The sequence below is a fragment of the Eleginops maclovinus genome, chromosome 11 (assembly GCF_036324505.1).
Source record: "Eleginops maclovinus isolate JMC-PN-2008 ecotype Puerto Natales chromosome 11, JC_Emac_rtc_rv5, whole genome shotgun sequence".
NCBI lineage: Eukaryota > Metazoa > Chordata > Actinopteri > Perciformes > Eleginopidae > Eleginops > Eleginops maclovinus.
The window spans coordinates 18,777,782-18,909,983 of record NC_086359.1 but is presented as its reverse complement, the minus strand read 5'-3'; the positions used below and the strand labels follow the sequence as shown (position 1 = coordinate 18,909,983).

Sequence of the window (132,202 nt, the reverse complement as noted above, 5' to 3'; positions counted from 1 at the left end):
TGCATTTTGGCTTGTTTTGATAACTAAGAATCGTCGTTTGTGTTTTAGGAACATTTTGTTTTTCGAGTTTGATCCATCAAGTTCTAATCCGTCAGTATCTTTCTGACTTTATCAAACTCTGCTACTGCACTGCACGATAGAAAAGACAATGCAATAAACCAGGGTACTGCTCCATTAGGCTGCATGAATGGAAATGTGAGGATAACATCTATCCCTGGAGTATTTTAACCTTAATGTACAGCACAAGGTTTAATATTGTTCCTTTACAAATCCTACATACACACGCTGATGCTGATACACAACATTATATTCATGATAATGGAAATGCTTTATAGACTTCAAAGATAATGTGACTTTAGGGTACATTGTTTCCTACACATAAGGTTCTTCATACCCTTTGAGATAGCGGATTTATTTGTGTGCACAAATGTGTGTGTTTGATGATTGCACAATGTGTGGACTGTCAGAAGCGACTGGACCAGAAATAGGACCTTTATGGCTCCTTCTATTATCCCCATGTATTTTTGAGACGCAGTTACATTTATTTAGGATAAATTAAAGCAGCAAAAGCTTTATCGTCAATTTATAATAAATGTATGCTTTTTCATACAGGTCAGAAAAGGTCCCAGAATTGCGATCAAAATTGCATCTGCCCATTGTTGCACATCCACAAAGCACGTGAAGCACACACACAAAAGTACAAGTTGTCATAGATACTGTTTTTCCAATATACATATATTTCATGATGTTCATCAATATAATAAGACATTGATAGATTTACACTACAATTATTTTATGTACTTTAGTTTTTCATTCAGTCTCCTCTTCTTTACATTGAGTCAGCCTTTTAATTTCTAATCCCATACCAAATGACAGCACAATAAATCTATCAATAAATAAAAACAAAGGGGAAAAAAAAAAAGATAAAACGTATCACATTGCCCATGATCCTCCAGTCATGTCCCTCCTGAAAGACCAGAGGAACAGGGGCAATATGGGCCTTCATTCAAGAAACCCCAGTCCCAAAGATAAATCAAAATCTTTCCTCAAAAATAAACCAATTCAAACTAAAAATATATCTCGTAGATACAAACATCTAATGTAAACTGTAGAATCATTCTAATCATTCTGGACAATTTAAGGTAAAAATACTTTTTTTCAATTGACCTCCCATTTTCTTTACCTTTACACATCAGTGTTTACATACAAACAATTCAGTGACATCTGGAGTTATTACTTAATTGATGTGAAAAGAAAACACAATATTTGGTTTAAAAATAAAACATCTTTTGAGTAGAATATTGTACCATTATAGCCATCCAGTGAACATTCAGAGACTCAAAAGGTTCCCTCCCATTGCTGCATTCAAGCTATTTGGGGGTGCGGGTAAACGTTGCTCTGTATGTGATACATGACGCTTTGATGATGGATTGAATCTCCTGTTAGTCTCTTTCGTAATCCGTGTTTCCTTCAAACTTTGAATTACACGGGTATAACTCAAACTTCAGAGATGGTCTGCACACTTTTTACGCGTCTCCCATTTCTGATTGCCCCCCCCCCCAAATAACCTGAATTCAGCGTTTAAGTTTCAATGAACAATTCTTGAGGTTGACATAAGACAATATTCTCCACAGACTCATGTTCCAATCCCACCAAAATGGATAAATCACAACAAAAAAAGTGCCACGGTTTTAAAATAGATACGCACTTCTCGAACAGACAGTAAAGCAAGGGAAAAAAGAGAGCACTCATTTTCACCACCGTGACAAAATTTGTTGAGCACTCACAACAGTTGGATTTATGGATAACACAGAAGTCCTACCCCAATCAGTAGTGTTATTTCACTTCAGCCCACTGTGTGGTTAACTACTGTATGATGGCTAAAAGGACCACATTTGTAACCCTAGGGTGATTTTCTATTGCCGAAAACCCAATTTTACACTTTGCTAATATAGTTTTGTCCTCATATATATTTTGGTAAATTGCTAATACCTTAAACCTGAGGATATAGGACCCCCTACCCCCCAAAACACCCCCATATTACAACACCAAACAATGCAGATTTTTTTTAAACGTTTTTCTAGGTTTATTTTTAATAGCTATAGTTAGTTTATATGTCTTTTCATTTTAGAACTTGGCAGCACTACGGAGACAAAAGAAAAACAGTTGTGCTATTATTAGTTATAGGATCATGTGTCTAGAAATTTGTTACAGATTAAAGAGGCTCTCCCGGGGCGGACTGTATTTGAGATTTGAAGCACACGGCCCTTGTGTTTTGGTTTAACTTGCATATTAGAATGGCACACTCACAAGCCAAACTGACACACCATATAAATAGTGTGTAATAGTCAAAAGGTCCTGTAATCTGTGGATAAATCGCGTAAGGGTATAAGCTAGTTTAAACAGACTTGTATATTTAGGATAACCTGTTTCTCTCCGCTTGTTTTTGATGGCAATTGGCAGCGTAAGCATGGAAATCTGGTCTTTGGTAATCTTCTGCAGTTTACTTTTGCTCTGTTGGGAGGGGAGGCGGGGGTTTGCTAAGGTTAGGGTCCTAATAGAACAGCCAGCAGATCTGCGACCTGTCTACTTTTGTATTTCAGTGGTCAAGGAAACAACGTGCACTCACTCTGAGATTTAAGCGGCCTAATCTGTCGGGATAAACTAGGGATATTCCCCACACAGAGCTATTCTAACACACACACACACACACACACGCACAAATGCACACACACGCACACACCCACACACTGTAGGATTCTGAATCAGTAAGTAAGTTGAGCAAAAGGGGGGCAGGTTGGTCTACTCAGCTGGTGAGGAAGGTAAAAAGTCATGTTGAAAAGAGACAAGGCTATTAAGGCTTTACACACACATTTTGAAATATCGTAGTGTTTTTTTAAAATACCTTTCCAAAGGCTGTCAGATGTACATCATTAAATATTATTACAAGGACATAAGTGGCAGTAGGTTGGCTGAGTTGCTTTCTTTCAGCATATAGTAATGCACACTTAAAAATCCTCTGTTTTAGGAGACAGACATTTTATAGTGAATTCCGATCATTTTAAGATCCTAGATTAGATCTTAAAATAGCTTCAAATCAGCACGTTTTGATGTGTAGATTAATATCATCTTGTATACATGTGTACAAGGCCTTAGTTTGACTCTTAAAAACCAGGCGCATCATGTTTCCCTGCTCAAGTAGCCTAACAGGTAGAACACACAGGAGTAGATGCCGAACATGTAAAAAAAAAGTTCTTTAAGACTAAACCAGCGAGGGCACCAGTGAAAGAAATAATTGCAATAAGAATAGAAGCCTCTCCCTTGTTGCTTGGCAGTGTATAACGCACAGAGCTGAATTACAAAAAACACACCAGACAGAGGTAAAGAGGAGCTCACTGCTGTTGGCAGCAGATAGCACTGATTGCACACTTCCTCTTTACCTGTCTGTATCACACAAAAATATACTATAATAAAAATAGAATCTATTATATTTAAAAAAAGAAAAAAAGGCCTTAACTATAGGGAGAAACACTGAGACAGAACCACTGCGCTAGCACAACACTCTTCTTAGGAGTGCTACTTTAATTATTTTTTAAATAATTGCTTCTCACGTTTCTTGTCGCTAAACCTTAGACAGTAACATCTCTGAGCCTACCCCAAAGTTGCTGACCTAAAACTCAACTGTGACTCTGACATTTTCCTCATTCACCTCTGTCCCTGTTTCTGGATTTGCAAATAAGGCTGAATTGTCTCTTTTTTTTTATGTGCTCTTCAAGTGGAGAGGTTTTGCTGCACGAGGATCTCCTTTGGCCAGGCTATTGACCAGCCAGACAGCGCCATCAAAAACAAGGTTGTTTGTGCATTTTAAACAGATTCCTTTTTTTACGCAGTCAGCCACTCCTCCTGCACAGACTGAACGCGCGAGGGTGTTTGACTGAACATTTTCTACAGTAACTAATAGCAGTGACTGGAGACTAAGGCTTATCAGTGTCCATGTAGGTAACGGGCCAATTAGAATGAACATTTGCTTTATGGATTTTTTTCAATTTATGGAACGGCCCAGTTTTATCTCCTGGCATTTCAAGCCCATATCCACATGACATCTCCACAGTATACTGTAAGTGTAATGTTAAGATGACATCACCCATATTACAAAAAATAATAATTTGGACAGATTGAAGGTCTGATCCAAAACTTACCCTTACAGCTATTAACTATAACTATTATTCTCCTATGTTTTGTATGACCAACGTTTTAGACACACGAGTTCCGTCACACAGCTTTTTTTTTTTTAAAGATACTTACACTTACATGTGCTACGGTAAGACCATTTGCACTAGACTGCAATGAAGGAATGTTTTCGAAATAAGACACTACGTAATATTTAAATAAAAAAGAAACATCTACAGACATTGGTCCAACTGTTCTATGGCAGTTTAGAAATGATCAGAAGAAATTGACGTGTTCAAGCATGCTGACAGACAGAAGAGGGTTAGGGCGTTGAAGATGGGAGGTGTTATGTGAGTGAAATGGAGAAAGAGAACACAGATTCTGGGAGCATCGGATGGAAAGGGCTGAGAAATGATGATGAATACTCGGGATTAGTTTAACAATTCATGCATTACTTGTAGGTTTGATCAATATCGGTGAGCACTTACTTTCTTAGAAAGCCAACAAAGAAACTAAGACTTGAATTCTTTGACATCAAGTTATAGAAATCTGGGGAAATCTCAAGGGCAGTTTTGTCTGTGTTATAGCCCACATTTGTGTAACTTGATGATCAATTGTGACAAGAATTAGCTCTCTGACTTGTGTTGGACTTTCTAAGTGGACACGAGTAACACGGATGAAGTCTAACATAAAATGATATTTCCATAGGGAAATGGAGACTAACTCCACTGTGCAAAAATACACCAAAAAGAGAGAGTAAGCAGGGGACAGACAGATGAGGATAACATGCAAGATACACACTTTGATTAATAGGCAGTAGTTAACGCTGAAGCATACGTAAAATTAATACAAAAAATAAAAAATACAAAATGCACACACACACGCACACACACCTACAAAACAGTATATATCAGAATAAAACTCTACAAAGAACTATATATATCAGTTATGTAACAATTATCGCCAACCGTTGTTTCCTTTTCTGTTGTTGCATCGTCGCAAGTGTTTGGTTCTCAGTATGGCAGGTTAGAAAAGCCAAGAGGACCCAGAAAGGAGACAGGGCCACACACTCACAGGACAAATATTGACGGGGTCCATAGGCGAGGTGGTGGAAGAGGGGGAAACATGGGGCCCTGAAGGTTTAGGGGTGTTATATCGAGGCTATTCGGGAGATATATATAATAAATCATGGTTAATTTTGTAATCAATTTGAGGGTTTCTTTTCTGTTGCAAGGAAAAATTTGACTGGGGTAGGAGCGATTCTTCTTAGGTGCTGAAGTACACTGTAAAAAAAGAAAGAAAGGAAAAGAAGTGTTTGATTAATACTCTTTAAAGTTATGCATAAGTCTCCAAACAAAGATTTGCTAACAACATATATTGTCCTGCCTTATGTTCGTCAATATACTGTATATGTGTACAAAGTGAGATTCCGTTTTACAGATGATTGAAGGGGATTTATTATGCTCATTTTAGGTTCATATATGTATATTGAGTTTCTAACAGAACATGTTTACATGCTTTATGTCAAAAAACATATTATTGTTGTCATTTTGTCTTTCTGAGTATACCTGTATTCACCCTTTGTTCGAAACACTCAGCACCTGTCGCTTTAAGAGCCTTCTCAAAAAACAACCTGTAAGCTCTGATTGGTATGCAAAAAACAGGCCACACCCATAGAAATAAAATGGGAGTAGAACAGATATTGAACCCTTATAACTAGTTCAGAGGAAAATGGAAATAGAATAAGTTGCCCACTTTAACTATCACAGTTTTTCAAAATGGCAACAGTAAACAAAAAAATGTCCACTGCTCTGACCCTCCTGCTATCTTGTCTGTTCTACTCTTTTCTATTTCTATAGGAGCACCTTAGCAAAGGTAGTTCTCAAGCCTTAGTGGAATTACTGATACTGGGGCGGTGTGTTCTAATGAGCCTGCATGTGACATAGGAAGGGGAGACGCATCTTAATGACGAGGCAGCCCTTAGAAACTGATTGGGTTGTCTTATTTTACAGTTTGTGGTTTTGGCAGCCACATGTTTTTGCCTAAGCGAGTGTTTCATAACATGTCCACTTCAAGTCCACTGAGATGACAAATCTGTGTGCCATTAAGTGTTGGATGGTTTCTTACCAATAATGACGATGAGGACAATCAGGCATATCACACCCAGGATAATCATCATCTGTAGTCAGGGGTTTTCACAAAAGTTCATTAGAAAACAGTCAAAACAGTCATTTTTTCATATAGTATTTGTAAACTAAGCATAGCAATAACACAATCCTTTGGTCTGTTCCGGTCAGTGTAATGAATCATACCTTTTTTTCTAATTTGTCTGTAAACAGGGAGGTTAAAGGCTGCTTTTATAAGCAGGCACTTGCTATTCGAGTAAGCATGCCTGCATGTTCTCACCTTGGCATTCTTCCACCAGTATTTATTCTTCAGTTTAGCAGCGCTGGTCTCAAACTGAGAGGCTCCAGCCTGCAGGGCGTCGGCCCTATCGTCCAATTCTGACAGCTTCTGATCACGCTCCAGAACCTTATCCACGTTTACACGCATGATATCCACCACCTAGGGAGAGCCACGAAAAACCATGTAGAGCAATCAGCTATCGAGGCCAAACAAATTAAGTTTGACATGAAATCATGTTGAAATCTGAATTGAATGTAAGCAATAATAATATTAGATTAACAGCAGGTGACTATTGAAATAGGTCTAAAAAGTCAATGTTGTCCCTTTGGGTTTGAGGAGAGGTGTTTACTCACCTCATCCACCTGTGCCTGGGTCTGCTGCAGACGACGGTTGCTGGTGAGGTTGGGGGGCTGATTCGCTCCATCCGCTGCAGGTGCTGGGGCAGACCTAATGACACAAAAAATGAAAAGAATCAGTGGTTATATAAAGCATACCTATTAATTAAAAGATGACAACAATTTGAAAACACAATAGCAACGAGACATGACAGAAGCTTTTTAATTTGTGTGTTCAGATGTGTAATACAGAATACTGTTTTTTTAACAGATGAACTTTTTCTCCATTTGCAAACAATAAAATGGAAAGAAAAGAAGAGGGAATGTTATCAGTTTATTATAGTTATTTCCTCCTTTATTCAGATTTTCTAATTTATCATTTTTTAATGTTTTTAATGCATGATGAGGTCTCTTACTGTGCCCTTCCCAATTACAGTTTCAGAGTAAAGTGCTCAAATACTGCAATAAAGATCAAATATTTCACAAACAATAACGCCCTACGATCAATAAAGATTTGTACCTTGCAGCCCACATTACAAGTTATGCTATATCATGAAAAGATGTCTGATAGCAATCTAAGTTATTATGTTGCCTTTGGGGCGGTATGTTCGGAAACAAGCTACTATATATGAATGACAGAAATGTGTTGGGTTCTGACGATTCATGTTAAATATGTTACATACATTTTGAGATATGAAAGATATCTACATGAGAATTGTACTTCCCCAACGAGGAGTTAGAAGTATATGTGAGGGATGGTCATACTAATGTATGTGTGAAAGGCAGCAATGTGATGAATGCCCATTATGTCACCACAATTGGGTTTGTGACTAATGGCAATAGGAAATGAAATGAACAATATCTACCATATATATTATTATATATCTTTATCCTGAGAATATAAAAAGTGTATATCAATTGATGTGTACCTTGCCCGCTCCTGCTGAATGATATTTCTTAACTGATTATCATGTATGTTAGCAACGGGCTACAAATGTTAATGTGTGGTGCTTCCAAGTGTGCTGTTTTGTTACTGACTGAGTTAGTCTATTTGCTCACAGATTATGGGATTTTGCTTTGGATTGAACAGTGCCTGGAGCTATATATACTGTATGTAGATATGGAAGATTGCACCCATTTATGTTGGGTTTTGAGAATCAAACTAGAAGGATTTTGAAGATTTACTGTGTTCTAATAATGAAGATATCCAAGTGGAAGCGCGAGGGCCCAGCTAATTACCTACTTTAACAAAGATAATTGAGTACCACGCACAAATAATGACCTCAGTGAGAGAAAGGCAGTGAAAACAAGTGTCATTTACATTGAAAAGTGAAAGCTGTGTGAAAAAATGTCTCGTCATTATATTAACACGTGGTTGTGCCTCGGCTGTTTGCAGCAGTAAAAACACATCACCAGAACTATTCAAAGTATACATGGTATTGTTGAAATATTTCTTGATTCTTAACCTGTTCCATCAAAACCACTGTCATTGTTGTTGTTGAGTGACAGCAAAAACTACAGACCATCAAAAATCATCATGTTTCAGCTGAGTGAAAACCTACCTAAATAAACTGAATTGGCATCATTTCCCTATTAGTCAGATGACAAGTTGTATCATACGTAACATGATTACACTTTTCACATGATGATACTTCCTACAGCAGCAGATTGATACATTAAAAAAACAAATGAAAAATGTTTAGGATTCTTCAATATTTCCTGAAGTAGTGGAGTAGCCCAGCAGGCTATATGTAGCAAGCCTTATTGCTATCTATCTAACCGGAGAAATCAATACATTAGACAATGAAGCTGTTTCTAAAATTAGAATGTGAGATTGACTAAGTCTGTAGTATCTTCTGGCAAAGTAACCTTGGTTGTAACTCAGTGTGAGAAAGAACTCTGTATAAAGGTCACCTTTACACGCTCACACATTACTAATCCTCTAACAACAACAAATCCCTTTCAATAGTTGCCCGGATGGTGCTGGTGGTCGATGCCAACTAGCTCTAATAGAAACATGACAATGTAAAACACTAAAAGCTATGAGCAGTGTAAGGAAGAATGTTTTATGAGTTTTAAATTAAGATATACTAAATGTGTTGGATGGTTGACATTCCCTACCTATAAATTATACCACATCGGTTTGATGTTATCGCAGTGTGATTCTTTTCACTTGCCTGCAAAGATTATTATCACCTCAACTAACACCTCAACCAACATATACAGATTTCAATGTAAGGCAGGTTTTCTTTTTCAAGCCCTAAGGGTTTTTCTTTATCCACCTGTGCATTGTCTTAGGTTATTTTATTATGTAACCTTTTTTCTTTCATTCATCATACGCACAAATAAAGACATAAAGGATGGATTTCTGTTTGTTTGCTCACTGTCATGGGAAAAGCACCCTGTCTGACTTTGAGCACTGGAGAGCGACATTTCAGCACTGGACAGCGCCTCAGCAGCCCAGACCAGAAACTGTCTGATCCAGCCTCACTACCCATTCTGTTTGATGCTCTGAACCTGACCCACACAGCACTGCCTTATTTTAATTTCTGACTGTATACACGGAAACACAAGGCATACATAACGTCCTGTAAGACATCACGACGAGGCCTGTAAATACTGTGAAAGCCTACAACATAGAGGGCGGGGAGCTTCCTTATATGGGGGGATAGATTTTAAATACTTGGATGAACAATTACAACCAAAATGTCGGTGACAAATGTAACATACAGCCCACAGAAGGAGCAGACATGCCACCCCAGCTCAATGACATGTCGTGTGTCGGCAGCAACGTTTTAACAAAAACTGACAGGCGAGGTTGTCACGGCTCTTCTTTCCTGCCATTTATATATTTGTATAATCAAAAGGGGACCAACAATTGACAGGGAGGTTGACATTTTACCGGTTCCATTTTCCCCTAAATTCTGCCTGAAATATGGTGAGATATATAGCTGTCCGCCCTCGCACGACAATCGACGACATACAGTAGGAGGCTAGGCTATCCCCACCCCCCGCTGTGGGTTGCAAATATCACGTAAACTAGGCCTAAGCCTACTTCAGAGCTAATAATATCATCGTCTATAAGCAGGTCTTTGGAGTGTTCGTCGAATAATGTCGACCCTTTAAATGTTCAACCTGGTGCCCTTGCTGTTTCTTGAATTAGCTTAATCGTCACCTGTGGTTCAGCGAGACTCTGAAATGAAAGGCCTGTAAATGTTAAGTAAGGACAACAAGGCTTTTTGAACACGGTGTATTCTTCATGTGGTTTTAATTAGCCTGTGGGTAATCGCACACAGACGGTGTCCTTTCAAATCAAACCAGTCCAAACTGGAAAACATGCGCGCGTACTGGCTCCGGTCGGTAAAAAGCACGAGACGACTAAATAAAAAAAGAGGCACGCGACAGACAAGGGGCTAGTTTATCGTGTACAAACCGAAAAATAACCTTAAAATGTGTTTAAAGACGATACACCCTCCGTCTGCTCCAAGGTTAGGCCGACGCGTTAGCCTCTACATTTTACGTTCGGGTCACATAAGAGAAATAACAGGTGTAAAATGAAATTCAACAGCGGTATTTACCAATGATATACTGACTAACGTGAGTCTTTTTTACATAACCCCAGTATTTGATGGAAAAGACACACAAGAGACCATTCAGACACCATTAATCCCAGATAGCCTGCCAATATCCGTCGTGAGGACGAAATGCATTAATAAATTAGTAATTGGAAAAAAAAGAGAGCCTTAAACGATGTTGTACTCACATTTTCCTGGTTGTGTTGGCTGGACAGCTGTGCTGAAATCCGGACTGGAAATGTAAGCGTTTACTAAGTGGCTGGCTGGCAGATGGATGTGGATTGCCTTCTGCGCTCCTCTCTTCCCTCTGGCTCTCTTTGGTTGGTTATTGTGCCGTTTCCCTGCCTATATAGCCTAGGAGGAGCACTGGCTTGTATCTGTACAGACAGAGATGCGTTTCCTCCTCGGTAAATAAACTATTTTCCTCTTCCTATTTCTACGGCAGATGCGGCACCTGCAGGCTAATTCCGGAGCCCGGTGCTGTCAGAGTCCGTGCAGTAATGAAGGAGTAATAAGCAGCCGCCTGGATTAGGTGGACAAAGATGGCTCAGTGACGTCAATCGTGGCGAGTTTCATGTTGAAATGGGTGACCACAGGAGACTTCAAACCCACCGTTTTATCGCCAAGGACAGCACTGTTTTGATCTATTTATGTTGCACAGGGGACTTTCAGCATATTTCCTTTGCATGCATTACATGTCATGGTCTTGTTTGGGTTTAAAGCTTCATTAAAGGCGTTTATTTTGACTACAAGTCTGTCCGACAACAAAATGGCGTTCCTCATAAGGGGGTGTGGCCAGTTTCTCAGTAGGTGTTTGGTTATCATTCATAGTAAATATGGACTGGGATGTAGTGGACAGTAAATCCACCTGCAAAGGTTTACCACCCTTTTGGTCGAGGAACAAGGTTTCACTGTTATTTCAGGTTGACAGTAATCTCCATTTTATTCAGTGTGCTACTGTTAATTGTAAAACATAATCCTAATTTAACTAATGTGAGGATAGTGTCTTAAATGTTGGTGTCATTGGTTCCATTTCTGCTCCTTTAGCAGTTCCCCAAGCAAATAAAAAATGACACTTAATTACTAATAAACGATAAAAGGCAAGAGAAAAAATGAGTACGTTTTCTTTAATTTATCAGTTTGAGATTAATGTCAAAAGATTTAGAAGAAGTCAAAATGTTGAAATGAAATTGAACTTTTGGTTCCTCGAATCATTTCCTCATTCTTGTGGAAAGTAGAATCACTTTCATTTTTTGCCTTATTGTCTATAACCAAAACAGTTATTCACTTGAGTTAGACTCATAGGTTATATACACAGTGTCCTTTGTTAAAAGCGTAATGTAACATTTTCTTAATAACAAAGTAACATTAACACCAGCTGGTCAAACAAAGATAAAGCATCCAAATAAGATCAAGCAAACAATTCTGAAGACCTTTTAAGACTAAATGTACTTTTCTTCAATTATGATCAGTTAAAACACACACAAATCAAACTCTCCATCTCTAAGTAAACCCTTACAGAGGTTTAAACTGTAACGTATTTGTATGTTATTCAGTCAATTAAAGATAACCCTAGATAGGGTTTTTCAAAGAAGCAGCACTAAACTGCAGTCATTCTACATGCAATGGTGGCTAGCGCAAGTTGTAAGTAGCATTACTTAAAATTCAAAAGTAATTAACACACAAGGGTTGTCATGAGGTGCTTGTCACTGGAAGTAGACAGAAATGTTCTGCACATTGGCTACATTTCACTTTTATATAGTGTGTGCACATTTTTGTCATTTTGAAATCAGATAGTTCGGGTTTTACTGCACGAAATATTTCTGATACAAGTTCCTCTCCTGCTTTTCTATGGCAATCAACACCACCACCAGCATGTGTAATTGTGTAACCATAAAAAGTGTTATCTAAACTCTGCCTGTACAAATTATGAAGATATTGTGTGGTTCGAAAACAGATGTAGTCTCAATCTTTTGGTTCATAGGGTGACTCACACTCTGAGGAGCCCACATGGTGGTGCTATAGGACAGCTTTGATTTAAAGGCTAAAGGATGGAAAGGCAGCTGCACCCAGTATTGTTGATGTTTTGGAGAACGTGTAGTTTGTCACCCACGTTCTGTATTTACAATGATGTCACACTAGTCAGTTTGTCTTCTCTTTAGTGGTTATCTGCAGATCCGACCCTGTTAGAGTATACTGTCACCTTTAGGAGAGAATGCATCAGGCAAATGTTTCTGGAGAAGAAAAACTGGAATCACAAAATCTTTTTTTGCTAAATCTTTTGTACTTTTATAACTGGTTCTGTTTGATGGTAATACTATGCTTGGTAAACATTTTATGTATTGTATTTCTGGCATCCTTTAACGTTTTAATATGGAACATTTCGACATTGCAAATTGAAAGGTCATAACAAAATAAGCGTTGTAGGTGATATTGATATATTTCCCTAATTACAAAGTGTTGCTAATCATCCTTCTTTTCTAAATGTTATAGTGGGAAATAGAGAAAAAAATGGTGGATTTGAAAATCATGTTTCACATTGTGCTACAGCATCCCTTGTTATTGCATACCTGTTGGCAGTCAGTCCATCACACCACAACAAAAATGCAGTTGCTGGACAATATTTTTTCTTCCATTACTCAACGTCAACAACTTTAACATATTGTATTCAAGATGCATATTTAAAACAGTGAATTTGTACAAAGTCATACTTGAATTTTAAATCTGTGTACTTACAATATTTTCCACTGATTTGATTAATTACACAATTCCGACAATCCAAACAGGAAACTGTGCGACACTGAGAATAAATAAATTGTCATGTATAACCTGTAACTATGTCTGCTACACTGGGATGAGGAGAGAATTTTAATGTGTGGGCGATCCAGCTACATCACTTTTATTGTAGAGCTCAGATAGGCAAGTCTCGATCTATAATTGATCAAAGCCTTGAACCGTGACTTCTTTTAGAAAAGTTGAGTCATTCTCTCACACACACACACACACACACACACACACACACACACACACACACACACACACACACACACACACACACACACACACACACACACACACACACACACACACACACACACACACACACACACACACACACACACACACACACACACACACACACACACACACACACACACACACACACACACACACACACACACACACACAAGAGATCAAGAGATTTGAAGTATGGAATATTCTACTCAGACATGATGAACAATGTGGACTGCAAACATAAAACAAAGTGTAGTCTATCTACTTTGAAGAATTCTCACACAGAACTGCCATATTTTTCCTAAAAGGCGCAAGAAACATGTTTCCACATAAAGTCAAAGAATCAATTTCAACAGAGCTGGGAAATTTATTGTTTTGTTTAAAAGTGCCTTAACAGTACCCCATGAGGTATACAATTTTGATGAGACAAGACAAGTGAGGTTTTCAATGAGGGACAGAAAAGCATGGTGTAGAAGACATTTTAGTCGTATGGAGTGAGACGCGCTGAAAAAACAGTTTCAGGATCTCAGTTTCATGGCACAATCTAATGAGAAAACAAAATAACAGACAGTGAATCCAGAAATATTGTTTAACATGATAAAATCCTTTCATTTAAAAAGAGGATTTCATTCACAGTTGAGGTCCTATTTTGCATTTTCACACGTTCCCCAACCATCGCAAAGATGTGCATCACCAAAACTATCCCACGACCTTCAAAAAAACCTGAAGCACACGTGTCTACACAATCAAGCAAACACATCCCTGGTGAGGTTCTAAACATCTCCACCTATTGCTTTTTTTTGGATGCATTTGTGCAAAAAGGAAAAATCTCAGTGACAATTAAGAAAAGTTAACCCAGAGACATCACTAACTCGTGTCGCGTAAGGAGTGATATTGCACTGCTTTTTAAAAAACGGTATTACTCTGGTGCCGGACCTCTATCAGTACACCCAGGATACAGGCACCCACTGCGGGGTGGTGGTGGCACGCTCCATGGCCTCCTCCACACCTCTCACGCTTTCGTCCACGTCGTTGTTGACGAGAACCACATCAAAGAAGTGTCTATATGTGGCCAAAATGGCGTCCGACTCTTTCTTGATCATCAGCAGGTTTTCCGTCTAGGAGGAAACAGACAGAGGGTTAGCAGATGCAGGATGGTGATAAAATGACTCGGGTGTGTTTTGATAAAGATTTAGCACCTGGGCAGATGTGTTGGTCGGAGCAATGAACACCACGAGAGGTGCAAAGTCAGCAGTCCGCAAGACTTTCAAGGTCTAAACGTTGAAGAAAAGACAAAGATAAATTTGTTAGCATGAGAAACCCTTTTACCCCCCTAGGGTAACATACATAATACCATTCTTTCCCTTTCATTAAAAGGTTCAGTCACATGTAGTCCTAAACAAAGTGTCTAATATTTTACAGTCACATAATTTTGAAGAGATGCATTTAAAAGGGTTACAAGTCTGAAAATAAGTAAATATTTGGTAGCTATTATCAGGACTGATGTTTAAAAAAAATCCACTCAATTAAAATAATATATAATATTTTTATGGCAGTTTAAGTTTTCTGCCCTTCGATTACATATTGAAAAAAATGGAAATGCTTTAGGTTTTTTTGCATCCTTGACACATCACAAATGATGGAAATAATTAAAGATACAAATTCCCCTGTAGCAATTCATATATTCCTTATGTATTCTTATGTCAACAAACTTGCATTAAAATTGTTAAATAAACAAATGGTTTGGTAGTTATGATCAAGACTGGGGGTAGATCAAAGATTTAACTCAGTGTAAAATATTTTAATTGATCATTATTGCTAGTTTCGTAATGGGGATACTTTCTGCTGCTAAAAAGTGAGGACCAAGTGTTTATTACATGGAAACATATTTAGCATGTTATTTACATATTGACTTTCACCTACACAGGGTGCATCTTTTTATCCATATGACCAACATGTGGGTGGAATTTAAATATTGCAACTCAGGTTGTGTAAACTATTATTGTCTTTGAAATACTTCATACAACTTAAAGAGGCATAGTAAGAGTCACCCTTTGACTTTATGTAACTCTGGGCAAATTAAACTGTGTCATGTGATGGTGATGTCTTCAGAGCAGTCGATAAAGGCTTACCTGGGGCTCTACATCCAGCAGAGATATTTTGCCTTGCTCGTGGATCTTCTGGATGGTCTCAATTTTGGTACCGAACATAAATCCCTGGTGGCTGCCGTACTCCAGGAGCTCATTTCCTGAGATGCACTTGGTCATGGCTTCGTTGGAGATGAAATAATATTCCTGTCCATCCTCCTCCTCTTTACGTGGGGGTCTGGTGGTGTCTGTGGAAAAAATTTAGGAACTTAGATAAAGGACTTTTCAGCAAATGTGGTTCATCTAAGGAAAGGAAAAAGAAACTGTGGTTATACGTACGTGGTGCAGGGTAGGAAAACTTCTCAGGGTATTTGGTCAATAGTGCATTTTTAATATGGCTCCTTCCTACGCCAGGCGCACCTAAAAACAGCAGAATGTTTTTATTTCCAATGACATTTCATGTAACATTTTAGGTTTATTAGAAGTATGTACATTTGGAAAATCTGTTAACATAAGTACTGATGATAAAATGTGTTATTATGAATAAGAATTTTATACCATTAATAAATACTGTAGCTTACCGATAAGCACCAGTGTTTTCCTATTGAAAGCAGGGAGCCGGACAACCTCCTCATAAGAAATCACATCCAGCTGGTCAAAAACTGCAACGGACAACATTTTGTTTTTTTCCAGACAAACCCATTCTGTAGTGCGAATTAAGAAAATAAATCCTGACTGTTGAGACACTCACTGGAGCTGTGTTTAGCCAGGTACTTGTCTTTGCACTTCTTCTTCTTTCCAAACGGGCTGCAGGACTGGTTGCCCTGTTTGGCCTTGCTTTTACTTGCCACTCTCCTGCAGCGTGGAGAGAGATTTAGTTCAAGGTTAATCAGTTTTATGCTCATAAAAATAATATATTATATATATATACATACACATATATATATAATATATATATATATATTATATATATATACATACATATACATACACACATATATATATATATATATATATATGTGTATATATATATATATATATATACATATATGTGTATATATATATATATATATACATATATGTGTATATATATATATATATATACATATATGTGTATATATATATATATATATATATATATATATATATACACATATATGTGTATATATATATATATATATGTATATATGGAGTAAAAGATAAATAGAACATATTAAACATTTACTTTGCTGACAGGAAATGATGCATCATATGTTATCACAATCATGAATAAACTCAAAAGGTCCCCTATTATACTCTTCTCAACAATATATTATAGGTCTCAGATACACACAACACATGTCTCTGAAGTGTTTGGCTGAAATACCAAACAGATCATGCTTTATAGCATGCCATAAACCGCTCTGTTTCAGCCCTTTTCCAAAAGAGCTGATACTGTGTCTGAAGCTTATACAAATCAACTGCCCCCAGGCCCCAAGAGATGATTGGTTTAAAATCACAATGGTGCTCTAGGAGGAGATTCAGGTGAAAATGTGGGTAGGTGTTACCTTGGTTGGTTTTTGGCTAATGGTTGCACAACCCAAAAAAGTATAGTGACATCACAATGTATCAGCTAACAGGTTTTTATATATAGATGGATCAAAAGAAACAAAAAGAGGGAGTTTGTTCTTTCCTGAAACTTTCTGAATCCCTTAACACAGAAGGGACAAATATGCATGTATTAAAGACATGAAAAAGAGGATTTTGCATAACAGGTGACCTTTAACAAATTGCCATTATTAATACTACTAATTCTAGTATTAGTTTGTGCTGCAGTTCTGCATATGGTTTGTCCAAGTAGTATTGCCGCGACACAGCAGAGGCAGACTGCACATTATAGGCCAAGATATTTTCTACCTAAGTATTAAGTGTTCATTAAGTTATGACTTTATTCTCATTGAATTACAACTTTTCACCTAAAATATAGAGACCTTATTGTCAAAATATTACGATTTCTCAGAGAAAACAGATATATAGGATATATTTCGAAAGTGCAGACATTTTTGACTATTTTCAGACATAACACATGTCATAGCTACAAAAATGCAAGGATTTATAAATTATTCATAAATAAGTGTGACATTTTAATTTAAAGTGGTTTCCACAGCTAAACAAAAAACCGAAAAGAGGGGTGAAAGCGCAAATCATGCCTACATACTGTGTATGAGAAAAGTTGATCCACAGGAGAAAAAATATTTGAGAGCAATAAAGAATGCCCAACTTACTGTCACCTTAATTCGTGTTTTCGCATTGCATAAATAAAGTTATTTACGTTAAAAGTTATTTGAAATTGGTGCATACAAATTACCAGAGGCCCCGGAAATTAAGTGTTTGATGCTGTTCCTAGTGCAGAACCCAAGTCAAATATCTGCCCTGTCATTGTTGAAATGAGACCCACGCCCTGGGAACATTAAATGATGTCAAATGTTGGCATGTCGAAATATGTGTGACTTCATACAGCAGGATTCAGATAGTTTGGCAGAGCCGTTTACCATTCCTGCAGCTCCTGGGAGGGGATGAGTCCAGCGAAGTCAGCAACACTGCTCTCCACTCTGCCCTGCCACCAGTTAGGGTCCTGCTTGTTGATGATCTGAATGATGTCACCAGTTTGAAACTTGAGTCCTGCCTCTTTGCACGGGATGATGTCATCCTTAGCGGGGTCATAGTCAAACTGGGCCCGCATGTACACCTGTAGACGGAGAGTGGTGTAACAGTTGGTTCCGCTGTGGTAAAGACAACCATTATTTAGCTCAGGGCTTCCAACAACTAAAGACGGTGATAAGGTATTATCTGTCTGTTGATTTTCATTTGAACAAGAAGATTGATCTCCTTGTTCCTACGTTGTTAGCAACATGGCTGCTGGCTAACATTACTCCTAAAGGCAACCTAAAGAATGCTGAAGAAGTAGAAACCCAGAACTTGGAGAAAAACACCCAGTAGTATTAATAAGTAGGCAAGTCATTTATTTACTCACTTAGTAGAAATACAAATGTTTAGTCACTTACTCTTTGCCTTTTCTTCCTTGTGAGCTCTTTGGCTCTTTTGCTGGGTAGAGTTTCCAAAGTCAACATTACTCTGGTTGTTCTTACCTGGGGATAGCAACTACAAGCTAAATGGTCGATCTGTCCCTAACTAATTGCTCAGTTGTGATTACTCAACTGCTTACAGAAGTCCCGTCCGATAGCCTATCACCTACAATGTGTTGGAACGCTAGCCAATAGAAAAGGGAAAGTTACGCAGTGATGTTACTATGCTACGGAAGTAAACCAATGGAGGTGGTGTACTCCCTCTGGAAAAAAAACTTTAGGATTCTAGCCTTTGGAGAGCATTTACATGCACAAAAACGTATATAACATATTACAGGAAAGGGAAAAACTCCCAAAAACATGGGCCTCTTTAAAGCGGGCCAATCAAAAAGCTGTGGGTGTCATTATTCTACAACCATTACATTATCCCATAAACAAAGGAAGCAAGTCTCTGATATTGTGTATTTATTGTTGCTGGATGAAAACTTTTAAAATTACCTTTCAGTAAACCTTTTGACTCTGAAACACAAAAAAGCTAGTTTGTCTGAACTCTTTTTCACATTTCATTTAATCCGTTTGGCTATATTTGTCACAAATGACACACTGCTGTGCCACATGCTTACTGAGCATTTTTTTTTTGTTGCATATTTGTCGCACAAGAAGCAGATATTTTGCAGTTCAGAAATACACCGAGAAAATACTTTGCTCAGTCAAATGTACGACGGTCATTATTTACACCACTCTGGCTTTAAAGTGAGCTCTCCCGAAGCTTGAAATTAAATATGTTGTTCTACTTCAATGTTTAAGCCATAAAGCATTGAGGAGTATATATATTCAACCTCAGCTATACAGTGATTATTCTCATGTGAAATTCTCCATTTAATGTTGCATCAAACGTTGTTACAGCTTACAGAATCCACCCATATTGATTTATTGAGAGCTTACCATTATGAACATGTTTGAATCAGCAAATGTTTGCCTTACAGTACCTGAATATCGTGAGTCATGAGTCTTCTCAAGAAGAAATATTGATATAGGGACATATAGGCACACATTCAGATTCTGAAAAGGTTAATAGGTAAATTCAGCCTCGCAGAGTTTAAACATTCATGATATGATCTTTGACAGCTTAATTTGCTAAACGAAAAAGTATATAACAGAGTAAACTGAAGTTACATTTATTTACCTGCAATTGAGCATTTGCATACAGCTTGTTTATGCCCCGGATCAAAATAATATCGCTACTATTTTTGCCTTAACTGTCAAAGATCACAGCAGGAACGTAATACTAGAAAAGTAATACTATTGTTAGTAGAGTTAGGAAACATTTGTGGTTTCCCCAAGTCACTCCAGTGGTATCTGTACACAGAAACACAAGTACAACTATTATCTACTAAAAGTGGAGTGTTCGAGGTCACCAAAAATGATGCTCTACGCCTATATATTAATGGACTAGAAGCTTTTAGGGTAGACTGCCATCACTGACCACAGGCAAATCCAAACTTAATGCAGTGCTTAACTATAAGAGTATTACTTTCTTCTTTGTGTTATTCAATTCAAACCATTTTTAATTATTCCAAAATGCCATGGACTGTTGTTAAATTAAGCAAGCAGCTATTTTTCGGGCAAAAAAAAGCACATGATCTGAGGTTGGAGAAAATGTGATATGGTCAGTAGATGGCAGGATGAATTACACTAACAAAGTGGTTCATGTAAAACTAGCAAACCTAATGTGAGTGACTTAAATTTGAACTCATTGTATAGTCACCTGGGATGTTCATTGACTAACAGTAGGGTCACCTGATTCACAGAGAACAAAATCCTTTTAAAAGAGTGAGTTGTAGATGGAAAAACTGAAATAAATGCAATCAAGTTCATCTATGTAGCAGCTAGAAGTTACCATTGGATGTTGGGCTACTTTTTCTTGGTTCCTTCATGCTAAATTAAACGATTTTGGAGCAAACCAAATTGAAAAGACAAAATAAATTCACCACAAGTGCATATTCTACAGGGCATGTCATTACCTCACAGGCTCGGGATCGACTCAGCACGTTGGGAACGATCTTCATAGTGACTACTCCGTTGGTTTCTTTCTGCACGTAAAGATTAATCAGTTTTACTGAATGCAATACTTTTATAAAGGTTTTCGTTGGCTTTAAGGCCAAGATCTCAGTTAATAAATACAAACTTACCAGGATCTTTTGGAGCTGATCTACAGTTTGGTTCAGCACACTTTTGCCGTTGATCTCTGCTATTTCATCCCCTTCGTGCAAGGAGCCTGAGAAGAGAGATAAAACAAGAAGAGATATAGTATCTCCAAACGTAAGTCCTCAAATAGGAAATTAGAAAGCATTACTTGCACTTGTCTTCTTCCCTTGTCTCAAAAGTCTTTGTTTTTTTTAACAGGTTTTATTTATCATTTACGATTCAAATATTTTAACTTCAATGTTTTGCATATGGCCTGAGATACAGTTTAAATTATCTGTTGCCCTACTCCACTATACAGACATATTATATATATATATATATATATGTTTTAATAATAATAATGATAAACTTTATTTGGATAAAATAGAATGCCATATTTTAAAGAAAATACGATGGAAAATTAAAACACTTGATGATTATAAGATACTTAAAGATAAGTACATTACATATATATTCAATGAAATAGACATTTGGTTGTACAACCTGCGTAAAGATGTAGAGAGATAGATGTAAATATGGAAAATAAAACCCACTGAATAATAATACAGTACCTACACCTATATAAATAAAGCAGCAGCATCAAAGTGTCTCCATTGTCTTTTACTCTGTTCTTATCTTTCCTTTATACATCAGTGGAGGACATTTTAGAAACTGAAAGTATTACTCCTCGGGTGCACTCTCCACTAATGCCTAGATAGATTTGCTGTGACTGGGACACACACACGCACACGCACTCAAAAGAAAATGAGAGTAATTACCTTGTCTGTGGATCATGCCTCCGTGCAATATTCTGGCCACGGTGCACCTTTGTTTGTCGTTCAGCTTCAGAGTGACCCCCTGGACACAGAGACCACAGTCAATGAGGAGGCATTAGCAAACAAAATAAAAATATATACGTGTTTATGTGTGTGTGGATAGTATACCATGGGCTCTGAAGCATTCTTTTCAAATTCCACTTCTTTCATCCTGGTCAGTTCTGTGCCGTTCACGAGTCCTGCACTACCGTTAGTGTAAACCTCAGCTCCCTTACTCTCATAGATGTGCACAGAAGCCTGTTGAAAAAAAAACACATTAATGGTCATTTTTTATCTCAAAACCAAATAAAGTCCTCATTGCTTTAAATTAAAACAAGACCACATGTCACACTTTCTGTCATGCAAGTAATTTAAGATTTATAGTCAGTCAGATCATTATAACATGCACTTCTAATAGCTGCTACTTTTTGATGCAAATGAAACGTGACTGTTAGCACGGTCACGTTTCATTTGCAGTTTCAACATATGTTCAAGGTTGAAAATTAACCCGATGTTATAACACCTCATTAACCACGTCCATTGATCTGGTCCAGCTGGTCCATGTGGTCATGGATACCATCTGAGTCATCAGGTGAACACATTTGAGAGAAGCAATAATGCAAGCAAGCTTATACGTTCTGAAGATTCTTAAAATGATTGTGTTTGAAGTCATATTAAAAGTTTGGTGGTAGAAATCTAACAACTGACCAAAAAGCAGGAAATCCCTATCTCCAGATACTGTATGGTTAATTACATTACTGTTGTTTCCAACTGTAGAGAGACTATTCCGTAATACAATTAGAGCCAGGAATAGCTTACATACGCAGGCTAAAAAACAAAAAAAGTTATATTTTATTAAAAAGCAACTACTTTGTATTGCAACATAATGAGAAACCTTAAAGATACTATGTCTTCATTTCACATTTTACATCCATGGTGGGCAACAAAGGGGGTCTTTTGTCCTGGTCGCCGCCACAGTTAAATCCACATATTTAGGAAGCAAGAGAAAAAGCTCCTCTGACAAGTAAACACAATGCCATCACTGAGGACTCATATGACATACTATGTACACCGTCCTGATCCCTGGGGAGTAAGCTGGCCTACTGTGGATATACCATGCATGTATAATATAGAACAATATAAGATGATGTATAAATTGGTCTCTAAACTGACATAAAAGATACAACCTCCTGAGTCAGCACTTATTTTCTGGCAGGAAATTAAGCATAAGCACTGCTTCAGCAAAAAGAAAAAGTTGTTATCTATCTATCTTCCAGCATCAGCACTACAATAAACCAATAAATATCATTATCACCTTCACCTTCCTCCTCCTCCTCCTCTTCCTCCTCCTCCTTGCTTACTGTATAACCGAAGCCCTGATAAACTGTGCACACTGTTTAGTGTCTTACAATTACTACTAGGTTGTAATTACGTCCATAATTAAACAGGTGTTCTTGGTAAAACTAATTTCTTTAACATAATATATAAACCAAATAATTGTTAAGTAGACAATGCTTGACTAAATGCAAAAGATTTGAAAGCAAAGCAGTTGTTTTTCTTTGCAACGTGATAGTTATTTACCAGTCTAGTGCTGATACATTTCAGGATTGTTCTGTACCAGGAGGGAGTGTTTGGCTGGAGTCCCAGAGGAATCTGATGAAATTACATCCTCCAAGGAAAGGAATCTGTACAGCAATCTAGCTGCAGATACAACCGCCATATACAAATATATCCTGCAAACACACACTGATTTCTACCACTCAGCTCCCATCTGGTATTTCGAAAAAAAAGCTGCTCTAAAAGACATTAGGAAATGCATTTTGTGGAACCACACATTAGGGATCTTATGACTGGCGTTATTAAACTTCTCACAAGCGCCACATTTTGTATTGTTTTATGACAGCTGTCGGTTTTTCAATTAAGACAAACCACTTCTTATAGAGCCAGGAATAACTGTAAAATACAGAAGCCCATTTCTGCCAGTAAAAGACAGAAAAAAGGAAAACTAAATAATCAGAAATGTGTCTAAATAATGAGTACTAAGTCACTATTTTGAGATAATAACTCAATATTTCAAGATAAGCGAGTCAGTATCTTCAGATACAAAGTCATTTTCAGAGAGTTCCTTATTATTTTAAGATACCAAGTCATGTTTGTTACAGTTTTAGGATTGTAGATCACTATTTTGAAAAACTTAGAAATTGTTTTGAGATATGTTGTCATAACAGCTCAAAGGATTTTTACTTGCATCACTTTTGAGGAAATGTGCTTCCAAAACTTAACTTATATTCACACATATTGGGTAGTTTCCCTCTAGATACAGAGTATATGACTTTATTATCTCACCCTCAGAACTAAGCAAGAAACAGGTACAAAGGTTAAATTGTAAAGCATTATCACAAAGCAATTACAACTATCGGAAACTAATGACAGATTCCTTACAAACAGTAGCCAACAGGACTGAATCCTAAAATGTGTATGTGATTAGATTTTGATGGGTGCTGAAAGGCCTTTTTAATTAAATTCATTTCACCAGGATGTTGACAATGAGCCCCAGCTGATCAATCAGTTATAAATGATTAGAAAGGTATTACTCTGCTTTGTCACAATGTGTTCCAATCACTATTAAAAGTCAACACAGATTACAATATCTACCATGTCCCTTTTCAGAAACTTGAATGGCAATCTTGGGTTTGAACAAGATAATCAAACGGCAGAGAGAGAGGCAAAACGCACTCAGGGAAAAAAGTCTATTTACAGTAACCAATTCCATTTAAGAAAAACTATCTCTGGATAAGATTATATGCTATGAAGATTTATATCTATTGTCGACCTGCTTTTCTCCATATGCACCAGGATCTAATATGATTGAATACAGTCTGTTTTTTCTATTGACAAGATTTGCCTTTTAAGCCAAGACATCATTTGTTATTAATTAGGGTGAGTCTCCTGCCAGAAGACTGCTGCTTTACTCTGTATCACTCTTTTGAAGGAACACAGTAGGATGTCAATATATCTTACTGATATGGGAGCAGATTATTTCGAAGAGTTTACACAGAAATAGCTGGGAAGGCTCACCTGCCTGAAGCCTGACGTGTGTGAATTTGTTTGGTTCTCAAAATTACATTAAAAAAAGTGTGGCTAAACAATCGTGTAGTTATCCTCGAGTTGAAATGCATTAATGGTTATGTAAGGCTAGTCCACAGTATTTTAAGTGTAAGGCAGAACAAAACTACCTAGCATTACCAAACTCAAGGTAATAAAAGGTAAAAACTCTGATAGCCAGCAGGCGGTGACTTCACTGGTTGCAAAAAGAAGTTAAATTGCTATAGTAGTCAATGAGAAAACTACACTATTTCTTACTTGAAACATTGACTTAATGACTTTATGGTCTCAATCGTTTGTATAAGTCTTCCGTGATACAGCTTGAGGTTCAGTGCGTGAATTATGATCAAATTAAGAGTAAAATAGGTGATAAAGTAAGGTATCCTTCAGGGCGCGGAAGCTTTCTGAATATACATTGGTTTTAAATGTATCCTATATGATGATCCTGGCTACTATAGTCATCCGTAAACCTGTATTACTATCTGTGTCTACCTGGAAAGAGGGTGATGATGGAAATAAGTAATTTCAAGCTTTATTGTTATCCGTGAAATTTCCAATAAATGCATTGTCTTTTGAAACTACACACTGTCTAGCACTATATGAGCAACATTAGAAACTGCAATGTGCACTGAGAGATAATGGACCAGATGAGTCCGCTTAAAGACACTGATTTCACAAATGAGCAATGAGTAGAAAAACACGTTGACAAGATTGCAACTCAAGGCTATTGAGATGCAAACTGCTGATGTCAGGAAAGGAGTTTCCTCCCTTTAACCTTTCCCTCAGTAGCTCAGTGCTGACTTTTCAGTTTCAGAGAAGAGGTTTAGGCCAAAGACTTCCCTGGGTATTACTGGCTGCCAAGCTTAGGCCTGGAGGTCGTCAAGGATTTAAGATTCTAAATCATTGAAACTGTTTGTGGTCACACACATCAGGTGTTGCCTAGCTGGAAGGCAAAGTCAATAGTTTCGCAACATAATCTGGCCTCAACTTGAAAACAAGTTCCTGCCTAAAACTCCATCATGGTACAATGTGATGCAGTAAACAAGCTGCCGGCCTCAGCTGACTGTTGACTCTACAGCAACAGCAGCCAAGCACTTGTAGCTGTAAGCAAAGTGACATAGAAGCACTGATAAAACATTTACTTAACTTTACAACTTAACTTAAACCATCTTTAATATTGCATCACATTGTTCCAGATAATAAGCTTAATGGTGTTACTTTATGCTGCCTTTAGTGTCACAGTTAAACCTGACTGATATGGGATTAATACACAGCATTTGTATGGCTATAGAGACCTGACTGACTCATGGTCACAGCTAGACATATTACACGTGATATAGCCTCGTTTCCTTCATCCTTCATAAGAATCCCATGCAGTTTTTTAGGGGAATGCAGAAGTGAAATTGCCAATGTAATGTCTACTTGGGTCCAACCATGGCTGACTGAGCAATATTCAGCAATGCAGAGGTTAATGACCTGCTGAATGGAAGGAAACATCTACATAGCTCTTTGTTTCAGAGATCAACACTTTAATGTGTTGTTATATAGTGTGATTAATACACGACTAGGTCTATTTTTAGTTGAATAAACAACGACCATGTGCCACATCTACTTCCCGGAAGCAAACACCAAAATCTGGGGGAGCAAAAAAACAAACAAAAAAAGAGTAAGAGACGACACCTACCTTGTCAGCCTTTGGTTTATTTTGCAGCAGATGTTCCAGGTACAGGTCGGACAGAGCTGTCCGGACGCTGCTCATCGACTCCAGTTCAGCAGGTTCGTTTTTATTGGAATTTAACGTCATCTTTCCGTTAGATAGAAAAAACACCCTGTGAACCCGACGTGCCCCCGCTCAAAGGTCCGCAAAGGGGCCGGCCGAGAAAAGCTGAGATAGAGGAATATGCTGATAAAGAGCACTGTCGGTGTGATAAGTCACTCTCTGAGGTAAAAGTCCAAGGTTTGATTCAGCAGCACGTGAAGTCCTGAGATGTGCTGCTGCGGGGACACCGCTGACAAAGCAAGTAAACATGCATCAGAGGGGCAGGCTTATGATGCCTTCAAGTGCGCTCTTTTAGCTCCGAGATCCCACAATCGAGATGTTTTTGTTTTTTTTTTGTCATGCATTGATTAAGTACCTGGTACTCAAAAATAAAGCTGTGTCTGTTGTTTCTAGTAAAAGCCACACAAAGGGGCAGCTACTACACTGATATGTTTATATTATAGCTTAATATATGTTCCGTTGTATGCTAAGTTTACTGTCATAGCATATCCACCTATCTTATGTAAGGGCATTCCTTGTATGTATTTATAGGCTGTGTGTGTGTATGTATACATTTGTATAGATAGGCTGCCGCTGCCCCCTCTTAGTCAATTATTACACTGTTTTTTTCAGTTAGATCTTAATTGACATCTATTGTTAAAAATTGAGAGGAGTGCTTTTGCTTAGTTCTTTGTGTAAAACATAACTGTTGATTAAATCATCTAATCAAATCAAAGTTATAATTATTAACTATAAATAAAAAATGTGGAAGTGTACTGAGGTATATCTTGTAGCGATGTTTGTGAAGATGATCAAGAAGTCTCCGGAGACACCAGCTTGTATATAATAAGGTTTATTACAACAGCATAGTATCATACACCAACACGGGCAATACGAGGTTCACAGAGCCAATTGTGGAAGTCCCCCAGAACTCTCTTTGTGCATGCAATTTATAGGAGAAAATGTGTGTGCGTGTCCAATGTGTGTGTGTGACCAAAGGAGGTGAACTAGAATTTGTACCCAACTTAGGAGAGATGTATGTTCTCGTCCTACATGTCTTTTGTCCCCAAATAAGGTGAGATGTATGTTCTTCCAACATGTCTTTCTCTTACTCATCCATGGAGGCCCTCCGACATATTCCAGAGGTTTCTTAGGCAAGACCCTATTACACAACCTCACTCCCTGCACTCTCTATGACCTCAGAGAGTAACTAACTGCATACATGAACCTATTTAATCACAGTACGTTGAGCAAGAATCTATTTGGAGGATAGGCCTAACTTTTTATTTTTGTATAATAAATAAATTAGACTGAACAGATTTTGTCACTGCTGGAGTCCCTACCATGCAAAATGCAGTCATGTACTGATATATAGTTGGGATCAAAATTAATGTCATACTTTCTATCAATACAGTTATTAAGATGGTTGACTGACGTTCATGAAACATCTGAAGCACAAGTATACATGCTTATGTTGCTCTGTTGTTTTTTTTGTGCTATTTACCATATTTTATTTAAAAATCTGCAACAGTTTATACATTTTTTTCAAAGAAAGAAAAATGGAGACATACAGTTATTTTTAGATAATTCATTTCTTCACAATGTTGATGGGACCCTCTAATACATTCTGATCTACCCTAATTTTTCTGTCTTCAAGAAAGTATTTGACACAAAATATTCACATTTCCGAGAGTACTTGAATGCGGCATTACCGCAGAGTCCTCAGCAGGGCTGCATCATAGGAAGCACATTACGGCAGGCTATTGACTGTGATCCCAGTTTACTGGATGAGATCTCCATTATAAAACAACGCATCAGGCTGTGTGCTAATAACGATCATCAATGGGAGAGTGTTCAGATCACGTGATTTATTAATACTTTGGCATTCGCAGACTCCAAGAAATCCTGATAATTACAGTAAAGTATATTGCCATGTTTGATAACTAATTTTTTACAGATGCAATATTTTTAAAAAATCAGGCACTTTATTTGGACATCTAGGCCTGAAGTGGTAACCGAATATGAATTACATGTGGCTTTTTTTTATTAGTTACATAACTTTATTGAATTACAAGTAAAACTGTTATCTTACCGGAATACTGTTATAATTCCTGTAAATTCATAGACAGACCTTATTGCTCTAGAAAAGTACACCTAAATATCCTTTTTTCTGTCACTTTAAATTCAAATAATTTGCAATTCATGTTATTTACAGTATCTCACAAAAGTGAGTACACCCCTCACATTTTTGTAAATATTTTGTTATATCTTTTCATGGGACAACACTGAAGATATGACACTTTGGGCACAATTTGACCATTTTCACTTAGGGGTGTACTCACTTTTGTTGCCAGCGGTTTAAACATTAATGGCTGTGTGTTGAGTTATTGTGAGGGCACAGCAAATTTACACTGTTATACAAGATGTACACTGACTACTTTACATTGGATCAAAGTGTCATATCTTCACTGTTGTCCCATGAAAAGATATAATAACATATTTACAAAAAAGTGAGGGGTGTACTCACTTTTGTGAGATACTGTAAATCATCTTACCCTTACACAAATAAATAACCTTTTTTTTCTTTTGTGTACATTCTTGTTGCAGCTGCTCTTAATTAAAGGCCACATGGAGGATTATCATCTTCATTTTTGTTGTTGATAAAAAGGACTTAAAACTCAATTATCAATTAACCCTCAAAACAAAAAACAACAATAGTTACATCCCAACAAAACTGACTGAAAAAAACACAACTCACTGAACTAAAGTTATATTGAATTAAAGTAACTACTTCTTTTGATGTAATCTGATTGTAGGTACTTATTTTTGTAAACTGATAACTTCATTCCTGTTACATGGTATCTGTTACTGCCAAACTCAGATGTGTACATATTTATGGTGACATATTTAAAATAAAATATATAACAACTTTTTATCGAAAAATACATTCCGTCTTCTTCCTGTTTAACTTAGACTTAAAGTGTTTACAACCTGCATTTTGTCCATCTTAAAACAATGGTGAAATTGATCAATGACATGCCTTTGTTTTATAGAAGATTTGGATGCTTTATCACGGTTTATGATGTCTGTTTGTTTTTTGATACCCCAGTGTGCAGTAGGGCCACGGTTTTTCTGCACAAATAGCTGGGCTCCCCACATTGTGAAGCACAGCCAAACAGACTGGCAATGTATGGAGAAAGGAAGAGTTACTCAGCCAGTTGATGAGAGTGATAAGCAGTTAATCACGAGAAAGGACTCAAGAGGGAGCCAGCATACAGGATTGTTTCAGCAATAACATGTCCTAGCCTGCTAACGTTTGGCTTCTTATGGAGAGGGTCAGCAAGTGCTTGGTTTTACCCCTGCCTCTCATTTAAATAGCCTTCTTGTCCTCATAGAGAATAACTTTCATGCTACCACCTGAGCAGCCCACACTTCTTCGGTCACAGTCTCACCTGATTTATCCTCTAACTATTCTGTTTTATCAGTGTCATTGTTAAGCGACTATCCGAGCAGCAAACATTTAGCCGCTCAGGGGCAAAATGCAGGGAGTTCTGTCAGACACGCCAAATCCATAGTAAATAAGCACAGTCGTCCAAGTTGTAGGTTAATCCAGTTTATTGTTCCGGTTGAAAGATGGTACAAGGTGATACGTATCTCTATTGCTAAGATGAATTTTAATGCAGTTTAAAGTGCTATCTTCTGTGGCTCGTGCGCTCAACAGTACGCTTCCTGAACTCTCCCCCTCTCTGTGACAAACACACTTAACAATCAGCAGGTGCTCCGGTGATCTTAATTACCCCTCAACAATGACACACCTTCGCCAGGCGCAAGCACACACCCACAATTACCCTGGAGAAGGACACACCTCCACCAGGCACGCGTACACACACACGCACACACACAATTAGGCCTACTGACGGTAACCCACTGAAAGAACACATAACGTATTCCTTGCCTCTACAGTCATGTTGAATCCTGTATGTTTTCTGTCAAGTCAAATCTAGTTACTCGGGTTTGGTCCACTAAATTCCCTCAGATGTTCCCACATTAAATAGACACCAAACAACTACAAAGAGATAAATACCAACTTCTAAGATAGAAAACCAAAACTACAAATAGATAATGACAACTATGAAGGGATAGAACAACAACTTTGAATAGATAATGACAACTATGAAAGGATAGAACAACAACAACAGATAGACTCAAAACTACTACAGGTAACAACTACAAAGAAACACGAAACAACTACAAAAAGACCCAAACTATAGAGAACCCAACAAAAACTACGACGGGATAAAACAACAACTACAAAGACATAAAAGAAACTACTAAAAGCGGCACAACTAAAGTAAAAAACAAAACTACAGACTAAAGACCAAAACAATATCATTGACACAAAATGAAAGCAACCCAATGACTATAAAAGTTTAATCACAAAAATAAAGAGATGCTTATGATCTGTAAAGTCTTTGTATCTTGCATCTATGTATGAGAGGCAATGAAGCTATACTCGGGGGCCCATTGTCTTATAATCGCACCTGTTAAGGCTGTTGTTGGAAGGATGACGTTGTAGGCGTCTTTCACCCTGGCTTAACTATTCCCTGATGGAAATCTGCAGTCATATGATCTCTCACCTGCCAGCACACCTGTCTCCTCTACAAATCCAATCTCATCTAATGACACACTGTTATTTTGAGCTACATGACTGTCAGCCTTATTGTTTCTGATAGAAGCTTTCAGTTGTGACAAAAAAATGAGTTTTTCCTCCTTGTCTGTTGAGTTTACAAAAAAGCTCAGGCATACATTCCCATTGTTCACTCAGGTGCTTTTACTTTTTCAACCTCCTAACTGAATTATGTGGGTAAGCATCCTACAGAGATGTGCTTCCAATATTAACCACCAAATAACAGAAACACCTCTTAGTATAATGTACTAAACTACTACACCCTCCAAAATTACCATAATGTTACGTCAAAACCTCTCTTTGTTTCCTTTTTTGGGAAAGAAAACATTCAAATATACAAACACTGCAAACACAATGGTTCAGATAGAAGAATATTAATTTCAATGAGTAAATACAAATGATAAAAAAATGAATGTAAAAATCCTGTGAAGTTGAGGGTAACTTTTGTTGCTTAATTGCATTTTTAAGATATAGGGCTTTTTGAATTGTATATAATTTGTATAGTATTACCTTGTTTCAATATAGTATTGTAATATTTATAGAATAGATCCTAGTTAATCTAAACGAGATTAAAGTATATGGTTGCCATTTCTAAATCACAAAAAGTAGGCTACAAACATTTATATTTAAGTTAACCATTTGATTTATTAATTTGAAAATAGACATAACTAGTTGTTTCCTTCACTCTAAGATTAAAGGTGTATTCTTTAAATGTAGCCTACTGTATGTAATCTCTTAAGCATAATGGCAAACAAACTGAAGGGAGCATTTCTTCCATATAACTAATGCGTTTAAGGCTTTTGTGGAATTAACACTGAAAAAGTAAGCATATTTTTGATTAAAGAGTCATTGCTTGTAGGATTGTGTTGCTCACTGTGGCATATTACCAATAAGTGCAAACAATATTGTAGTTATCATTTGCCAAAATACATCTCAAATAAAATGCTTTGGACATCCGGGTGCTCGGTCCAATGGTATCACGCATGTGCCAACCTTCTCGACCAAGCTCAGCGGTGGGGGGAATAGAAACACCATGGTGTCTTGTTTACAATCGTCAATATACCGCAGTTAGACTTTACACCATTTTACACACATTACAGCAGAAACCATGCCGTGTTTAATAATTAATCTCGTCGTTACGCCAAATGTTGTGAGATTTAAGTGTTGACGGTGGCTTTTCGTCAAAGAATCCGGGTATAGTTATAGGTTTATTCTGCTTTCTTCCTCACAGACGTATTTTGACGATGTCGGGCATGTTAAGTAGGATATTGCGACCCGCGTTGCTGCTGTCTGCAGTCAGAAACAAGAAGCCACAGTGGAGGCACGAGACGCTGGTCCGCGCGAGTTCTGCAAGTGAAGCCTCCATTCGGTCACTCAAAGACTGTCTCGGTGAGTTAGTTGCAGTGCAACAGGATTCACACCCATAGGGCAAAACCAGAGTTGGGAAGTAGGCCTACCTGAGTGTAGGATTACTCTGTTAAAGTCCTGCATTCAAAATGTTACTAAACTAAAGGTAGTATTGGCATCAACATATGCTTAAAGTAACGAAAGTAAAAGTACTCATTATGCAGATAGGCTCATTTTAGACGAAGCTGAAGTTAGCATCCGATTCGGCAGTTAAGGGGAAAGTTAAGGGATATTTAATTTACAGTGCTGAGCGACCTATCCTCCGTTTTTTGAACCTCTGAAATCGCTGCATAGTCGTTGTATTTGGACTAGATTATCCCAGAGAGTCTAAACATTCTTTATAACACAGTTTTGGATTTGTGAAACCTTAATTCTATTTGTGAAAATGTAAAAAAAGGGAGATTTTACTGTCTTTTTTTCACATCTAGACCACATTAGACCTGGTCCTTATCTAAAACCACTATACCTAAACTCATGAAATCTGGACTGGATTATCTCAGCCAGGCTAAATTATCTTTAAAATACAGTTTGGGATTTGTGAAACCTTTATTCTATTTGTGAAAACACAAAACAGGGAGATTTTGCTGCTTTTTTCACATTAGACCAGGTCCTGATCTAAAACCACTATATGTAGACTCATCAAATCTGGACTAGATTATCCCAGAGAGTGTAAACACTCTTTATGATGCAGTTTTTGGATTTGTGAAAGCTTTATTCTATTTCTGAAAATGCAAAAAAGGGAGATTTCACTGCTTTTTTTGCATCTAGACCACATTAGACCTGGTCCTGATTTAAAACCACTCTACCTAGACTCGTCAAATCTGGACCCCGCAAACTCCACCTACGGGGTCTGTCTGCAGGCACTCTGTGGACAGTTTGGCGGCAGCCTTTCATTTTATTTTGGAAGAACAATTTGAAGAGTGACTAATAGGCTATATCAGGACCTGGTCCAATGTGGTCTAGATGTGAAAAAGCAGCGAAATCTCCGTTTTTAGCTTTTTCACAAATAGAATAAAGCTTTCACAAATCTGAAAGTGTAATTAATATAAAGAATACTAGCCTCTCTGGGATAATCCAGGACCAGGTCTAATGTGGTCTAGATGTGAAAAAAGCAGCGAAATTTCCGTTTTTAGCTTTTTCACAAATAGAATAAAGCTTTCACAAATATGAAAGTGTAATATAAAGAATACTTAGCCTCTCTGGGATAATCCAGTCCAGATTTGACGAGTGTAAGTGCAGTGGTTTTAAATCAGGACCAGGTCTAATGTGTTCTAGATGCGTAAAAAGCAGTGAAATCTCACTTTTTAACATTTTCACAAATAGAATAAAGGTTTCACAAATCTATAAACTGCATCATAAAGAGTTTTTACACTCTCTGGGATAATTTAGTCCAGATTTGATGAGTCTAGGTATAGTGGTTTTAGATCAGGACTAAGGTTGTCTAGATGTGAGAAAAAAAGACAGTGAAATCTCCCTTTTTTTTGCATTTTCACAAATAGAATGAAGGTTTCACAAATCCAAAACTGTTATAAAGAATGTTTAGAGTCTCTGGGATAATCTAGTCCAAATAAATCGGCTATGAAGCTATTTAAGAGGTTCAATGAACGGAGGATTGGTCGCTCAGCGCTGTAAATTAATTATCCCTTAATTTTCCCCTTAACTGCCAAATCGGAAGCTCTGAATCGGATGCTAACTTCAACTTCGTTCATTTCAGAACAATATATTATATATTTCGATTATAATTATTGATGCAAGGTGTAACTAAAGTCTTATAAAGTGTTGTTTATATTTCACATCATTAATTTAAATCTGCAAAAGTAACTAAAGTTATTCAATAAATGTTCTTAGTTACTTTACAACACTGGACAAAACTGTACATTAACCTCATGCTTATGAAACCACCAGAGGTCAACTATGGAGGGACACCGATACGGTTTAACTATGTGTGGCTGCGGGATCACTGCCGCTCTGAGGCTTCATACAACTCCAGCACTAACCAGAGAAACCTGGACACTGCAAGTATAGACCTCTCCATCCGCCCTGAAAACACAACTGTGCAAGATGGCCATCTAGTCCTCACCTGTGAGTACAGTTCTAGCAAGCCAAACATCTCAAAGTAAAAGTCTGTTCAGGATAAAAAGTGATTATAATATTTTCAAGTCATGAGGCATGTTTACGCCTCATCAAAAAGAAACGCATTAAAGACCTTTTGCAATATATCAATATTATATTGATTTTGTGATATGAGACTAGATATGGTCTTAGATTTCGATATAGTTAGATGGCAGTATGTTGGTCTATAAATGGTTTTAAAGGCTGCATTCAAGTAAAGTCATTTTTAATATTTTGTGCACCCTACAATATCTTTGTAATATCGTTACTGAGGTATTTGGACAAAAATATTGTGATATTTTAATTACTCAATATTGCCTAGCTCTAAGGCATTATAATGGCACTGATATTACACAAGGGTAGATACCAAACAAGCACAAGAACCCCAGGGGCCCCAGTCAGATATTGCTAGTCCACTGTATGTAATTGGATGCATTATAATAATGACTTTATTAATACAGCACTTTCAAAACAACGTCACAAAGTGCTTTACATGGATTAAGAACAGGCTGTTCAGGCAGCAACAAAGCATGCAGTCTAAATTCCCCAGACCCACCCAATAAAATATACAGCATTTCAACAATGTCAGCAGTTATACAAAGAAAAGAACCTTTGTTACAGGAACAGATAAAATACCATCAAGGTAGTATTGCAGTATTGCATAATCTTGGGGTCTTAAAACGCTGCTACAAAATATATTCAAGTTCACTTTGAGCTTATATAGTGCATGTTCTTGGATAAATTGTGATTAATCAAGATGCCCCAAACTAACCTGGCCTTACCTCAGACCTCACAAAACAACATCCCCAAAGAACTAAACTATGAAACATAGCATTTACAACATGTAACCTTAGGTCAGATTAAAAGATTTACTTTAAGTCGACTAATAAAGTGCATCTAGAAAGTATCAGTGTTCAGTCAAACTCGATGCTAAATTTAGAATACAGTTTTACCTTGCAACTGCAGCCCTAAATGAAGAGGAACTGAAGCGGTAATCTAACAGACTCCCTCGACAAATACATTTTACCTCGCAGAATACAGAAATTACAGGTCACACGCTGCCCTGATTTGGTGGTTTGTTTGTGTTATGCATGGATTTTGTGTTTAAACAGCAATCCATAATCCCCAGTGTCACACAATAACTCAAAACAGGCAACCGACCATACAAGCAACGCCTGTGTCCTGCAAGGGAAAATCTATGTTTTTGTCAATGGAGTTTGGCTAAAGATGGATGGAACGGCTTCACCTCCATGTTGGTTAGGGCTGTCTGTCAGCAAAGAACAGGCAGTGGAAATGTTCCCACACATAAACAAATATTGATTCCTAAAGGTGGCTAAAATAAATTTGGCTGCAGCCCCAGTCCACAGCAGTACATTGCTTTAATTCCATGTTGGTAATCCTTTCCATTCTCCAATATTGTGGGTTCCGTCAACAGTAGCTAATACATTTTTATATTAATCGCTTAAAACAGTCCTGAGGATATTTCTGTAAAGAGTACAAAATAAAGCATATCATCATCACACATGAGGTAAAGTTCTCTTCACATGAAAAAGTTTGACTTATTCCTCTGTGATGGCCTTCTTTTTATAGAGTAAAGATTCCTTCTGTTGTCAGTAAATCCTTAGGGTGTGGTAAGGTAATGAAAGAGACAGATAAAAAGATATGAACGGTTCAATAAATCTTTATGTTCTCTGATTTCTTTTTGCTTATTAACCTCTATCAGCGGCCAGTGATTTGCAACATGTTTTACTGGCTGGCACAGGGAACATTTGGCTTTGATAGACTCATTATATATCACCGGCATTAAAATGGTCTTAAAATGAAAATATGAACAATCTTTCTGGGTCAATATATCGTCCAACATAAGTAGTTATCCTGAAAAACAGAAAGAACAAAATATGGAAATGGAGATACCGCCACTGTAAGCTTTTTAATAGCACACCAGTGCAGTGAAAACCTGGCAGCTTATAGATGCCCATGCTCTCAGCTGTGGGCGTATGTCTGGCTTATGCCACTTGGGGTTGTCCTTAAGATGGACTGATGCCTCCCTGTGGGCTGCTGGGCTGTTACAGGTTTTTTTATTTATGCACAAGAGTGGCACTGAATCTTACATAAACTGACAAATGGGGAGCTGTCAGCCCCGAGGCAGTTGATGATGCACACACTCCTTTGGGCACACTGGCATATACACAGTGTGGCACTGCATATTCAAGGTCAGCTGAGTCTGGGTGTACACATCCTATCCATCAACATCTGCCCTCACAGACTTGGTTTGGTAAATGCTCAATCTCAACGGTGCAAAGGCCCTCATGGATACTCAGGTTGCATGCAGATCATATCTTCTTGCTGTGTGTGTACATAAACCCTGGATGGTAAGCTTTTTATGAGCTTTTCTGTAATCCTTTACGACCTGATGTACAGAGTACAGAGGTTATTGTGAGACTACTTGACAAAAGGAGAGGACAGAGCCAAGAGATTAGATTCAAGATGATTAAATTATTTGAGTTACTTTATCATTTCATCTTACTGTGTACATTTTACACAACAAAAAGTTCAAGTTGATGGAATAATGTAATGGCTTAAAATGACTCAATCAACCTTTGAATTGATTCCCTATAAACCAGTTTCCCACTGGACAAATAGCCTTATAACATTTCACTCAAAAAATTAAATCTGCATCCAATTCTTGGAAAAATGACTTTTCAGTAGTTAAAGATATTAATTTTCTTGAGTGATGGAATCATGACTCCGCTGTGGACACACTCATTTAAGCTGCTTTTCTCGTGTAACGCTATATGAGGTCGATATATAATAAATAAAATGGAAAGAAATGGACAATAATGAAAATGTATTATTTTCTCTCTTTTAAACCCACAATTCCTATTGTGCCATGACATTTAAACTTAACAGAAACCAAACGAAACTCATCAAACGTCCAACACCTATGGTTACACCTATATTAAAAAGCACAACGATAAGAATTTCACCTGACTCCACATTTGTTTGCTATCCCTTTGTCCAGCGCCTTTCTGTGACTTCACATGTGACACACCAGTAAATAAAAAAATAAGGTTGTCTATCCCCACTTCGGGGCCGGCGAGCCTGGGTTTACTATTCTGGTTGTTAACCAGGTCTGCCTAACCTTTCAGACCATATTAAGTATAAGCAAGCTTACCGCCAGGCTCGGATCCAGCTGGATCGGCAAGACCTCACCTCAGATAACCCTGAATGAACCAGGCTCAATTAACTGCTGTTTCAAAGCAGACGACTCACTAAATCCGTTTAAGCGATCCCGTAGGATTTTAGTATCTGTAATGAGGACAGCGCTGAATCCTTTTAAGTTATCCCAGTCCAAAAAGGTGGGATGATTTTATTTCAGAAAAAGGGTCCCCACTTGTACAGGGGTTTACCTTCTCTCGTTACAACATGACAATCATTCAAAAATGTTCTCTATTGTGTTCTAGATTCCTATATCCTAAATCCCTAATATAACATCATTAAGTCATATAGTTAGTGTTTTTTTGTCCCTCTTCAGTTGCACTTTTAAATGGTGTTAATACATCATATAGTTAGTTTTCTTAAAAAGCCCTCTAGTTAGTTATCGGTGTTTTTAGAGTATTCCGGAAGAGCCCTCCTGTAAACATACAGTACTTCGAGAGTACTCACCCAGGAAAACCCCCGTCCCCGAGCTTTCTTCTCTTGGCTACTGCTTTTATACTCTTACACAGAAGCAGAACCAAAGACACTCCCATATAACCTTACATGAGGGGGAGTGTCATGGCTTCCGGTGTGTGAGACTGGACATGTCCGGACTTGCCTCAGATGGTCAAGTTCAAGCTGAGCTGAAAGCTCCAGTGCTTTTACATTGAGTCCAGGCTCTTATTTACGACCTGTTGCTAGTGAAGACAGCTGTGTCTCCCCTGCTAAACAGTGGCCTCTATAGTTATACATTATATCAGGCTCTATAGTCCCTCTGTCAGCTCTACAACCCGTTAGCCTTTTATATATGGGCATAGAACAACATGAAATAAAATACATTTTCATTGTGGGTTATTCATGATTAGATGTTATTATATTAACTTTCGTTTTGAGTACTATCTCAATATGGGAACCCCAACACCACTTTAACCTTTCCTTAGTAATTTATTTTGATGTGTCAAAATCAGCTCCTGCATAGCATTAAAAGCTGGTGTAGGAATGCTTAATGAAGCCAGCAAGAGTAACTACATTTGAAAAATTACCCAATGTAAGAACCCAGCGTAATTCCCTACTCTTTTCCAATGAACATGGCAAACAGCATTAGCTTCAAATGTCTAGCAAGAAATGCGGAAAGTTGGCAACACTGACAACCCGCTCCTTCTGGCCTCCCTATGAAGCCAGTCCCACAAAAAATTTGAACAATGACTGTACACTGAAAATACTGAAAGGTTGATTTAATGAAATGAATTGTGTTAACAGATTTCACATTACTGTATTAGGTTAATAAAAGCAATAATAATAAGTTGAAACTTATTAAACTTAATGTTATTGCTTTCAACTAAGCTATGAGTTTGGTGAAATGTGTTGATATAATACATTTAATTTGAGTCAATCTTTAAGTCTTTTCAGTGTAAACAATCAACATGGCTATTGTTAGTATTAACAATTTTCAAGGTAGCCGCTTCTGGAAAACTCCAGTGAATTGGCAGGTTAACTGACGGAGCATGAAGTAGACGGGCAGGTTGTCCTGTGACGGCCAGTTAGTGGATGTACGTGATGTGAAGACTTTTTCAAGAAATATAACAAATGTTTCTAAAACACACAATTCATCCTTGCCTAATGTTATTTTAATGTACCTAATGTTTTTTTTCCCATTTCTGTATCCCAGGGCCAGGAGGTCATGTCTCAAAATACAGCCTTAGCTGGCTAGCTGAGAACAGCTACGAAGAAAATAAGCAAAGCACCATCCAACCACGCATCCTCTGGAATTCAGACACCTACAAAAATGCAAACATACCCTCTGCAAAATGGGAGAGCTTTATGAGTTGTGACGATGAAGTAAAGAAGTTTCTTCAGGGCTATCTTCTGTATGGGATCGCTTTTGTCGATGATGTCCCTGCTACAGTCGAAGCCACAGAGAAGGTCACCCAGAGAGTCAGTCTAATCAGGTATTAAGTGGGGGTTTTATAGGGCCTTTTTGTATGAAACTTGTCTTCTCCAAATAACATCATCAAGCATCTATTCTGCACTTACAATTGTTTTTTGTGTAACTGATACAAAAGGGAGACTACATATGGAAGAATGTGGTGTTTTACATCAGATTTTTCCAGAGGAGATACTGCCTACAGCAAGCTGGGCCTGGACCGTCACACTGACACCTCCTACTTTCAGGAACCTTGTGGGTACGTGCCGCAGAGATTAGCTGATATATCATAAAACAAATCCCCAAAAGTCTAATTTCATACCACTGATCCCTTATACAGAATCCAGGTTTTCCACTGCCTCAAGCATGAGGGAACTGGGGGAAGGACACTGCTCGTGGATGGGTTCTACGCCGCTGAAAAAGTTCGCCAGCAGTCTCCAGAAAACTTTGAGCTGCTTTCCAAAGTGCCTATTAGACATGAGTACATTGAAAAGTCTGAAAATCACCGAAACCACATGACAGGGATCGGCCCTGTACTCAACGTCTATCCTTGGAACGATGAAATGTACCTGTTTCGGTATGTCTGTGCTATAGTATAACCACATTTTGCTACACAAACTTTAACCCATTAAAACCGGGGGCGCTGTTGTGTCATTCTACCATTGAAGCCGGGAAAGCGGATACGTCATTTTCTGGTACTAGAGCTCTGTGGTATTTTTTTGCATTAATTATCGGCCTCTTAGCCCAATGAAATAAATGTGTTAAAGAAACCTCTGTAGTTATTTTCTACTCTGTTCTTTAAAGGAACATTCGCTGTGTTTTAAAATATTAACTTGTATACTTTCTCCAACAGATACAACAACTATGACCGATCCGTGATAAACACAGTGCCTCACGACCTTGTTCGGCAATGGTATATCGCACATCGAGAGCTGACAAATGAACTGAGGAGACCAGAGAATGAGCTGTGGGTGAAACTGACTCCAGGGAAAGTAAGACATTTGTTGATGACTTTTGCATCTTAATATTTGTCACGTTTGCTGCATCGTCATGTAAATGCTTTAGTAAATTTATACGGGATAAAAAGGATGTATTACTCTCTTTTCTTTATTAGGTGATTTTTATTGACAACTGGCGTGTCATGCATGGGAGGGACTCTTTCACCGGCCTGAGGCAGCTCTGCGGATGCTACCTGACCAGAGACGACATCCTCAGTTCTGCACGCGTCTTCGGTCTGCAGGCGTGATCTTGGACATCAAGACCTCTTCACCTCTGTGCCTTATCAGTTAGCCTATGCTAGTGAGAGTAAAGATGATCCAGCAACCTTTAGGATAATCTACCAACTAGCTATCATTTTACTTTTTTAACAGTTGGTACCCGTGAATGTGTGTTTTATTGTTTAATATAAAACTTAACTGATTTCTGATAGCCAAAGTCAATTCATTATCTATTAAAAATACAGGTTATGGTAGTTTTTACATTTTCAGTGAGAGCCTTCTGCATCAAGTCACACTGCTGCTGCGTGCTGTAGGAGTACTCACCCTTGTTTATAGTTTTGAAATAAATGTTTGATTGTTGTTGTATCACCCTAAAGTTTTTCAATGACTCCTGAATAAGACTTGAAACTAAAGTTCTCAAACGGCTTGATATTGTTGAATCAGTACGTTATAGGCTCACATGAAATTGTGTAGTGAAAAAAGTAATTAGGACAGTAATATTACCATACAGTACATTTCAGTCATAGCCCAAAACTGCTGAATGCCTGCAATAACCCTAGCTTAATATACTGTACGTATTTGCAAGAAGCAGTTAAACACAAACATTTAACAGAAAATGAAATCAACATCAAGATACAGTATTAGCTACCGTGGCCCGCCCATTGATAAGCCCATCAGTTGTTATAGGCTTTCCAAACATAACACTTGAAAAGAATACAAGCATACAAGCACGCCGTAATAACTGTCAATTTACCATCAACGCAAAGCTCCTAAATATAAAAAATGTTGAGAGACCTATGATGCTTTCATCTTAATTCAATTTTTCTACCTCTTTAAAACATCTCAGAAGTCTGGAGCCAGACTACGATGTTCATTGTTACAGGTGCCATAAGTAATGATGGACGACTTGTCATATTTCTTGGTGATGATGTGTTGGCTTAGTATAAAACTGTCTCTGAATTCAGCTGAATAAGATGGAGCAAGTTAAAGAAGACAAGCAGCTCAGTTAAAGGGAACATATTGAAGGTCTCTGTGCTGCCTTTGTACTTGCCAAATGATCATAGATTTTGTAATACTAGCTTCAAATTAGGGGTAGCCATGTTGATATGAATTCAAGTTATTTGGCTGAAAGAGCAGTAGAAGCCTGAACTATAATGTTGTCATTGCGAGGAAGCATCAATTCCCTCACTGTTGGAAAAATGAACTTTTTCACATACTGTTTTCCTCATAGATACAATAATTGTACATAGCATTAGAATCAAGTTTGTTTGTGAATATCTATACAGTATATATATATATATATATATATATATATATATATATATATATACATAAGTAGACTGCAATCATGTAAGCAATTACCTAGCAGTTTGAGTCCTTTGTGTAAGCCATCTTGTGTAACAGGAAGCAGGCCTCAACTGCAGTACTTACATGTGGTGTGGGCTCTCAGATTTGATTGGATAGAGGATGTGTGATGAAATGACTGATCAGTTAAAAGAAATACTGAATGATGCACAAATGAGTTGTTTATTCTTAATGCACTGTGTTTATGTGGACATTATAAAGAAGGAACTCAGGCCTTGTTAGAATGAGCAGGTTTAGAAAAAAATATATATTTTTGGTTCACTTGTCAACTCGTTGAAGCCAGTCCGCCAGTTTGAACTGACAAGGCGTGTCTGTATGTATATCTGGGTGGAGCAGTGTGAATAATGTTTTTATCTTTGTATTTTGAAGGCTGCAAGTGAAAGCTCACCCTGCTAGCCACGTGTTGTGAGTACAAAATGCTTACAATTTATCTGCAGATGTAAACAGAGTTGTTAATCAAAGTGACTAATTGATTTCTCAAATTTACTTTCAGCCTGGATAAAAGTAGCACCATTGCCCCTTTACAATTTTAAATGAACTTAAAGTTATTACATCCTCGAGAATAATCGTAAAACTTGACGCAGAGCTTCTTGATATAGATATACAGTATATCTGTATATTGATTTTCTTTACTATCAGATAAACATAAATCACATGAAAAAAAGGATCTCTGTTAACCTTTATCTTGAAGGACGTTGGAGCATATGATATTTTGATATCAGGTTGCAAAGAGCTCAAGAGGTTTCTCCCTGTGTGAGCAGCTGAAAAGATTTTTAAACCCCTGTGAGAATGCAGCCAAAGGGCAGCCCTGTAGCTACATGGTTTAAATAACATTTCAAAGTCATCTGACCCCTCACCATTGAGGGATTACTGAACAGGCCTACATTTAACACAAAGAAACCTAAAAAGACTACAAAGAGACACAAAGAAGCTGCAAATACACACAAATGAACTACAAAATGCGGCAAAACAAAAGAAAAAGTCACAGATGGACAGCAAAGAGACACACAATTACCACAAGGTGACATACAACAACAAAAAGGAGGATTACCACCTATACATTTTGTTTATTGTCTGCACCCTGTTGCTTATTATCGGTTAATCCACCCATTTCCCTGAGAATACTGAATAAAGGGTCCATGAGACACACGAGACAAATCATGGACATCTACGGACTCTCAATCTGACCGAGTGCTAACATTATGAGGTTCAGTGTGTGTTTGCTGCTACCTAAATAACACTTTTTTAAATTATTATCATCAATTGTCACACTTAATGAGCTCACAACACACAATATTTTATTAAACCAGAATTTCTGAAGGTAAATACATAACATTGTCATACATCATCAGAGCTGCATTTGTCTTGTATTTCATTTATGCTGAACCAAATTAGTTTGTCATATCCATTAACTGTAAAGACCATCTAAAAAATCCTATTATAAAGCTTCTATCAGTTGAAAAATGTAATGTTGTACTATCATCCTAGCATTGTGTCTACATTCAAGACGATTTTGAGTAAAAAAAAAGATGTAAAAAAACTGTAAAAGATTAAAGTGATCAGTTGCATTTTTATTTTCTTGAGTAAGAAAACATGTAATAAAATGCAACTTCATACACGACCATCAGCATCGGCATATTGATTAAATGTGAGAATGACGTGTGCTTAGGACTGGACATCCTGTTGTTCTGTGTAGTGACGTATCTGCAGGAGCTTTTTCTCCAGCGCTTTTTTTTAGGCCTGGGGATCATCTCCCTCTGCATGGAGGTTGCCGGCTGTGGTTGCCATGGTAACTCTATCTGAGGCTTCTGGGGCCCGATGAGAGCTCCTCCTCGTGGGCAGAGAGAGAGTTGATGTTACACAGTTGAATTAGGAATGACATGATGAAATGCAACAACATCAAGAGGTCAGAATCTCACTTCATCTCGTTGCCCTCTGATGCTTTGATCGCTTTGTATTTGTGTTTCTTCACAGTGTGAGCGATGAACCACACCACCAGGACGATAAGGACACAGCCGAGCAACGCGCCAATCACTGCGCCTGCAATCACTCCATCTCCCACATCTGTACAATGACGGGGAATAAGGCCTTCTTTTAATACTGGTGTTGATGTGCATATTGTACGGAAGCCCTGAGAGGCACATTATTAAAACAATCTGGTAATCTACCTTAATCCAATCTGAAATGTTCCTCTCCTTTCAATTACTTAAAAACAGGTGAATGTAAAATGTTTTGCCAAGATTATGTTCCCATTTTTTGTTGTTGTGGGAAATTGGGGGGGTGTGGGCTATTGTTACTCAATAAAAATGTTTTCCTTTTGTTTTGTGAGGATTATTTGGTTTTGCAACTCTCAAATTGGTCATGAAATGCACTCATCCTCCATGTTAGGATTAAAAGCATTCATGTTTTTTAAACCAGGTAAATTTGAATTGTTCCATGTGAGAATGCAAAAGAAGAGAGTAAGAAAAAATGCTAACTTTGTTCAATTTTTCTTTCAATTTACAAACATTAGTCATGGATACAAAAAACAACAGAAAGTTTTATAAATAATCCAGACAAAACCTCTTTACTTATTAAACACAGGAGAGAAAACAATTTAGATCTGTCTTTGATAATAGATCACCAGATTGGTTATTTCATACTTACCTCTCAGGGCTTCCGTATTTTCTCAATATAAATAAATACATAAATAAACATACCATGATTCAACTCTATGGTGCAAGTTGAAATTCCTGCCACATTTGAAGCGTTGCACTGGTACTCCCCAAACTCAAACTGGGATATGTTTCTGATTTCCATAATTCCAGTTATGGTCGCTGAAGAGACAAGTGCACACATGTTTATAAAAAAGCATCAAGTATATTACCGGCAAACACACATGCAGTACTAACTTCTTCCCAATACGGGCCTCCTTGTCTTGGCCTGGTCCAGTCTGGTCCAGGTGTAGGTCGGGGTGGGGCTGCCGCGCTCACTGTGGCAGATAAGAGTGACCAGGTGACCCGACTCCACATCCCCGTGGACGGAACAATAAGGAGTAGAGGGAGCCTCTGCCAGAGCACACAAAAAACACATTAAATGACTGTATTCAGAACTAATACTAAATCATTAAATTAGTTTTCAAAAGGTATCATATCACAAGTGTGAAAAGTATCCAGTAACAATATATGTTAAATACAATTGAGAAAAGTGCAAGTAGAGATCCACTATATGATAAGTAGGTTGAAATATGATATCGTTAAGTAAAGTATCACTGAACAAACTAAAACGTTGTCTTTAATGAAATGTATTATGTCAACACAAATAGTATTGCTTTAAACTAACCTAATTCAGTTTTGTAGAATGCAACAACTCAAGGGAAAACTATCTCAATCTGTTAGCCTTGATGCTTGATCGCTTGAATGTTCTCAACTGTGTGAGCGATGAACACACACAGGAAGATAGACACAGCGAGCACGCGCAATACTCCCTGCAATCCTCATGCTCCACACTGTACAATGAGGATCAAGGCCTTTGAATCTGGGTGGTCAATTGTACGAAGCCTGAGAGCACATATTAAAACACATCTGGTACTATTAATCACTCTGAAATGTCTCTCCTTCAATTCTAAAACAGAGTGAATCGTAAAATTTGCCAAGGATTATGATCCATTTTTGTTGTTGGAAATCGGGGGTGTGCGACTGTTACCATAAAAATGTTGTCCTTTAGTTTTGTGAGGATTATTTGGTTTGCAATCTCAAATTGGTATGAAATGCACTCATCTCCATGTTAGAATTAAATAGCATTCTTTTTAAAACCATAATTGAATTTTCATGTGAGAATGCAAGAGAGATCAAAAAAAATAACTTGTCAATTTTGGTTTGAATTTACACATTAGTCATGGATACTATAATAAATCATAAGTTATAATACCAGACAAACCTCTTTATTATGTAAACAGGAGAAAAAATTAGATCGTCCTTTGATATAGATCACCAGATTGGTTATTCATAACCTACCTCTCAGGGCTTGCTCGTATTTTCTCATGATAATAAATACCAAATAACATACCATGATTCAACTCTATGGTGCAAGTTGCAATTCTGCCACATTTGAAGCGTTGCCTGCGTACTCCCAACTCAAACCTAGGGATATGTTTGCGATTCATAATCCAGTAGGTCGCTGGAACAAGCACATGTTTAAAAGCTCAAATATTACCGGCAAACAACATGCAGTACTGACTTCTTCCCAATACGGGCCTCCTTTGCCTGTCCAGTCGGTCCAGTGTAGTGGGTGGGTGCCGCGCTCCTGTGGCAGATAAGAGACCAGGTGACCACTCCACATCCCCGTGGCGAACTGGAATCTGTTGACAAAATACATTAAAGTTAATGTTTCAGTTTTTACAGTGTATACTTTAGAAAGAAAAAAAGAGTTCATTCTTTTCACTTCTGCTTTTGCATTATGCAAATGGGGGGTTTCATATGAAAATGAGGAAGGGAGGGGTAATGAAGTGGGGGAGAGGGGGCTTCCTCCCCCAGGAAAATCTGAGCATCAAACACTTAATTTCTTGCATTCTGTTGACTTTAGATGCACCAATTTAGGGTGGAAATGTCTTGAAAGCACACACTTCTGTGTGCCAGGTGATAATTATAAATGTGAAAAGGTATGCCATATTTTAATCTATGGCTGGGATGTGTATCACCCACAACATGGTATAATTATGGCCTTAATATCCTTTGTATTGATTCCAATCTAAAAATGTATCTTAAGCAATTTGATTGTTCAAAAATGATCAATATGACTGTTAATTCTGCCTGCCAATTTGTATGTCTGTTCATTTTTACAGTATCACAGCCATTCTTTTAGACAGTAAACATATGTTAAGCACTTCCTGGTTGACAGTGTGTATAAATATGTGGCTTGATTTTGTTAAAATTACAAATCCTTTTCTTTGTGTTATTCAAACCTTGCATTGGTCTTCAGGCAGGAAGTGTGTTGGGTGGGGCCAACAACTGTCTCCTCCTGAGACTGAGTCCTAGCTGTATATTTCCCAACGCCTAAATACTAATCATAAGGGTTTTCTCTATATGCTGCTGAAACATCTCTAACAGGAGATAACTTTATTATTTAAATGTATTCTGTTTTCACAACAACAGTAAAGCTTCCCCCCTTTTTTGTTATTCATGATTCACTCCCTCTCCTCAAAATAATACCATAATTCTATGTAACAGTAAGAGATGATGAAAATCTTTCATCCTGTGATAATCAGCACGAGAACAGCCATACATATTCATACAGCATTAATCACATTCAGTATGCAGAAACTGTCCTGTAAACATTTTCATAAAGGTTATGGAATACAAGACGTGTGTTTAGCATGCAGCAGATGCTGATATATATTCTGTATGCAGTACAAGGATGCAGTCACAGTCCTCCTCTAATTTCACACTGACAATGAGGAGACTGCTGCAGTAACCATGGAAACTAGTGAGGATACTGAGGCCTGCAAGGTTGTCCCTGGTAACTCGCTGAATGAGAGGATTCAAACTGAATGTGAATCCTTAATCTCGCTTTTCAGGGTCGCTGTTTTAATAGATGTGTTATTGTTACGACACTGAATATAGATACAGTGATCTCTGCACTGAAATATTTATTGTAACACTGTTTGCTCAAATCCATAGTTGTGTTACATTTAACCTTTTTAGCTTTATAACTGATATGACCTATACCAAAGGAAGTTCCTCGTTTGTGTAAACCTTCTTGGTAATAAAACCAATTCTGATTCTGATTCTGAAATGGTGCATTACAATGTGACTTTATGTTACTTCATGTGGTCATTGTTTGCTTTAAGTAATAAAAGTTCCTTTAAAAGTAAAGAATACTAATCCATGCCAGAACAGCACACACAATGTTCTACAAAATCTACCTTCAAGAAAACAATGACCTCCTAGAATAACCTAAAATTACATTATTATGCATTGACACCGTGATTATAAACGGAAAAATAATACACAATGATTATTTAAAAGAAAAATGCTCAGTGAATGACCATCAATTACAAAAGTCATTTTGATAGTCAGCATTGTTTTCGGATTAAAGGGGCCCTATTATCCTCATTTTCAGATTTCATATTTGTATTTTGTGCCTCTACTGTGACAAGTTTACATGCTTTAAAGTTCAAAATGTCTTTATTTTTCTCATACTGCCTGTGCTGCAGCATTTCTTTTCACCCTCTGTCTGAAACCAGTCTGCTCTGACTGGTTAGCTGGCCCGTCTCTGTTGTGATCAGTCAATGTGAAAGTATGTTAAAAAATATTTTTAATTAAAAAGCAGAAGACTAGATCACTGACACATTACTAATCTACTTCCACTTGAAGAATGTTGAGAAAGACAAAAAGACATAAGGATTAAGACATTTACATTTTCAACTTAAAACCTTTTGGCCAGGTTATTTTTCAAGAGGCCAGTAATGTGCTTTGGCTCTCCTTTTTCAGGCACACCCTTATCAGCAGCAGTATGATGGCCGAAACCAGCACAAGGTTTTCTTGTATTTATCTAACAGTAATAATTGTTTCAGATAGCACCAGCAGATCCTCCTGTCTGACCGAACACATGTCCAGGTGTGAGCACTGGTGTAAAAGCCCCTTCAGAGGAACAACAAAGAAAGAACGACTTGCTTTGCTCACTAACGCTCAGCCGATACTGCTGACAGGTGTGGCGCGGTAATCCCTACTGTACACTCTCACAGTGTTACTTTACCTGATAAGAACTCTTATTCTGTATTCTCTATTATTAGTAATACTCATCCAAATGATATTCTTTTTACTCAGCTATATTTTTCAGAACGCTTCAGTTACTTTGCAGTACCAGATTGTTAATACAAAACATTGATGTGTTATTATAGAAAAAGAAAAATGTACTTTTATTAATCCCCATGGGGAAATTCCAGAATTCTGCATTTGACCCATCCTAGTGTTAGGAGCAGTGGGCTGCCATATGTACGGCGCCCGGGGAGCAGTGTAGGGAATGGTGCCTTGCTTAGGGACACCATGGTAGCACTTGGTCTTTCAGGGACTTCAACTGGTGGGCTTCCCAGGCCAAGCCCCTAACCACTTTGCCACCACCGCCCCATAGGTAAAACTGCATCAATACACATAATAATAATAATTCTACACTGTATATATGATATTTAAATCGGCCATTCTGCATTATAAGTACTTTTTGTCTGACTAAAGTATATTTGGATGTGAATATTTAAGTTAAATAAATAGTATACTACAAAATAATGAATACTGATTACTTCCTCCACCTCTGCTTCTACTTCAGGTAAGAACCAGTGGGTGAATAAAACACTTTTCAAGTAACTTATTTTTTGTCAAGTAAGTGTATAATAATGACAGCAAACTTCACATTTACAAATGTGGTTAAAAAACTTTTTCGCCCTGTTTAGTTCTCAAAACTTACCAAAAACATGCACAATGATATCGACCTCAGACTTTCCTTCCACATCGGGAAGGTTGTGAACCTGACAAGTGTACACGCCGGCGTCTGATGATTGCATGTCCCTTATTATGATGGAGGCATTTTTGGTGGTGCCGGGAGAGGAGGGAGGCTGAAACCGGCTCTTGTAAGGTTCTGGTATGATTACGGATCCAGATTGATAGTAATACACCTGAAAGCACATGGCAACACGTTAGACAGAATAAAGACACAATTGTTTCTGTGAATCCTCATATTAAAACTGGCTGGATAATACTCAAATTCACACTGCAGTGCTTTACCCAGAGAGAGAATGGTGCCTTCTGCATTGTGAAGTCAGTTTATTGAATTAGCTTTGCTGAAAAAATACTTTTCACAAGGATAGTGTCAAATAGTAGTATAGAAAAGTATGTATGTTTATGACGTAGTCCGCTTTACATAATAAAGTTGTCCATGGTCCTAAATTAATCACTTTTAGTGTTATTATGTTCAGTGGATGGCACCATTTTGCTAATAAAGAAGCTTGAACATGAGTAGCAGCTAATTAAACATGAGTGGTTCTGTTGAATCAGTTTTAAAAAAGAATGCTTTTTTTAAAAACAAACATTTTTGAATGTGCCTTTATCTGATCTGGCAGTCAGTCTTTGTTGTCTCAGTGAGGTGTGTCTCATGACCGTTGGTCAAGAATACGCGGCATACTGGAGTAAAACAAGGGCGCTAACCTGTGTGCAAGATTTGTTTTCTTTTAAGCTCTTTAATGAGGTTAATAGTAAATTATAGCAAATACAATTTTAATATTTTCAAATGTTTAGGTTTTCATTAGATACCACCCAGTATGCATTCAGCTCAAAGGCGTGTTGCATTTGAATAACCAGATAAAACGACATCGTGGCATTTGTACCAGAAATACAGAATGACGGATGGCCTTAAAAATCACTTAAAGCTTTGAGTAGTTAATAAACAAAATGTAAGCCACTGGAGTGATACCAACTGTAAAGGGGTGTTATCATGCTCATTAAATGTATTACCAAATATTCTGATACTCACTTTTAACCAATCAAGGAAGTTGCTATACCTTATGTTAAAGTATTCTTCCATCCCACTGAATAAAATGTTACATTTTGAGCCAACCTCAGTGTGTATCTACCTGCTGCGTTATGGAGGATGATGGAACAAAGTCCCACTGGATGTTGAGGTTCTTTGTATCCGCAGAAGTCACAAACGTACATGGCAGTACGACATTTTGTCCCGTTGTAACGTTGACATATTTGTGTGGAGTGCTGACTGTGATCAGTTCAACGCATCCTGCAAAACAAGTCCAATCAAAATAAATACACAGAAATTCAAAACAGAAACATGAAAAAAATCCTCAAAATACTGAAATAAAGGCAGAATTTTGTTTACCTATTATGCTTAAAAGCACCAACAAGCGCACTGTGGAGCACATCTCGACTGAATGTTGGATCCTGTCACAGGCCTTCTCCAGAAATTAACTTTCCACACTCTCCACCACTGACTCCTGCACCCAACAGGAAGAGAGGATCAAAAACTGTTACACTGTGAGAGGCAAGGTTACAGTATGCTTTGTAATGGACTGGCTGATACCGGGCATGTTGATATCAATGTTTGCAAACCAATGTTTGCCAGGCTAGGTGTGTCTTGAAAAAAAATGAAAACTTGATTTAGCCGGTTATAATTTGGGGTGTGGGCAGATGAAAAAAAACAAAAAACTAATTTGTTCGTACATATAAGAATAATTGAGATAATACAACGTGCATTTTGAATTACAGCAAATGAAGTTATAGCCTATTGTGTGACTTTATAAGGCAGTTTCAGATATTAAGACAAAGTATCATACCACGGGGTAGATATACTTTACAGGTAAATTTCATGCATTCAAAACCTACTTAACTAAAGTATGAGCATCAAGATGTTTTTAACAAACAATAAAAGTAATAGATGATTATAATTCCTGATGTATTAATGTGTTCATCATTTCAATGTTGCTGCTGGTAAAGGTAGAGCTGATATGAATTATTGTATATGCTGCTGTCTAGTTTAATCTATAATAAAGATGATTCTTTTGGTTCATTTATAGTGTAATAATATTCAGATTCTGCAAAGTCACAAGTGGTCTCACAAATCCATTATGGTAAAAAATAAAATATGTCCCTGAAATGCAATTGAGTAGAAATGTAAAGTAGCATTATATGGAAATACAAATATCTCAAAATTGTGATTAAGTACGTTACTTTAGTACAAATACTTAGTTCCTTTGCACCGCTGGTTGTGACACTGTTGGTTAATTCATGTTTCAGCACTTTGGCAGTGGTTTCTCCACAGCTCATCGCTCCATCCTCCTTGTCTTGTAATTCATTCTGGGTCAGGGCTTTTGGCGAAGGAATTCATGTAATTTAATCTCCACCTGGCCTTTATCGCTCGCCTCAAGGAAGTGTAAGCCAAAGCACTGCAACACGCTGCTTATCATTGGGGAGTTCACTCCCTGGTGCTGCCTACCTAATAAAGGCAGCTTCACCTTTGTCGTTTTCATTCTCTCAGCACGGAACACAATACTGACGGAGAGAGGGAGATAGTGAATCACACATGATTAATTGTCTATAATTACCAGAAGCTGACATAAGCCATTAACAATGTGAAAAATGTTGATCAGGGGTGACTAGGGGGGGTGAGGGAGGAGGTGGGGACTGAGTGGAGGCGTGTGGAGCTCATTATCCAGGAGACGATAACGTGAGAGGACAGGAAGTGGGACGATCTGGGTGTCCGGAGACTTTGTGTGGAGAAAACAACATGTGTTGGCTGCTGTGTGTGTTTGGGCAGAATTCTACGCTGCAACAACAAGGGGCAGGCTTTAAATAAGTGAAACCAACAGCATGACTCATGAGCGTCTCATCAGGATCCGAGACTCAGAAACATTATGGAGAATCAAGGAGCCAGCGTGAGTAAATAGTGATTAGAAGTGAAAGCTGCATTTTGATCCGTAAACTCTGAATACTGTAAACCTGTGAAAATACTGGTTATCTTTTCTGATATAAGCTGTTTGATAAATTGTCCACTGTTATGCATAATCGTTCCCCTTTCAATTCAGTCACAGTCACACTTCTGTATTTGGGACAATATATTATTATATATCTATTTGTTATCATAAACCAAAACGTTATGAGGGGTGACACTGCAGGCCAATACTTTTTTCTTTTAATGCACTGGTCACTTTTGAGGGCTGGGCTATTTTCTTCTTTCAGGCTAGTGAAAAGAAAATACCCAAAATACACATAAAGGTGTTGTACTAAATTTGTGTATTTTCATCTGTAGAATTCTCCTAAATGTACTAAAAGCTACCATTAGATGCTTTAGAAAATGCCTTGTTAAATATAAAAACTGAATTTCACAAGAATAATTTATGCACACACAAAAAAGCTTTTGATAAAGAAAGCACTCAACGGTGAGAAGCTTCATTATGAGATCTAATAATTAAAAATGACACTATTACTATACTATACTATACTATACTATACTACTATAATATACTATATGTCACATATAGCTTATCCTCTTAATAAAATAATTAAAACTGTGATGGTTTCTTCTTTCTTTAAATGCTACTGTTCTTTTTTTCAATTTGTGGTGAACGATTTATTTATACATAACTTTACATATCGTTACAGAAAATGAAAATAGTATCATTTCAAAATAAAAGCTTTGCAAGAACTGTATCATTGACATATAGAAGTATTGGACAAAATCAAAATTGTGACATTGACTCACTGCTGAGAAATAGTCAGGGGATCCCTAAAGTCATTAAGACTCACCCACAGGGCGCCATGGGTATTTGTGGATCCATGGAGCCCTGGATATTTAATGTAAATCACACATCAGTTGTTGTGAGATTTAGATTAAAGAAATATCAACTTCATGGTGGCACTAGAGGAAACGTCAGGGGATCACCAAATTCATTAAGGGGTATCATCTGGGGACAATGATCGTCTGTGCAAACTGCAAAGAAATCCATCCAATAGCTATTTATATTCATCGTGTTGCTCCTACAGACAGCAGACAATCACTCTGATGACTCTTCAGGATTGAATGTGATCCGAGGGCCGATGACGAATCCTCTTCCCGGCAGCGTGCACCAATTTAGAGAGTATGTCTCACACAGTGAAATGAAGGCTGCTGAGCATGGTGTCCCACACAAACCTCCAACAGGATTCAGTGCAATACCTCCACACACACATTTTCATCCACCCACTACAGCCAGTGTTTCCCCGTCAGCAGACTGCCAGCAGCAGTGAATCAGAGCTCTGGCTCAGGAACAGCATGGAGGTGTTGGGCCTTGTCTGCCTTTGGATAGACCTGTCTGGAGATGGATTTGATGTTAGAAAAACAAAAACAGCATATTATCAAATGTTTATCAGTTGATTATGGTCGCGGTGTACTTATTTAAAGTGTATTGTTTTGTTTGAGATTCTGTCACTGCCCTTGTTATGAAGGAAAGCAGGCATGCAGTTCAGGAGTTGGCCAGCAGATGACAGGCCAGGCTGTTAGATCCAGTGTGTGTGTGTGTGTGTGTGTGTGTGTGTGTGTGTGTGTGTGTGTGTGTGTGTGTGTGTGTGTGTGTGTGTGTGTGTGTGTGTGTGTGCGCGCTGTGTGTGTTTGTGCCTCACTCCTCCTCTCCTGCTCTCCCGCCTTGGGAAAATAAAAAAATATAAAGAAATAACCAGATATTTAGCATGTCCTCAACATGTGCCAGGCAATCATACTAACTTATATACAATATTGATGGTACAAAACCAAATCATATGTAAGTACAATGCATCCACAGCAGGTTGCGTACAACATCATCTGACTCGCTCACAAGCAAAGGTGTTGTTTGCATAGTTTGTTTTACACTCAGAGCCAAAAGCAGTGACACAATCGTCTCACGTTGGCATCAATTGCAAACATGAAAAACTGCTTAGAGAAAGACAAACGCAACCGTACAAACAAACCTATATTTAAACAAAGAAAGTGGGACACAGGAAGTCAGTGGCATGCTTTTGTCACCTCTGAGTTTCTGAGTCTGTTATCAGAGGAGGTGACCTGTCATATAGGAGCAGAGCATGACACAGAGGGCAGAGGAAGGGAGGAAGTGTACATATGCAAACAGTTTAATTGACAGCCCGTCAGTGTGCTATAACTTTCATAAAGTGCCGTTCTGTGACCCTTATTGGCATAAAGAAGCATTACACCTCCCTAAGATACACTATCTTATGGCATTTTTGATCATTAGAATATGTCCTTTAGTGGCTGACTCGAGTCCAGGGAAAATGCCAAAATAAATGTAGTAGCAGGGTGTTGGGATTTGGCAGAAAAGTACCATTTTACGCGTTTGACTTTTGATCTTATCACAATTTAACTGACATATTTCACTTGGCAACAGGCGGTTGGTATTTTCCACGCAGCATAGCCTACCTAGCTAGAATTTTAAAGTGGTTCTCTCTGTGCTTGCTGTATGCCTAATGCAACATACCGGAGAAAGATTTCATTATTTTTACACTTGATTGATATTCATGTGGTCATCCAAATGTTGGAGGGAATTGACGAGCAAAAACAAAGACATGCAGTATCAATTCAGTGTGAAAATTGACACATGGCATGTGGATCTCACTCAATTAAATAAAACACACTATATGCAGGGTTTGCATCTTTTTACACATATATCTCACCTTTACTGCTCCACCACCATCTTTTTTTGGTATATGATTGAATTTCCTAAATGATATGCCTGGGGAGGGGGTGGGGGTTAAATTTAGTGTTTTTCGGTCGTGGTCACATTGCTTAAAAGAAGATGTGTTTTAAAATTTTATTAGACACACTTCTTCATCTCTTCAGCCCCTTTTCGACCCCTAAACAACACATCCATGGCAACACAGATGAACATCGTGTAAGAGGAAAACAGAAGGATGTGCCGAGCTGCAGGAGGAGCATGCTTCACATTTTATCATTCCAAACATGATGCTAGAAGAACATCTTGTTGTCTTTTGACTGTTAACCAACGATGATTTTAGTTGATGTTCTATCCTGTTAAATCCTGGATCAGAAGCACCTCTATGCTGTAGAGTCTACAGTAATGAGTTATTGTTGAAATACTGGATGTTTGTGTTGCATAGCCATGGAAATCATGACCGTAACCCCATCAGCCGATTAAAATTAAACATCTTTTTATTTTGAATAATTTCTAAAATCTTCAAATATTCTTTCACTATTTTTCCATCGTTTGAAATCAGTCCAAGCTATTTGTTTAAAAGCAAATACGTGGCAGAAAACACAAGCATTATAAGCCTGAAAGCCCAAAGCAACCACTGCTTTCAGGTTTTCTCCCCCCACAGAAGTACAGCCATCAATTCCTGACCCAAGTTAATGCATACTTTTAATATTTTATGTTTTTATATGGAGTGCTGACAATAGAACTCAGAAATGGAGTGAGCAGCTACTTCGCCGACTCTGTATCCATCTGCTCAGCTATGCCATGCACTCCGATGCAGAAAGAGGAAACACTATACTGAACGTACACATTTTGATGCACACTTCATCATCAATCAATCAGTTTGTATGTATTATTGTTTTGAAGTCATTTTCCAGAGGTGACTTTCAATTCCATCTTGATTAAATGTATTGGTTGATCTCTGTACATCCTTTTATGTTGGACATATTATTTATATACCTTAGCTCCTCTCAAGGTGAACTTACTTAGCGGCGTAATCAACTGTCAGAGGGCCGGTTGGACGCGGCCGAGAGTAAATTAAAAGAAATCAATTTGGTGAGACAAACCCGTGCATTAAATCTGCCTCGTGTCTGAAGAGGACACGCCAGGAGAGGATCATTACCAGACGTAAGCATGATGAAGAACACCACACACAACAACAACAACAACAACAACAACAACAACAACAACGAGCAATACACAATAAGTTTAACTATAGTGATCAATCAAATAGAGATTTTTTTTTTTGACCGTCCAAATAAACCATGTAGCTCAATGTAGCTCGTAGGCACAGATCTAGCAATGATAACAAAGTAAAACAATATTTATGGATCTGCCTGTGATTTGGATCGGCCGCAAAATGTAATTGGTTCCCACTTAGCCCACTCTACACCCTGAGACCAAATTTCATAAAAATTGGGCCAGTAGTTTTTCTTGCTGGCAGACAAACACATCGACCAATAGCATTACCCCCTTTACATTCACCATAATTGTTTATTACCAGGACACATATTAGTGGCATTGATTCTTTCTAACTATTAGGGTCCCCTGGTTATCGTTTAGGCATTTATTCATTCCTTGGAATCAATATTTGACCTCTGACCTCAAATCAGTCTTCTTAGTATGTGTAGGTTCTTAACAGGGCTAAAGAAGGATAGAAGTGCCCGATCAATTGTTTGAAAATACAGATATTTAGATCAACCTCCTTCTGTTAGATTTCCCGTGCAGAACAACTCAAAATACATACATTCTGCACATTGCTGCACATCTGCTTTTCATTTTCACATATTCAATTCTCTTTTTAGGGCTTTCTGTAGATAAAGAATTCACTTCTAACCCTGTGAATGGACTAAATAATTTAAACATGGTGTGTAAAGTACATACTATGTACTGTATGGACTGGAAATGTAAAGGTCTCCCTCCTCTATTAACTGTGCTACTGCATGCATTTTCTGGCCCCCATGCATTATTAATTGTCAAACAGCTCAATCTGAAAAAAGAACTGATCTGGAGCAGAAAAAATGGAACTGGGGAAAAACAAGGGGCTATTACCTTAATGGTTACTGGGAGGCTGTTTTGCATGTTTGAGGTAAGGCCTACAGCTGCTATCAACTTGGTAGCCTAACCAAAAATGTGTCCTTTTTAATCTTAGTTTTTTCTTACCAAGGGACAACAAACATATATTTTAGCATTTTAGTGTTTAAAACAAAAACTGGATCTTTGGCGTGTGACTGACCTTAACATTGACAGCTTGTTTTATACCCTTTTTTGAATACCTTTTATATACTGTAGATGTTCAATCAGTGTGCATGGTAAATGTTGTCCGTTGAAGCAATAAATTCCTCAGTGCGTGCTTCATTGACCGAGGAAGTTCTTCTGCTTGCAGTGCAATGCCGGCAGTGCCTAAATGAACCAGGATGCATTACATACGAGCTTCTGACGCAGCAGCAAGCTTAGCTCTCTCGGTCAATATAGCAAGCACTGAAGGAAATCTTGGATATTCACTGGTTACATCACATCACCCCTAAATTGCCTCTGTCCCCAGAGGCGTGTCCTTGTAAGACTACGGCCCATGAGTCCCAAGATTGCGACTAACTACCTGCAAAATGTAATCCCCATTAGCCTCATAAGTAGTTTGCGTTAGATTGCTAACATGCTACATTAAGATGGTGAACCTGCTTAACACGTTCATGCTAGCATTGTCATTGTGTGCTGACGTTAGCATTTAGCTGAAAGGTGGCCTCAAAAAGCTGCTGCATGGCTGTAGATGCTAAGCCTTGTTTAATCTCCTACTGTTCTAAAAAATATGTGTTTAATCAATTAGAATTTAAAATATGTGTATGTTTTTGTGTCAGAATCAAAACAACATGCCAGGTAACGTAACAGACATTTAAATTCATTGCGAATGCCTCAGACTGCATAGTGAGGTAATGTTTCCACCAGAAGTATTGTAATTACACTAGTAAATAATGCATCAGGAATCCCACACATCAATCCTTTCATCAACCTGCATACACATGATGTGTAGCATATGCAGTCACGTCCACATTTCATGCTATAAATCTTAAACTTCGCACACCCAGCTGCGTACATGTGTCATTTGTATGCATGTGCACTATTCACACATAGGCCTAAGAGCTTGCTCCTAGAGACATTGAAGTATTCTAGTCTGGGGATGTCAATGCTTGATAATCATTAATGAAGCTTGGAACTGATGACGATTAAAAGTCATCAATACACAATTAACAACCAACCCTGGTATTTGTTCAATTTGATTCAGCGTTTTTTTAAAGTTATTTTTTGGGGGGTTTTGCCTTTAGTCGGATCGGACAGTGGAGAGTGACAGGAAAGCGGGAGAGAGAGAGTTGGGGTGGGATCCGGAAAGACCACTGGTTGGGAATCGAACATGGGTCGCCGGCGTGCGGTGCAGGTGCCCCAGCCAGTTGCGCCACGGCCGGGGCCGATTCAGTGTTTTTTAACCATATATTTAAATCATATTTGAGAAATACAATCATATTCACATATAATTTAAAAGTTTGACATGTCAAGTACAACCGATTCTCCATTGTCTTAACTCCATTTCCCGTTAAAGGGATATTTCTGAGGTTTTATGAGGTACTTCCATAATCAGTGTATTATCTATTACATGTTGCCCTGTCCAAATGTACAGTAGGTAATACACTGACTATGGACAAGTACCTCATACAACCCCACTCAAAAAGTCGGAACTATCCCTTTAAGGGTCACCTGGGGCTTAGAATCCATCCCAACATGCACTGGGCGTGAGGGGTGGATATGTCAGCTTATCACATAGCAAACACACATGTAGACACATATTCACACTCGCATTCACAACTGCAGGGAATACAGAGTCTGCAGTGGAAATAACCTGCATGTTTTTGGACTGTGAGAGGAAACCACAACACCCGGAGGACATCCACACAGATGGAGTGTGGACATGGTAACTCCATAGAGAGCCCCCCCACAATCCATATTATATAGAAAAGCAGATGAAAGATTTCATTGCTTATTTGCTGGTAAAGCTAAGGCGAGAGGTGTATTACCGAAACATTTGTATTATATTATTTAAAAATACTCTTTATATGCAGGCATCCAGCAACCAAAAAAAAAAAAAAAAGATCTGACAAAAGAAAAGAAAAATAAATCGGATATCCTTGGATGTCGCAGAATTTTAAAGTGTTGAATAGTTTCGTTTTTTGCCCAATTGAAATGATTGGACTGTGCACACTTTTATCACATTGGGCGTCAAAGGAGTCGTGCTAGCTTGACAGCTATGAGTACTTGAAAAAGTCATTTACAGTTTTTTACTTGCTTTTTGATATGTTTCTGTTCATCATAAACACATTTGAGGAGTGGCTTTAAAGGAAGGCCTGAGGGCAGGCTGTGCAAACTTGGCAACTTTCCTTTTAAATTTCTGGAGCAAATCCTTCCTAAAAGTACCGTAATTTAAAAAGTTGGGTCTTTTGGATTAGGTTTTTTCTTAGAATATACAAATATTCTTGCTGGTTTCTACAATGCTAAATACACAAGATTTTTAAGTCTTTAAATCATCACATGGTATCAATGACTTTGTAACAGACCCCCGTCAGTGAAAAAGTAGTGAAAGCAAGTCCCTGTTCGGTGAATTTCTATGGCGATGGCAACTAAATTATTTATTTATTTTAGACCAAAAATTATGCAAAGGTTGTACTCTGATGACCAAACAACCTTAACAATGAATCTATACAATCAATGAGATGGTTTGGGAAAAAAAAAGTGGTTTCATTAAAGGCATATGGACCCATAATATTTCAAATGTCTTGCTGGATCATTATAGTTCTCTTTGCTCCAGGTGCAGTCAGCGGCTGTTCACCTCACCTTCACCAGCCTAAACATTTGTTGTAGTTCAAGCTCAGTATGGAGAATAAAAATAAAATCCAGATGTGTTGCCATATATAGCGCCACGACCTCCATCAGAGGACAAAATGTCCCAGCAAAGAGTTCCAACTGCATCTGTCCTTGGAACAAAACAAATTAATTATCTAGTGCTTTGTAGACACAGAACTGCAAACTGCCCCAGAGAAGCCGCAACACTACTTTATCCAGATTTTTGCTTACGTTTTATTTTTGCAATGTCATATTTGCCAACAATGTGAAAGAAAAACAACTATTTAAAAAGTTGCTGAACAAGGGGGCAAATATTTACTTGTGAGCAGGAGTCACTTTGCATCTTTATTCAGGAAATAGGGTAAGATAGAAGGTATATTCTAATAAACGCGCTCATTTTGTAATCAAATTTTCGTAGCTTTTGTATTTCTGACCTGTCTTTATGTACATATAAAAAGCAAGACACCAACTGGACCTGGAACAGCGAAGAGGAAAACCTGATTTATCTTCCTTTTCGCAACATTGCATGATATTAACCTTTATGGGCTCATATATGAAAATAAGCTCTTTTTCTTACTGTATAAGCCTTTATTTGTAAAAAGTCTGTTGTTTGAATGATAACCCTTTTTATACCACATACTTGAACACCTTGTATTTGTAAAAAACACATTTTGTTCAAACACCTAAAAAAGCTGATTGACACTATAACATTAAATTGCACTGACAAAAAAAATACAACTTCATACTACACAAATGTTGATTCCATGAGTACTGATACTCCAAATGAAATCAAACACCTTATTAAACAACTGAATCAAATAAGCGCCCAATGTGAACAAAACAATTACAGTACAAAAACCAAATGCATTTTTCTTCCAGTGCCAGTATATCAGATGAATTACATTTCCTTCTTATGATAAAACAACAACAACAGTAAGAATAACAATCCATAACAAATGCAACAAATACAATAAATCAGAATTGAACACAGAAATGAACCAAATCATTTACTAATTCATATTAAAAAATAAATGGGCTGTTGGTCTTGTGGGTTTCTTTCTTTCTGTTGCCATATCTATAAAGTGTTGTTAAATCTTTCCCCCTCACTGGTTAAACATGAGTCTCCCTGGTGTGCTCTAGGGAGGGATACTGATGTGTAACTGGGAATCAACTTCATCACACATTAATGGACAACAGACCATAACCAGAGGCAACTTATTAAAGAGAAAATACAGGGAACACCCACTCAGTGTGCAATCACATGGCTTACGTTCAGATGCTACTGCTGAGCATCCTTTACATCCGTTGAAGTTGAAGGGCGACTGATGTTAATGCTTATGCTGAACCTGATAAAACTACAGCATGCACTCGGTGCATCTATTCCAAATTGTGTGGTTTACAGTAAATACATCATCTAGAAGTACATGTCTGTGATTCGCACGGGTCACACCATGTACGTTTTTATTTTCTCCCCTGGCTTTACGAACTGTTTTGTTTCACAAGATTTAAAGAGCGGACTGTAAAACAAGTGCAATTTGAGCATGTAAACACTGGATGTTTCTTTTCCCTGGCTGTGGGGATGAATTTGGATGGTGCGGAGTAAAAAGATATGAAAATAAACCTTTCAAAACTCAGGTCATGCAAAACAAAACCTACAAGGTACGTACAAAATAATGAATGCACCAGCAAAAATTCTTCTAACAGTGAGGAGTCTGTCAGCCTTGTTCTGGTGTTTGGTGGATGAAATTTTCTTGTGCGTTCGTGGTCTGTTCTTTTAAAAAGGGGCTCAGTTTTGCGCTAACATGCATTGCTTTTATCTGGGAGGGGTGTAATCCTAGATGAACTGTCCTAACACAAGACTGGAGTCAACAAAAAATGTCATGATTCATAACTTTTACTGTAAAGGTCCTGGCTTGTAATTATAGCATTACAATACTGGGCTTGAGTTACTCAAACAAACCAAGGTGCATCAGTGGAACTACGTTTTACCTTTGCATGTATTCAGAGGACAATTCCCTCACATTGCTAAACGTATTTACTTCCAGGACCTACACCGCACAGACATAAACTTCTATTGTTAGCAAGTGAGCAGCTGCACTTGGGCATTTGGCTAAGTGCCTTGCTCAAGGGCACACGTGACTGTCTTATTGAGGAGCAGGAAAGAACATCCCACTCGCCTTCTTAAGGCCATCCTGCTCCTCTAGCCTCTATAAGCCAGCTAGCCGATCATGCCCTTAATATTTTTATCGTAGACTCCCGGACAATTGGGTGATTTTGTTGATGTCTGAGGTAAACACTGCAGGTATACTGTGCTGAAATCTAACCCAACTTTTAAATTCGGGTGTATTTAATGGGAAAGCCCACCTAGAGAATTTCATTCAAGATGGCACCATCCCGTTTGCTGACAGTGAATCAAGGCATTCTGCAATTTCCAGGAAATGGTTAGCAGTGTTAGCCTCATTCTTGATGGAGCAGGTGAACCAATACAAGCTCAGAGCCACCAGAAACTCCGTCACTGTGAGAGGACTTTGCATTGATTTCTCCATTATTCTGTTCACACCATGTATTTCTTGTGTTTCATTTTTTAGGTTTCGTTTGCAGAAGTATGCCAATGCTAGAGAAGCGGTCCATGCCATTAGCAGTGAGGCTAGCTGGTATTACGAACTGCCATGTTTTTGTTCATGCATTAAGAACTATTAAGTGAAAGATATCATATTTACAGTACAATTCACATGTAATTACACATATACACTAGAGGCAAGAAAATTCACATTGAAATCAGTTCAACACTTTTTTTTTCTCCTCCTCTGCTCCTCGAACATATGTGTCAAAAGGAATGTATCTTCTCTCTTGTATAAGCAAATATCCTAAAGTAAAAGCATAGAAAAGAAGATCCTCACAGCTTTTGGGATGGATGTGCTGATTTCATGTCCAGAAAGCAGGTTATACATGTTCTGAGTGAGATGAGTGCTGAGTAGATTTTGCGAGCATGCAAGGGCTGCTAAGGTTTCTCCTCTGTAAGTGTCCAGAGTTTATTAAAGATATGCATCAAATATCTCTAAAAAGAAGATAACACCTGAATAGGCATGTTTGTATTAATTTCTGGGAATTATCTGACCTGAAGGAGAATCTGACAGTTAGTTTGTGTTACAAAATGTAAGGTCAGGTTGAGACCAAAGAGTAGGAAAAGGCTTCTCTCTGGTCAGACATGTTCTATCGATTTACTTAGAATAACACTTATATTGTTGACTTAGGTCCCATATTTTTTTTTTCCAACAATATTTGCTTGTCTTACACTGGAACAAAAAGTATCCTCACACTCTCACTAAAGATCCATCATATTGCCTTTGAACAGTTTGACAAGCTGTTAGTGTGATCCCCGGATGAAATGATGCAAAAAAAATACAAAAATTGTAAAGGGCATTATTTGAACTAGTATTCATAATCACTAACTATTACCACCTTTCTTATTGTTATTTCTTAAGGTTAAGGTAACCTAAAAAATGAGTGTACCCTTGTATCAACCATGGGAGTAATGTATTCTGCGGGAAACACAATAAGGAGCTGCTCTTTATCTTATTGCAAAAACCAATTGGCAATCCTATATAGTAATTGCATCATTTCAAATGAGAAGTTAGAATTACAGTATGCATATTTTAGGCATGTGTTGTAAGTTAAAGGGAAAATTTGCCAATTCGCCACACCAATTTCAAGTCTACTTTACAGGTTTGGATGGAACTGTGTATATGGGGGGAAAAAAGTAGTATGAAGCCTTTTGTGGCTCCAGAGAGACCTATATGTAGTCGAATAAATTGGCTAAAGTCATGTCGCTTAGTCCAAAGACTAGAAATTTGAGGATTAAATAAATTGGAGGGGGAGTGGAGTAAGAAAGACGTGAGCTGAGCAGGCCGCTCCTCACTTCTCCTTAAGGCTAGCGCCTCGAGGCTACATTAGCCGCTACTAGCATGTGGAAACAACTGATGCTACTGATTCAAGTTCATTGCATTATAATATTGCCTCACTTCCATTTGGCAACTTTTAAAGAATTTGTGCACATATGCTGCAATTCCGGCCTTTACTCTTACCACAGTGTAATACTCAATATGTACTCTCCATAAAACACAATAGAAACTGCTAATTTAGTCCATTGCAGCACAGCTTTCTCATAAATAACAATAAATTAACTTTCTTCACATTTAAGACTCAACACTATGTTTTGGTCTTGTAATCCTTTGGAGCTCACAGTTGACTGGAGAGACAAACAACAGATTGTTCAGCTGCAGACAGAGACAAAACACTCAGCTCAGTATTTTACCCTTGTCCTCATCTTCCTCAATATTTTTGTGGATTACTGGATACTTAAAGGGGATCTTTTTTGTCTTTCTTTTTCCGTTCAGTACAATGACAACAATAGTTAGAATTTAAACAAATATAAAAACCAGACTGGAATCACAGCTCGGGCCACGTCACTGTACAAACGTCACTCTGACTCACGGAGACAAAATGCTTTCTGATCAGTATTCCTTTCTGCAGACATCGTATGCACACTACGCACTGCACTCCAGAGGGGAGTGGATATTTCTCATGATAAATGACTCTGCAGCCCTTCCATCTTCCTCTTGTCCCTGTGTGTTTGTGTTCTGTATGAACATTTTTATTTCTCAGGTACACTAACACTGCGTACTCTAATCAGCCAGTCACTTTGCTTTCTTTTATTGTGCTATGCAACTCAATGTTAGATTTGGCTGATCTGCACTTCCAACAGTCTTATGGAAGAGATATTTAAATGTGTTTTTCCCCTACAATATCCACTGTTTGCTGCCTCATCAACTAATGCTCTGACTCCATCTTAATTCAGGTTTCTGACTACTTAAGGCATGTTGGATTAAGGACTTTTAATCCAGATTCATGAAACGGTAATGTGAGAAGCATTTGGTAAGTTATTCAAAAAGAAAAATGATGATACCACTTTTTTGAGGGATTTGATAAAGCAATGTCAGAAATAAAGAATTCAGAAAATGTCCTATATTTTAGAATTTTAAGACTTTTGAAAGATTGATTTGGGAAATTTTAATGCCAATAAAGAATGTATTTAAAGAGGATTGAGCCTAACTAATTAAAATCAAATAAAGGATTCACAGGAACAATCAAATTTCTTTTACTTTTTGTTGGTGGCTGATTTCCAAAACCTTAAAATGTGTGATTGAAAAAAGAACAAAAGAATAAAATACTGTTCCAGTAGAACTTTTTGTTCTGTTTTGCAAATGACCCTGAGCACTGGAAATGCGGTGTGTGTGTGTGTATGTGTTTGAGAAAGAAAAGGAAACCATATGATTATAGGCCTTTTGGTTGTTATTTCAGTTCATGGCTATTTATCACATTTTCTCCCCGAGAATCACCGCATCATTCCCGATGAGGCTGATGTTTCTGATCCTCGGGGGTTCGGAACATATTTGTGATGGCACTGATTGAGTTTGACTGTGAAATGCTGAATCCTTCTCCTCACACATATTCTGCTCGGGCTGCCCATTACTATCGCAAATAAATAATCTTGCCTTCACAAACTGCGACTCCAACACGAATGCAAAACAAACAAAGAACAAAGAAATACTGAATGACAACTGGTCAAACTGCGGGCTGATATGTTGACTCTTTTTTTTGTTTTTTTTAAATATACACGTCTTAACATCTCTGCCGTGGAACCATTTTTCAACCATCGCAATAGCAATCCTGCCATTTCCTTTTAGTCAAACACAAAGCAGGATATGAAGTCAGTGAACTCTGCATCTAAAGAGCATGAGAACCAATCAACAGGAGGAAATAAACAGCACACCTTCATGAGAATACCTAATGAGAAAATGTATAGAATATTTCTTCTTCACACAATCAAAATGAGTAATGCATACCTTTGACTCTTTTATCTTATAATGCCCTAGCTCTAGAACATGTTCCGACACTCTCTGAAATCACAGTATTTTTCAAGACAAAATCATATCTACAATAACCAGCACTTGTTTTGAACCATAATGAAAAAGACCCGCCCCCTCCCGATACCCAAAAGACGTGATTCTAAAAATAACATGAGAATAGAAAGGAACACAAGTTTGCGTTGACTCTGGGTGGGAATGCGGCGGTCGGTCATCCCCTCTATGGAGCCCGTTAGGCCGGATGTCTGATAAAGAGAACGATACCACTTCAAAAAACCCAAGGAACAACACATAATCCAAACAAGGTTGCTGTACATAGTAGAACCGGAGATTTTCCGTGCATGTTATCCATGGTCGATGGGTGGGGTCGTGTAGGGGGTAGGTTGTGTGAAGGCGGCGGGGGCTGGGGAGGGTGTCAAGGATCATACTCAGCTGATGCCTGAACAGACGAGCCACCACTGATCTCATGAGCTGCAGTCGAGGATTTCTGATTACAATAAGTATCAATAAAAAGTCAATGGGACTCTGAGACATCTTTCCCCTCTCAAGAGCTTTCACTTTCTCTTTTTTCTTGTGGTTGTTGTTGTTGTTGTTGTTTTTTTTTAGCAAAAATATCATGCAGTCTTTAGTTCCAAAAACCCCGGGTGGGATCTCGTGTTTGTGTGTTTGTTTGTGTGTTTGTTTCTTTCTTTCGGGAGCAAAAAGAAACTCAAAGCCTTGAAATTCTTCTCTCACAATTACTCTTAAACATTCAAGTCATCCTATTAATACTTTGTACAGCAGAAAGGTCCTTCAGATTTCACACATGTATATATAAATATAATATATATAAATATGCATATACATATGTTCAACTTGTATATGTGTATACATATTTTGGAACTGTATCAAAGCCAATTTAATGTGCTCTCAAAATATGGCCCATGATTCCTAGTGGGATGCACATCAATTCACATAGTACAACCAGTAGATTAGGTTGAAAAATCCAAAGGTGATAGGGAAAATGACCCGGGACCACTTGTCAATGGTGCTAACATCTGACAGGTTTGGGATTTTCAACTTGAGCTTGGAGGAGCGTCGTCGTAGCCGGCAGTTGGCGCGGTTACGCATGGCGCTCCGGTCCAGCGAGTGGTGGCTGAAGCCGTCTCGGGGCGCCATGGGCTTCCTGAATTGGACCCCGGAGCTGTCGAAGGACATGACTGAATTCCGAGAGTCACTGACGCTGCTCCCCACGTCAGAAGGCATCACTTCGTTGTTCATCTCCAGCGTGGTGAGGAGGATGTTTCCATAAGCATCCACCTGAGAGCAGACAGGAAAGAGAGTCAGCGAGGGTTGAAGTGTCGAGCAGTAGCCCCCAAACCCCCCTCAATAATGATATTTATTTTAGCTGCTAAATTGCAGGAATGGTATGGATTTTGCATGCCACAGAAATAGTTAGCAAATAGTTTATCCATTAGTAACTTTTACAAAAGAAGTGACATTCTGACTTTACTGTGAGGGCTAGCCTACAGCTGATATGATTTCTAAATACATGTACCCCAACTTTTCTTTGTTCCTCGAGATACAGATTTCTTCGCTGTGTAAATGACCTGAAGGTGTTGGTTTGATACGGCACGGAAATGGAGTCCTTGCAATGTGAAAGAAAAAATGAAGAGAACATTAAAAAAGGCTATCAAATTCCGGCAAAGAAGCACATATTTCTCAAAATTACACAATGCATATAGACATAAAGTTTACAGTATACAACTTTGAATTAGAATTTACACAGAAAACAGGGAGGGGTGGGCTTCATTCAGTCTGACATTTTTAGCCCATTTTAGTTTAAAATGTTATAATATAAGGTAGCGGAATGAATGAAGCCCACAGCATAACAGAGACAACAACCTAAATAGGAAATGGGAATGTTTACACCACTGTCGAGCTAGATGAACAGCTATCTCTGGATTAAAAGCAGTCAGTGCTTGAGGTAGAAGCAATGGATTATGGTTGGTGAATACATATTGGGCTGTGGTGGCATCAGTATGCTTCTGAAAGATTACTTCAGGGAATGCTGCATATGTGTCTGAGGATTAAATGCCTAGGAAACTTATGTGCAGAACACAGCTGTTTTGCACTTGAACCCTGACTGACACTGAGAGAAAGGCAGGAGATGAAGATGCAAACCTGTTCCCTCAGGCTCTTCTCTTCGTATCTTGTGCGCTCGTTGTTGGCTTTGTTCAGCCTCTCGTTGATTTTCTTCTGTTGCGCAGGGCCCCGGCCAAAGAACACGTAATTTACAAAGGCATATTCGAGCAGGGCCAGGAACACAAACACAAAACAGCCCATGAGGTAGACGTCGATGGCTTTCACGTACGGAATCTTTGGGAGAGTCTCCCTAAGGTGGGTGTTAATTGTTGTCATGGTAAGCACCGTTGTCACACCTGAGCACAGCAGCACACACAAAGACAGAGAAGTGAGCGTCACACATGGAGGCTGGACTTCCCGCCAGCATTTAGACATACTTTGTAATTACACTGACATTATGTGACCAACGCTCCTGCAACTCGTACAGTGAGAGGGTCTCAGATGATTGGTGTAAAAATACACTGTTACAGAGGATGACTGTTAGAATCAGACGTTTAAATATCAATATTTTGTTGATAATGCAATTACAACGTGCACATAATTCAATGCCCCTAAATAATAGTGCAATTAATTTGATGTAAAAGAGACAACATGAACTATAAACAAAGTCAGTTTCACATTTGACTGAAATATATTCACATTTGACATTTGATTGTCAAAATATCTTTAAATATTTCTATAATGTCAGTTATTCTGAATTATTTAGGTCAAACCAAACATGAACTGATGTTCTGTGGCTGGTAAGGAGCAATTCTTTGTAACTACTTTATAAACTGTGTCATCTAAAACATCATATTTTGTAAGACGAATCCACAGTAAATACAGTGCGTTAAAAAGGTAAATATGCTATAAGACGTATAAATTAGCAGGGAATGGATACTCAGTCAATGAGGCATTAAACGCCCTAAATATTTGTAATATTCAATTATAATTGTTTTTATAATACAGACCCTAATTTCAGTTCTAATTTTGCAATGTTGACTATTGTGTGGCAGAGAAACTCTCCCTGGAGAAAACGTTGGGATTTTAGCATTTGCAGACCATTTACATGCACTAAAACTAAAACTTAAAAACACAATGTAATGTAAATGTGTTCGATGTCAATAACATCACAAAAGTAGTGATAGTGTCATTAAGTCTCGTTAGATCATGTGACCTTCTGTGTTCTGCTTTAATTAGGACACTTTTGTTTTAGTATGAGTAAGCATGTCTCTCCGGCTTACTGATATTATGTTGTAAGTGATCTCAATATTACTCATCACTCCATATTTAGACATCAGGACGTCATTATTTCTGCAGTCAGCGTTTAAACAGCACTAGTTGATTCGAACAAAGTTCCACGTGCCAGTAAGTGCAGACAATGTGCATAAGAGTGTTCAACGTGACAGCCCCATGCTCTTAGTTCCTGTTATATCACTTGGTTTGAACAGTTGGGACTTTAATAATGCAGCCGTGGCTGTGTCTTACCCAGGGCCACCCGAGCTGCAGAGGCATCATAATTGATCCAGAAGGAGACCCAGGAGAGGATGGTGATCAAGATGGAGGGCATGTACGTCTGCAGGATGAAGTATCCAATGTTCCTCTTAATCCTGAAACTCAGAGAGAGCCTCGGGTATGAACCTGTAAGGAGATAGGATGGAGGGAGAGTTTGGGAAAAGGGCAGGGACAGAGTGAAATCATTGAAAAAAAAGGAGAGAATAGAGAAGTGGGGGGAGGGGTCTCTGGCACAACTTAGGAGTTCCAAAGTCTGCACTTTGACAACGCGCAGGGTAGTCATTTCTCCATTTGTTCAGATGGAGCACTTAATTTCCCCAAAGCGATGGATTCCTTTCCAGGGACAAGTTCGATTCCAATTAAACATGGCAGAAAGTCGCAAACGAGGCAGATTTTTCTCCAACCCCCTATCTCAGCAGGCAGCTCCAGCGTCCCTCTGAGAATTGTCACAGAGCGCTGCTCGGCTTTCTTTTCGCACTTTCTCTGTCCTCCAAACATTACCAAAAGGGCATTTTAGAGGCGCATAATTACAAAGCATGCCTTTACACTAAGAAAAGGAAGGAACATATACATTAGGTGATAACTCGTTCCAGTGAACAGGAAGAATATCAGCAGCTAGCGCCAAGACGTTAATTGCTCTTTTGACTGCACTTTAATTTAAACAAGCTCAACAACACAACGCTGAGGCAAACAGCAATATAAACATCAAGGCAGGCTCCATCTGCTTCAGCTATAACTACATATTTACGAGGTTGGAAACAACACAAATTGCTCTAAATATAGTTAAATTCCCTTCTTTGTATTCCATTTACACTTTTATTTCCAATATGTCACCAAAGGAAAAAAAAGTTCTCAGATAAGCGTGATGGTTTTAATCTAAAAGGCGATTAGCTGTGGGGAACGCACAATGATGAATGACCTCATCATCTCCAGGTTCCTGTAAATCTTTTAATGAATCAATACCTTAGCATACATACTTCATCAAACCTGAGACAAGTGGCTTAGATCACCCAAGTACATCCTAGATTAATGGCGGCGACAAATGTTAACGGGTTTCATTAAAGTCAAACGTAAGGGTAACGCTGGGACTTGTGTGTTTTGGTGTGACACATTCACAGAGATTTCCTATCGCTTTTTTGTTGTTTTAAACCTGTGTGCCTTTATCATACATAGAGAATCTACATAGAAGTGCAAGCATGTTGCATGCTATTAAAACCAGGGTTGGGAGTAAAATTGTCCTATTCAATTAATCAATACCTGAAAAGAAACGTAATTGGTATCCAATCAAAGCTTCACAAAATTAAAGTAACATGATTTTATTCTGTTACTTTTGGTTTAGTTTACAAAATATCCAAATAAAGAGGAGAGAAGAGAAGAGTTTGTTCGCATTTTCAACAACCTCAATAAAACTCCGTCATCATCCAAGGACTGGAATAATGAACAGCCTTTTTATTTTTACACGGAGTACGTCATCAATAATAGAATGTTTTTTTGTATTTCCTTACAATTTCATTTAATTTGTTTCAATGACACTTGTAATGAAATATTTTATTCTATATAAGTGTCAGTCATATGCTATAAATAATGTTTCATTCCATTATAGATTACTATTTAGTGTAAAGGATATTTCTTTCAAAGAAAAAAGTTTAAGAAGTTTGTGCTCAAACGAAAGCATTACATTGTTTTGAAGGAATGTCTGAATTTTGCAGTGCACGGTGCAATATTGCAGTTAGAATGTCAGTATGAATCTTCTTACTGTGTATTATTTCTGGGAAATGCGTGCGTCACACAAAAGAATATAGGCGGCAGAGTATTTAAAATCCCTGCACATTTATTGTACTTAACTGAAGCTCTAATTCCATTTGAAACACTGAAGATGAAATATGCCAGAGCAAATTACTGTAGTTATGTTGCAAGTAAGTGCACACTTTATAAAAAGACGAGAGGACCACCTACAATCTGCAGCATCGGAAAAGGAAATTGTTTCCTGCACGACCAAAATATAATCATACTTCCTGTTGGGACAATGACGTATTACGGATGCACTCATGCAGGACTCGCAGCAGTTCGAGAGGGGTTTATAGACACTGTAGCAATCATTTGGGTGAAGGCGGTTGACACTTTCAGCACAATTAGAAGCATGTTTGTCTCCTTACCTGTAGTAAACCTGACCTCCCTGGACACCAAGCGGAGTTCCACAATGGAGAACTGAGGTAACTCCAACTTGTCCACGCCCGTCACAGCGGTGTCCCCTCCTTGCCAGAAGAATACGATGTCATCTGTGGTGTATCCGTCTGAGTCAAGGAAAGGGCGAAATCAGGACGGGGGAGAAGGGAGGGGGGAGGAGAGATAAACAAGTTTCTATTTAAAGTCTGTTCAAAAATAATGAGTGAAGGTCGCTCTTATTGATATGTATGTTCCTTACAGTGACTCATTTGTGGTATCTTAACCCCCACGTAAACCCAAACCAGAAAAGTGCAATAAAATTAATGTTTTGCTTCCCTTTTTCTGTTTTGGACAAGAACGATGTATAACACATGAGAAATACATAAAAATGGGCCAACAGCAAAAGTTGTGAGCTACAGATGATTCTTTTTTTTGTGTTGTTCTCATTGGTATTCCCTGTAAACTTTAATGTACCCTTTGGGCATGAGTTGCACAGCAGCCAGTAATGACATTAAGATTTGTCAATGTCTAAAGCTGTCATTGGGGTTACTTTTGCCTTAGGTGCCTCAATATTGCCAATATTCTTATCATCATCACCCTTTAATCACCTGATCACCAAGTTAATAATTGAAGATTTCCAATCAGATAAACCGTGAATAATTTCTACGTGTATAATGCATTACAAACATAATCATATTCCGTTACAATGAGGTTGCACTTTATTATGACTTATACAGGTAAATAATCATACTACGCACAATTGACACAAATGGGATCTTATGATATTATAACTCCAAAAGTAGTTATACATTATAATCTTGTTATAATGCATCACGCATTACTATCCTGAGGTATACATCACTAGCTGGTTATTAGCCATATAAAGTATTATGAAACTTGAAACTAATACTCATTATAAAATGCTCAATAATGTGTTACGAAACAATTACAAGTTGTTAAAATTATAACTTGATTAAATTGCATTATATTTATGTTAACAGATAATAATTAGATATTGGCGTCTTGATAAATTCTACAAAAGACTTTCCAATCTGCTTTTTTTTTTGCTACAAATACAAACCATTTTCAAAAAAGAAATCACAGCTTTATAAAATCAATCCTAAAGATTCATTATGGGATGGTATTTGGATGATGCGAGGGGATGGGGTTTGAAGATGTAAGGACCACTGAAGACGGCACTAAAAAAACCTCTGAGTGGAAAACAATCCCACCCAGGACTTAAATCTGCTATCGCATGCTCCACTGTCCAGACTCCTATGGAGCTTTAAATCACTGCATGCATTACTACCTGCATGAATATTTATTAACATGTGTCACTTGGTACGACGCTCCCACACATTCTCAACTGGCAGCGCAATTGAAAGTGACCACAGCAGAAGATTTATGTCAATAGGCCAGTATGCATTCACTGCGGAGCAATTTCTCAGTGCAGGAAGTGTTACTACCTTTCATATCCTCCTACCCCTTATCCAGACCTAGATGGCATTAAACTCACTAAGGGACCAGGATTCATTATCATTAAATCTCCCTCTGAGGTTATAGGCTAAGGAAATGTGACATTGTCCATGAAATTGAAACAACTGCCTGCCTAATCAATCACAGTGATGGTTAATGTGCATGACTCCCACCAGGGCAGAGCATTGCACGAGCACAAACAGCAGATATTCCTGAAACTTTTTCATTCACGGCATATCCATATTTCATCGCCTACTGATGGCCCTGAGGATAAACAATCTGCAACAACAAGAACCACAAATATCTGCTGTATTGAGCAAGAGGGCTGACTGATGGAGTGGTCGATGAAAATGATCACCCAAATACAATTTTTAATTACAACACAAGCACATTTTTTCTCCTGGATATTGATTTATCTAAATGAATGCATTTGAAAAAAAGAAAAAAGAAAAGTCAATTAAAGGATATTTTGTGATATAAGGCAAGATAGCCTTTTCCCTCATTTTGTATGTACATACCTGATTACTTCTCAGATACACATGCAGACAGCAATATCCGAGCAGTTCCACATTGTTTTATATTCTTCTAATTTTTCAAAGGGTACCTGCTTTATTTGTTTGTAAAAATAAAGGGGTTACCTGTGGAGAATACTACTACTCGACCTGTGAAAATAGTTCCTTTTGTATTTTGAAAAAAAAATTGATACCAGGCTAAATATGAAGCTCCAACCAGGAGATGGTTAGCTTAGCTTAGCACGAAGAGTGACAACAAGGGGAAACAGCTAGCATGGCTCTGCAAAGGGAACAATTTAAACTTATTAGAACCTCAGGTTAGGGAATAGCTAGTTACACAAAATGGAGCTGGGTAAGTAAATGACCACATATTTAATATAATCAGTTACTGTTACTGAGTTACCCTTGAAAAGCTTAAATATGAAATGCTCTGTTCCAAGAAGAAAGGTTAAACCGTTTGTTAGAAATGTAATCTAGTTAAAAAAGTTACATTACTTTGATTGAGTTACTGAAATTGCTACTATACTATACATTCATAATGAGGCAACAAGCAATCCAAATCCATTTAAAAAATAACCTTCCTAGCACTGTTAATACACACATTTGTTTGTTTAATCCAGACTATTTGTTATTGTGTTGTTATTGTTTCACTTTCTACAAGAAAGCAGATACCTATATTTCCAGAATCTCCTTTAAGAACAATGGTGTTGAATGTATAGTTAATGTATATGGTATGTTATTGAACCAAATGGCTCGATATCTACATACTAACCATGTCCATAATGAATCACTCCTGATTAATCAGGTGCTAAAGGACACTTAGCCAATAATTAATTTTCACTTCCCTGTCACATTCATATATGAGTTGCATGTGCAAATTATTCTGGGAAATGATTTTTGTGGATGTGGTGGGGTGTTTATTCAACATTAGCATGACACATATGTCAAGGTACGGGATAATTTGAGAGTAAGGTCCCTAATATAAATGCTATAACTTAGCCTTCACCAGTGTCAATGCACATCAGCAGGCACTCTGATTTCAGACAAATAGTACATATTGGCAAAGATGCCACCGATTTCCCTAATGAACCTTTGACAATATATCCCACAAATCTATTTACAACAAGAAAGCACTAAGTAGCATATTCGCTTTTGGAGGTACAAATGTGACAACATTAAAAGGGCTCTATTCTGCTTATTTTCTGATTTCACAATTGTATTTTTCCTGGAGGGAACTTTGGGATTTCAACCTTTTCACACCATTTACATGCACACAAACCTATACAGACACATTTCAGGCAATGTGTTTGAAGGTTGCTGTAAGTTTAGTATAAAGGAAGTTAAGTAAAAAAATACTCACAGCTTTCAATCTCAAGGGTGCAGTTCTGTTCATCAAGAGGGTACCTCCGCAGATCCATCATGCACGCAGCGGTGGTGGTTATTCTATGAAAAACAGACAAACACAGAAAATATTTCAGTTATATTGTAAAGAGGTGGATACACACGAGTAATGTTATCCTAAGAGTGAAAGAGGTGGCTCCCAAATGGTGTAACGAGGTTCCCGCTGATATCAGGACAGAGAGTCATATCTTCCACCGCAAACTGAAGGCCCACATGTCCTGTTTATACCTTGGCAAAAAATCACAATGTTGTCCTTAGTTTGAATCTTTGATTCAGCTAAATTCTATGTAATGTAAAGTACTTAAACATGTTGAACAATATGATGAACTACCAGTATGTCCGTCACTAAATGAAGTTGCAGAGTAGCTGGACACTCTGCCTGTGCACTTGTGGAAAACTGTTTCTCTTCTAAATAAAAATGAATAGTCCTTTTGAGGGGAATTTCTACAGTATTTTTCCTCCTCATGCAGAGACTCTTAAATATGATTTATCCTTCATGTTTCTGTGAGAAGTCTGGAGAAGTATTTCCTTTTATATGGATCACTAACTGCTCAGCATCTGCGGTTTTGTCAATGCACGTTATTTATTGCTCTTTCCAAGATATGCATTTCTGCCAGGTAGCTTTGGGAAATATGTATGCATTGCAGTTTATTAATATCAATAAATCCAGTAGCCCAGGAAAAACAGCTTTGGCTACAAATTACACATGTAGGGGTCTCTGGCATATAGCTGAAATATTAACCGGTGCAGCACATTTTAGTAATTACATCTCTGCTGTTTGTACCAGCTGCTATGTGTTCATCATACTAGCTTGCTGCCCTCCTGTGTAAATGAAATACTAAAATTAATTTTCAGCTCATCATCTCGGTGTCAGAAGCCAACGGCACGCTCCCCTGAGAACGTGCTGGTGGCTTCTGACACAGGAGCCTGATGAGAGCAATGTGAGTGTTCCTTTATCTTCACATTTGGTTACATTACCAATCATGTTAAAGCCATATCTTCCAATGCCGCTTCAGTGTGTGTCTCAGCGTTGATGCAGTTAGCAAGCCCACACAAGCATCTACAGTAAAATTAGTAATACAGTAGATAATAAGCCGTTTGAATTGGAAATATATTGCTTGAGTTTGTAAATTGGTCATGGTGGGTGAACAGAGTGCTGTCGGCGGGTAATTGGAAAACAAAATATGTCCTGCTAAAGCTGATTGGGCCAGATTAACACACAAGCATGTGGGGCCTCCAGCTCCATGATAGCAGAAGGGTGAAGAAAATAATGCATAAACAAAATGTGTCAGGTATTTATTTATTATTCACAATGACACTGAGCTGCATTCTGCTGCACAAGCATTAAGCTGCTCACACTGCATTGTGCTCTGCTCTACTGTACTGCACCCCCCGCCCCTGCTGTCTCTGCGCTGAGTGTAAAGCAGGGCTTCTACTCACACACTGCGAGGAGGCAACATCCTGCTCTATTACGATAATAGGAGAGGTCACTTGGAAATCAGGATTTTCCAGAAAGAATATCGGAAAATGTCTTTACCATAATTAGATGCAGGGAGATTAGGAGCGATTATCAGCAGTTTGATACAAATATAGTGAAGAGCTAATGTACAGACAGAGATAAATACATCTATATGTCTTCATGTATGACCCTATCTAGAGATGCAACGATAAGTCGCTCGAGCAAAATAATCACTTTTTATACAGTATACTCATATAATCAGTTCAAGATCTTTTGTGCAACGATGTCACAAAATGATGTTCTCTGCCTCTCAAATAAGGAGAATTTTGTATCATATCAATGCAAACATCGTTGGGTTTTAGTCGGATCAAATAAAACATAAAAAAATGAATCCTCTGTTTTTTAAACCAATACAGGTGTAAAAAAACGGAATTGAAATAAACATGTCTTTATTATTTTCTCACATTTCATAAACAAAACAAATAAATGATTGATTGAGAAAATAATCTGCAATATAACTGATCATGAAAATAAGGATTAGTTGCTCCACTTATCCCCTCTTGTCCAAAGACCACTGAACTATAAAAACGTAGTTCTTACACGTTATAACTACAGCCTTTTTTACAAATCTACCAAAAGACCTCGGCTCCAAAAAGTGAATCAGTCATACCACAAAAACATCACTACAATAAAATCTTGTTCGAGTTAAAACATTTAAAAAACTAAAATATGGAGAGCCAAAAAATCTGCAGGCTGAAACCTAAAGTGGCACACACTCCGGTATCCTGTGTGATCAGACTTGATCAGAGACGAGTCCTGCCAGACACAGACAGAACCCCTGGTAGCACAGCGAAGCAATGAAACCGGCAGCGGCAGCAGCTCGGAGAAAAGGATAGAAATGAATTTTTCACCCCCTGGCAGAGAGAGGGGGAAATAAAAAAAAAACTTAGGATGAATAAAACTGACTTCATATGTGACAGTTAACAAGTCAGGAGAGAATCTTCATTGAGTAGGCACAAGTTGGGACGGCTCACAGCGAGGGCCTGGGATTTGAAAATGTCAGCAGATGTAGGTCAGCAACTTCTAGTCCCAGCAGAAAGCAGCAGCCTTAGACCTGAGCCCCACACTCACTGCTTACTGTGGAGATTTCTACATGATACGCAATATAAGTTGGTTTGTATTGTCTTGTAATCATCCCTCAGGATCGACAGATTATGAGACAATGGGTCTCTTAGCAGACAGAAAGCTCCTACTCATGCTGTGTTGTTTGAGTCTATCTTTTAGTTGATATATTTCTAGTCGTTTGTGTCTCTTTGGGTCTCTGGTTTGTCAGTTGCTTTATGGTGGTTTTGGTTGGCTTTTTATGGTAATTTTGTGCCTCTTTGTTGTCAACTTTGCCTTTTTTTGGTAGTTTTGTAGTCATTTTGTGTCTTTCTTTTGGTTGTTTTGTGTATCTTCATGGTCAGTATGTGTCCCTTTGATTGACATTTTGTGTTTGAAAAGTAGGGGAACCCCTAACCCTCAGCACCTCATTATCCAGAATCATTGCCGCAATTGGGACTTAAATTTCATTTAAAAATGCATATGATAAACCAAAACTAAAAGCGTACCAGTAGGTGTAACGTCTGGAGACAATAAGGTGCATTCCTCCCACTTCTAAGGCCAGTCCTGGTTTTTCAGACCATGAATTGTGCCAGCACACATGACGGCTAAAAGCAATCTGGAGGTGGATCCCAGAGGCTCAGCACTACAGACAGAGAGGCCTCAGAAATATGAGCATGATTTTTGACACCTACACAGTCTACTCATGTATCCCTATCTGTGAGGCGTTTTGCTTACCAACCGAAGAGCGTAGTACTACACCGTGGTTAACTAAACAGAGGAACACAAGGAGAAATCATAATCAGGACAAAGCTTTAATGGTCTTTGGAATCTGTGCTCAATTGTCAGTCTGCTTATGATGAAGTTAGAAAAAGCTGAGTGATCATGCACACAGGCAGGACACTTTCTACTGACACAGACTTCTTTTATTGATGTTTCAAATGGCTTTGTTTGCAACACCCATATGCTCCCCTGCACCACTCAGCAGTCTTCAGACCCAGTCCCTTCCTCTTCACATGATTCAAAATCTATATTACAGTAAATCTCAAGTATACAAAAATAACAAATTGAGCAATGCTTGCAAAAGCAACATTTCCTCAAGGGACACTTTTGGGGGCAGTTTTTCCTTTTTTGATTAGAATTTTGGACCTACACTGCAGTGTGATGACTCCATTGTTTGATTATAGCAGTTGAAGTCCCTCCTGGGGAAAAGAATTATGGGAAGGCAAATGCACATCCATGGACAGTTCATATTTCCAAATCTACTTGATCCCGGTACACAGATTTACAGTACAGGTGCAGTACAAATGTAGAATCAGAAACATTTTCTTAAAGATCGAAAGAATAAGACATTTTTCTGCATCAAAAAGTCTCTAAGGTTTTTAGCATTTTACTTTTGTAGTGGAGCTAGTTTTAATTACTTTATGTATGCATTTACGTAGTTTGGTCCAGCGGTTTCCAGCCTTGGAGTCAGACCCCTCTAAAGGGTCAAAAGATACATCTGAGGGAGATGAAGGGTTAACAGGAAGAAAATGTTTCTGCCCTAAACATTTGTGACAATATTTTGGAGGTTTCTTTGTCCTTGTTAAATCATATAAAAATAAAGTAGTTTCTCATAGACTTCTATCCAATTGGACTTTTCTTAGCAACCGCCTCTGGCTGGCAATTTAAATGTTTGTATTCCCAAAATCACTTTCAATGCGTTACATTTGGGGACATTCAACAATAAGGACAACTATTAACTGAGCTTATCATTTGATAGGTAGTCTTTCATGTGTGTGTGTGTTGTGAAGTACTAAATGTTTGCTCTCTGTTATTATTGATGTGACTGTAGCATCTTTCCAATAATACTGATCATCATACATGTACTTTTTTTAAGTATAGGAAAATAAAACAAACCTGATACAAAAAAATGATGAAACCTGCTTGGTTTAACCACAGAATAAAAACTGCAGGTAAAGATAATGCACCATTTATTGCTCAATAGAGATCAGTGGGTAAAATGTGTGGATCTACTTCTGAATCAGAGCTTGTGGATCGATCCACATAAATTACCACAGCTGACAATAAAACCACTGAAAGCAAAAAGAATCAAGTAAATAAAGGTTTATAAAAACCAAGCCAAACACAAGTATCAGCACATTTCACAGTGAGCGGCTAGGTGAGAGCGCAGCACTAGGTGCAGCAGTGTGTGTAATGTGATTGTCCACAGTTTGCATCCTATTGTGCTCAACAGTGGCACAGGGGATGGATACAAACAGGATGTCTTCACAAGAAATTGCATTTAAGACAACAAAAAACCTAAAGCGGACAAACTTGAGAGGCGCTGCATTCAAATGAATTGAACTGAGAACGCAACATCTGTTGTGAAAGTTACATCTTTTGTTCTCTGAAAAGGGAAATGTCTACACAACCCTTGGGCAAAGTCGAACATTTTCACAAAGTAATTTAATTGCGTGCTTACAGGAGGCTTGTAAAGGTCCCAAACTCACCATGGCATGTAGATTACTCACTGCTTCTGATTATTGTACAGTGCTAAATAAAAATGGTCTGGAGGACAGATTCAAGGGCTGACGCCATCTGGATTTTACCATTACTGCAGTGGGTGATGGTAACCGTAAACCCCTGCTCAGTATGCTTGAAGATGAGATGTTGGAGGAGGCTAGTGTCCCTAGCAACAGCCTTAGTTTTCTGATTTTAATGCAGGCACCAAGCCAGCAGAGGTGCAAATGCAGGTGTAATGCTATTTCCTGCTTCACACTGTTGTGGCTCCAAAGGAACCCGGATGTGCATGAAGTACGTACGGTGATTGAAGCAGATGGGAAGGTTTATTCAGATAAATTGGCATGGTTTCATTTTGGCACCATTAAATTGAACCAGTTTTCACCAGGCTCACGTATGGGAAGTTTTTCATCTGGCACTCATTTAAAATACATTTTATTAATTGATTAATGCCACATTAGCACAAATTCTTGTTATTTACAACCGTTTGTGGATGTAAGAAGACCTTCTGTTTTTATTAAGCAGCAGCAGCAGAAGGGGGAAGACAGAAGGGGATTTGATTGGTCTTTATTGAAGCAGACCCCGACGGTACCTGCTGACGTACATCTCTGACAATTGATATGTATTCATCCCACTCCAGACCCTTGTCAGGGGGCCACCATGCTGCTCCAAGATTGCACTTGTACATTGCCATGTGCAATTGGCATGAAGGGCAATAAACAAATCCTCAAAGATTCATCCAGCAGGCAGACATGTGCAACACGGTCTTCAGCAGCAGTGAGATTGCATTTCTGCAAAGTTGTTAAGAGTCATAAAAGAAAAAAATGAAAAACGTTGTTCCGTCAAATCTCCTTTTGTGTCAGCACCAATACAGTAATTCAGAGTTCCTGAATACTGATTATTACATTAATAATTCATTACTTCATATGATCTACACCCTGTCACTGTCATTTTCTTTTCTTCATGGAACAAAACACGTTCCCTGCTCCTTTGCCTCCATCAAACTGCTTTTTTTTTTTAACGACTTGGGTTAAGAAAAGCAGCGATCCGTTCTGAGCTTGAACAAACCTCGGGACGCTTTCGTACTTTTAGCCACCCCCGAGGGATTTCGAATGGGTCCCTGTGTGCACATTTACTGTTGAATGAATTGTCTAGTTTGTCGCAGTAATCTGGGACATTTTGGTGGTGAGTATTTTGAACCTTTTTTTAGCCTTTCTGGGACAATGAATCTTGGGTTTTAATGCACCCCTCTCCTTCTGAAATATTGTTCTTGTTTGTCCTGAGTCACACTTTGTAGACTATTTACTTTCTAAAAGAAAGCTTTAAAGGCTGTTTTTTCTTGCCAAAAATACATCAGTCATAACTAATTCCGCCAAAGTAGCAGCAGGGTGATCTTATTTTTCGGAGGGTATGAACATTTTCACTTACTGCCACATGACAAAGACAGCAGTTATCTAATTAAAGTTATCACTAGGCTCTGTGAGTGTTCGGCAGTCTACTGTGGGCAAATATCACTCCTCCTTCCCACAAGTGCTACGTTTGCTCTGGTCTCATATTTAAGTGTTTGCTCTTGCTCTAGATTTCCAAATACTAGTGAAGCTGTTTGGGGTCACAGAGGGGTAAAGCCTATCCCAGCATGAGTGGATTTTTTTTGTTGCTACATCTCAATATTTTCTCCTGAGACATCAACTCCTTGCATTATTAAATCTTTCGAAAAGTTTAAAAGGACATGAATAATCCATCCATCTCTTCCCTATACCATACCATCCTCTTTTTTCTGGGGACCTGCCAGCATGCTATGTGTAAAAGCCAGAGTAAGTCCCTTGACTATGTTTTTAAGCTATCGCTATTAACGGGCAGAGCCACACACACAGTTAACCTGAACCTGATTTGTCTTCGGACTTCCATATTAACAGAGTGGAGGAGGGTCATAAAATTGGAGGGCAATAATAGCTAACAAAAGAAGTAAGTCTTATCTGCAAAACACTTTAATGTGCATTCATAAAACCGTTGAGAAAAGCACTAATGAATGAAAGCTGGTGACATGGTGACATTGTTGCTGCTTGACGTGCTACAACTCAAAGTTTAGTTGACCTAATTTTTTCTCAGTGCTCTGATTACTTGGTAAAGCGTAAAACAATATTTTTTTTGTTATGCCGTAAGTTTTGTTTCAGTTCAAACCTGGAGCCATTCATTTAGGATTCACACTTATCACATGGTGATGAATCAGACTTTTGAGCTGCACAACTGTCCGTTTGGGTTGATTAAAAAGTACTTATTTGGCTACAAAGATTTTGCGCGCCATATCATTTTTTTGATGTTATTAAATGTTCTCTTCAAAATGCAAAATGCCTCTACTGTAGTACCAGTATAAGTTTAGGATAACAGAGTACACAAACCATATGTAGGAATGGATTAGCCTCTAGTGTTCTTACCTCAGCCCGTATAGGACAGTGCCATCTGGGTGCAATCGGATCATACGGTTCTTTACTGTCACACCATGCAGAAAGGACTTCTTGTCATTAAGGAAGTAGGTGTCAGGGAGCCAAAGCTGGTCTGCTACACGGTTGTCCAGAGTCAGGTTTAGCTTCAGTTCATTGTAGGCCAAACGCTTATCTCGCCAGCTCTGCTGGAAATACATTGTGATGGTATAGTCCTGGGGAGAAGGAAAACAAAATCACAATAACCATTCAGATGAACACACGGCCATGAGCTAATAAAAAAACTCAGTAAGAAATGCTTTTCTTTTATCTTCTTGTTTTTTTGCAGTGCACGGTTTGAGTGAACCCTTGACAGTGTGCGTAGTTTAACAAACTGGTAGCCACGCATTAACGAATAATTTATTAATTATTTCAGTCCTAAAATCACAACTACTAGATGACACACTAAGTTATGTAGGGAACAAGAACAATGTGCAGAGTTTAAGCTGACATGAAAATGTCTCTATTCAGTGGTTAACCACAATGTATTTAATGAATGACAAAGAGAGCAAAAGCACTTGTGATAAGGCCACAACAGCAATAAAAGCAGAAAGCATGGGGACTATAAAACTGTTTTCCATGCTCTCAGGACGTGGGAATTGTTATGTCTTTTTACGCAATCAGAAAAATACCACTCTGGATTTGTTAAATTGGACCCAGGCACCAAACCAATACATACAGCTGTGCTAGGACTCCTGTTTCACACTGTTATAACTGAGAAAGAGCTTAAGTGGAGATATAATGTCTGCCTGCTAATGCATCATTGCCCTCAAAGCAATAGTCTACAGTCACACCCATGAAAGATACACATTGGCTTCATTTTCAACCTACACAGTCCAATGGTTTGAAATATTGTGTGCCATTTATCTCCAATCATTTTTAAAATTGCATGTTCGCCTAGCTTCATCTGTTTGAGCATGATGCATGATAGGACCGTCAGTATCTCTTACATCCTGCTTTGTAATTAATGGAGCCAAGTATTTTGTATTGAAAAGTATCAATCATGATGAAGTGAATGAACCCACAGGTCTTAGTATGCATTCAACCATACAACTGCTAAACTAATCAATCAACCCTCTCACTCATAAACATGATTAAAATTAGCATTTTTTAATGCATACTTGATGAAAGGTGCTATAATCTAAAACTTTATTATACACCGCTTTAAAAACAGCAATTACGGCAAACATTAGCATTGTATTACTTTTCCCAGTGAGAGCAATTTTTAAAAACCTTTCCCTCATTCAAATTAATACAGAACTAAATATGACATATGACTTATCAAGTGTTCCACTTTGAACTCATGATTCAGAGTCATACAAGAACAAAGACATCTCAAACAGACCAGAAACAAACAAAAGACTGCTATTGATTTTCAACTTTTGAAACTCATTTTAATTGCAAAAGCAGGACCAATAACTTAAAAAAGAGAACAACCCTTAGTGTATTCAAAATATATTCTTTTCTTTTTTTTAAGTGGGGCTTGCTAACCATATAGGTGAAGTCACACTGGGGAAAATAAAGAGGGTGCTAAGAGACGAAACAACTCCAGTCTACGAGCAAATGATCAGTTGTTACTGTACAATACAAACTGTAGAGTCCACAGAGACAAATGTAAAATGTGTGATATTGGACTATATAAATCACCTTCGATTGATTGCTACTTGCAATATTTATTTTCATTTAGTGGAAATATCTTTGAAATCCTCGCCTATCCCTACTACTCTGTAGGAGTGTCCTCAGCCTGGTTTCATCTTTCAGACCAATAACCTGATTGTTTTCTGGGTGGGAAAGCCAGTAGGGGATCATAAGACCAAAGCGTTTGTAACTTACCATGTTTACTTCTGAGATGGAGTCGATGCTCGCTATGTTGATGCTCATTCCTACGATGACTGGAGGACCTGAAGAAAACAAAGCAAAAACTTGAGTCACTAAAGTGCAACCACTAGAATTAGAATGCACTTTGGTATGTGCCAAGCAGCATAAAGAGAGTGGAGAGATATCACCTTCACTTTTAGATTACTTCAGTTGCACACACAGTAGCATGCAATTTTGTATACAAAAGGAAACAATTTCACCCACACGTGATTTAAATATTTCTAGTTAAAAGACCAACATCAGATAGCATATTTGCATTATGTATCATTAGCCCATGTTGAATAACATTGATGAAACATTTAAATCTGTTCTTGCTGTCCAGAGAGTGTATGTGTAACAGAGAGTAAAGACAAGCTACTCTCCTGTGAAACAACACAAGGAAAATGCATTCATCCATCCTAATTCCTAGGATAGGAAGGAATGGGAGAAGCAGACTGTGCCTCATTGACATGATTACAGTACATGCTGTAGACATGTAAACAGCTATGCATATGCACTGCTTTCCATGTGCAGATAACACTAAGCTCACTTTCATATTCACACAACTTATCCATTATCCATTCACAGAGGCCAAGTACGCTCAGACACTGCAACCATGACTTCAGACCTACTGTGTTATGTATGAGCCCACAGATAAGCCTATGTAGCATTGTATTCATCTAAGGGTCATTTTTCATAAACATGTCATTTAGACTTTATATGTCATATATACTTTATATGACCTTGATAGTGTTTACATAACCGGCTTATCATACAATATATGGATATGACCTCGATCATTTTTACGTTTATCGTGCAATATATTGGTATTACATAGATAACTAATCAACTTATCCTACTATATGGACATGAATATAATAGTGTCACCATTTATTGGCTTACAATACCATATATGGACAAGACCTCCAATTTTTTAACCTTCTCCTATGAAAATATAAATTATCTTGTAATTTATTTGATTGACTTTCCTAATCGACAAGACCTTGAAAGTGTTAAGATTAATTGGCTTATCGTCAGTATAAAGACTTGACCTCAATATTTTTTTATGGTTTACAGGTTATTGTACCAACAATGAAAAATACCTCAATAATATTTTACTTTATTTGATTTAACCTATTATATGATAACTTGATCTTGATAGTGTTTACATTAATAAGCTAATTGTAAGACATACAGACCAGACCTTGATCATTTTTTTTTACATTTAACCACTTATCGTACTATATCAAATCAAATCAAAGATTATTTGTATAGCCAGATATATATCACAAAACACGTTTGTCTCAGTGGGCTTTACAGATTACAAACAAACAACAACATTGTAAACAATAACCAAATGAAAAGACAAGATAGAGTGAGATACAACAAAAGACCACACAAATACATAAAACATTACAATTAAGTACCATAAAATAAATACCACAAAAATGCCAGCTCTAACTAAAAGCTTTGTTGTTGTTTGCTGTCTTCAACGCACTCTTTGAACTTTGGACAATCTCGGCCTCTCTGATTAAAACAGGAAGTTGGTTCCAGAGAAAGGGGTCTTGGTAGGCGAACGCTCTGACTCCTGATCTGGTTTTGCGAACCCTGGGAGCACAATGTTCTAGCGGGGAAATAGTGGGTTAAAAGATCTTGAGGTACGACAGTGCCTGACCATTTAGCGCTTTGTAAGTTAAAGAAGTATTTTAAAATCCACAGTTGTGAACATGACTAACATCTTTCACTTACCTCAATATTTCCCTTTGTGTTAACATATGTTTGTTTACATAAGAATTCCACCTTCCTTTTATCCAACATGATGCTGATTTTCCTGCCACAATGACTTGCCTGACACTATAACCACACCTGCTTAGTCAGGACAGACAGTAATGCAGAATAAGCTAAACGCAAAACTGCAGAGAGGGCTGGAGTCTATTTGAAGTTTCATATTCCTTTTATCTGTTTTATACTTAATACCTTCTCTAGCAAGCAGAGAAATAAAGCAAACGAGCGCCCAGCACTTGAGAAGCCGTTACCCCAGGCAGTGGATTTTGTGAGGGAACATATTTGTTGACACTGATTCTCAGTGTTTTATCATTTCAAATGATTTCTCCTTCTAAGCATTTTTAGTCCTTATGTTATCCTTAACGCCTAAACACGCTCCCCCCGTCCCTTCCTTTTCAAACTGTGTCAGCCTTACATCGGTTCAGTGAGAATGATCGGGCCACAAAATATGAAGTGCTGACACAGCGAACAGAAACAGCCGAAACATCTCTGTGATTGGTTTATGAGGCAGTGCTGAATCAGTAAATTCAGTTTAATGTTTCATGGTATTATAGTTGAAATGGCATTAGCATAAGGATCATAAACAACAGAAAACAGCTGTACTACAATATGTACGTTTTGCGTGTATTATCATAATCAAAAGGTACTTTTACTCAAACAGGGTTTTAACACTACTGTTTATGTATGTTTGATTTTTCCTTCCGTGTAGTCCTGATGGACCGCTTCTCTCTCTGTTTGTGTAGGTCTTTTCCTGTGACTCACTGCACAATCACAGAAGACATTTCGAAGATGCTAAAGGCAAAACTGAACAGTTTAGAAGCAAAATTAAGTAAGGTGTCCTTGAAATCTGTTGAGATCACTTTTAATACTTTGCAAAGTCTCATTCCCCTACACAAACGTATCCACACAATGTGACAGCCACGAGCTTAGAACATCTGAAGCGTCAGGTAGGACTCACAGATGCCGGGCTGATTCATTTATACACTCAGCTGATGGATGTAGTGCACGGGTTCACAAACCTAGTTTAAAAAAATGAGTGCATGATCTCTGTTTGACCAGAACAGATCTACAACGCCCCCCTCCTTCTAATCCTCTCAAAATACAACACTTTGAAATGCAAAGAAGAATGGAAAAAAGAATCTTGACAGTTACTGAAGATAGCATTTGTCATGATGATGTGTATGGGTTGCAGACTTGTACAGATCAGATCCCATAAATATATTTGACAATGTATAAAAATTGATATCATAACCCTAATCTGTCCAGATAGCATAGACACACCTGAAATAAAGAATCTGAGTGCATGAAAAGGCCATATGACACAACTATACTTTCTATTATTGGATATGTCTTAAAATATATTCCAGTCAAAGCTGTCACTGTGCATTTCACTCTCACTAACTATAGATTTGTATCATTGTAATAACAGCATCAACCCTAAAATTGTGTGTATTGCGTCAATCACTAATAACATGGAGCTCAATGTAAGAAACAAGAAAGGAATGAACCAATTTGACCAAAAACAAAACAGAACACTCTACTGTTAATGTGTAAAACGTCATCAACTTTATTTTGATGACACAGCAAATGCTTAGATGAAACAAAAGCAATGTTTCTTTGATTGCTTTTCATCTCAGTAAGACTTCACCAAGCACATTGTCAAACAAGACTAACATGAAAAGTATAATGGGCTCCAAACTCCCCCATGCAAGGCCAAACCAAAGGCTCACTGGCCCTAAGCAAACAGGAAGCCAAGTCCATCGCTAAATAAAGGCTTAAACAGGTGGTTTAACACATGTTTCTTAGCATGCCTGTGCAGGTTACACACCCTCCCGTAGCACACACTGCCAGGATGTGATCTCACTTTGGACCTCAGGAACTGTTGCGTTATTCCAAATAAATGATTCACATGTGGAAACAAGGAACTACTGTAGCATTTCGGAGTTCAATTGTTTTTGTTAGACAACCAGGTCTCTTTCTGCTTTCTAAAGAGCTTATCAACTAATACCAACACAACAGGGGATATGAAGTAAAGAGCTGATATTGCTTACTGGGAAGAGCTAATAGGCAAAACAAAAGTGCCATCCTCTTCCTGTTTTGGTTGAGTAATGATTGACGCACTTCCTCTTTGCCATAAATCCAGCCTTCATTTTCCAAGGAGATGGGATGCCATGGGGACCATCAAAATGCTGATAGTGTTTTTATTCTAAAGCCGTTATATTATGCAATGGAAATTCCCTACAAAATGATGAATCATAGCTAAAACCTATTTAGTACTGTTCGTTCAAAACTGTAGGGCAAAGATCCTATTAACGTACCGTAAAAACATTCCTAGATGCACTGCACATATTTCAATACATGAATATATCCAAACTGTACTCAGCTATTAGGCCGCAGAATGCTAATATGATTGCAACATGCATGTACTAATGCCACCCTGGGTGTATAGCATTATGTTCAGCAAAATATGATGGTAATAGGTATCTTATCTGTAAGCTCTGCTGCAAAGGAAAAGATGTGCTATCCTGTACTATCCTGCACTCTTCCTACAATCCTGAGATATTAGGGTCAGGAAATACTCCACCAGAGCCTGAGGGGAGACAGTCGTGACTGTACTCATCTATGACATCACAGAGTTAAGGGACATTCAGAACTTCTAATGTAAAACTGTGGGCCCTTTCTGTTCGAGTTGAACAGTAATGACTCCTCCGTTCACTTTAATATATTCAAAAGCCAAAGAACACAAACCTTTCTTAAAACTATGATGGCTTAAATCCAGACGCTTGGACACTCCAAGCGAACACTGGGATTTTAACCTTTACAAACCATTTACATGCACACCTATAGGAAATTAAGAACTTCAATAAGCATAATAAAAATAAGGCCTCTTTAACATGTAGCCTCATTCTAAATTACATTTCTTCCAATGGGGCCCTTCTAACAGATATTGCTTAATTATGATTTTTTTTTCAACCAATAAAATATTAAAAAGTAAAGCACTGGACCCAAAAGGCCCACCTATCCTTTCTGTTTTTTGTAATCCTATTTCCTTCTACTTAATCCTCTCACTAGACGAAATGCTCCGAAGCTTTGTCATATTCCCTGACCGATCCCGATCAAAAAAGGAGGAAAAAGTAGGGCTATTTTCCATCGCACTTTGTGAAGGCAACCAGTAACAGTTTTCCCTAGAGATGTCAAAGTATATTTGTTCACTAGATGAAAACAGAAAGCACCAGATCTCTTTCTCTGCATTTTTTGACCCCGTTTTATTGAAACAGAGGCACTTTGTCACCCCAGCTTTCTCGAAATAACACCGTTACCTGTACTTGCACTTCACAAGTTGGAGATCAACACTGCTTTCCGTCTTTAAATAAGCATTTGTCCAATCAGTGTCAACCACCATTTTCAACATTGTCTAGAAAATGCTTGATTTTGTTCTCATATAACTTGGATATTCTTTACAAATAATTCTGACAAAAAGACTCTGTACAGTCATCTTTTAGTCTATCCTTTTGTCTGGATTTATATAAAAGGAAGGAGTAAGTGAGTGAGTGAAATAGAACACAGTGTCCCTAGGCAAACCATATTGTCTCTGAATATTATCTTATCAGTGTTTTAACAGTTTCTATTTCCTCTCCAAGAGTGCATGTGATTTTACACCAATGTCAGGCCAATATCACAATGGGAACAGCTTTCAACAGACTCCTGGTGATGGCCTGGATGTAGATGTGAGTAACAGAAAAGACAAAGAAACAATAAGCACTGATCTCACAATTGTCAACCAGTTTTGCCTCTTGACTGAACCCGGCATGTGGCTGCCTGCAGGACTGGGCACAGGGACAGCGCTCAGAGGATGGAACAGATTTACTGAAATTTTACAAATTTAAAGGGTGCCCTGTTGGGTTTTTCCCCATGTTCTACCAGCATGCAGATACGAATGCACATGTTCAGTCGGATATAAAGGGAAATGGCTAGCCTGGTTCAGCTCAAAGGTGAAAAAAAAAAAGGCCTGCCAGCGACTCTAAAGCTCACTAACGAACACGTTTATATCCTGTTGGTTTAATTCTACAAAAAAACAAAATGTCAGAACCCCGCGGTCCTTTCCATCATGATTGACTAAAGAAATAATGTGAAAGAAAACACACAGATTTACATTGTGAGTCATTTATGTGACATGGTGGAAGAAGAAAAAGCATTTGTTTGAGCCCACAAGCCAACAGGAGATGTCCATATGGCTTTTTGGATTGTCCTCATACATTCTGTTGTGTAGGAAAAAGATTTTCCAAGCTCCTACTGTCATCTAAGACTGTGAGGGTATCTTAAGATATCCAGACTCTCTTATTGACCATCATGTTCCTTGCCAATGAGATATTGATCACTAAATACAGAATGATTAAGTAACTGCCACACGAGGAGGGATATTTTCCAGTTCTTTTTGCCCTGTTATGTGGATCTGCTCCAAAATTATATAGGTTCTTCATTGTCCAATGCTACACCCTTCCACCAAGTTTCATGAATATCGCACATACATATCTGATATCCTACTGACAAACAAGCTGAATGGAAAACATCCTTGGAGGAGGTTACATAGGTATTATTTAAGATCCATCTCTCTGATTGAGTAGCAGTATTGAAGGCTTTCCTGGATATCATAACCTCATCAGATATCTTTAAAGTGTAAATAATGCGCTAATGACTTTGACAGTACCTCGTCCCAGAAGAGCCATCTAGCAAAACTACAAGCAATCAATAAAACAACATATAAAAAACAAATGGTATTTTTATTGCATAATAAAATAGCATTCACTCTTTACAAAAGTAATCATGCTGGAAGCAGTCAAAAGGAATATTGTACATACTGTAAGCAGAGGGAAATAACGACTGCTTAGCTTTCTGGCGTGTCATGGGCCTTATCTCTCTTATCTTTATGGGAAATGCGTCCTTAATAATACTAACATTACTTCATTTTGGAGCTGTATGCTGTAACATTAACATTACGTGCTTACTGAGTGGTGTTGCTCGCCTTATGATCCCCATGGTAACCGTTTACAATTAATATATCATTCTCACAACATCCAAACAGTGTATCTGCATCATATGATTGACCCGGATCACGAGGGAATGAGGGAATTTTTAGCGAGGTCAGGGAACTTTCAGATGGCGATAGATGCAGCTTTGAGAAAATTCCCCGGATGGTTAAAAAAACAGGCAGTCATGCATCTCGCTGTGCTTAAAGTGTTTTCACTCCATGTTGACAGTTGCCTTTTTTTATTTAGCCTAGCTGTCCCCTCCATTGCTTATAATGTATGTATGCTGTCCTCTCAACTCGAACAATGTGCTTCAAGTCTGACAGTCTCATCTAGCCTTAGGGCAGACAAGCAACACTGATTTGGTGGGTGGTGAGGCTGCCCTACTTAATGATTTCCTTGGTGAAGGCAGTTCATATCAAAACAATATGTTTATATAAGTTTAGTGTCGGGGAGTGGTCATCTTGTTTTTCTAATAAGAACCACAAACCAAGGCTGGACCTTAGATATCTAACAAAATCCCATGGTATCTCTAAGTGTTGTAGAAATCTGACAAGCATTCCAATTAAAATGATTAAATGTTGATTGGTTGATTGTGTCTATTTTATGCATGCCTTGCTTGTTTTCGTCATATTCTCTTTTTTTTTTTACCTTGTATTTCTGAATTGTGTCCTTGGGTGTTGTGAAAGGCACATCCAAATAAAATGAGCATTCTTATTATTTATGATAATACGAGGTTGTAATCACCAAAACATCCCCCAATTGATTGTGGACTACCATTCTGAGCTCTGCTTTAGGCAATACAAATATTTCCCTTTATTCTCAAGAACTGAAAACACTCTTTACAAAAGTTCAAAGTTAGCATTGTGCATCAACCTGTCAATCACAAGTTAACCACGCCCTAAAGCGTACCTTGCCATGTCAATTTTATTTTAAATGTGAACATAATTTGCAAAATGCACATCATTCTCTATTAAAGAAGACTTTAAACTCGCAATAGAGACCATAAACTTGTCAGGATGATGTTTACTGACGTAATAAATCAAATGAGAGGCAGGGTCAATTTTTCATAGAGTTCTATACAATCCGACTTGTTTCTGAAACCAGCTGCTGGATATTATAAAAGATGCATGTTTGGGGCACATATGCATTGGCTTCACTTTTCAGACACGGAGGTTGCAGATTGGTTGCACAGCGAATCAAACTGATTTATGTAGCCCGTCCATGTCACTGTATAGTCAATGCCAGCTTTACCCGTGGCTGTAAAGAAGGCTGTAATGGGTTGTCATAGTTTTAAGTTAATGTGGTTCTCCTTAGTTTGTCAGAGTGTAACCAGCTGGGTGCTTGACAAATGAGCAACAACCATTATGTGCTTCCATTATGGATTGTCAATGTCAGCCAAACCCCTATTGTACACTTATTTGTTCCTCAAAGAGAAGACATATGTACATGAATGGCTTTGACAGAATCTGTTTCATTATAATTATGTTAGTATTTTGCCAATAACTCAACTTACAATGCACTAAAATGTAATTATGTGTGATGTTTTTGGAGATCTTTATAATGGAGTTTGGCATGGTATACTCCACAAGGGGGAATACTTAGGCCTAAAGCTTACCCTGGTTGTTGTTAGGGTTAGCAGTGTCTCATGGATGGTAATATTAGACATGTCTGCCATGCATAATTGTAGGCTTGATCAGTTGTTGGGGGAGTAGGGTGGTTATGTTCCAGAGTCTCTAGTCAGAGTTATGTTACGACTACATGAACAGAAAGCATTTGATCAAAGCAGAGACTGAGGGGATTGCAGAAAGAGACTGACCTCTCTAATCCTATATACAGTGGGGCAAAAAAGTATTTAGTCAGCCACCAATTGTGCAAGTTCTCCCATTTAAAAAGATGAGAGATGCCTGTAATTTTCATCATAGGTACACTTCAACTATGAGAGATAGAATGGGGGAAGCAATCCAGGAAATGACATTGTCTGATTTTTAATGAATTTATTGGTAAATTCCTCGGTAAAATAAGTATTTGGTCACCTACAAACAAGCAAGATTTCTGGCTCTCACAGACCTGTAACTTCTTCTTTAAGAGGCTCCCCTGTCCTCCACTCGTTACCTGTATTAATGGCACCTTTTTGAACTCGTTATCAGTATAAAAGACACTTGTCCACAACCTCAAACAGTCATACTCCAAACTCCACTATGGCCAAGACCAAAGAGCTGTCAAAGGAGACCAGAGACTAAATTGTAGACCTGCACCAGGCTGGGAAAACTGAATCTGCAATAGGTAAGCAGCTTGGTGTGAAGAAATCAACTGTGGGAGCAATTATTAGAAAATGGAAGACATACAAGACCACTGCTAATCTCCCTCGGTCTGGGGCTCCACGCAAGATCTCACCCCGTGGGGTCAAAATTATCACAAGAACGGTGAGCAAAAATCCCAGAACCACACGGGGGGACCTAGTGAATGACCTGCAGAGAGCTGGGACCAAAGTAACAGAGGCTACCATCAGTAACACACTACGCCGCCAGGGACTTAAATCCTGCAGTTCCAGACGTGTCCCCCTGCTTAAGCCAGTACATGTCCAGGCCCGTCTGAAGTTTGCTAGAGGGCATTTGGATGATCCAGAAGAGGATTGGGAGAATGTCATATGGTCAGATGAAACCAAAATAGAACTTTTTGGTAAAAACTCAACTCGTCGTGTTTGGAGGAGAAAGAATGCAGAGTTGCATCCAAAGAACACCATACCTACTGTGAAGCATGGGGGTGGAAACATCATGCTTTGGGGCTGTTTTTCTGCAAAGGGACCAGGACGACTGATCCGTGGAAAGGAAAGAATGAATGGGGCCATGTATCGTGAGATTTTGAGTGAAAACCTCCTTCCATCAGCAAGGGCACTGAAGATGAAGCGTGGCTGGGTCTTTCAGCATGACAATGATCCCAAACACACCGCCAGGGCAACGAAGGAGTGGCTTCGTAAGAAGCATTTCAAGGTCCTGGAGTGGCCTAGCCAGTCTCCAGATCTCAACCCCATAGAAAATCTTTGGAGGGAGTTGAAAGTCCGTGTTGCCCAGCGACAGCCCCAAAACATCACTGCTTTAGAGGAGATCTGCATGGAGGAATGGGCCAAAATACCAGCAACAGTGTGTGAAAACCTTGTGAAGACTTACAGAAAACGTTTGACCTCTGTCATTGCCAACAAAGGGTATATAACAAAGTATTGAGATGAACTTTTGTTATTGACCAAATACTTATTTTCCACAATAATTTGAAATAAATTCATTAAAAATCCTACAATGTGATTTTCTGGATTTTTTTTTCTCATTCTGTCTCTCATAGTTGAGGTATACCTATGATAAAAATTACAGGCCTCTCTCATCTTTTTAAATGGGAGAACTTGCACAATTGGTGGCTGACTAAATACTTTTTTGCCCCACTGTATTCCCTGTCTTTTGTATTAGGTAAGTTTTGAATTCCCTCAAAATAGTATTTCCTTGAATATATCAACATTATTAATGACTGAGATTGTTGATTTCAACACAGTGTCATGCGCATGAAAACAAAATAAACAAACACTGCACAAATAGTTTCAAAAGAGAGTCAGGTATCTGAATGCCACCACAAGAGGGCAACATTATGAACTTCCCTCACTATCTTCACTGCTTAGAAACTGGATATTTTAATGAACGGAGCAGCATAAATTACCAATACACAGGTGCTGAGATTAGGGTGTGCATTAAATCTTTTGGCATATCTGGGTTGATTCTGTGCTTGTGCCAATAGACCGTCGTTTTCAGCAGAGAAGAAGACATCTCATTGCACCCAATACACCATCCTTACACGATAAAATCTGATTAAAATAGGCTGATTAAGGAAGCAAGATGCTCACAGATATGGCTTTTATGGTATATGAAGGAAGGAGAAGCGCCCCCCCCCCAACATCTATGTTTACTAGTGAAACCTTTCATGATTTACATTTCATGTAAATATGGGGCGTATGAATATTCAGTAAGCCACACATTGCAGTCCAGAGTACGATTGTATTAGACTAGATACACTGCATTTGAATCATGGATAGGGATTTCATTTTATTCCACAGATTCTGTCTGTTGTAAATACCTGTCAGTTCTGACAGCAAATTTGGTGGACGGCAAAGAAAACACCACTCTGCCTCTTATATAAAAAACTCTGATAATCAACCCATTGCCTAGCAACAGAGGGTTCCATAGCAACTGTGCAGCATTTTCTCTTCAGTGTTGCAAGAGAAGCATGATGATTTATCCAGTCGCATCTGTGTTTGCTTTTGTTTTCAATGGTCACTGCCCTCATGAAGCCCTTTTCTTAAGTAATTAACAAATAGAACAACATGTTACTTTAATACACTGTCATCATCAATGATTTCCATCGTGACAGAAATATATCAATGCAATCACAGAGAAAACAAAAAAGGATTACAAAACCAAACGCTGTCTTTGATAGAAATCCACTGTTACTAAATACAGAAAATACAATCCTAACAAAGACACCTTCTAATTCAGTTATTGAAAACAATTTCTACAGCAGGTCCATCGAAATCAATAATGTACCAATTTAAATGTCATTATGTCCCCTTTCGAAGAAAATATCTATCTTTCCACTGTGATGAACAGACGATATTGTTAGTACAATCATTTGGTGGCCTTGTGCATGTGTTCCCACATGCACAGCATTTAGAAAACATCTTTTTACGCTTGACGAAGCATGGAAAAATCCATTTGACAACACGTATGGTATTCAGGAAAAGTGCTGCGGATACAAAATTGCGCTGCGAGAGGCTCAACACAACGGAAACCGTTTCCAGGGGATACTGAAAAGGGAAGAGCACTGCTGAAACATGAGCGCTTGTTGCCATATGTAGATTAGGATGGATAATAATGACAATGTACATGTGAAAAGTCTGAGATTGACATACTGCTGTGTGTCTTGTGAAATAGCAAAGCCACGATCTGACACTTACCATATCTAACCACAACTTAGGGTAGTATGACCTGAACACTTCCCCCCAATTCTTCCCCTGAGTGATGATTAACAACAAATCCTATCAAAAGAAAACATTCCATATAATACTTTTTAGGAGGTCACTAGATTATATACATTCAGGGCACATAGAGAGCGGGGTGGTCCTACAGGTTGGATAGGTTAGATTGTGAATGTGGATTGTCTTTATGAATGAAGATATATAGGTCACCACGGGGAACTACTGGAGTTGCTTGCACTGGCTGAATTTATTCATGCTGCACACTCAAGACCTTAAATATCCCCAGACGTTCACAAAATTAGAATAGTTGTGGTGTGCTGTGTTCAATTGATAAATTCAGAAATCATTTAAGAAACAACTGATTAAAAGTCAAAACAAAGAAGCTCTTACATTGCTTTAAAGCCATAGATTCAATCATTCATTTGAATTTAAATACACTCTTCCATTTTCTGAATTCTCTTCAGGGTTGCCAGGAGCTTGTGTCCCAAGATGCACTGGGAGCGAGAGTGCACCCTGGACTGGACACCAGTCTATCACAGGGCTAACACGCACAGAGACTGACAAACACATTCACACCTTCGGGCAATCGAGAATTTCCAGTTGACCTAACCGCCATGTCTTTGGACTGTGGGAGGAAAGTGGAGCAGCCGGAGGAGACCCAGTCAGACACGGGAGGGCCAAAGTGCCCGCAGAATGATCACAGCCTTGAACAGATTGGCCGATTGGAACCCAGGACCTTGTTGCTGTGAGGCGACAGCGCTCACCACTGAGCCACCATGTGGTCTTAACAAATATTCAAAAAGATTCAGAAGTCCTGATATCGGCTCCTCTCCACAGTGTCCCCAGTTACCATTTCAAAATAATATGCTTGTTTACTGCTTGGCACTACAGCAGGTCTTTCTTATCTTTTTGATTTGATTGTGCAACATTGTTTTTGTATTTCTCATTGATCAACCACGAGGTAATCACTGTTTTTCACAGTCCAAAGTTATTTGTGTTTACTAATCTAGTGACCTCCTAAAAAGTATTAGATGGAACAACTACATATGTATATATTACTTAGTAATTTTGTTTGTATACCCCTTTTTACTCCCCCTTTTCTTTCTTTTTCTACGCTCTTATCTTTTTATGTTATATGTTCTTGTTTATATTTGCACTGTGGGACTGCCAGAAACGGTATTTCAATTTTCTGTATGTATAACACATGTGGAAACTTTGACAATAAAGTGGACTTTGACTTTTGACTAATTACATCTACAATAAAAAGGGTAATGTTGAAAATTGTATACTTGATATGTCAGCATAAGGTCCCCAGTGTGATCTGTTCTATCTAAGCCATGCTGTTTCTCCTGACTTCCCATGGCAAATCATTCTGCAGCTTTAATTTTCTTGAGGCCTAGATAATTGTGGTATATATATATATATATATATATTAAGTTTTAGTGTTTGGTTGCCTCTAAAAATGCTTCAAGTTTGCTTAAATTTGATGCATAAATTCTTTATTAACGTGTGACAGTATTTCTTATTATACATGTATACAATTCTCACTTGAAAATTTGATCTGAAATCATATCATATTTTCAGATTATATGAAATGATAATGGCATCATTTTATCCGGGGATAAAATCCTTCTGTAAAATGTCCAGAACTAACATTACGGAAACTGTATTGATTGAGAAACAGCGAGGTAGATTAGTGATAGCTAATAAAGGGAAATCATTAAAGCAGATCTGGCACGACAAGTGAAAAAAGGACAGAAAAGACGGAAAAAAAGAAAATGATGAGGTAGCTCAGGAGAGCAGAGGCAGTACATCACAGAGAGCCAGAGAGACAGGGGATAAGTAAAGGTGGCCTCATCTTATCGTCCTATCCTGTCAAAACCTCTAACCTGATATATGAAGCCTACTTAGATTCAACACTAAGAGGCTGCATATGAACAATGCTTCCCACTTGCATAAACAGATTTTGTCAGTGAATTATAAAACACAGCACATAATACCCGGCTGCCTTTCCAACTCATAAATTACAATCCCTCGAGGCACATTATTAAAGTACTCCGAAGGGATGAAGAGTGAATTACAGTAGACGGTTTAGTTTCATTTAAAGGGCCAGTGTGTAGAATTTAGTGAGATGTAGTTGCAGAAATTGAATATTATATTCATATAAGCTTACATTAGCGTAAACATTTTTGCTAGCTTAGATTGTAGAGAAGTCTATGAATAAAAAATATTTTTAACTTGATTCAGGACCTAGGAAAAACATTTTACTTAGGAGCTTATGGTCTCAATTACTAATTTTAGGTTTTAGGACATGGTGTTTACTTTATAAACAATGGTCCGATTTAGAGTAAAATAAAAGATGAATAAGGGTATGATTCAGGGTGTGGCACCCTGTGATTGACAGGTCCATTCTATGTTCCAGGTCATGGCAGTATTTATGGTTTTGAAACTTTAACCCTTTTACCATGTGGTTTCAGTTTAAGAAAAGTTCAATTGTAGCATTTCAGTTGGCCAAAAATCTCTTGTTTAGCGTTCGGTTGAACTTAGCTCCTCCCTGTATAGTCACAATTTATTTATTAGAATCAGAAAAAGATCTTGAACAGATTTCTTGGAAATCATATTATAAATCCTCAAAATGATGCTTTATACCGGCAGAAGAAGTGCAGAGCTGGATTTGACTGCAATGTGCTGCACAAACCGAGGACAGTATGTACTGTACAAGAAAGTGTGAGTCATGGTTCTGAAGTAAACATCAACTAAAACATTTCAAATGAAAATACATTGAAAGTTAATTTCTTTATGAAGAAAAAAAAAGTGAGCATGACGTTACTGTGTGGGTATTTGAGGACAACGTGTGCTCATTGCAGGAATTTTCCTCAAGCCATTAGGAAACTGGCTAAACAAGTGTATGATTCATTTAATAGTCTATTATGGTCCAACTTATAAGTTATTTATTTATAGGCATAATTTATTCAAGAACTCACACATTGACAGTTTTAATCAATGCTATTTTTTCCAAATTTCATTTTCCAGAGAACATTTGGAGGTTTGAACAAATGGTAAAAGGTGAGGACTTTTAGGTATTTTGTTCTGTAAAGATCGTCTCATTCAAAGCTAATCTCCTGAGTAACCTGACATGTGCAATAAATCCCAGTTACTTCAGTGGCATGCCGTGTAATGGCAAGTCCTGCCCGAGTAATTACATTAACCTGTGGTAATTATGTGTAGATCCTCCTCAACTATCATGGTTAATGTGTCTCAAGAGAGTAGGATTCATGAATTAATTCTGTATTAATATATTAATTTTCAGTCATTACATTCACTCAAGTGTGCATGCAAGTGAATACGGGATCATGTTGTCGCCTGCCATTTTGACATATTATTACGGTGGATTCTTATTTTTAGTCGCTAGTTCAAGCCGTTATTACAGTAATGGCTACCAAAGCACGTGTTGGGAAGACATTCATAAAAAAGAAATATTGGGGCCCTCTTGAAGCTTTGCCGTTAAAGGCAGGGACGATGGATTGCAACGTCCTTGGTTCACGTCTGACCAGGACCTTTACATGTCATCCCCCATATATTTCCTGCCTTCTCTTTAAGGCCATGAGGATAGAATATGAAAGAGGATTCTTTGTGTTGCTTTGAAATCAAACACACTTTATGGCCTGCAAATTCCATTATACTGTATTTACATAAGCCTGCCTTAAAGAAATGGCCAGCAGGAAATACCACATGATAAAAAGAAGGCAAAATCACATACCTGTACATGAGTTTTCCTGTTGACCAGTTCAGGATGTAAGTGACTGATTTTCTTTTTACCTTTGACTACCCTATACTTCTTCACTTAGGGTTTAGAGTTTATTTATTAGCATATGAAATGATGATACAGCAAAGGACTAGATAAAGTCACATTGTGCAGGTGAGATAAAAATAGAAAACAAGAAAATAAATCAACAATGTGACAAACAAAAGTGAACACAGACTCAAAATGACTGACTCAAAAACAAGAAGAAAACAAAAAATGGCATAAATGTAAATTGAGGAAAACAAAGTAAACTTAGACGAAATGAAAAGAGCGGAATCAAAAGCAAAAAGTGACAGTGTGTGTTCAAAGACGGGGAGAAGGTGTGTTGTTTTTCTAGGAAGATAGTCATTTGATATTTATATTTGAACGGAAGTGGCATGTGACCTTAAAAGAAAAAATGGGTGGCTTTATTCCAGATTCCTTTAATGGAGACCAGAAGGTATAAATTATAAACTAAATGAGCACTTTGCTGGTAGTAAATGACGGCTGTCCAGTACATTTGACTTTATGAATAAATAACACATACAGCAGTCAAACAAACCTGTTGAAGTCATTTCTTAATGTTTGCACCGTGGCCTTTGATTGTTACTCTTGACTCGATAAGAGCAGCTACTGTGTACTCACAGCGTGAATGTACCCACAAAATCTTCAATAATGGATAATCTTCTGAAAGCATGCACTTAAAAAACAGTGGCAACAACAGAGGTGGTATGATATTTGAGTAAGGGGATTGATTTAATTAAAATCAATATAACAGCCCCTCAATGCCCCAACACATAAACTTAAGTATGAAGACTGTAAAACCACTTGGACTTGGACACTACTGTGCTTCCTGAATTGACACTGAATTAATTGCATCCAGATTCTATACCAGAGTACCTGAGAGTGCATTATCATGATTATACCATGGTCTATGGAGCACAGAAGCAAAGTGCTGTTGCTATGGTAAACCACAGTTCAGTATACTCTGGGCACTGAATTACAATAGGGTCCAGACTTAGGACCATAGCTGCCGTTTGTGGTGGGGCCTCAAGTTTCAATCAATGACCAAAGCAATTATTTATATATTTTAGACATGAGCTGAAAAACATTTGTGTGTAGAATGTTGTACAACTTATCCCCACACTGTTGTTAAGCGATAAAATAGTAGATAGATACTTCAATAGTTGCAGAAAGTAAAAAAAGGATGCAACAACAAAGGCCAACTATTAAAGGGGCCCTATTATGCTCATTTTCATGTAAATAATTGTATTTTGTGCCTCTATTGAGACATGTTTACAAGCTTTAATGTTCAAAAAGCTCTTTACTTTTTCATACTGCCGGTGCTTTTCACTCTCTGTCTGAAACCAGAGCCCAGCCTGCTCTGATTGGTTAGCTGGCCGGCTCTGTTGTTATTGGTAAACTGTTTAGCCTATCACGTACAATGTGTCGAACGCTTGGCAATAGAAGTGTTTAGACTGTTATTCAGTGATGCCACTTTGTCGCACAAGTAAACAAAGGAGTCCAATGAAGGCGTTTCAGGCAGGGGGGTGGGGGACTGTGTAGGAGAGAAACTCCTTCACGACTAGGAACTTTGGGATTTTAGCCTTTACAGACCATATACATGCACAAATACATATATTATACACTCCAGGAAAGGGAAAATACCAAAAAGCAGAATAGGGCCCCTGACCTCAGTCATTTGGATAGTGCATATTAGTACAGAATAAGCTGTTTTCCTCATAATGTTGACTTCTTCAGCTGCACTCTCCCATCTTGTTTCTTTCCTGCAGCCCTGCATGATGCAAACATAATTTCTCTGTGGAGACTGCTTTTATACAGCTGGCTGTTAGAGCTCAATAATGAGCTGGGCTTTTAAGCGGGCTTCCTGGTAGTGATGTTGACAGAATCTATCTCTAGACGCTGTAAATGACATTTCTTTCCTTGTTTATCTATGTGAAACAATTGGATAGCTGCATCTTGCCCTCGGCCAGCATATCCTGTCAAGGGTACACCTCTCATCAATCACTGTAGGTTCAAAAAGTGAGTCACGGGGGACCTTAAGAGGAGAGTGGAAATGTAAAAGAAAAAAAAAAGCCAAGCATGCAGGATGCCTCACCAATGTCTGACCCAGGGTTTTTGTACTTTGCAGTCCACTGCGATCCATTCTGGTGCAATTCGATCAGCATTTTTCTCCTTCATTTCAAAGTTGCTGAAAACAACACTTTGAATGGGAAGATGAAGTATGTCCTTTCTCCTGCATGCTATCCCTCACCACCCTTGCCCCCCTCTGCCTGTCTACATACACACCTCATTTAATTCAAATAGAAAATCTAAGTGAAGGGAGAAGGGAAAAGCACCCAGCTTGAGCATATTTCCCGTGTTTTCTCTGAAATAAATCACTGGGCGTTCTCTCTTCATCAGGATATATACCACTTGTTCATGCCTTAACATCCATCCTGGGATCCTGACAACACACTCCTGTTTTGCGCTGAATTGGCAATACTTTGAGACTGAGTTACGATGGCCTGTGCTATCTGCCCGTATGCAAAGCAGCCCAGCATTTGACATGTGGCAGCACAACGACAGGGAGATTGTCCTCAGTATTGCAAAAGTGTCCACCAGTCTTGAAAGAACTGCCGGCGTATATCACTTAATGGCTGCCGGTTGCACACATCAATCAGCGGCCATGTTCACAGAGGGCCAAACTATCTTGTGGGAAGTGATTTGTGTAAATAGCTGCACACATACAGTATGTGAAGTGCATTTAGTGTGTTATCTCCCAGGACACAAAGCGTAGCCTAAGATCAATTACACCTACATTACGTACAGTATAGTACATTAGAAGCTGAATTTAAAGGGCTGCACCTCCTGCTTTTACTCATGCGTCCGGGGCTCTCCCTTTTATATTCGGTCAATTAAGTGTCTATTCTACGCGCCAGTCTCACTGCAACTGATCTGCAGTTTCATGGCTACATTTACTGCTTTTCCATTACAAACAAGATCAAGCTGCAGCTGGGGCTCATTTGGGTCAATGAGAAATGAGATCAGTAAAAGCCAGGCTGCGTACGGCAGACAGGGACAGGTGACCGTAGTTTGATGATACGCTTGCTGGATGAATGAATGAATGAATAAATAAAATGAATGCCACTTATAGCCAGGGATCAGGTGCTTACAGTCATGGCTACAAGCACGGGTAAAGATAGAGACAGGCTTTCACTATCCTTTGTTCATGGCACCTATTTATGCTTTCAGTGCAAAATATACGCTAATGGTTCTTCTTGGTTCTTCTTCAGTAAGAACCATTAAAGGGTCATGTGAAATTCCCTTACAGTTGAGTCTGATACAAACTCAGTTCAGTCATAATGGAGCCTTGAGAAGCAGCTGTCCTGCTGTAGAGTAAAGTATGGCCACAGCAATCTCGAAATCAAAAGGGGAAGGGGAAATATTTTTTGCGCAAACTGTAGCCAGTACATATGAGGGCCAAGACTTTCTTTTTAGTTTACAGTCTACTGACTGAGACGCAAAAAATTTGAAAATACATAATGTAATATTTTTTAAAGATATGAAAGATATCAATATCTTGATCTACAGTAAATTGAGGCATTATGAGCATGAATATATTCTCACATGAAGCTTCATTTGTGACATTACATAGTCATTTCTTTTGGTCCTTTTTGCCTAAAATATACAAGTAAACATTTTTGCTTCTCTCTATGCATGTTCATCCGAAATAATCAACAGAACAGATTACCACTTGCAGAGTATTCACGTGGTCGACAATCTGCAGGGCTATCTACAACAGTTGACAACACTTCATAAATTACCCCAGTTCAGCACCTTCTGTTATACATTAACACGCTCTCCAGTTTCTTTGTCATCCTGTTTATGCACATCTACAGCATGCTCGGCGAAATTCATTTTCTCTCCGCTGCACAACTGACAGAATACCATTTAATACACACTAAGCCAGTATCACTGTTTATTACGCCAGACAAGGACAAAAAAAAGAAGGAGAGTAGCTTAGGAAAGCATCAGAGCACTGTATTTGTGCTGATAATCTAAATTATTTTCCATGTTCAGTATAGGAAAGAGACAAAGACAATGCAAATGCTGCAAACACTGGAAAAAGCTGAATAGTATGAAAAAGACCAATACATTACATTCAATACAAATATGACTTATCCAGCATATTCAAAACTACATTTGACGCTTTTGCCAGCGTTTGCCATCTACTGTAATCTGATGTAAGTGGAGTTATTATTGCACTGCGTCGTCATACTGTGCGCAGTCCGTAATGAGAGTCCCAAGTTTAACTCATCTGTTTGGTTGCACTTGATGGGTTGCAGATCCCCTAGTTAGTCAATAAAGATCAATAAAACCAGGCTACTTGTTCTTTTCAGGTTTTTCTATGAGACGAAGATAAACGTATACTTTAATCAGTTTAAGAGCTTTAAACCCATTGGTGAGTGATTGCTCTCCTTTAATATTGGATGTGCTGCAACTTGCACTTTTCAGTAATCACGTGAAACACATGTACATGTACAGTGCCACTGCTGCAGTGATCATTGGGAAAAGAATTGTGCGCATTTTCAGTGTAGAAACTCCTATTTAATAGTGTAATTATTGATTTTAATTTGCATTGTTTTCTATTTTACAGATGTATAAAAGCAAACAGAAGCAGTACTTATTAAGTACACTTATTATTTTATGTATGTATGAATGATGCGTGTCTTCGTTGTATGTTGTCTATTCTGAATGTTTTGCTCTTCTCATTGTACTTCTATAATAATAATAAATACTTATAATCTGACACAATCAAACATAATGTAATATGAATTCAATCAAATTCAGGTTTCATCATTAAATGTTAAAATATATGACATAGTATTTTATTCTGCTTACATAAAGCTACCATTAAAGTCTGGTACATCGGGTTGCTCATTTCCTCTATGACTTCAAGCTCATCCCAAAGTCACCATTTGAAAAGTGCTTGCCTCAGAACACCCCCTGGACATTTGTCAACTTTACTTAGTGGGAGGAGATTTCAACTTCTCTCTATGCTCTTCACGATCTGAACTTGAATAAATCTTGCCATGCCTTGTACCAGCTAAACAGTTTACTTGTCATAAAAAAACACTCTACCCCAGCAAATGTAACTTTTTATACATGGATAGAACGCTGTAAATGTTTACACATTTGGTTCCTGAAATGTCCTGCACCTGGCTCAGCAGCAAGGATGGCATGTTCACAGCACTTGTGATATGTCACCCTTCATGCGTTGTTAATGGCGGTAGCCGAGATCATAAAACCCATTCCCGTGATGATGACAGGTTGATATGAAATATGTCCTCCAGAAGGACGAATGTGTGACCGAGCTGAGAGCTGAGCAGGGTCGTGTTATCTCTTCTAACTTACTGGATGTTGCATGTTTCTTGTTGATTTTTCTTTAATATAGAGATCAATACTATGAATCTTCTGTTGCCGGAATCCTGAGCAAGTCCGCACACCGGTGACCCATTACTCTACATGATTCCAGTTCCCATGTGCCAATCAATAATGGCGACAGGAGCAATGTTAGATAACCCCGCCCTCTTTCCGGACCGACTGTGCAAACCCCGCGACACCCTCAATGACCCATGGTAGCTGAAGTACTCACATGAGGAAAATATCTTTCAAATCACGTGCAGTAATAGATAAAGAGATACATGTTAACACACAGCAGGTAGTGGCACCAATAAAGCACGATCAAACTAATTATGATTTAAAGTTTTGGATATCTGCGACTGGCTTTTCATTCTGGACAAAAGGCCAAATAATGAGCAGAAAAGCTATGGTTGTTTACAGTACTGTATGTAGAATAAAGGCAACAATTCTCTGAAAAATGTGAAATGTCATGTTACAATTTGTGATTAAAATGCTTGGTACAGTTGATGCTTCAAAGCAGCAAGCCTTGCATGTCTTTATTTTAATCTAAAACATATGGCCATAAAATATTCATTGTGTTGCTGTTTCACTTCAAATAATTGTCTAGGCTGCTATAAGGTAACATAATATTTGTTATTGTATATATAAATAGAGACTAGTTAATAATTAAATGGGCCTCTTATGAAACTTATTTAGCTGGGTCATGTATTTCATTACTCTACTTAATAAATGTATTCAGACACATTTTATGGGTCACCACCTTTATGAATACCACTTCATCCTGCAGCACCACTCCCCACTTGCCAACATGTACTGTATGTGTTAGGGCCATGTGTCAGAGAAACCGTGCAACGCATTTTGAAATTGTGTATTGCCACATATCTGGTGTTTTGTTTCAATTTACCCTATTGACAAATGGCCAGAATAATGGGAGAATGAACTATTCCATAAATAGCTTTTGTTCTAATAATCATCTGCTTCTGCAAAAAGTTACATTTAAATGCATGTACATAGTAAAGATAATTTATTCTTTAGCAAAACAAATATAATAAAAATTGGGATACTGTTATGTTATCTAATAATTTCAATATTGCCCCAAAATAATCAATTTATTTTCACAAAAAATCTCCTACATAGTCAAGGTGATAGCTTTTACTAAATGCAAAACCTGGTATAAATGATGCATTGGTGCTAGGATCAATGATGCATTTTTTTAGTAATCCACAATACACATAAAAACAAACTGTGTTACACTTAGGTGATATTCATTACAATCAAAATGGCAGCTGTAGTTGGAAAGCATGCAATGTGACGTCTGCCTGACACTGAGCTTCTCCTCGAAAATGCAGTGGCAGAGTTTCAACATAATCTCGAAATGAAACAGACGAGCAGCCATTAAACTAAAAAAGACATCCAAACAAAGCCATGTCAACAGGAGGATTTTTACAAGTTAGACCTGAGCATGAACCCCATTGTCACAGGAAGTCTTTACAGGGGACAATCAGGGGTTCAACATTGTGAGAGGGTTCTAACCTTTAAATCAGAAATGTCTGTCGGCAGCTGTTCTTCTTGTTACAACACTGATGGTAAGAGGTGCATTGATGCCGACAAAGTTGGGTTATTGGTGCTGCCATAGGACTAACTCTCTTGTTGTAAGTAAGTTACCAAAAGGCTCAGTGTAATTTCCCACAGCATGCTGCCATTAAGACAAAACATGAGCCCTTCTGATATCAATATCTCACAAGATAGTACAGAAAACCTCGTAATCTTCTAAAGCACTCCTTTAATATCTGAACTGCTTACTCTATAAAAGCAAGAGGGGCAAGGTAAAAAAAAAGAGTCTGTACTCCCATTAATAATACCATTGTGTTTCATGAACTCACTATAGAAGGTCACAGGTGAGTGTTGTTCCATTGCCTGTCACTGCAGTGTTGGGCAGAGCATGGCCTGCAAACACTTAGTTGTGATGGGGCCATCAATTGTCTCTGAATGAGCGTCCACCATTTCATGGACAGTTGAGGAAAGCCGTTTTTTTTATTTTTATGGACTGGCTAAGGCATGTAAGGTCGTGGTGATACCATATTTTTTCTCTACCTTTTTGTCTATGTTGGCACCTACATTATTCTTTATGTATTTTCTCCATTATCTCTAGACCAACAGTCACAGGGATGTACAACCATTCTGGTTCTCCAAGGATAAGGTCCTTCTCTATCCATCTAAATTGCTCCTGCACTTGTAATAGTCCAAGAATGGCCAACCATGGGCCATTGAGGCCCAACAAACTGATTACCTCAGCAGGTGAATTTACCAATGACTTATTTTCCTCTACTTGTAATAGTAAGTAGTGTTCAGTGAGGCGACTATTCGGTGGGCTGGAAAACCAGCAGACTGGCTCACAATGGTTGGCAACATCTGCACCAGGTGATTGTAATGTATGTCAGTCTCACATCCATTTATTTCTTTCTTCTAATACAATGGATGCCACACTCTTGGAAAGATGAACTGGCGCATACTCAGTCCGTGCAAATGCTTCAACTCTTTCTATAATTTCCCCTTCATGGTATAAAGTGCAAACTAGGCTTGTATAAGTACAGGTAGGCCTCTTGATCAATGTGTTTCCTCAATTTAAAACCTGTGAGTGTGCCGAGCGCCTACTTAAAAACCTCATAGTATCTTTGGATATAGTGCTGTACTTGAATTTTTGCCAATTCAGTTAGTTCTCTGAGCCAATCAGGGCTAATCATGATGACTGATAATGATACCACAAATCAGTCTCAAATGTAATGACCCTGGATATTTAAACTCCTCCTTTTCCCCTCTGAATATTTTTTGCATGTTTTGCCGCCATCATGATGTCCCTGAAGAATTTCATGTGCTTTCTCGAAAATCAGTGATGGACACTCTCTGAACATAAGGCACTGTACTGTATGCAGTCCTCATGAAACCTTCAGTAGCCTGTCATAGAGCATGTCATCAAACACAACGTAAAAGTCAAAGTGCTGTTGCAAATCTGCCACAATATATTCTACGCACAAACTGGTCTTACCAACTGGAATGGCTGTGAACTCTGACTACCAAGGGCCTCAGATCACGCTAGTTCAGAGAACACTTCCTCATATGGTATATCGCACACACACAAGAAAAGCCTAGTAGAATAGTGCTCTTCTTAACCTCATCTGTAATCCCATTAGCAATGTCCCAGTGTTCCAATCTCTCCCCATTCTCCTGATAAGCTTTTGTTCCCTGCACAAATTAACTGACATTCCCAAACAACCCGCATTATCCAAACATATCCTGATGCATTGTCTTGAATCGGCTGCCTAAACAAGAATCTATTTCCAAATGTAGGCTCCAGGTTAATTTTGCTTACAAAAAAAACACAGGTTGAGAAAGTGCAACTAGGTATTGTATTAAAGATATGTTATAGTAGTATGCACATGTTTGAATTGTATACTCTCATATCTCCAAAAATAATAATCAACATTGCTGCTGTTCTCTGACTTTCTTAGCCGGGTCAGCAATGCTCTGGTCATCTCGCTGAATCTACATCTACGCAATGCATTACTAAGGTTACATGGGGGTTGTTTTCTATGATTCAGCTCTATGACGATGGCCAACTTGTTAGTAAGTTACATCCAAGGGCTATAATCCAAACAAAGCAGATGATGAAAGAGAGAAGATGCATGCACCATTCGCAACTGCTAAATTATTCTGGGAAAATATCACAAAGTGGATACATCCTAAAGTATTTTCTGCAAATTAGATAATTATAATAACTAGAACAAATGCATTTCACTTCTCTTGGAAGCTGATGAATGCTGGGATAGCAGCTTTTTGGGTCTGTGTACCATTTCTTGAATTCCTGTTTGGCTCACAGAGCAATAGGGAGAAGAGGGCAGAGTCTGAATGGAATGACTGCAGAGTGGGCTTTTCATTTTGATATACTGGTGGTAAGGCAGCAACACATGAGTGAAAACCTTTTGCATCACTCTTGGCAACCTCTTTCTGATCATTCAAATCTTTAAATCAACGTCCAGTGATTCACTTTTTATTCCAAATGTGGGTGTTGGCAGGGCTGTTACTAGCCACAGTCAGCGTCCAGCATTGTTCCAAATTAAAACCCTCTTTGTTGAATCTGGAGAGCTGAAGGTCGTCAGCAGTTGTGTCATGACAGAAGTAGCTGACTGATGTTGGAAATATCAAGACATGATGGACTACAGCTCCTAGCCTGAGGGTAATGAACAGCTACTCTCAGCTTGGGATACTGTTTAAAACTTGCACCCACTCCAGTGCATTCACAGAATGCTAGACAATAGTGGGCTGTAGCCTACAAATATATATATAAAAACACGAAGACAGTGTGTGGGAATCATCTTCTAAAAATGTTAAAAGCTGCCAATACTGATGTATAAATCAGAATATACCTGTGTTCCATTTCCTTAGATGTATCCTGAAAACTCACAGTCGTGAATTGGTTAAAAGTGATGATGTTGGGCTATTTGCGTAAATGCGTTACTTGCTTGTTTTATTATATTTAAAGCATTGCACAAATTATATGGTATTCAACTTGGGCGATACTTTGTTCAGAGTTGAATAAGTATACATGAAATATACAGTAAATAAGCATCTTTATCCACACTGATTATTAATGCATTGTTCATAAATCATTGTGGACAAGAAGTTTGTCACAGTCAGTTTTAAATTGTGTGATTCTATAAAAAAAAAGGTAGCTTTTTCATATTTGACAGCTGTTTTTTCAACGAATAAGCTTCACAATAACTGAGCGGCTCTAGGTTACATTTAGTCATTTTTTGTGCTTTGAATTGAAGAACTGGTGAACGACGAACACTGTCGCCGGCACGGACGACAACAAACTCTCTCAAGTCATTTATATTGGTTAAAATTGATGATAACTGCCATGAAAGCACTACGAGAAATGCCTTCAGAGAGGCACAACAAGGTGCAAATACAAATCTGCTGTTGAGCGTCTGAAAGAGTTGTGATGCTCTTATATCTTTAACTGAAGATATGAACTCTGGAATGGCAGCAATCGAAAACACAGAACGAAGATGTAACCTCAACTATAACTTTTTTTTACAATGGCTAACATCAGGCTAACATATTTTGGCACATACGCCTCCATCACAGCATCTGTTTTTGGCAGAGCACCCGACCAGAAGAAGGTTATATGAGGAGGCACACCTGCTACAGTATATGTTTTTCACTGCTCTCTCTCATTCTCATCAAGTGTGATGTAGGCGCTAACTGGCTCCTTTAAAAAGCATACTGGTGAGAAGTATCAACTTGATCGTTATTCATTTGATTGCATCTGTTAAATATGTTAAGCAGACAAATTACAAAATGTATATACATGTACTTGAAATTATTCAGAATATTCTGACATAAAAATGTAATTTAGCATTACAGAAAAAGTCAAACTGCCACAGTGAATTAAATATGGGAAGTTCTTCGGGCAATGACCATCATCGTGTATCATGTAAACATCATGTGATTCTGTTTATTGTAGTATGGCTTTTTTATACGTACATACATAGCGTATTCAGATATGTTGTGGGTAAGTTTACATTATCTTTTCCTACCAATGTTAATTGTGTTATTTCAGTACTTTGAAAGTCATTAGGGTTGTTTCTGAATAATATGAAATAAAGTAATTCTGGCTAAACACAAAGACATAGTGGTTTTCAGCATGTTTTTTCGATTTCCATATACGCCTTCTTTTTTGTTTTGGCCATGAAACACTGGAGCAGATTTTAGTGGCGACAGACAAACTGTTGTGTTACTTGCTCTCATTAAATTAACATCACACTCTGTTAACATGCCCTGGAAGTAAAATGCTTCCTTTGTTCTTTGTTTTTGGAAGCAGCCATAAGCTTTTGTCAACACAACGTTTTTTTTGAATCTGTACAGCAGGACTAATAAAGCTGGTGCTGAAATGAAAAGGTACAATCATACTTTATTCAATTAGAGCCATCGCTGTGGCTGTCAGTCACTGGTGAGTTATGACGTCTTCAGTGAGTGGCCTTGCTCAGACTCGGCCCCAGATGCTATTGTCAGAGCAATGAAACAGGAAACATCGTCTTTGAATCCTCCTATACATTTTAAGTACAGGCCATACATACCTTGCAACAAACAATATTCTCTTTACCTTTATTTCTGATAAGTAGCCCGATTATTAGCTATCGGCAATAAACTAGAATGCTGTTGAGAAATCTAACCAGTTTTATATTGCTAAACATCTATTGTGGTTAAATAGTTTCAGTAAAACAATCAACCAAAATGACATACACTAATGACTTGTCCCCCACGCCTTCTATTTTCAGCAATTATCAAAATAACCATTATTCTTAAGAGCTGGAAGATGCACAATTTCTAATAAAAGTTAATGGGGCAAGTGTGTTTTCTGCAAATCTGCAAATCAAATGCTCAGAAACATCGCTACATAACACAAAGACTCAATAAAAACACCTCTAATCAGAAAAGTGATACAGAAAACATTACATTCACCATCTCTGGGCTTAAAAAACGTATTGTTTGACTGCTCTTCTCCGTGTGTGCCCTACTTCTGGAGGAGAAGCCATCTTCGATATGTGAATAGATGCATAGTAATGACATGGTAGCAGTCACATCAAAGCTGTTCCCTTATATTTTGCCACAGGCCCGCTCTTCGACAGTTTTCAGAGGAATGACTTTTGAATATCGGCATGCACACACCTGGACTTGCACTCACCCTCAAACAAACGTAGAACCCGAAACAGATGCAACACGTACCTCCAAAATCAGGCCTCAATCGGATGTCATATCCCTTCAGCAGCTTGTCCACAGTGGCCTTGGCCACAGACATTCCGGTGCTTCCCGTGGAAGAGCTAAGGGCAGAAAATAAGAAAGTGTAAGAGCCATTTTAAGACGTATGGTGGGAACAAAGTTGCAAAAATACTGATCCTTTTGTTTTACACATATTGTTTTTTAAAGCAAACTGACTGTACTTTTGAGTATTACTGCACATACTCTTGGTTCTTACCACTAATGACATGAACACCACCTTAGCCTTGTGGTGAGGCATAGTAAAAGAGGAACAGAACTTGGGATGAAATGAACAGCACCCAAAACATACATAATAGAAATTAATTTGTCCTTCTGTTTTTTTCCATTAGTCAACTACAATCATTTCCATTCGTGGCTGCCACAGCATGAATAAACATTTACACTGTGAAGCCTTTTAGCTGCGAGAGGTGTTTTTCGTTTGTATGTTGCAGTCAGTTGTCAGACAAATAAATGAAAAGCATGCTGACTGTGGTGTTGTCATGGTGAAGGTTATAAAAATGTGCCTTTGGTTTGCATTTTCCTCCCCATTGTATCCCAGCATCTAATCAGTTGAGGGGCTGTGATGATGATACACCTGTCAAGTGTTTCATTGATGTCGCTCTCTCAAAAGAGACATTGAGAAGGAACAATGTCATGTTTTTTTTTCTCCCACAGAACCAAATCTGATTTGTGGTCATGTATTTAAATAAGCTCTGTGTTATAACAGAGGCTTGGTTGGTCTGAGCCTGGGCTGCAGACAGGCCATCCCCAGGAGGAATGTATAGTCCGCACTTGTCTGACTGACACTTATAACATTGGTGCCACGACCTGCATCACCTGACCGAGATCAGCTCTCCAGCTGAGGTTCCTTGTTATGGATGAGGGTGTGGAATGGAATCAACGTATGGGGGGGGGGGGGGGAGTGGGTTCAAATTGCTCCCCTGATAGGAGCACTAGCCCTGGGCTCAGTCAGGGAAGCACTGTTCAATTAGCTCATGGGCAGTGCAGCTGTTCATCAAGCCGGTAGGTTACAGGACTTGTGGGTTTGACACCTGAGAGCGTCATTAGGAGTGGGAATACCAATGACACCTGATACGAAATTACGCCCCTTACATTTGTTATTCCGGGTTATTAAAATGGGATCAAAAAAGTGCAACCCAGTTCCCAGTGAGCATCTAAATCTCATAAGTGAGGCTGTAGGTTACTGCAGCCAAGGAAAAGGAGTAGGCCACGAGGGATATGTATCAGTGCCTGTAGCATCAAAACAATAAAGGGATTGATCTAGAGACTGTGATGGTGTTCATGAAGGCTTGTGCAGTAATTCATACTGTAAACATTTGAAATGGACAAGATGTTATTTATTGAAACGCTAAATCTCACACCCTTGCCCCCTCTGTCTTGAAAGCAACAGCAGATGATGACCGGCTGGGTTTATTCTTCAATTTGATTTATTTGGTTCTGGTCAATAAAAGGGTGAATTAAAAAAGATTAAATGAGGTGGAATATTACTTATGGAAGAAATGCAATACGTAGATTCGAGAATGTTGCTACTGCACTGTAGACTCATCCAGCTGCTTACCCCGGAGTAATCAATCGATCGCCGGCTGATTGATCGGCTAATCATCGGCCAACACCAGCCTACAGAGGGCAGGATCAAACCAAGAGTCGCCCTTTCAATATCCCCATTTTGATATCGGGAGTAGGTTACGTTTTCACAATAGGCTTGAGACCGTGCACGCGCATGTTTTTACGCTCGCGCGGGCCACAGCACCGTATAATAGAGCATATATCGGCAGCAATGCCCCTAATAAGTAGGCCTGGGTACCCCGTTAATGCGATTTGCCACATCTCAGCTTTTTATTGACCAGTAATCTCATCTGTTGGTGTGAAAGCTTTTTTAATTTTTTTTTTCTCAAACGACGTTTTCTTACCTTTGAACAAAGCAGAAGAAGGACAAAGCCGCCAGAGCAGAGAAAATTCCACATATTTTATCTTCTTGACGACCCAACATCTCCACAAATCCTTATATATAGTTTCTATAATCCAACCAGTCCAGTGGTCCTCCAGAAAAATGCACAAAGTAAAAACTGGCAATTAAAAAATAATTGCCTTTTAAAAAAATGTCGAATAATCTACCCTACATCTACGCATGCGATGTCTTCATTAAAATAGTCTTCTTGATTTTTAAAAAATCTCGTAATTGGCCCCCGCTGTTTTCCCCGGCTATGGAAATCCGTGCAGGTCACAGAGCCCCTCGACCAACACCAGAAGATCAGACATCTTGCTTAAAAAACAGCATACACAATACTTTTAAAAGTGATGACAAGTATTCTTCCTCTTAGAAAAACAAACACTGGCATGAATGACTGAGCAGCAGCCTCTTGATGATCAAATTGGTGGATGAAATTTCCCAGTCCAAATCTGCAGAAGAGGCATGGTTCCAGCGATGCTCCGGCGCCAGACTATTCCACAACGTGATGTTGTTAAAAGATATTTGTTTGAGCTGGAAACGCTGGTCGTCTGAAGGGGAGCGGTGGGTTTAAAAAAAAGAAAAAAGAAATCTTCATTCCCTTTTTTTTTTCTCTCTCTCTCCCCCGTTGCTGCTGCTGCTGATGATGTACATCAGCGCAAAGTCACTGAGGGGAAAATGCACATTGAAAAAGCACTGGGTAATATCTGATGCAGACGTCAGAGAAGGCTATATCACTCCTCTGGTGTAAAAAAATTAGATGCCGAGAAATATGGATGGCCCCTTATACGACGATGCATGTATCACAGCGTCAGATTTCATATCAAAGATGCAAAAGCTTTTTGAAAAGTCCACTTGGCTCCGCTGCCCAACGTTAAATGGCGTTTCAACACGTTAACGCGGTCCGCTCCGCTTCTCCACGAAACAGCGCACACATGACAGACATTCAACAGTCCGGAGAGACATGATGAGGAAAGCTTGTCTCCTTTTGATTTTTTTTTTTTTTTGTTGAAATTAAAATGATGTCCTACGGGGGGAATAAGGGGGACACCTAAGGTGAATTCCTTAGCGACAGGCTGTTAATGCGCTGTCTATTCTCTCTAAAACACATAAGGGTGTTAATAGTGAGTCCTATAATGCATTTCTTCTACTTTTGTACAATTTTGAGAAACATGCACCCTGAGGGAGACACGCACCTCAATCATGCCACACCATGAATACGCGCAATAAGATTTATTACTTATTTAATTTCTTAGAACAAACCAGGTGTTTTTTTGTTTGTTTTGGGGAACATAAACATGCTTACTGGAAACGCACAATGCAAGAATCACACAAGCTTTGTGTTTTATACAGAGGAGGAGGTTTTCTTCAGGGATCTCTGTGCTGTCCAGTTGCTAAGCAACCTATCCAGCACTGATGCAGTTGTGGTGATTCGAAGGCTATGCGCAAAGGCTCATTTAAAGGAGTAGACCCAATGCTGTCACCACTGAGGTGTCAGTGGGACAAAAGCAGACAGCAACTGATGTACCATGGAGCCATTTCTGTTATGATAGGAGGAAAGGGAGGGGGTAACAATAATACATGTAAACGAAATTTTGCATGCCAGGGATATCACTGCTTTTGCTTTATCATCATTGTCCTGTTTCTCATCATCATCCTCATTAACGTCACTGTCAGGGACACTGTGATGTAAAAGCAGAGTCAATCAGTCTAAAGCCTGAGATTGGTTCCTAGTTACACAACAGGTTATGTTTGCTTTGAAATGTTCCTTGATGGCACCCACAGACATGAGGGGAAAAAATCTGTTTTTCTCAAACATGTAATGTGTCACCCCACTGACACAAAGGTATTGAATCAAAAAATACGAACAAATTTAAATCGAGTTTTCCTGGTGAGTTGTCTGGTTTTTGACAACAATGACACTAGTGCTGACCATGACCGGGCACCGAAAGATGAACTAAGCATGACATGTCTGCGAGACACAGACTTGTTGCATCACAGGAAATAATTGTTATGCCTGCAAGCTTTCATTGTTTGATAGTTGTACATTTATTGCAAAGTATTATAAATGATATCAGATAAATTGAGTGTGAACATAGCACATGCCACAGCTGAAAAAAACAACTGTTTATCAAATATTAAAATAAAATGTAGCACAATGAAATGTGACACTAACAATAAAATACAATTCATCTTAACATGAATTTATCACATTTTTATGTTAACCTGCATTGGTTCATAACACAAGACGTTGGGAGTTTTTTATATTAAACATACGATGGCCGACAGGGGTAGACACGCCACAACAGCCCAAAACACTTACATTACGAGAAAGGCACTGCACTTACAAAAACAATGCAAATATAAACACACAGATGTAACAAAACACATGCAAGTGTAGAAACATCTTCACCGACTTGACAAAACATGAACAGCATTTACTAAAAGTGATTCATAAAATAAATGCTGCAAATAAAAAAGTGCTGGGAAAAGCTCAAAACACAATACAAAAGTGAAAACTAAACAGTAATGCACACAGCTGGGACCAGAGTGCTTGTTGACGTTCTGGGATTATAAAGTTTGCAACTGTGACTTTTGCAGAGTTATTCTGTTTCATTGAAGTTATTTGTCATTATATTTCAAATGACTGGGTTAGCTATGTTAGCTAGCTAGCTTACAGCAGACCTGCAATCATTTTGGAAGGAATCATGCAATCTCATAGTTAAAATGAGCCAATTAAACTGTTTAGGTAAGTTTGTTGTGACAGTGATTGTTGGCCAACTTTATAAACCCTCTGGTCCCAGCTGTGTGCATTGCTTCTTAGTGTCCCCGTTTCAGTTGTGTTTTGTGGTTCTTGCTCTGTTTTATTGGCGGTGTTAATCAGCAAATGTTCCTTAGGTACACACAAACAACCAACAATTATGTTTTCTTATTTACTCTGTTCGAAAATAAATATATCTTTATGTCACAAACATCTTTGACTCATCTGTCTTGAAATGCATTTATTTAATTTCCTTTTTCTTTTTCGGTTTCAGAGCATGTTTCAGTACGTAAACAACAATTTAAAATTGTTTAGCTCCACAAGATCAGAAAATGAGCCTTTGTTGCTAGGTATCATACAGAAAGTTAATGTGCCATGTTGAATTCAAAGTAGAGAATGTCCTGTACTGAGAAAAGATAGGATGAAGAAAACTCAGATAATATTCTTTAAATTAGTATTTACTTCTGTAATACCAACAACAAGCTCCTAAATTAAGACTTAACATGGTTTGTTTGTGCAATTGGGCCCATGATGCCAAAAGATAGGCTTCCTTCTACCTTTGTTTCAAATGTGTTTAATAGTAGATCAAGGCCAACATATTTGTTATCAGTGCAAGATTATGTAAACAGGTAATTAGTGAATCTTGAGTTCTTAAGAGAATACTTGCACTTTGCCTGCAAAGTAAAAAACCTTTGCTTATTGGTCCTCTTCCTGCTTTTAGAGTGCGAGTCTAAAGTTAAAATCTGATTGGTTACAACCATGCCGGCTAGAAGTATGAGCTTTCTGTGCAGCAAAAGGTAAAGGGTTCTTCAGAGAGCAGTATCCTTGTCGGTTTAATTACGTTTTATTGTCTGCAACCACTAAGGACATCATTTCAAGTCCTAACAGAATATTTGCAACACTGAATGAACTACTTAAAATCCTCGCATTAAAAAAGCGTAAAAAGTGGGGGTCTGAAATGTTAAGGAGAGCACAGGAGGGTCTATTTTTTCTTTGTATCAGATTAATATTTTTATTTTTCTTGTAGGATATACTGAGGGGGCTCAGTGGAACATAAACGTGCATTTTGCCATAAATGCAGGGACAACATCACATGTCGGTATTGTGACTTTAATTTAAAGGTGCCAGCCTGACGAGTTTGAGAACAGTAGTTGTTAACCTTATAGGGATTGAACATTATTGCTCTGAAGATTCCTTTTTTAACTAGCGAACAGCACCCTTCACTATATACTGCCTTAGAATAAAGTTATATTCATAATTAAATGTTATATTATCAAAACAAATTGAATATAGTATCATCTTTCAGAGCACACAACCTGTTCTGCTAATGGGTTAATTGAAAATAGTACAGAGCTCAAGGCCCTTAGCAACCACAGAGCTCCCACCTGAAACCCCATTCTCTTATTCAGTGACTATTATAACAAAAAAAATGGGATATAAAACATTAATTCAGCAGCTCCAGAACGCTCGGTTAACAGGAAACATCATTTGTTGTGTTTACCATAATTCTGGTGAGTGGGAAATCCTTGTTTGTATGCACAAAGGATTGTTGCATTATCATACTCGGTTCAAATTAGGTTTGACTTGAGAAGTTATGGGGGAGAATTTGGCATTTTCCTAAGACAAGTTGAGGGTCCAAACATTGACTAAGATGGCACGCAGTTGTGCATTCGCCAATTAACCCAAACCTGGGAAATTATGTTGTTCCAGCAGCAGTGTCAAGCATGTGATTGTGATTGTGATTTTTATTTTTGTGATTTTAGGGATTTTAGGGATTTTATTTTGATTTCAGGGTGTCTATTACCATCTGGCCGGGGACAACAGCTGGAAATTATAGCCATGTCGACTACAGCTGCCCCATTTACTGTGTTTTGTGACAGTTAATTAATGGGGAATGTCCACGACATTATAAACTAATAAACTAAACTAAACTAAACTACCCCAGTTAAACATTTTTAAAAAGGTACAATAAGACACAAATATAATAATAAAAAAAATAACATTAGTGGCAAGTATATATAGTAAGAATACCATTTTTATTTTAAAATACAAAAATAAATTGACACTAGCAGCAAGTATATACAAATTCACAATAGAAAGGAGATATATCCCTAGATAATACACAATATAAAGAAATATTGAATACATTGAGTACTACAATATACAGTCTCACTAGGCTACAGGAATATAAATACACTATAGACAGATAACGGCATTGGATTGAATATACGTTATACTTGTGCAAAATAGCTGTTGTGCAAATTGTTCTGGGTTATGGAAGAGGAGACTTTTTAAAACCTATGGGGCAGTTGATCTGTGATGGTCCCATTTTCAGAGTTTGTTTTTTGGAAATGTGATGCTTTTATTAGTTTTAAGTTGTAATGTGAAGTCATGGGAATTTTTCAAGTCGAGAACTCATTTTTCTAACATGACTTGAAGCACAAATGCCTTATTAAGTTTACAAAATTGAAACATAATTTGTGTATCCCAATCGGCAATCAAGTTTTTTCCTGGCCCATGCTAGACCCTTTGCCAAATTTCTACTGGCCTATAAAAATGTGGCTTGTAGTTTTTTTTTGAATAGACAAACAATAAATCTAACTTTATCTTTTGGCAATAGCAAAACTGCATTCAACCTGGTATGTGTTATTTGTCAACATCTTTCCAATATTTTTTGTGCACTCTACATGGAGGGGATTACTGATTTCTAACCATTTAAACCTACTAAATCAGAGGGCTTCCACCTTTGAATCCGGGGGTTGATACTTAACTAGTACTAGATTGGTTTTCAGAATGGGATTTAGTGATTTAAATGCAAATTTTTCACCAGGCAATTTGAGAAAAAAAAAAGCTTGACGTACTCTGTTTTTTAAAAATCATTCTATTCATGCATAGGTGCCAAGGCAACGGTAATTGTGTGCTTGATAATTGCTGAAAAAGCAGACTAGTCCATAAATGTATTCTTTGAAGAGAGTCCCATATGTTATGGGAGTGAGAGAAGAGCAGTGTCAGTACAGTACAGTCATGGAGTGCAATGTGGCGTAAGAACCTGTGTGGCACCATGTTGGATGTTGGCATGCTCAGTCTGTGTTTCCCGCCATAAACTTCTAAATAATTCCCTGATTACTGCAATTATCTTTAATTGACATCTATGACAAGGAGATCCGAGCCCCTGAGATGTGTATCACCCATGCTCTTTTTCGCTCCATTCATATGTTGCATAACACATGTGAGTTACTGGGTCACCCTTGCTCCTATGATATAAATAGTATCACATGGTTAATGCATTGGTGCCTTCCAGTCACTCCCTGTTCCTCTTGCTGTTCATATCTGTCAAACACCCCAATCGACGCTTCGTATCAGACAATATATATTTAACCCACGTGTTGAGAGATGTTTTAACATGTTTTACCCTAGCGCAACTTCTCCATGAGTCTGTGAGACAAGTGGATGTATGCGTTTTATAAAAGGGGCTGACTTAATGAGAGTTCACTGAACGTTAATGTGCTGTGGGACTTTGTGTACTCCCTTTGATTAGAGAACACAATCAAGGCTTCTCATGCAGAAGTTACGTTTAATTTAAGGCAACGCAGGCTGTAACTACGAGGTTCACTGAGGGCTCAAGTTCATGTTTGGTCAACCTCACTATGAAACAGCTCTGCTTTACTGGTTAAATTAAATCGGTTTCACCACTGTCTCATCTCGGTTTGTGAAAGCAGAGCAGGAGAACTCCCTGGACACAGAGAGAGAGCAACATTTCCCTGATTCAGGTCTGAACTCGACAACCTGTGTCTTTTTGTCTTTTGTGTTGCCAAGACGTGACGCAAATGGAATAGATGGACAGTCGTGTCCAGACTTTTTTTTGACTAGGCTTAACTTGATTACAGACCAATATCTTACAACCCTGTATTTAGAAGTGTTATTTAAAAGATATATGAACCTAACAATTATATACACATTTAAAATAAAGCTTTCACTATTTATCCACTGCGCTCCAAATCCAACATATCGGGTGGCCAACCGTTTTTCAGAGGTTCCATCACAGGCCATTCCCTGGACATGTCACAGTAGATAAAATGGACAACAACAATTCGCCAGGAAGATGATGTCATGAGCCCCCAACATGGTGGGAACCCAAGTGAAAAGGGTCCGACCCATCACGTCCAGTAGAGACAGAAGACATAAAGAAGAAGACATACTTTTTATTAATCCCTTACAGGGAAATTGCTTTCTCTACTCTGTTGTGTTGACACACATTAAACACACAGAGGATATACATGCACAAACACAGAGGAAATACATGCACACACAACCACATGCAGAGGAGAGGTGGCAGAGCAGAGAGGCAGCCAGGTACCCGGCGCCAAGGGAGCAGGTAAGGTGCCTTGCTCAAGGGCACCTCGGCAGTGGCCTAGGAGGAGAACTGGCACCTCTCCAGCTACCAGCTCCCTCCATATTTTTTTGGTCCGATCGGGACGTGAACCGGCGACCCTTCGGTCCCAAGACCAAGTCCCTACTGACTGAGCCACAGGTGTGTAATTCTAAGCCTATTCCCATTGGTCCAGTCCATTATTATGCAAAGGGCTGGGATGCCAATATAAAACGATATTTGAAAAGGCATCAAAATGTTTTATTTATATACATGATTTATTTTGTCCCACATCCTACTTTTAAAATAATGTCATATTTGGAATGACCCAATTTTGAATGAACAGATGAATTAGTACCGCTAAGAACATAAACACAACACATTTGTCTACATATGTTATGTTTCACCACCAAATTGGTTGAACTTTAAGGAATGTACATCCGGGTCTTACAGAATTGTTAAGGTGTGAGTATTTTCTGCTTCACATTCCTGGCTGTGTTCAGAAATCACACATTTCTTTGTCACCAGGGTTGGACTTGATACTCACTCTGGAGCTCAACCCCCGACTTCCATCACTCAGTGGGAACAAGACACGGGAACTTTGTTTGTAAAGAGCTGCAGCCATTATTTGTGCACAAACTGCTAATTTTATGCGCTAGAAATTCTGTGGATATCTTAATGAGTGAACCCAAATTCCCTTCTGTGCACACAAAAAAAATGTTCCAATATTCTCCCAATGAGCTTCGATGCTTTTACGACACAAGCAATCATGGTATCTTTCAAATGGGTTTAAATTTCAGATTATTTACTTTTCGGGTTCAGTGCTGAGGTTTTTAGATAAAAGTCTTTATTTCAGAGTAGTTACCACAAAGAAAAAGATGATGCTAGAAGTGAAATTGGAACCATTGAGACACACTCTTTGCCAGCAGGTTCCAGGAACCACAGGTGTTTTGATGATTCCCCTGGCCACACACAAGCTAACCGCTTTCAAATTCAGACCTTAACTGACCCTTTGACTCATGACCAGATGAACTTAGTGTAAAGTCAGAGTCAAGCTAAAATGTGTGATACATGCAAAGAATCGTGCCAGGTTCTATAAATAGGAATTTAACAGCAGCTGAATCATCTTAAATATGTATCGTGGTATTAAACTCCATGATTATCTTACCCACTGTTCACCATGCTATCATACACCGCGAGAGCTCACCTCCCCACGGTGCAACGCTGCTCCTGACAAGCTTTGAGAAAATGAAGCTTCAACTTCAATGTACATCACGCCATTCATTGACCGCAGTGATGAGATTGGAGGCTTTGAAAACACACGGCTCTGAAGCACTACCTCCAAGCAGGCTACCAGGCAATTGTTGCTATGCTACCGCAGAAAGCCCAATCAAAGTGCAGTGTGTTGCTCGTTGAGGCTGAACTGCACCACAATGTTCCAAATACTTGTGACGAGCGCCGTTTACACTCAAACCATATAGAGAGAGAAGGGAAATGCATGCTAATGCTTCCGCTTTGTCCACCTCTGCAGGAAAAAAAGCAATGATGTAAACAAGCCAGAATGATGCATCACATGAATAATATCCTCTATTGATCATTTTATGTGGTGTACTATATACACACCACAGGGTGGCAGATGGAAATCCTGTTTATGATTTATGACCTCTGAATAACAATCATTCATGATTGTTAAACATGGCTGTAAAAAGGAAAGACATTCAGCTATAACATTTACCACTTGGTTTCATGCTTGATTGTTCAATTCTGATGTTGGATGGCTCACAGCAATGTTCCAACATAATTGGAAATTAATGAACATGATCCTGATCGACCATAAACAAGGAAGTCATGGCCCTTGAAGAAAGGCAGGGAAAATGTAATACATATTTTAAGAAGATCAATAATGATGACGTGTTTTGTCCTCAGGGGGTCTTAAAAACACTAATCAGACTAAGAAAAAGGTTAAATCTGTCAAAACACTTCTTTAAATTAAGTATTATGTTGTGAAAAAACATGTGTGTCTGGCAGCTTTACACACGGTCTACCTGTTCATCCTTAAGAGAGAAACCTCACCCTGCAGGGGACTCACCACTAACTGACCTGGAACACTCATCCGTCCTCCACAAAGAAGGAGTGCACATGGCTTGCCGGCTCCAAAATTAGCATGGGCGCGGCGCAACACTTGATGCTAAATAGCTATTGATGGAGGACAAACACTAATAAGAATCTGCAATTCTGTCCCATACCTCAGCCATGTCCCTTCGCAACTCTCTTCATTTCTAGAACATTTGGGGTGGTGCATATTTAAACAGACCCTTGTGGCCTTTTATTGATACAATCAAAATAATTAATTGAGTGTTTGTAAAGGTCTGGCATGAGGTTAATCTTCTCAATGGTTTATCAATATCAAAACAGCATGTCTGTGTGTGTCGTCCAGCAACGTCTGTGACAGTGTTACAGCTCTCTCCCTCTTGAGAGTCAGTGCATGTCTAAGTATCCTTGTTTTTCTTTGCATGTGCGAGTAAGTACATGCTGTCCACATGTTTGTCATAGATTCTTCTTTGTACTCCATGTATCTTTTATACGACACTGTCTTTCAGCTAGGTGGATCTCAGCATGCCATTGGCTGAAATGTAGAGGCTACAGGGTATTTTGTTCCTCTGGCATGTAACTCCCTTATTTGCATTCAAAGTGTCCTCATTTCAGTTTTCCTAAAAATTAAAATGTCAAAGCCTGATGAAACAGCCTTAAGTTGTCTCAAGAACACAGGAACAATGAATGTCAACTCCCAGAGCAAACATGGATTCAACCACTACAAGCCGAAAATATGGAGCATTTCGTAAATAGTAGCATTTTGTCAGAGAATAGCCCCGTGTAGCATCCTTTCCTCTTCTCCTATCTGTATTCTACGTGGGATTTCTACACGGAACTCCTACGAGAAAGGGTTAATGAATTCCTCACACAGATAGATATTGCCATGGAAACAGCTGCGTGACTGCTTGCAGCTTGTATACACACAGGAGGAAAAAAAAAACAATGGTGCCAAAGGTATTTTAAAATTCAGCAAGCTGAGGCTTTCCAGTGCACATAGCTGCATTTAAGATTTTTTTTTTTTCTTTTTAACAAGCACGGCGCCACAAAGGAGTGAGGAGTAGCCACCTTGCTCCCTCACCCCCAGTACTCATCCCTCTTACTCTTTCTCTCCATCTTTCAAATTCAAAAGAATGTGATTGGAATTGGAGGTGCATTTGCAAAAGCTAAGGAGGTAATGCATTCAAAAAGATGAGGTCTGGCTTTGGTACATTGGAAATAATACTATGCTCTGTCATTTCTTTTGCAAGAACAAAGTACACACACTGTCACTGAAACACACACACACACACACACACACACACACACACATAATTCCAGCAGAGAATAATTAATTCACAATATGAAACAGACCTAAGGCAATGTGCCTGGCGGTTGAGCCGGGAAGAAGGAATAGATTGAGGGCTGTGACGCTTATTACCCTTTCACATACAAAAAAATGAACAAATAGACAAAACCATGCATGGATTCACACACACACACACACACACACACACACACACACACACACACACACACACACACACACACACACACACACACACACACACACACACACACACACACACACACACACACACACACACACACACACACACACACACACACACACACACACACACACACACACACACACACACACAGTGAATATGTACATGCAATAATCATTTGTCCCTCAAGATTTTACAATCCAGCCCGTTTGCAAAGGTGGCACAGTGCACTATGAGCTGGTGGATTGACCTAATCCATTTCCACACCGAAACATGTTCTTTCAGTGCCATTAGCCATCCTCCCAATAGCGAGTCAATAGTCTCTCGCACTGGCCAAATGGACTCTTATGCTTGAGTCTGCAAATTTGACTCCATAGGTCGGTCTCTGCTGCAGCATTCACTTGCACTCAGTTGTTGAAGCAAAATAACTGTATTTAGATTCATAAATATTTTGAGATGCATTGAAAAACCTTTTAAGTCCACAGAGAGGAGTTAGCATAGTGATGCAAGGGACTGTTGGAGCAAGTGTAGAGTGTGGAATGTAAGTAAACAAACAAAAGAAAAAAGATGAATAAACAGGAACTAGCAGAAACATTAAAACGCGGATAAGCAGTTTTCTATTGTGACTTGCAGGAATGTATGTGCATTTTGCCCTAAAAGCTTTTCATTCACACTGGGTTGTTTTTCTTCCACTCCAATCAGAAACAGGAGAAAGGAATTCTCCCAGGAACTGAACCACATTCCGTCAGCATGTGTCCTGTCCATTAGGCTGGATGTAGAGTGAATGTTCCAGTTTTTTCAGGTACATACACCATATTTTATGGCAACAACAACTTTCTTCCTGCTTCATGTTAAAAGCAATATAGCAACGTACTGTAATATAGTGCAGCTGTAGGAAACCAGTCTGTCTCAAATAATAAAGGGTCGGTTAATTCTGTTATTTTCACATTAGTTATTTTAAGATGTGGGGCCATTTTTGATTTGTGTTAAGATTATTTTCAAAAAAAGAAATGTGCCAAAAATTACTTTCGGAGTGTGATGTTGCTTTTGATGTGTTCCCTGTTAAAATAACAATTCCAAAAAAAGCAAAGATGAATAAAATCACTTCAATTGTTCACGAAACTGCTATTTTAAGAATTCAAACAGCAGCTGTTAGTGGTTGGTGAATGTTACATTCGGCTTGCATTGGATTGACTCATAATTTCAGTCAACACCGATGCATCAGTCAATTCTATGAGTTTTAAGCGCCACATGCATTCAGGTTAATTAAAAAGAAATGGACTTCAGCAATCCCCTCATCACACAGCAGGATGAACTGTGGTCAAGTATAATTACACAGCTGTAAGCAGATGGTAATTGGATAATAATATTTTACTTATTCCGTTTGGGAATTAATCCTCCGCTGGGATTTTGTAATTGATGAGATAGCTCACAGCTGCCAAGAAGTTACAAGATTAGGTGACTATCACGGCTTATCACATAAGCACAGAGAAGTAAGTCATATAGAAAATTAGTGGGAGGCTCTGTGACTGTCAGGCAGGTACGTGAAGAGATATTATCTTATTTGCTAAATGAGCCATGGATGGACACTATCATTATTTATAGCTAGACATTACACGCCAGGCTTAATGGTGACACGCAGGTAAAGTATTAAAGGTGCATTTCTGGGGCATTTTTTAAAAACGTAATGTTTAATTATCAATGACAACATAAAATGCAAAGGTCAATGAGGGAAAAGTTGCGTCTACGATTTGTGATGACAGCGTGCACTCATATTAAGGTATTTTTAAAAAAAGGTACACACTTAAATCAAGGAAATATTATTTAGGGAACAGTTCGACATTTTGAGAAATGTTTTTTGCTTTCTTGCGGAGAGTTAGATGAGCATCCTGTGTAAGCCTGTAGCCTACAACAAATATGAGGCTTCAGACAGCAGTTGGTTAGCTTAGCGTAAAGTCTGGAAATGGGGTGAGAGAATTAGCCTTGCTCTCTCTTGAGGCAAAAACTTCTTAAATTCCCGTCGTCAACCTGATTGTCCCCACAATTACACATTAAAAACACATTGTACATCTGGGCCCTCTATTCTTAATGACGCAACACATCGTTTATTTTTCCTGAGCTGACACCCTGTCACATTTGTATTTATGACCAGAGGTTGGGTTGTTTTTGTTTTGCTACTAAAGATCCAAGTCCTAAACTTTGAGTTCAGAGTCTTAGGAAGTCATAATGCGCTTTACACTTAAAATGCCATTTTGGAACCGTAGGCCTACATTTATTTACTGTTTTTAGTTCTTTGTTGACCAATGAATCATTTTTGCGTGCAAACGTTATTTCAGGGTTCTCTCCTGTCATTTGATATGCTGTCAAATTAGTCCGATTTTTGGAATAAAGTTAGCCTGGGTGCCAGCCGAATTTAGCCCCGCCCATAACATTTTTGGTCGGGAAGTTCGGTCTGGCTCTGCTCCGTTGGGGAAACATTATCTCCGATCTTGCGGCAGTCGAACCAATCAGATTGCCAGGGCGGGCTTTATACGATGACGGACAGATGATCAACAGGGACGTAATCGACTACGTCACTAAAGAGCTCTGGGGTTGAATTCGTTTGAAGAGTCAATATCACCATAAGGTGCCTTTGAGACTTACCCATTTCCAAAAAAAAAAGCTGAGTTTTCCATTGAATTTCATATTCATTTTATGAAGTAGATGTTGTGCTGTTAGAAATGCATGTTGGTCAAGCTCCAACACTTTTTTATAAATTAACTGCAAGCAGACAAAGTACATGCAAACGGCAACATATGTCCACCCTGTCATGGACATATTCAAAGTAAAGTAAATACATTGTAATTAAATAGTGATTATAAAATGTACATTTGCAGAAAGCTATTTAGTCCCTTTCTCAACAATATATTTTAGTTAATTAGAAAAGTATTTGGATAATAATGAAATGATGGCAAACTGTTTGTTTCTCTATAAAATCTGCGAGAGTTGCACTTTATGTTCTAAATAAAATCTAACAACAAAGATATCTGGTCAAACTTCCAACCAACACTATTTGGCCCTCATTTGTTTATTAAGGAATCACACAAAAGCTTTTGCTAACTTGTGAAAATAATGTATTTATTTTCATAAAACATGAAATGACAGGGTGGACAATGACATGACAGGGTGGACCTTGGGCACGACAGGGTGGACATGTTGTGAAATGTCATGGAATGGCCTCGTAAATGCAATAAATCTAAGGTAAATTATGTAAATACAACATTAATATGGCCTTCTTTTGTTGAACTTATCAAATCATTTTGCACACATTTAACAGTAGAACAAGAAGAACAAAAATGTTAACTGGAGAACGGTTGAACTTTGAAACCTTACAGCATGTTACTCAGCAGAGACATGGCTCAAATCTGAAGGTGCTGTTGCACATAATTCCAAGCAGACGCCTCAATTTGAACAGAGCGTTTGTTCAGAGCCTGTGGTTCCGGTATAAGGCAAAGTATCTGCCAGTCATGGTACCAACAGATGTCCTCCCGGAGACTTGGCCAATGGAATTTGTTTGTGCCATTTCGGTGCATACACTTGACTCTTACACTGTGCCCTTCTGCATCCATGATGACACCTGGGTAAGCCTCATTGTCGTAATTAACGACACACCATTCTCCAATATGCTTTACCTCAAGGCTTTCTGGTCTCCTAGGATGATCTGCCTTACCCGATGCTGGGGCCTCATGAGATGAACCAGGAACATCTGCTAGAGAGACCTCTTTAAGGTTAAAGCAGGGGCAGTCCAAAACACCTTCCTCCCTTTTACAAAGACATGAAATGTCTCTGTATTTCATCTGGCCGGGAGTCTCTGACTGTAGCAAAGCACTGGCCCTATTTCTGGCTCTCGCTTGCTTTTTTGCCTCACTCCATTTCTTCCTTTTTGCCCTTTTCTCTCTCTCACTGAGCTCACTGATACCCTTCTTCTTTCCAGTCTCTCTGTCTTTAGTCCATTTGTCCCTCTCTTTCTCAAGGTACTGTGTTCTTCTGTCCGGGTCAGCATCACGACGCTCCCGATATCTCCTTGCTATCTCAGCACCTTTTGAACTCATTATTTTCTAAAAGACAATTCAAAATGTTCCCGAACACACATTAATTGACTGTTAAAGTGTTGTAATATAATATAATAATAATAATATACATATTACAACAGCTATTACACACATTTATCAGCATAAACTATGCGCATGTCCACCCTATCATGAACCTTGTCCACCCTGTCATGGAAGGCTTGATGACAGGGTGGACAATGACAGGGTGGACATGTTTGGCTAATGTTAGCATTTAATGAGCACATGGTTGACCTTCAGTTAGCAACATGATTTAGTTAGCAAGGTGACTTTGCACTGTTTTACAAATATATGTTGAATTTCTGAGAGGTTTTTATATTAATTGATATTTCACTATGACAGGGTGGACATGTTAAGCTTAACTACATCCAACTACAGACATAATATGATGAAAATTACAAAATATAAGTGTAAATACTTACTCTGCAACAAGCCACTGCTTCAGCCTCCATTGAAGAATGACAAAATGATGGTAGTGATGTCACTTAAGACATAAGGGGGTCTCTTAAAGGGGCCATTACCCCTTAATGACAGGGTGGACAGCATTTTCAGGGACACGCGCAAAATGTTTAATATTATTATGAAAATAAATATGCATGATCAAAATGACTCATTTTATCAAATAACTTGTTGTGGACAACAAAATTATATATATATTTTTTTAATTTAGTCTCATTTAACCACTTATTACATACACTGTAGTCAGTAGAGCAGCGTGTGGGACATGCCAAAAACACGTACATCCAATGAAACAAAAAGCTATAAAATGAAGAAAGCACATTTCAAGAGACTTATCATTGTACTGATATGTGTGTAAATGTTTGGCCATTTATAATAAGACCCCAGAGTTTTATTATTCTGCTACATTTTCATGATGACTGGGTGATTCTGATGAGGACACCAAAGGCACTCTATAGTGATATTGACTCTGAAACAAACATAGCTGCCGCTGGAGAGCGAGGATGTTTAGATTCTGCCATCGAGTCTGTTCTACAGGATCTCAACATTGCATTGCATTGCACAGTCATCTTCTACCCTCCTTCTTCCAGCTATCCAGCGTGCGTGCAGCTGAGTTCCGTTGACAACAAGTGTGTGTCGCTTAATCTACGTCACATGACGTAGTCAGGCTAGAATAAAGTGTCTACTTGTTGGGAATCAAAAAGGAAATTATTTCAGAGAGAATTGCAGAATATTCATTCATTTTTGGGACACTGTTTTCAAGAGCATTTTACTCTTTGTGCTTAGGGGAAGGTACCAAATATGTTCCAGTCAAAAGGATCAATTCCTTTAAGTCTTTAGTGTTGAAGTCCAAGTAGAGTTACAAGCCAATTGCAAGTGTTTTTTGATTTTGTCATCAAATTAGTGACTGGAGTCTCTCTCACTGTATTGATTGATTACTGTCCTATATAAACATTTTTAAATTAACAGAGCTTTCAAATTTGAAACAAATGGACATGTCATTGTGAAAATCAGAGGTTCTTTATTCATCTTAATTAAAAATGAAGATCACACATCAAATTCATGCTCATCCTTTAAGCAGCCTCTAATGATTAAGCATTTAGCGACTTAGACTTGCACTAAAAACTCTACACAGATTAAATTAGGAATTGATGGTTCACACAGTTATGGAAGTTGTTGTGACTGTATTTGAGCAAGCAGGGCTTTTTTCAGAAGTGTCGTCTGGTCACAAGTCTCCATCAACCACACTTACACATAACGACTACAAGCTGCTGTGCCTGACATAAAGTCACCTCCATAATCCCCAATTATTTCCCAAACACTTGAGCCACCTGGGAGTGGAGTTGCAAAAGAAATATAATGATTAAGTAACAAATAAGGCACTATTTTTGTTTGGAGAATAAAATGTGATGGCGGTATGTTGCTTCTAACACCCTCAATCTTGAAGAAGGTGCAAATAGAAATACGTAGAAAGGAGAAAATGTCTTGAGATTCCAATGAACAGCAAGCCTAACCTCCAAAATGTAAAGGAAATTTCGGCACCTGGTGAGTTGTGTTGATTCACTTGTATTGATCAATAATCCCATCAACCCACCGCAGATATATTATGGTCATTTTGTGCGATGGGGCAGGAAAAATCTAACTTATTACCCCTTTACAGTAATGTGGGGCTGTTATTTATGGCACACATTATTAAGCCTGGTATTCACTTTTGAATCAGCTGCGGTTGTGTGATGACCTTGAGCCTCTGTGTTATCACTAACCCTTTCTTTCATGTGTATAGGTGTTACAAATCCGGAATTTAACATATTGTATACTTTTCAACAACGCATTTCCTAAAGAAGAATTCCAATAAAACTGTGACAATGTCCTACTGAAATTAAATGTCAGTTCAATTGATGTCTTATATTTCTGTTGGTGTGAATACAATAACCTAACCTATTTCTTTGTAGCCAGTTGGAAGCATCCGGAAAAAAGGGCTGCTTTTGCTTCACTGGAGAAAGGATATTACTGTTAAATATGCGTGTCTACATTATTTCGTGGATTTCATGTATTCAATCTTAA

The 132,202-nt window shown here is 38.3% G+C and overlaps 5 protein-coding genes across 7 annotated transcripts; 1 reads left to right on the top strand and 4 right to left on the bottom strand.

The window, feature by feature from the left end:
* Positions 1-551: 551 nt before the first annotated feature.
* Positions 552-11,073, bottom strand: vamp2 (vesicle-associated membrane protein 2). The gene is made up of 5 exons (XM_063894796.1): positions 10,675-11,073; positions 6,930-7,023; positions 6,577-6,735; positions 6,298-6,349; positions 552-5,453 (listed from the first exon to the last, which is right to left on the bottom strand). Coding segments are annotated over exons 1-5 (324 nt in total). The 5' UTR covers positions 10,677-11,073; the 3' UTR covers positions 552-5,436.
* Positions 11,074-13,844: 2,771 nt separating this feature from the next.
* Positions 13,845-26,781, bottom strand: mpp1 (MAGUK p55 scaffold protein 1). Of its 2 annotated transcripts, XM_063894964.1 has the most exons (13): positions 26,445-26,781; positions 21,785-21,913; positions 21,620-21,698; positions 20,846-20,931; positions 20,678-20,746; positions 20,422-20,453; positions 18,120-18,350; positions 16,340-16,443; positions 16,170-16,250; positions 15,928-16,008; positions 15,634-15,836; positions 14,701-14,775; positions 13,845-14,619 (listed from the first exon to the last, which is right to left on the bottom strand). In XM_063894964.1, the coding sequence occupies exons 1-13, from the start codon at positions 26,562-26,564 to the stop codon at positions 14,443-14,445; spliced, it is 1,467 nt and encodes a 488-aa protein (XP_063751034.1). In that variant the 5' UTR covers positions 26,565-26,781; the 3' UTR covers positions 13,845-14,442. The 2 variants fall into 2 exon arrangements, with proteins under 2 accessions (XP_063751034.1, XP_063751035.1); XM_063894965.1 differs by lacking the exon at positions 20,422-20,453 and having other exon boundaries at positions 18,120-18,316; positions 26,445-26,780.
* Positions 26,782-32,194: 5,413 nt separating this feature from the next.
* On the top strand, positions 32,195-41,433 carry tmlhe (trimethyllysine hydroxylase, epsilon). Its single transcript, XM_063895499.1, has 7 exons — positions 32,195-32,595; positions 34,519-34,695; positions 39,593-39,872; positions 39,987-40,106; positions 40,188-40,424; positions 40,701-40,839; positions 40,962-41,433. The coding sequence occupies exons 1-7, from the start codon at positions 32,451-32,453 to the stop codon at positions 41,091-41,093; spliced, it is 1,230 nt and encodes a 409-aa protein (XP_063751569.1). The 5' UTR covers positions 32,195-32,450; the 3' UTR covers positions 41,094-41,433.
* Positions 41,434-43,705: 2,272 nt separating this feature from the next.
* LOC134872275 (V-set and immunoglobulin domain-containing protein 1-like) lies at positions 43,706-51,527 on the bottom strand. Of its 2 annotated transcripts, none has more exons than XM_063895500.1 (7): positions 51,289-51,527; positions 51,032-51,189; positions 49,870-50,077; positions 45,321-45,476; positions 45,129-45,245; positions 44,349-44,493; positions 43,706-44,260 (listed from the first exon to the last, which is right to left on the bottom strand). In XM_063895500.1, exons 1-7 carry the CDS (start codon positions 51,329-51,331, stop codon positions 44,164-44,166), a joined length of 924 nt encoding a protein of 307 aa, XP_063751570.1. In that variant the 5' UTR covers positions 51,332-51,527; the 3' UTR covers positions 43,706-44,163. The 2 variants fall into 2 exon arrangements, with proteins under 2 accessions (XP_063751570.1, XP_063751571.1); XM_063895501.1 differs by having other exon boundaries at positions 43,706-44,257.
* Positions 51,528-60,950: 9,423 nt separating this feature from the next.
* Positions 60,951-115,502, bottom strand: gabrb4 (gamma-aminobutyric acid type A receptor subunit beta4). The gene is made up of 9 exons (XM_063896231.1): positions 114,822-115,502; positions 112,858-112,952; positions 85,005-85,072; positions 83,127-83,347; positions 75,589-75,671; positions 72,231-72,368; positions 70,048-70,200; positions 68,577-68,876; positions 60,951-67,820 (listed from the first exon to the last, which is right to left on the bottom strand). Exons 1-9 carry the CDS (start codon positions 114,899-114,901, stop codon positions 67,402-67,404), a joined length of 1,557 nt encoding a protein of 518 aa, XP_063752301.1. The 5' UTR covers positions 114,902-115,502; the 3' UTR covers positions 60,951-67,401.
* Between the last annotated feature and the right edge of the window lie 16,700 nt (positions 115,503-132,202).

Coding starts and splice junctions, on each gene's coding strand:
- gabrb4 (XM_063896231.1), bottom strand. CDS start 114,901: ATGTTGGGTCGTCAAGAAGATAAAATATGTGGAATTTTCTCTGCTCTG. Junction 83,348..85,004: donor CCATCTCAGAAGTAAACATG/GTAAGTTACAAA, acceptor CCTTCTCCCCAG/GACTATACCATCACAATGTA. Junction 72,369..75,588: donor CACCCTTGAGATTGAAAGCT/GTGAGTATTTTT, acceptor TCCTTGACTCAG/ACGGATACACCACAGATGAC.
- mpp1 (XM_063894964.1), bottom strand. CDS start 26,564: ATGACGTTAAATTCCAATAAAAACGAACCTGCTGAACTGGAGTCGATG. Junction 20,932..21,619: donor AGGCATGATCCACAGACAAG/GTAATTACTCTC, acceptor CTCTCTTCTCAG/GCTCCTTGCACGAAGGGGAT. Junction 16,009..16,169: donor GAAAACACTGGTGCTTATCG/GTAAGCTACAGT, acceptor TGCTGTTTTTAG/GTGCGCCTGGCGTAGGAAGG.
- vamp2 (XM_063894796.1), bottom strand. Junction 6,736..6,929: donor CCCAGGCACAGGTGGATGAG/GTGAGTAAACAC, acceptor GGCTCTCCCTAG/GTGGTGGATATCATGCGTGT. Junction 6,350..6,576: donor ACTGGTGGAAGAATGCCAAG/GTGAGAACATGC, acceptor CCCTGACTACAG/ATGATGATTATCCTGGGTGT.
- LOC134872275 (XM_063895500.1), bottom strand. CDS start 51,331: ATGTGCTCCACAGTGCGCTTGTTGGTGCTTTTAAGCATAATAG. Junction 51,190..51,288: donor GGTGCTTTTAAGCATAATAG/GTAAACAAAATT, acceptor CTTGTTTTGCAG/GATGCGTTGAACTGATCACA. Junction 44,261..44,348: donor TCAGAGGGCAACGAGATGAA/GTGAGATTCTGA, acceptor TCTGCCCACGAG/GAGGAGCTCTCATCGGGCCC.
- tmlhe (XM_063895499.1), top strand. CDS start 32,451: ATGTCGGGCATGTTAAGTAGGATATTGCGACCCGCGTTGCTGCTGTCT. Junction 39,873..39,986: donor CAGAGAGTCAGTCTAATCAG/GTATTAAGTGGG, acceptor CTGATACAAAAG/GGAGACTACATATGGAAGAA. Junction 40,425..40,700: donor GATGAAATGTACCTGTTTCG/GTATGTCTGTGC, acceptor TTTCTCCAACAG/ATACAACAACTATGACCGAT.